Raw genomic sequence first — 144,179 nt, forward strand, 5'->3', positions numbered from 1 at the left:
ATATATATATATATATATATATATATATATATATATATATATATATATATATATATATATAAACATACATCCAGAATTCAATTCGATTTTTGGAAGCTAGTAACTGATTGCTAGGGATTTATAGCCAATTAACGTTTCAGGGATAACAAGATGAATTCAGTAAAAAAGGTTAAATTCACTCCAAAGTTTAATATTTCTTTACTATTATACGAGAGAAAAAGAGAAATCAACGAGAAGGTTTCAGGGAGACTATTCTAGCTGGTTTTCAAAGCTTTTTTAAATGATTTGACTCTATTCAAACAGATAAAAAAAGCATAAGTAAGGATCTTCTCATTTGCAATATTTTTATTGCAACTAAGAGTAACATGTTTCCTTTCTTAGATCAGAATTTCAATGGTTTGAACATGGTATTCCTATATATCTCAGGGTAGTTACTTTATGACCAAAAATATTGGCTAGATTCTAAATTCACTCGGTTTTTTTTTTTTTTTTTTTTTTTTTAGAAATGCCGGAGGTATTCAATTATGCACAGAAAATGCTTGATCATAATTTTTAGTTTAAATTCCGGTAACCACTGTATTTTAAAGATTAGAAATTACTGAAAAATAATGATATTTTTAATAACAAAACACTAATAATGATTGAAATGATTTTAAAAAAATCCATGTATTTTTCTTCTTATAACATGCAGAGTTTCACCAATTATACGAAATTTGCTAAATATGTGATAATATGCTAGCATAGCAACATTAAAATTTACTATACATTTTCTGAATATTCGAAGAAATATTAGTAGTGACAATGAATAATTTGCAAACGCACTTGTGCTCAACGTGGTATTTTTTCCCCATAATTTTCAAGATAAATACTGTGCTTATTTGAAAATGCAAGTTAATTACCATCATACTTCACAACGGCCTCGCCACTGTAATAAATTGATTAGTTTTCAGTTGCACTTTAAGAGTCGTAAAATATTGAAACTTCGAATTGCACTGAATTATACGGATATCGGAAATATACTAAACACCCTAATAGTGCTTATAACCATAAAAAATAAATTCTATTAAAAATTTAATTACGATTTAAAACAACAGTAATTAAAGCTAGCAAACGAACAAGAATGATTCCATGGTGAGAAAAAGGGGTAAAAATCGATTTATCAATATTTAAGAATTGATAAAAACTGAACAAATTAAAATTTTCTAGTAAGCAAAGTACATTACTGAAGAAAATATGAAGCAAAGCTAACACATTTTTCGATCAAGGACTTTTAATATCACGAAAAATTATACTAGAGAGAGTAATAAAATATTTCAATTCATACAGCCATTTTAAATGCAGGTTCTATAATGAAATAAAGTTTAGATCTTATTTATAATTAGCTGCACACTTTTTTTTTACTTTTTCGTAGAGGAGCTATTTAAAAAATAGTGTAATATTGAAAAAAAATTCAATCTCGAGATTTTGAATCATCTCGTTCCACACCTCTGAATTCGAAAAACAATTTTGGAAAATGTTAGTCTGTGACAAAGATAGCTCAAAAGCGCTTTGATCTAAGATAAAATATAGCATATGATTTTTGAATCAAATGTTGAGTAAAATCTATTCAGAGGAAGTCTGCATTTTCTGGTTCTCGAATATAAGATATCATGTTAAATGCAAAGTCATGGAAGCCAAATGAATAAAATTCTGTCGACAGATTTAACATCTACAGTGCCGACATTTGTCAAACTTTGAGCCAATTAGGGGGTGAACATCTATACGTACCTACAGATTTTAGATAACTCAAAAATGCAATAACTAAAATATGTCAAATTAAACATGCGATTCCATAGCTATAGTTATGTGGCAAATGTTTTCAGTCGGTTGAAAATAACGAATCTAAAACACGAATTCAATTTTCAGATACTATCAACCTGCATACTCGGGATTAATCAACAAAAATAAAAGAATAAGCCGATAGATTCAGTAAAAAGGCTTTTGATTAATATTTCGCTATTATTGTGCGTCAATGCCAAGCAAGGCGTTATCTGGAATATAATATCTATTAGATAGTCTATGAATGAGCAGTCTCGATCAAAAGAAATAAAGCATATTTAAGACTCTTTACATATTCACAGCTGCATTAAAAATATTGCATAACATGTTTATTTTTTTATAATCTGTTTGGGGAAACGCGTCTAAAATCGCGACTCAACTTTATTGGAAAGTATGCGATAAAGATTGAGAGACTGTCCCTGTTGGTTTTGATAGTTGCGTAAATGGTAAGGAAAAGCAGACTTTTTTTTTAATCGTAAAAAACAGACATTTATTCATTTAATTATCATTTTTAATTTAATGAAGTGCAACCGGTAGCATCTCTCACAGACTTTTGGGATTTATAATGTTAGTGAAGTTTTAGAAATCAGTAAAAAATGTTGATGTTCACAAAACTATAAAGATTAAAATATAAAAACTGAATACTACAAAATTATCAAACGAGATTTTATTTACAAAATTAAGTAATAATACTGAAATAAGACAATACTTTCAATCGTTAATATAACATTGAAAGTAAATACATATAGGAATATAAAAGTACTCTGATATTATGTACAAAATATATACAAAATAAGCATACAAATAGCATTTATTGCATTCATATTAAATACATTCATTTGAAATAAAGATAATATATAAAGATAAAAATATTAACAGAAAATGCATGCGAAATACCAGGAGTTGGTTGAAATACAGAAAAAAAATGAGGTAAAGTAACCTTAATGATATCGACAATGCAGTTTTTATGAATTATAAAAATATTATGAATTTCAAACAAAATATTCCAACAATATTTTTAGAAATTCAAAGAAAACTAGCTTGGAAGTTTTGCAATTTATTTTGTGATTTTATAAGACTTTCTACAAATTTTAAATATTTCAAAATTATTAAGATTGCTATTTTTACATTCATGGTATGTTTCAGGTTTGTAACACTAAAATCTTTATTTCTTGACGCTCAGAGACATCCTGGAATTTCCCAGATTGATAAAAATCCGCTGATCCTTAAAACGTAACTATCATTTGATTGATTCGTTTAGCTGACTTTCATTTTTTTTACGAGGGGTGTAATCTAGCAGTGGGAGAAATCGACTTCAAGATCCATAATGATAAAAGAATTAGACTAAACATTTAAGTTAATCAAATACTAATTTAAGACATTAATAAAAACGTATGTCAGAATTATTAAATTTAATAGTATTATTAGATATAAAATTTCTATTAAAGAAAATTTAAGCTTTTGTCATTTATTGCATCCATTCTAATCGGTATAGCATATTATGACCTGCTACAATAACATGATTGAAAGTTAAGCAGTGGTATCTAGATTTCCGAAATATTTCATATACAAAAATGCTATCCATATGTAATTATACTCCCAACTGTAGTTTTTGGAAATTTTTAAGATTCTTTTAAAGCATATCCATCGCCATGTTGATCAGGCATGGCTATCAAATGCTTTTTCTTAATCTGATGGATTTCTGATTGACTAGCTAGCACAGCCATAAGTCATCCTTTGTTTGAAAACCACCGAAGAAGAGCTTTCAAATTCCTTATATATATTTTTAATGCATTTCTAAGTTATCAGAATTTTAAATTTTAAGGATAATTACAAAAAAATTATGCTTATATTTTGCTTCTAAAAACATTATGCTCATCTATTTTTTTTTATAGTAAACTAAGCAATAAAGGATATTATAATAAAGAATTTGTAATGGATGCAACAAATGGAGGTGTGATTTGACGATATATTTTGCTTAAATAATTATGAATAAGTATTTAAGAAATAGCTGAAATTTAAGTGTTAATGCCAGAAATTTAAATTATATTGCAGGTTATTGTTTGATGGTTATAATTTAATATCTTAAACTATGTGATTTTAGATTTAAATGTTCCAGAACATCGAGGTAAGGAATAGCCATTTTATCACAAAACTCAATCACGTGTACAATACTAATCACAGAATTAAAAATATTTCCTAATTCTAAAATATACAATTTAATTCAGACACAACATCAATGTAGTTTTTTTTTTTTTTTTTTTTTTTTTTTGTGAGATATTATAAAGCTTCCAGATGTCAATTATTTGTAACAAATATGACGTATCATAGAATTTACTGTTGGAAATAAACTTCCTATCTTATTCTTTCTTTAACAAACTTTATCCTCAGATTCCTTTTAACACTGATTATTGAATGTTTTTTCAAAGCTATTATTAATATATCATAGCACAATCTATATAATGACACAATGCAATAAAAAGTAATGATTCATTTTTGAGGTCGTTCCCCTTTTCAAACTCTTTCATTTCTGTATATCCAGCTCTTTTGAACAATTAAAATTAAAACATTTATTTATCCAATTCTCTCCATATCCATTTACAAAAGGTGCGCAGAAGTATCAATATTTTTCATCATCATTTCAGCAAAGACTATCAATTATCGTCAACACATTTTATTTTAGAGCATTAATCATTAAGAATTCAGACTTAATGTTTGTGATATGAAAAAATTCATTATTAAAAGCAAATAAATGTCTTAAAATTTTAGTAACTTTGATTCTTAAAATATGGATGACAAGTTCTTTGAACATAAATTCTGAACAATAAGTAAGATAAACACACAAGACTGAAATTACTTTTCCGACAAATATACAAATATAAGGAATAATTTCTTACATAAATTACACATTCTTTACAAAGCGATGCTATAGTAATTGAGATTTTTACGATACTCTACTATTTCTAGTTTTACAAATCAAATCATTTAGTTGAAATTGAAAAAAAAAAGTCCCCCCCACCCAATTCTATGAGAATTGAGTGAATTTATAGAATATCAATATAACAGCAATAATACACATACATTCACAAAATTATCAAAATTCAAGACTATTGTTTTATCACAATTTTAAGTGATAGTAACATACTCGCAACCACAGACGACAATGGATGAAGTAAATGTAAACATCAAAAGCTCCAATGAAAAGAATGACAGTCATTCTGACGCTAGCTTTTTGAAAAAGATAAATCTGCATTTTAAAAATGCAAGCCCAAAACTTAGAATACAATATATTTTTAGAAATTAAAATAATCTCAAGGAATAAAACTAGAAGTAATTCGAGTTCCTGTAATTTGGACATTTCGATTGATTGTTAGCTCTCACATATAAACTGAAAATATTAGTATTGTATACAAAAGTAGATTAGCTGCATAATTATTTATTTTAATAATTTGGAAGAAACAACGAAGGAAATATTTAAATACTATTTATCATGACTTTCTATTTGAGGAATTTTAGCAATATCGATTCTTACCAATATGATAGTCCAATTTTTAACAACTCATTATGAATCTGATCAGCTAAACTCAGCCTCAGAGAGTGAGTCACGAGAAAGCTTGAAAATGATATTAAAGCTAAAAGCAGAATAAAATATGTGTTTTTAAAATGCTGAAAAACTGTATCGAAACAGACTTATTGAACTTGCTTATACAAAAGCCGTGAATTAGACTCCAACAGATTTCGTTTTGTTATTTTAGACAAAATTTTTGATAAATAGATTTTAAAAGCAGATATTAATTTAAATGCTAAACATTCATATTAAATTTGAGTTTAATAACTCGTAGCAATAGTTTGAAAATAAAATATTTTGTAAAGTATCATTTCAGAGCATGAAAAATAAACATTCAACACCAGTCTTTGCAGGTGGTCATTATTTTAAAAGATAGTAGGAAAGCCTGAGATGTGCTTCCATTTCGTGATAAACGTCGGCAATGGTCACAGTTGCGTATTAAAACGAGATTTACCTTTTAAGTTTAGGAAATCGAATTTTTTCCTCACCTGTAAAGTTTCGGATCAAAGCAATGTAAAATAAAATTTAAAAAAAAATCAGTGCACATAGTTTTAAAGAAAGACAAATTGTATTTCCCTCGGCTGCCAATTCGAGTTTATAATTAGTAGTAAAACATCTTAATAGATTTTGCAAGAGTTATAATTCCAAAGGTTCCCAAGCTGTCAGCAAAAAATACTGTTCGATGTTGCTCCATTGATATGCATGTAAGAGCCATGAACTCCAAAGTCTTGATGTCGATATAAGATCATTTCTTAGCAATGTTGAGACAGATCCATCTTATTCTAAACTTCTTGTAACATTATCTGAAAAGAAAATGTTAATTAATGCAACTTAAAAATAAATGTATTCGTTTTAATGAACGAAAAAACAATAGCAAGAGCAGTGATTTGCCGAAGTTAACTATACACAAATTTATCAAAAAACAAGGTTTCTGTATCAATACCAATGACTACATTAGATAATTTTTTAAGAATATGTTTCTGGTGTATCAAAATATGGAATTGAAACTCTTCTCTTAAATATTTTAAATTATAGTAAAATTTATTTAATCACTAAATATTTCTATTAAGATTAATCTATTTCCGTGGCCTCTGCATGTATCAGATCAAAGCAAAAGTAAAATGCAGTGCAAGCGATAAGTGCGTATGAATACACATTTTCTTTAAATGACAAATATTTTCATTTTCGGTTTAACATTTTTATTTTGGCACTAATGAATTTCAACTTACCAAGTCCTTGAACTTTAGAATTGTCTTCGTATTCCAGATTAAATATTTTTTGCACATCTTGGAAATCTGGCCTCGATCTAAGATTGGTCTAAAACTGAAAATAGTGTCTGAATTTAAGGAATCATTAGCAACGTGTGAATAGTTTTTCTCTGTAGCATAATAATCAGCAAACGATGATGAATCCATATAACTATGGGTTCATTGACGTTAGATTCGACTTGAGTATAAATGCAGAGACGTGCATTCTAATTTTCTTTTCTTGCAACATTTGAAGGATTGCTCAGGCCAAACACTTGAAACAAAGTACGGTACATGGCATTTATTCCCTAATTATGTAAATATACGGAATATTTATTAGCTTCAATCCCACATAATTGAAGCATGCTTATTTTTATATACCAAAAAAATTTATGGTTACTGCATATATCCAGGTGTGTTCTTTTGATCGAAGCTATTGAATAAAATGTATCTATAAGCCGGAATGTTAACCAGTCAAATTTTGTAGAGCAAATCAATTTCAATTTTCATAATATGTCGTACGTTGCAAGTAGTTAAGAAGAAAGGTAATATCAAACACTGAAAGTGATAATATAGTCGAAAACTGATACTTCTGCTTCTTCACACAGTATAAGTTCTTTTAAAGTCTTAGTCGTAGGGAAATATCTGAAGAAAAATTACTTCCAAAGTAAATCTAAGAAAGAATGTTTAAAATTTTCGAACTGTATAGATTTCAATTCCTGTAATAGAAAGTTTGATATCAAAGACTCAAGACTTTAATCCTTATTCTAACTCGGTTTGTTCCGTTTCCCTGAGTGTTACTCAGAAATTAAATATTCTTGATAGCTTATTTCCAAACAATTTTTTTTCCTCCTGTTATTTCTTCCAAATTCTATGCGAATTTCATTACCAAAGCAGATCAATACATTTTTTTTTTAACATTTTAAAATATAAAAACTATATAAAGGAGTAGGAAATATGTAAGCTATTCAGAAGCTCAACATTGTTTTATTTGTGCATGCCATTCATTTTCAGGAAGATTTTGAGTTAAGTCAGCAATATTTCTTTTCTATCGCTGACTTCATCAGCGAGCTTGTCTATGACAAGTGAACGAAATAACAGATAAAAGAAATACCGGTTTTTTTTTTCTTTTACAGAGTTAGTTTAGATAGTTCAATAGATCAACTATCATCTGAATATCTAGAAATTTCATGATTTATTAGATCACTTATGAAGAGTCTTATAAATAAAAAATAAGGTGTATTTTATGACGAAATCCATTCCTTTCTGAAGACTGCTTTAGAGTTTCATTTGCTTTGAAGTTTGTGAAGAATTCATGGCAAGTTGACCTTTTTATACTTATTTATCCACAATCGCTTTAGAATGTCACAGGTGTACAGGATACCTCGGTCATAGATTGCACTAGACAGATCAATCAATTCTGGAATCCTTGGGGAAAAAAAACAGCTGTGACATCAGGAAATAAATGTTAATTATTCATTCAGACAGTTTCAGGATATGATTGTAATGCATTTTAAAAATTTTTGATTTCATAAAATTGGAATAAAATACAACTTTGAAAAACAAAAAGGGAAAAGAATGAACAATTTATCAAATAAAAGGATTTCGTTGAAATATTTCCTTACAGTTGAGAATTCAACATTTTATGTAGATTAGTAGCTAAATAAATCATCTAAAATGGATTTTATTTGATTTAAAAATTGAATTGATAGCAATCGTTTAATGTTTCATCTCATTTTCGTTGCTGCTTTAGGGATTAATCATTTCCTTAAAGAAAATGAAATCATTTCATTCTAGTTAAAATCATGATATTCGTTTTGCCGTCGAACACGATAAAAATTAACACGAATTTGTTTCGGAATTATTTTGAATAAACTCAAATTCTAAGTCCTAGGCATCTACATTTAAGTGAAATTCATTCTGGCTTTACGTTTATCGAATTACCATAGCTCAGTTCATTAAAAGTAATCAACATATACGAGTTCATTAAAACGAATCAAATATTTGTCCATATACTTGAGAACTGACCCATTCCAGTTTCGATGCACGATTTGGATACAACCAACAAATCCACCCTTATATAAAAGTAATTCCATCTTAATGTGCAGATTCGCTTTCCATACAATTTATGTTTTTATTTATGATACGTTAATAAATACATGGTTCTTTTATGACATCGATGTTCGAAATTGTGTCGAATTGCGAATTGGAATGTGGCATAATGCCTGCTATAGATGGATATTTACCAGAAATTAAGTAGAAAGAATGAGATAAGCGCTTAATTTTGTATTTGAGTGATAATATTTTGAGACCAAAATGAGATCGGGTCAAAAATTTAAGGCTCTTGAGATTATTTCAAGAAGAAATTTAATACAAACTTCATAAAAGAAATACTGGAATTTATGATTCTAAATGAACGAACTCAAGATAGAAAACCGTTAATAGAAGAAATTGATAACCGTTAGGTTAGAATCATTTCTGGAGTTAAAACAGCTGAAAAACAAAGGAAAGATAAGATTCGTGTTCTGAAAACTATCCCTTAATCTTAATTTCCGGTTACTGAAAATACATGAATATTTAAAAGAACAGAAAAAAGCATTCATCATTCAAAAATAACAGATCGCTGCTATTTGATATCCAATAATCATTAACCATTCCTGTCAATATTTTTTATTGATTTTTAGAACCCAAAATCATTAATTATTCTCTGATATCGAATCGAAATTCATTGCTTAAAAAATTCCCATGAAAGGTTTTTAACTTCATCAGATTTAATGTGAGCTCCTATTTAATTTCAAGATTGTATTATCAATATTGGAGGAAATCCAAACATGGTTTATCTTACGTTTGTGACATCTAATCGAAGATCAAAGCTGATAATTATAGAGAAGTTTTTTCTCTTATCTACAGCAATGTTTCCTTTAGAGTTGTGAACTATCACTCTAGTGAGCTAAATTTTTGCTCTTACTTATGGATTTTTTTGGATTTCATACTTAGCTATTAAACCTAAAGCTAATTCTCTTGCGAAAAGGCCTGTGCTGCGCTCTGTCTTACTTCCGCTCAATGTACAATTCTTTGTCGATTCATTCAGTTTTCCATCAAGATTCTTGGTAAAAGTTTGAGATTTGCAACAATTAGACATTTCATTGGTAGATATGAGCACAATTTCTAACATTGTAGCTATAATCATATTGTAAGAAATAAGAAAGAAACGCGCTCAAAAAATGGTACACTTTTGAGATGGGAAGCAACTTTTATACAGAGCGGTTTTACATTTTCATTCTATTAAGTAGAAATTTATCTCATAATATACATGTCTGTATTTACTTTTTACTGAAATTTACTGCATCTATCGGAAGGATAAAACTGACTTATTAGAATCTGATGCGTCAAATGGCCTTGACATATGAAATATATTGTAGATTTATATAAATACACAAAATTTGTTTTGCATAATACTGATACTTTTGTACCTGGAAAATACTTTGTTTTATATGCTGAACAAAAACTGTCTATAGTAAATTTAGGAAATGTTTTAAAATATAGAGAAAGATAATTCAAGGGTTTATTTTTTAATAATTCAAAAACTTTGAAAAGACTTCCTTTAAGCTGCCGGGCTTGATTTGTCTATAAACGAGCATTCGAATACTAGGGATTTCCGAAAACAAATTTGTTCAATATTAGACAGGACAGATTAAGATTCCTAAAGTTTTATATAAAACCATGAAATTAAAAGATTTTAATCTATGATTGGTATAGAATGCTTGGGCCAAGCTTTCTAAAGTAGAAAAATTAAGACATTCAACTCTGTAGTTTGCTGAATACAACTCTAAAATCCGTGTTAAATCCTAACTAAGCTTGAGATTCTCCTAACTTCTCTAATATGAAAAATTCTATTAAGTAAAATTGACATTTAAATAACCATTTAAGTTTAGGCTTTATAATCTGATTTTTTATAAAAACGTATCATTCCGAAAATATTGCAGGCATTTTTCATTTTCGAGACCATCATGTAGGCATTCTTAAATGATTCACTTCCAATGAATTCTTATTTTTACCCATACAAAAGACATATCCGTTTGAAATATTTAGTTTAATTATAAATGAATGAATGAAATATTCACAGAAATTCGAATTTTAACATCGAAGTAACAAATTATAAAGAAAAAAAAAGTTCGCTGAACTGTTCCTACGACCCAAATTTTCAGATCCTGTAAATAAATGAAAATTCCTTCAGGGGTGTAGGGGTGTATTTTTTTTTTATTTTCTTTGGCAAAGGGAAGAAAATTTCGAGTAACAAGCTTTGATTTACAAGAGCTTATCAAATTAACCCTAAAAACATTTCTTTGACATAATTTTTCAAACAAAACTTAATTATGACATTTCGTCCTTAAATTAGGACATTGCCAAGAAATAAAATAATTATCTCACAAAACGCTTCTGTACTCTGACCCTCCACCTACCAAACTACTCTCTCTCAGCACAACTCATAATAATAACCCCTTTCTGACATTCCCAATATTTTTGACTGCGAAACACCAGCTAATACAGTTCCATTCATTACCCACACCGCCACAATACCCGAATTTTCAGCAACACACACACGCGCACTTACCCACTCCACCACAATACTCGAATTTTCGCCACCATACACACATAAACCCACTCCCCCCCCCCACTCTCTTCATAATTCCAATATGTCTCACCCATTCCGCCACGACACTCGAAATCCCAACACCACATACACTCATTACCCACACCACAACGGCACTCGAAATCTAAACACCACATACACTCATTACCCACACCGCCACGACACTCGAAATCACAACACCACATACACTCATTACCCACACCGCCGCGACACTCGAAATCCCAACACCACATACAGACATTACCTACACCGCCACGACACTCGAAATCCCAACACCATATACACTCATTACCCACACCACAACGGCACTCGAAATCCCAACACCACATACATTCATCATTACCTACACCACCACGACAAGCGAAATTCCAACACCACATGCAGTTATGCACTCCACCACGACCGCAATAGTTCCAATACTACACATATTACCCATTCAACTACGAATCCCACTGTTCTAACATCACATGCATGACGAAATCAACTAGGATACCCGCTTTCACTATCATAAGTATTACTAACTCCACCAAAACACCCACAAATCCACTACCATCAGCATTATCCATTTCACCACGACCCACACAATTCCAGCACGTTTCCTACATCAAAGTGACCCACACAGTTAAAATAGCATACATTACTTACAATACAATGGATCATAATTTTAACAGCGAACAAACCCATAGCCCTTTCCAATCCAGTACAGTTTCCACTCTTTACCTACTATGAATACCAGTGACATTCATTATAAAATCTCCTGCCACTATTCTAAGTCAATGGATTTTAAAATTTTTAATCCACGCATTGAAATCTAGGAAAGAAATTTCACATACCGCAGCAACAACGTCACTCAGTGCAACATACAATTCTAAAAATTTATTAGCATGATTTTAGGGTAGCGATAACCTACAGCGATGCTTTGATGTCTCTAATGCAATAAAATTGTATTTATAGAAAAATAGAATTGGGAGAAAATTTGTGGCACTACCATCCATTCTGTACTGATTTGTACGATACAATTATATTTGCATCTAAATTTTTTTTTTTTTCGTTTTGAGGACAGACAAATATTAAATCAATTGTATGTGAAACAAAAAGATTTTCTAATTATCTACACGTCCTAGAAAACCCAAAACATTCACTCCTAATGTAGTATAGCTATACATATTGAATTTTTCAGAATTGATAAAGAGCTCTTAACAATTTCAATCTCTTAAACGACAGACGACCAAATTACTTTTCACAAATTATGTTGCTTTTTATATAAAATAGCTCTCAAATATTCCTTTGCATGCCTTTCCAAAATCTCTCTTCCTTTGTCTTCCTGGCAATTGTTTAAAGACGTGTATTGTTTAGCGAAAAACAAACCGCTGACAGTGAATTATTCCATCACTGTTTTAAATAACATACTTGATGATATGCATCTTTCCTTATTTAAAGATGCAAATGATCGTTACCATATACTGCATCTCATAGAAAATTGATTTAAATGATCTCCATATGTCCATGATAAAAATAGGAAAAATAATTTTGCTTGTTAATCAAAACTACCTTTATTAACCTTTTTTTCTCTGAATTTATTTAGCATCCTATTTTGAGACTTCTATAAGAAATGGAAATGAAGTTCATTAATTAATAACTTATGAGTTTAAATTAATTTGAAAAATCTACCAAAAAGGTTCAGTTACTCATCGTTTATATAATATTGAATTTTCGATGGCAGTGAAATAGTTCTTGGACACATCGTTTTATCTTGCAAGATGTTCATTTTTTGCTATTTTGTATCTTTTCTAATTACAATTATTCAGATTTTAACTATTCGAAAAAATTTTAAGATGCATCAAATCATATCCCAAAGTAATCTAAATAAATAAGAAAGATTTATCGCCTAAATGTCTTACAGCCCTTTCTGATAAGCAAATATTCTAAAATCATCAGATCTTACTTTATACAGCAAAGTTCTAGTGGAAATGGCATGCTTAAATAAGCGTCCCGCGCTCCATTTTCTTTTTCATAATCCATTTGTTGTATTCATTATATGAATCGGCAGCTTGTTGTCATACGAGTCGGCAGCTTGGAAATATACCATGACATTCGACGATGGAACGAGGCAACTTGAAATGACTTGAGCGTGACTTGATGGCTGGATATGAATTATGTGCTTTCATTGAGAATTCCATTTGAGAAGACATGAGCTGTAACGAAAAGACTGCATTAATCGTTTGGAAGGTAATTGTAGAAACATGTGTATTAAAATTACTAGAAATTTATATTTCGGCACAACTTACAAATACAGTGATAAGTGCCAAATGTAGCTGTTGTGATTAGGGATTGCAATACCGAACCAAAATTTCAATACCGGTATTCGGTATTTTTTAGATCTTAATACCGGGATACCGGTTTTAATACCGGTATTAGAAATTTTGGAAAAAGAAAGAAAACACAGGTGTTTCTTCGTTTTATTTGCCAGTTTTATTAGAGAGTGTAAATATCACAAAAATAATTTGTAACTTATAAATTATAACAGTATATAAATAATCACAAAAAAGTAAAGGAACAAACAGTATACAAAGAACACAAAAAAAGTGTAAATATCACTATTCAGTTTGTGGTACTATTACAAATTTTTGAAATGTGATCTTAAAAAATATAATGCATCAATTATACTGTCATTAAGCCTGAAAAGTAATTTTGTGTAAAAATTACCAGCTGTCGAAAACGCTCGTTCGGCATCTACGCTAGTTGGTGGTACTGCTAGCGATGCGCGATATACTTTTTCCAAGTATTTACCTCTAAATCCCTCATCTTCAAATAAATCGATTTCTCGTCGGATGGTTTTGGATATAGCTGATTTCTGTATTGTATTTTGGTTCGTTGAATTTTTCTTTATTTATCGCTAATTCTAATTTTTGATCAAGAGGCAATTCCTTTTCACTACCGACATTAGTATCATCATGATCTTCGATAACTGAATCGAATTCTAAATATGAATAGGTTTGTGGGTAAAAAATTTTAAGAAAATTTACTATAAACTGAATCAGATTGAATTGGTTATTTTGTTTTCTTCTTTTTCATTTTCATTTTTAAAATAATTATAATTATGTAAATACCATAAGACATTTTCTATTTCGGTTTGCCTGTCTTCTGTGCGATTTTTCAATGCAATATATAATTCTTCAGATAGTGATACGTGCTGTTCTTTCTGTGACTGCAACCTAAAATTTATTGTTGCATGAGCTGTTAATAAATTAGAATCTCTCCGACATAATGTCTCAATAGTCAGTTTTATTGGAAGTAGAACTGATACAGTTCTGGATATTAAGTCGAATTCACTATCTGAAAAATTAATTTACAGAATTAAGTCGATTATTGCTTTTTGGATTGGATTTCTCAATTTCAAAAATCATTCCATCATTAGGAGTAAACTTTTCCAACGTGTTTTAGAATCTAATTATAACATATATTCTGTTTTATTTTCAGTTAGTATATATTTTAGTAATATGTCATTTTTTTATAGGGGAACGTTTAAATATCTTAACGATTTTTCGAACTTCATAAATTATAAGAAGCAATTCTTGATGGGTTAATATTTCATCCTCACTATCAATATCTTCTTCAACAATTATATTGTCATTATCTTCATTGTCAATATCACTCTTTACCCTTACTCTCTTTAAAGTTGGAATCCGAAGTTTATATATGCACATTATTTGGATTCTTCCGTTCTTTATTTTTTTTTTAGCTTCTAATTGAATTCCATGAGCATAGCACAATTGCTGATTTGCACCAATCAACTTTCCAACTTTTTTTCTAACTGTTGCTCCATCAGTCGTTATGGTTACAATATCTTCTTTCAGGGATAATCCATGTTTCGCTGATTTAGATATAAGCAATTAATTAAACCATCCATTAGCTAATTAATTTCGCCCATTAGGGAAACATAAACACAAAAAAGTATACTATTTTGCTATGTTGGCGATCCTTGAAATATAGTGGAGACCATTTTAAGGGGGTCGGGACACATTTTGAAAAAAAAAAAATATTAATTAATTTAAAATTTTGAAATTTTTTGTACTGATCAACCATCTTATTAATAAGCAAAATCACAACGCAAAAGTTTTCAATTTTTTTTTAACTTAAAATTTAAATTTTTTTAAAAAAAGTGACGTTGTTTTAAATCGATATAACTCAAAATATTTTTGATCAATTTTCAAAATTTTTTCATTAAATCAAACACAAATATATATTCTTTCATTTTGATTCGGCAATTTAAAAAATATTAATTTTAAAAAAAAAATTTAAAAATTTTGAATGAAAATTTTGAAAAAATCTTGGGTACTTTTTTTTAAAAAAATTCATATCTTGAAAAGTAACAATTTTTTTTTTAATTTGCTGAATCAAAATTAAGGAAAACAGTTTGAAAAGTATGTGTTTCAAATTTCAGACCTCTATCTTTATATGATCTGGACTTATATCAATTTGATCACAACAAATAATGAAAAAACGCAACATGGTTAAAAATGCGTTTCAAGTTTAAAAATAAAATTTATAAGAATTAAAACTATTTAAATACATTTAAAAGCTTCCAGATGCATAAGAGACGCCTCCCTTCCACACAAGTGTTTATTTTAATTTAATTTTACATTTACAATTAAGAAAACAAACTTTAGAGCAGAAAATTAAAAAGCACGTTGTCTCATGAAATGTAAACACAGATGTTCTAATAAACACTGAATCTCTTCGTTTCACTTCATTATTGAAGGAGTTGAGTTGTATACAAACTAAATCTAGGATTTAAAATAAATTCTTTAAAAATGTATTTCATAAAAAAACAAAAAATTAAGCTAAAACAGTGCCGGGAAATGTCTGTTTACATTTAAAGAGATGAACTTGCCATGGCAACGCCTTTCTGACAGTTGGAATTTCAAAGCAATGGTCAACAAAAATTATGATATCTCTCGTTCTAATTAAGACAGAAACGTGATTAAATGTTATTTTAAGCAGAAAAGCATGCAAAATTTTTTCAGCTAAAAAAAAATCGAAAATTTGACGATTTTTGTGTCCCAGACCCCCTTAAAAATTTCTAGTAAATACCGAAAAACCGGTATTTAAACTTGTGAAGACCGGTATTACAAAATCATACAAATGTCTCAAAATATCGGTATTCGGTATCCCGGTATACCAGTATTGGAATCCCTAGTTGTGATTAATCAGTATCATTAAGATATGGTGTTTCCCAAAAACAAATATATCGAAATTTTAAAACGGGAACTGAAATCCATCAATACATGAGATTGCATTAAGTTTTTAAATCCACTTTCAATTCTGCTTCCTGTGCTTAGCATCAAACCAAATGCTCTGTGCTTTCTAAGTAAAACGATAATATAAGGAACAAATCGGAATCAGAACAAATCAAAATAGGAACAATTGCTTCAAATCAACAATTTTAAAAACCTAAATTTTAATCTAATTTTTCACAAGCTTTTATCAAATCCTCTATATTTTTTGCTTTAAATTTTATCATGGTAGCGAATTTCGTGTACTGCAGTTTAATCATTTGTTTTCTTTTATCTTCTAAATACATGCTTTGAATATTTGTAGTTATACTTCTTTAGTTGCATGAAGCAATCCTTTCATTAGTGACAAAACGCGCTTGCCAGATGTGCAGAAAAATGAATGAAGTGAAATTTTAGGAGAGTTATGCGCTAACTTTCAAAACGTGCAGGTTTCAAAATAGACATATTACTACAACATAGTATTAATATTTTTAATTTTAATTAAATATATTACATATGTTTTAATTCGAGCCGTCAGATGAAAATATTGTATTAAAATATATTTTCATCTTAAATTGGAACATGAAAATTCGAATTCCATAAATAATATGCAAGTAATTCGTGTATTTCCGATTTATATATTATATATATAAAGAAGTTTTGAAGATGTGGTGGTGAACAGACAAATCTGGAATTAATATCCGTTTTTCCTCGGGAGGGAATGGTTTGCACAGAGCTAAAGGTGAAACGTTTCGCATCAGATCACAACAGCAAGAAAGTTCAGAAGTGACTTGATCACAAGAGATAGAAAATTTCTCCTTGCTGTTTTTATCAAAAGATTTTAAGGATTTCTTTAACAAGTGCTGATTTTTGAAAGAGAATCTTGGGTACCCTCGAAAGAATTTCTTAGGGATTAAATTCTTATACCTTCGCTTGATGGATGAGAATTAAGGTGTACGTACACACTAGAAGATTTTTTTCTTTAATTTTAACTTTAAAAATCCAGTTTTTTCACAGTTGGTCATTAATATATGTTAAAACCAATTTCAGTGAGAAAAAACCATATTACACTAATTATTAATTAAATAATATTTAATGAGCTAATTAGCCTATTTTTTGAAACAGGATATCTTAAATTCTAATTTGTACAGACACACAATTCTAGTTGTAAATTATGCCTAATATTAGTCTTCATGTTGTATGCCTCAATAAAGTTATAAAAATGTATTGTTTTTTTAAACAATTTTTTCATCAACGATAAATAGAAAGAGCGAGATTTTTTCTGTAATTTTAAATTTTAAATAGCTATTAAAAATTTATTTCTATAAATAAAACTTTGATTGAGGCACAAAGCATCCGCTATTTCATACAGATTCTTTTGATATATAAATAACTGTATTTGGTTAATTTATTGTTGAATTATAATTGTTTGAATGGAGCAACATTGTGTAAAAATATCATTCTTCATAAAATGAGTTTTAAAAACACCGTAACTAGAGTTTTTAATGAAAGCACCTCAAGAAAAATAATTATAACTCGAGAAATATTTCGAATATTGACAACATCTTGGTATCGTTTGAAAGCTAAAGGATCAGAGAACATAAAAGTATTCGATATTTTGAACGATTTTCAAAGTTTCAAGTGTGTTCATACACCTTAAGATGGTCAAACATTTTTTTTTGTGTTGTATTAATAAAAACTAGTTCGAATATGAATAAGATAATTTTAGAATAGAGTAATATGGATTAATTTGAGATAAAAAACGGATTAATAAGTTAGAATGGAAAAAATAAGTTAGGAATGCTAACCAAACTGAATACAAATATTTTAAATTTATTAAGAGTCAATCCAATAATTTGAACATTTAAAATTTCATTTAACTGAAACATTTAATGTTAATGTATACTACAAAATTTTCAGTAGAATGAAATATTTAGTTTATAGAGAAAACTCGGAACACAGTTTATCAAGTAAAACAAAATCATCAATATTAATTGTTGAGAAAATATGGAACGGTATATATTCACTATGTATGATGATAAATATTTACGAATGTACTCCTTCCTACAAGACATGTTCTAAAAAGTTTTTAGATTTAAAAAATAAAAGCACTTTTGAGTTTTAAAATTCAATAAATAAGGAATGAATGGGGTTTTTTTTAACTCATTTACTCTCATTTTCAACTTTAACACGTTAACTGTCTTGTCGCTCATAATCGCTTGGCTGCAAATGAATTAAGATTAAAAATTTCACCTTTTCAATGAAATAGGAAAAATGATCTTGAAATTGGAAAAATGATCTTGAAATTGGAAAAATGATCTTGAAATTGGAAAAATGATCTTTTACTGGATAACGTGAACTACTCTACAACTATTATTTTGATTTTTTTTCTTTTTATAGAAATGCTTCGCATTTTACTCAAAAATATAGGTATAAAATATTCATGAGAAGATTTTTATTTCAAACAACGAAGGTCGAAATTAATTTCCATAAAACTAGCATCTATTACCCAAAAAAACATCGATTTCCCAATTTGAGAGCTGCAAGTAAAACGATTTGCCGTGCACAGAATTTAATTCTTCCATTCACTACGTAATGTGATAGAGTTTAAATATAGTGTGCCAGCCTATAAACATAGTTTATTAAAATAGCAGAAGATATTTAAGACCACAAAACAATTTAAAAAAGACTAAAGAAAGTTAATAGACAAATTATAATTGAAAACTTTCAATAGCTAATAACCACAGAATTTTAAAAGAATAACTATATCGATTTCACTAATATCTGGCATATTACAATTAACAGAAAACCAAAAATTTTACACTACTTATTACTTGAAAAATTAATTTTAGAGTAATATTTATATCTGAAATGCACTTTTAGTGCAAACTTTTATTTGAAAATCGATTTCTTGACATAAAAACGGTTTGTAAATTTATTTTCTAAAGAACACTTCCAGTCATTGGTGCATATGAAAGTTTCACATGCATCTACTGATGCGATTTGTATCTCCTTTGAACTGAATATGATAAACTATAAAATTCGTTTTTTTAAGAATATTTCGAGTTTAAAATGCTGCAACACTATAGCGATCAACAAGAATAACTGGACAACAGGAATATTTGCCATTTAAATAGTATGGCTTCAAAACTTACATTTTTTCAGATGATATATTACCTAATTTGGTACTGAATTAAACTTTGCTAAAGTATAATGGCTGGCAACTTATCGCGTAGTGGATATTTTTCCTACTTGTTTACGATGTTTTGAATTTAACAGATTTTTTTATAATACCTCTATAATAACAGTAAACACAACACTAAATAATACTAATAAAAATTTAATAATAAAAATGTGTTTATGGAAGATTGCTAAAACAAAATTACTTACCCTTTTTATATTTTGAACAGGGATCGGCACATTCATGACAGTATTCTTTTTATTAATACCATTTCCGAAACAGTATCTGAAAACTCTTGCAACCAAGACGTATATATCTCGATTATAATGGTTTTGCCACTTTCTAGGTATCCGAAGTGGACAATAAAAGTCATATTCCAGCAAACACAGAGCAGCATCTTCCATTAGCGAATATTTCATTTCATGACAAATGCTTCCAAGAAAAAAGAAGATCAATAACGCTTAAGGTCCATTTTTAGTCATATCAAAATTTAGTCAAGTCTGATTCAGGAATTAAGCCTTCTTCTGGCATGGTAAAAATTGAGTCGCTGCGTCATTTTTTTGTCCCCGTTCAATACCCGATGTAATCAGTTACAGAATTCCTGAATCTTCCTAAGTTTATGCAGATGCAACTGAATTGGTTTTCTCTGATATTTGAACTCTCTTGCAAATATTATCCTCTAGATACCCTTTTTGAGTAGACCATCGTCAATTATAGAGGGTGGGTATTCAACCTTTCTTAAGGTCCTCCATCTCTAGATGCACATTATTTAAGTCAGTTTCATACTCTCATTCACTCATGACTCTCCACACTGAAAGCATAATTTTCGCACATCTAATGAAGTATTATTATCTAATTCAGAGTGAAACCTCAAAGGTAAAACATTCAATAACATTGAATCGTTCAATTCAGAATTGTACATTTTACAAAAACGCTTTCAACATTTTTGACAAACCACACAGATCTGCATTGACTGACGGTTCAGAGGAATGTCAAGCTCTGGCGTCATCTCGACAGGCATACTGATATCTACTATTTGAATTTCTTTTTCTCCCTAGAGGCACGAACATTTTTTTGAAGGCCTGAAATATGATCCTTATAAAATAGTGAGCATCCTATATTAAAGGAAAGACAAAAACAAGACATAAATAATTAAAAAGAATAGAATTAAAAACCATGAAGAACATCACATTAAATTTTTAAAACTCTTAATGATTATCCAGATATTGTACATTTTATCGCTTCCTTTACGTGCAGTCTTCAAAACGACCTCGTTTTGATGATGTTCATGGCTTCTCTTTTTCTTAGTAGTTTTTAATTCATGGAGATTAAACCAGTAAGTGTTGTCCCTTTAATAATTTCTCGCATACTTTCTAATAAAGGTGAATTTACATGTTTTTACTCAACCGAATGAAACCAAAATTTGATGCAAAACTACACTTAAAGTCATAAAATCACACAATAATTTGATATATTTAACTCTTTGCATTTTTTAGTCATCACGTTAAAATTTTCTCAATGTTGACTGAAAGACAGCCAACCCCTCATTGGATTTGGCTCAAAATTTGATAGGTGTCTACAAATTAGTACTGTAATAGACATAATTAGTATCTACTTCAGTACAGATACTTATTCTGTGTAATAAATTTTATCCATCTAGCTCACATCGTTTTGCAGTTATCGTATTTGTTTAGTAGTGATGTTCAAAAGCCGGACTAACAGGCTAGATCTGAATAGATTTTGCTCTACATTTGATAGAAATCTACATATTTGGTGTAAAGCTTTATGTCAAATTACATCCGTCTAGCTCAAAGCAAATTTTAAGTTACTTTTTATCATAAACGGACAGACAAAAATTTTATAAAAATGTGTTTATGGAATTTAGGAAGGTTTATCAAAATATCGTATTCTAAGTTTTTGATGATTATAATATTTTTTTTTCTATACTTCGCTATAAGAGAGTAAAAATGCAAGAAGACAATCGGATTCACCTTATACAACATTCAGGGATAAGCTAGAAACAAATACCAAACATATTCCGTATATTCATGAGGAAGTGGAGGAAAAGGGGATTTATATTTCCTCCTATACGAGTTGAAATAAATAAATAAATAAATAAAATTTTAAAAAATGACAATCGTTATTCTTTAGTGATGATGTCTGAGTTTCAGGATAGGAACGTAGCAGGCTGAAGACAGAATTTCACTTAAATGAGTTATGTATGTTGGACTGGTTCATAGTAAATTTATTATTTAAGATTCAAAGTCTGGTAATTGATGTGGTATGGAAATTTGAATCTGCTGCTGGTGACATTATTTCATCACGTCTTAAAATTATGAGGGCCAGTCTAAAATAATGTTTATTTAGATCAGAAACAATATTTTAATTTGATTTAACTTAGCAACAAACAATTGCCAGAAAATATCATACACAAAGAATTCAATCATAAGAGAAAATTATCAGTTGAAAAAGAGTGAACATTCTGAAATATGTTAACATGTCTTCGTTGAATATTGCTAAAGTAACTAATCATATATCCCAATTTCAATTGATTTCAAATTGTCAAGGCCTTTAATTTAAATGTCCTATCCTTAATTGTTTTACTTATAATACAGTGCCAGAAAAGTGCGTGGAATAACATTTTTTGATATTTTTCTAATCAAAGTTGGTATACGTATAACTTGACATAAATTTATTATCGGATCAAAAAATCTTCAATTAATGATGATCTTTAAGAACTGAATAATAATAAGTGTCCAAAAAAGATGTGGCATCTAATTAGGAGGATATATGTTCTATAGCTTTGGATATTCCGGGTTTTTTCCTTAAAAGCGAGACATTATCCTTAATAAAATGATTCACAGCCAATGAGTATTGTTCCTGCTTTCAACTTTCCTCCGTAGAGATTTTGGTGGAGAATTTTTAGTCTAATTTCATTGGATTTGGTTAAAAATTGGGAGCCAAATTTTTGTTTTTAATTAAGTATGTATAATGAATTAAATCTTTTGAACTTAAAAAATATTTCATTGAATCTGAAGTTTATTTTCAGATTGAAATTTATGCATTATGTAAGGAAAGGGATGCAACTGCTCGTCATACCTTGCAAGAAGTTTTAAGGTAGAATTATCAATTAATTATGGATTATGAAATTTGAAAGCGTTGTATCGTGCTATGAAATGGATGATATTACTAAATTCTCGGCTTCAAAACTGGAGGGTTATGATTATGACCCATGTTATATATATATAAAGTCAAAACACATTTACCTTAATCAAGTAGAAAAATGAAATAACATAAAAATCTTAATATGGTTAAAAGTGAACTATCTCCAAAGCCCGAGAAAATTTTTTGTTTTGAAAAATTGGGAACTACAGATAACATAAATGACACTTTCAGATTCTATCACACTGATTAAGAGAACAAATAGGATATTAAATGGATTTTATTATTTTGAATCCATATTTTGAAGTTAAATCGAAAATGATAGTTGCTTCTTTCTGACCAAAATGAAAATGAAGATAATTTAGATGCAGGAATTTGAATTTGCAACGAATTCTTTAAATGTAAAATTTTTGAGAATTTTTTTTATTTGGTTACCCAAAAATATTCGAAAAGTGCTGGGATCGATTTGTAAAATAATACCAACTTTATTTTAGAAAATATATAAAGAAATAGAAAATAAAAAAGAAGAAATTGAATAGATTGGTGTAAGGAAGTTGTAATTTTATTCGAAACTTATTTAAGAGTGAATAGATCCTATTTGATGCCATAGGCGTTAAGGGAATCGGGAACACATAAATCTTCAAATTTTGCAAAATTTTATTGAATTAAAAAAAAAATTCTTATTCTTCCTGTTATAAATGACGTTTGAATCATTCTTCCATCTTAATTATAACGAGAAGTATAATTATTTTCGTGGTGTGTTGTTTTGAAAATCGAGCGCATTCAGACAGCTTTTGTCATGCTCTACGTGCACAAATAAAAGATGGAAAGGGACGTAAGGGCGTAAATTAAGTTCTGTCATTTTAGGAATAAGTGTAAAATATTGCTGAGTATAATAAAGTGATAGAACATAATTTTCCGTTGTTGTCCGTAGAATATTATCGTTCCAAATTTAATTTAGTTTCATTTTTAACAATGAATTTTATATCATATGAACATGTCGATATCATATAACAATATATAACAGGTGTCCTTATTATTCTGAATTTCATTTTGTAACAATGTGACGTGACAATCTGACAAATAGCAACGCATGAATTTAAATATATATTAGAGAAGTCAGAAATAAAATCATGCACTGCCGTCGTATTTTCACAAAATTTGGCGTAATTCTTGTTTTGATGTCGTCTTTGTCATTTTCGAAAAGAAAGCAAAGAAGTAATCATCTTATTTTATAGTGGTTCTAGTCAGAGGCATGAATTATGCAGCGAACGTGTCAGAAGCCTCAATCACCTTCTAAATAATATAGTGTACAAGCGTGGACGCTGCATAGGCATGAGATATAATAAATAAACCAAATTAGAGAAACATTAAGTTTAAATGCAAAAAAGGAATCAAAAAGAAAGAAATGATGAATCCAAAAAGAAGAAATGATGAAAGAATGAAAAGAAATGATAGGGATTCAAACTAGGGATTTTTTTCTGTGAGGGGTCTAACTATCGTCCAAAATATTCAGCCTTCGGGACCCGAAAATCCAAGCCCCAATTTCATGGTACTTTCGGGTTTCGAGGGGTCAATATTTTGGACGATAGTTAGATTCCTCACAGAAAAAATCCCTGGTTGGAATTCCTGCCTGAGGGTGACCCTCGAAAAGGTCTTCAGTATCCATCTTCATCATTCATGTCTTCTTCTTCGTATTCAACATTTCTTTCTTTTTGGTTCCTTTTTTGCATTTGAACTTAATATTTATTTCTATTTTTGTTAAGTTCATTTATGTTTTAGTTGTAGCAGCGTTAGCGCTCTCTAAATGCAATCCATCTTCTATTAGTTTGGTTCAGAAAATATTTATTTTTAATTGAATTTCATAATGATTTGATTAATAGTTGCATAATAAACGGGTAGATATGCATTTCATAAAGTTACTAAAATAAAAAAAATAGCAATTTAAAATAAACCAATAATTTGTTGATTAAGCTAAGAATGTGAAGTCAAATATAGACGTTTATTAAAAAATAGGATTCATTATGTGCATGTTACTGTATGTCAAAAACATACAGTAACATGCCTACAACTGGTATTGAGTAAAAAAATGCCGAACCGGCATTGTCTCACCTAAGCTAGACAAACGATGCAAAGAAAAGTTTCAGATTTGTCAAAATATAATGAATCGGAAAGAATTATTATTTAGAGAATTGTTACTACTTTATGTACATGAAAAATTGAAAAGAATCTTTTAAAAATTAATAATTAAGTATATAAAATTCAATTTTTTAAATACTTTTAAAATGAAGGATTTAATGATAACAAGAAGAAAAAAAGGAGACGATTCGAATCATTTTATAATAATTATATAGTAAAGTCATAAACAAATGCTGGAATTTTTCTAATTGTATTCAAGTGGATGCTGGGCTATAAACATTTGGTATGAAAAAAATGCAGTAAAAAAGAGAAAAGGCAGTTTTCTAATTCAGTTCGTTGGAAATCTAACATTTTTTCAATGCACCTGCGTAATTTTTCCTGAACCTTCTAGAAAGACGGCTTCAAATATGATCATTTGCGCGCGCATTCGCGCGTGCGGTTGGTTGAAACTCTATTTTCCCTTTAGTTCGTAGTTGGATGTCAACGGCAAGAGAGAAAATTTTGCAGCAACATTGTGCTCAGCGATTTTGAATCCATCCATGATTTTCATCGAGAATTTATTTTAAACTGCGGCAATCCGGTAAGTTTATTTTGTTGCAATATTTTATTTTTAAATATGATTAACGTATTCCTCCAGACGGATGCCGTTAGCTGATGACTATTTTCTGTATGGCGAATTTAGATTTTAGTCGTTAGAAGCTTACTAGCGACTTCAAGTAAACTTGATTTTGCTACATAGTAAATATTTGTAGGATCAGTCTACTTTTCTTTTTCTTTTATAAATTGTCTGAAGTGATTATATTTACTGTCTTCAATTTTTAAAGTTTGCATGCGATTCCCCTGTAGCAATGAATGTGTTAATAACATATTGTCAGCTGTTCATTATGTTGTGCTCTAAATTCTTATTGTTATTAGAGAATCTAATATAAATGTATCCATTCTCTCGATTTGCACTATTTTCAAAATCTCTAGATTTCTATATTATGTAAGAACCCGAATTTGAATCTAGATGATGTTAATGTAATTTCTGTGTCGGATTTATTTTATTTGTTATTATTTCATATTTAAATTGATTTGTTTTGTGTTTGTTGTAAAGATGGCATTTTCATTATGAATCCTAATTTTAATTTTCTTGGATCAGAATTTTCGAACCCACATCTACATATAATGAAATTCGCAAAGCTTCAAATAAATATAATAAAGTACTTATTAATTAACGGTGAAGATTTGGCGATTCGTTGTCGATAATTTTTTCTCCTTTTTTCAATTTTAACCAATAATTTCAACAATTTTTAATATACACAGAGTAAAGATATGCTTTTTTTCTTCTCGTAAGTTAGAAGCACATTATTCAAGCCTGCTCATAGGGTAGCAATTTGCTAATTTGTTTTTGGTGGTACATTTGCGAGTTTCGTCTGTTTCACAATTAAGAGTAGTATAATAAATCCTGTGGGTATTATCTGCATTGAATTCCACTTTATAAAAATTACCAACCGCTATAAATTAGCATCTTAAATCTTATCATATTCTATTCTTGTTTCTATTTGAATTTGATTTTGCTTGAGCAGCAGTTGGTAATTCGCGCTGCAAAAACGGGTTCAGTTTTTAGTGCTTTACTTTATTTTAGTTTTTCGTAAACGAAGTATGGGGGAAGTATTGTAATCGTCAAAATATTCGGGATAAAGTAAAGAATAGTGTGTCCCTGAGGTTTTCGCCAATATGGCAACCCTAATGCGGTTTTGTTTACCTTTTGCAATGGTTGAGTTGCACATTAACTACAACAATATTATGAAAAATGTTAAATTAAAAATATTAAAAAAATATCGATTAAAGATTTTAATTTTGTTCTTTATTATAATTAAAAATTATTTATAAGCTTAACTTTCTTTATTTAATAAAGTTATTTTCTTATTTCTTTATGTAACTGTGAATTTGAACAGAAAATATTTATTCTTTTGCAATTTTTAACTGTCAGTATGAGCTTTAAATATCGTCTGAATTCATGATTTAAGAAATCGTCTGAATTTTCACTTTAAAAGACAGCTGCAATGGAATTCTTCGCAGTTCTCGTAATTCTTTTGGTGTTCTAACGGCTGGTTTCCTTCGTTATTTGTTATGTCGGCAATTGTGCAATGTATGTCGGGTAAATGGGATGAAGATAGTATTTCGAACCTGCAGAATAGATGAAGGATGAGTGAAATATATATATTATGAGTTGATGAAGTTAGAAAAGGATGTTTGTTTGGAATTTTGTATGGAGAATGATTTGATATCGAACCGGCAAAATGGATAAAGGATGAGTGAAATATGTATTTTTTACGAGTTGATGAAGTTGGGAAAAGGATGTTTGTTTGAAATTTTGTATGGAGAAGGTTCCGATTGCTTCTTTCTCTATTTTTTCTTTTCTTTTGGTTATGTACTATTCCTGTTATCCACCCAGTCCTTACTTTCAATGTGCTAGCGAAGCTACTAGGTTCCCGCTCCCGGTGCTAGCGAAGCCGTAGGATGTTTTTTTTTTTTTTTTAAGTTAAAAAATTCTGCCCAGTGACTTCTACAAATGCCGAAGGCACCGGGCAGTCTGGGGGGAATAAACTATACTTATCAGTAAAAATGTCCTAATTATATGGCGGGAAATGGTACCGTAACTGTTCCTCGGAAGTATTTTTTTTTTTGTCCGCCACCTTTATTGGCGATTTGGCATTGTTGGCGCAGCAAGGGACACATTAAAATTTACTTTTACCAATGTTTTATTTTTCTTAAAATATTAATGTTTCAAGAATACTCTATAAAAGACTCATAGTACTGATGCTCATATAATTATTTGATTTAAACATTTTTTAAAATATATATGCTAATTAATAAAAAGGGAGAAACAAACTGAATACATTTAAAATATTTTTTAAATTTATTAAAAATAAATTTAATTTGTGCTAAAATTCGGTATCAATCAAGTTTTTTTGAACTCTATGATGTTGAAAAATTTATTTTTACAGTAGAATTTCCAGAAGATATCACAGAAAAATGCCCGAATTTCCGTTCATTTTTATTTAAAATTTAAAAAAAAAATATTTAGAAATATTTTTATTTTTCGTACGTAGATGCAACTCTTGTAGCTCTAGGTCAAATAGCCTGTCGTGCAATTCGTGTTAATCGCCGATAAGAATGCTGTTGCTGTATTTCTACCGACTAAGTGTAAGTTCTTATAACGTTTTACGTTGAAAATACGATTTCGGGAGAAAATGTTAAATATTTTTTATTGTGAAATTTAATTTCTGAACAGTTTTCCTTAGAAAAGTATTTTAATTTTATTTCTACACTCAATAATTTTTATATTTCCATATAAGTATGCTTTAAAATGCTATTTTCCGGGATCATAAATTTTATTAGAATCTTCTTACAATCTTTAAACAATTTTACTACAACAAAAAAATCACAAGTTTATTACAATCTTAAAACCAACCAAATTAAATTTTTGTGCAAAGTTGGCATCGAAATTTCTCAATTTATTTTGTTGTTCTCGTATGACTAAATCGGCAACATGCTTATTTTAAGATTTTATACTTGTTTTAAGGGTGCATAATGCAAAGGGATATAGAATTTCATAATGTTTATCAATCGAATACCTGGTGTATAAAGATTGTATAAGAATACAGTTACATTTTTTTTTTCGTTCGGAAACTAAAAAATATTTTCAGGAAAGTTTGGAATTTTTTGTGTTCTATATTTCTTTTCAGCCAAAATATCCATAGTTTGTCTTTTTATTTTTAAAAAAATCTGTTGACTTTAAATTTACATAGTTTCGTCTTATTGTGATTTCTTCAATATATTTTATGCAAAAATTCACATTGACAAATATTCTGTAATACCTATATAAAATCATTTGAAATAATTTTTTGAATAACTTTTTCTTAGTTTCCTGTAAGATGAGATTTTGTAATCAGACATTTGCTTTATTCCTAGTGGACTTTAGTACTGAAATTTTCTATGTTTGTGTATATTCTTGATGGAAATGTATCATTTTAATACTTCTAATATTTTTCGGTTGATTGATTAATTTTGATTGTTGTGATTTTTACAAAGATTGTTGATACCATGATATTTAAAGCAATGAATTAATCAAGTATTAAAAATAAAATTACGCAATTGATGAGTAAAATAAAAAGTAGTAGAATGTCAGTGTCGTAAGCCTGTACAATATAAAATATCAATCCTGAATTTTCGATAGAATATTGAAAATGAACTAATTTTAAATTTTGATGTTTATTGTTATATCATTAATTTCGAAGCCTCACTTAGTTTATTATTTTGCATTCAAATTTTTGATTTTTATTTTTAGTACGCTAATAAAAACCGTTTAATGGGCATGTTCTTATTGAATATTGCATTTAACTGAACTGAATCTGAATTAAAATACATTTGTTTCAGATCGGATTAGAGAAAACCGTCTTTTATGTCTATTATGAACAGTCTATTGGCATGTCTTTAATTATTACAAGTGACCCATGGGTGAGTGTTATTCCGTTTCTATTATCAAAAAGGCTTTACTGGCAATTTCATTTATTGATTGGAGTGATTTTGATAGTTTTTATTTGGACGGAAAGTATTTTATTAAAATGTGAGTATTATAGGATTTTTAATATAGCCATGTTTAAAATGCTTTTTTTCTAAGGCATCAAGGGATTCGGTTTCGATTTCACCAAATGTTAAGCCATAAGTTGAATTTATTTAGGATACATATGAACTTTAAGTAGATGTAAAATTTAAACTCTTCTTGAAATAAAGCTCTAAGCTGTAATAAATATATCATATTTATAAAAAAGTAATATATCTTGAAATTCATAATATTTTCTAGAAGAAATAACTTTTAATTTCTTCTAGAAGGTATGAAAACATATGTATTGAGCTTAGAATTTCAATTGGCACTCCTACAAAAGATTAATTCATACTTAAAATAATTTTGTCTATTTTTCTCAATCTCTTAAAATAAATGTATAAACAAATTGTGTATTGAAAGCACAATTGATTTTTTGTGCTGAGTTAGTTTGCTGCTAATTTATAATAGAATCTGCAATGGCTTCAATAAAGAAAAATTCGATTTGTAATATATTTATTAATGCTAATCATGCTGAAAAAATTAATTTTTTTTATGGCTCATTCTCAAAATTTGAAATGAGCCAGACAATCAGAATGATCAAATCTTTACTTTATCATTTTCTAACGTTTGCTACACTGTACCGGAAATTAAATATTAATTAGTTTCTTATTAATTACGGACAAATTTTTAAACATTTGTAGGAACAATGAAAAGCATTAGTTATCTATTTTTGGCGAGTATACTCGCCATGGAAAAATTAAATTTTTTGTTATGACAAGTTTATAAAGTGGTTAATTAAACTGTTATATAAATATCCTATTTATATAATAATTGTTTAATTATTATATTTGTAACTAATTATTATATTTTTATAATATATATACTTAAGACAATTATATACGTATTTTTCGAAGAGGTCGAAACAATTAATTGGTTAAATTATTCGAAACAGTTTGAAGTAATGACCGTGATGTCGCTTTAATTGAAAAGCATTTACTGCTATATGATTTTCAAAAATTCTTCTGATTATTTCACTTGTAAACAAATTTCAGTGTCTCATCAATTGAATTATTTGTATCGCATATGATTAACGGCACTTCTTTCAAGATAGTTTTCCCTCTTATTGTTAAATTACTCATCTTGTAAGTTTAAAGAATATAGCTATTTCGTGTCATATTGGAATAAATGAGGACAAATGTACTTTCCTACATTAAATGATGTTTGGATAATTTTTAAAAATAAAAAAAAAGTGTGGAATAATAGTATTTTGTTAATGTTAAGTGTTTTGATTCAGTTTTTTGGTAAGTATTCTAGCATGCATCATAATTCTTTTTTTTTTAAACCTCTGCATTCTGAAGGTCCTTTTTCACAATGGCTTATAATCATCTCTTTCATTCATGGTACTTCCTAGCATTACAATTACAGTTCGTTCATTTGTATTCATAAAATAGTTTTTTTTTTAATAATTACTTTCCAACAAAGATGGATCTTGCTTGTTGTGTCTGATTACTAAAATTAGATATTAAATGCTATAAATCAGAAATAGAGTTAGAAAGAAAAAAAAACTTTTATGCTCTTATACTTATTCTTTCTGGTTCTGCAAATAAATATGCTCATATTCCTCACTAATTAAAGAACTCGGAAATCAAATCGATTAATACGCAATCATTAGCCTTACAACCAGTGCTTTATAAAACCGTAATCACAATTTTAAAAAAAATATTTTTAATTTTTAAAATTATTTATTTTGGTAATTTTGAAATGCTTAAATTTTTAATTAGACATTGAAGCCCTTGTCTTTCAATTTTATTTTACTCCCTAATTAAATAGCATATCCTATTTAGATCGTACATTTTTATAGGAATTGAAATAATAAAATGGCAGTTGAGATAATGAAGTGTTTCTAAGTAGTGATTTTTGCATTTTAAAATACTTCACTTTCACTTAAGTGTTCATTTAAAATTAAAAATTCTGTAATTCGATGTTCGAGTCAAACGCGTCATTTTATGCGAAGGAGAAAGGTTCTAAGAAATCAAACATCTTAATCCTCAGAACTTTATAAAATTTCTATATTCAGTCATCGTTTTACTGCATGTAAGACAAAATATAAGCAATCACTAAAATGGCAAATTAAAGAATAATTAAAAGTTTCGAATTCTTATTCTTTTTTTATTTACTAATTAGAAAACATCAGAAGTATTTTATTATCGACTTTCTTTTTTTTTTTTTTTTTTTTTTTTGGCATTTTCAGCATTCATGTGGCCAGAATTGAACTCTTTTGCACTTTTAGCAACAAAGTGTTTTCAACCTATATTTAGTAAATTTCTTCTTAAATATCAAAATTTACCTTACTAACTGACAGTTTGAGACGATTATTTTATTGGTAGTTTTGATATTTCTGGAGTTTATTTCTTTAATTTAAATTTGAAAAAAATTCCGCTACCCCAAAATTCAAAATGTCTCCTAATCAATGAATATTTCAGTATTTCGCAATTGAAATTAACTTCATTAAAATAGTTTTAATAAACTTCAATTACGGCGGAATTCCGCGTTCTGAAGGGAGAAATCACATAGTTCGTGAATGTATCATCGTCCAAAAGTATACATTTCTCTAATTGGTAACTGCGTATATTGCTAATGAAATGTCGCTGTATTTTAAATCACCACATTCATTATTCGCCATATTATTTTTTTAAATTGCTGATTAATGTAAATTTTTATTTTTTAAAAATACTCAATTTAAAAAATCCATATTTTACTTGATTAAAAGTATTCAGAATACAAAGGTTCAGTTTTTAATTATAGATTTGCATGCTTTTATAATGAAATCGTATTTATAAATATACATTTATGCATTCGTGAACGTTTTAATGCAATTACTTAACTGTGCATGTTAAATGTTGAGGGAGTCCCACCCGTCTGATAAGCGTCTCGATTCGGCTTCTCACTCCACCTCGTCACTGTCGTTCTTCGAGCGTTTCGTGGAATTCACTCAACACGACGTTCCTAATGACCGGGAACAAATCCCACAGTGTTCGGCAAGCCACAGTTTCTGCTCCTGCATCTTAGCTTGTCAAATAAATGTGATGGATTTTTTATTTATTGCGTTCATCTAAAGGGAATTGGGTGATATATTTTTCACTAGTCTTGGCCAAGAATGGTGAAATAGATATAATGAGAGGCGGTTTTATATAAATTAAACTTTAAAACAAAAAAACTTTCTTTGCCGATAAATAGACATTTAATAAGCACAACTCAGAATCAGTGGCGGATTTAGGAAACATTTAGAGGCCCCAAGCAATAAACATAAGGTTCTTCACATAAAAATTAATATATTTAATTGCGGATTTCAGCAGTTTGACTAAATCGCTTTGTTAATATTTTCATTTCATTATTTTCACGGAAATATATATATTTTTATTAATTTTTCCCGATCTCGGCAGCTGAAGTAATTTTTCCCATTTTATATCTCAGTTAAAAATCAGTCTTTATTTCTTTGATACTTTTTTAACCTGTTAACTGGGGAATAAAGATTTGTTCAATTCGTTTCACAATGGAGTCACTAGAACGTTAAAAATATTAAAGCAAATTTCCAAGTCGAAAAATTTCGCTATGCTCATTGTAGTAGAAACTCGTGTATGACGAAATATTTCGTCATACGCAATTAACATATTAATATTTTAGAGATGTGTTATAAAAATGCTAGATATTTTATTGAAAAAAATATAGTATGGTTTACTTATTTCCAAAATGAATAATGTGGACCTAAATGCTGTCGGTTCATAATAATAATTTATTATAAGGAAATAGTTAACATAATTTTATATGGATCTACAAGCAAAATACCCCACAACCACTAAATATTTATAAGCAAGTGGTTATGCTTAAATTCATTCAATTTTAATAACTCCATATACCGTATATTCCGCATTGTAGCCCTACTATTTTATAATTCAGAGAATTTACACTTTGCATGAATTTCTTTGGCAACTAGTGATCAACTTACTGATCTGCCTATGTCAATGAGATTCTTTGTTTCGCACTCTCCCCACCCCACCAAAGTCTAAATCTGGCCTGCCTATACCTCCCTGTCACTCAACCAGCAATCCTCCATAGCTGCGTAGTCGTAAGTCCTTAGAAAGGCAGCCTCAATTCTAAAATTACATAGGGCCTTACCAAATTTTAATCCGGGATGTCTGTATTCCGTTTCAGCCAGTAGCATCAGCTACGCAGCTACCGAGTTGTAAAAGCGATTGAATGGGGCCTCGTGTGTAAAACAGCTTTGAGTTTCAAGTTTGAATCCGGCCGGAAACTAATCTTTCCATATAGATTCCTACTCGTAAATCCGCCACTGTTGCAAGAGTTATAGAACTAAACCAGAACTTCATGAAATTGTGTGATCCTAGAGTAGGAAGTTTTATTTTAATTTGTACATGCTAGACCTTTATTCTTTTGCAACGTATTACGAAACTATGACGAGATTTCCAGATAGAAAATTAGCGTTGAGAAAGGGGGAAAATAATGTTTGTTTTATAAAGGCAGTAGTTACCAACGTAACTGTTGCAAGTATGCATTTCAATCTTTAATACACATACCTTGCCAGCTTACGAATTTGAGCCTTTAATTGAACTTCCATACCTGTATATGATTTATTAATGTACAATATGTCCTTGAATGGATAGATGCCAATAAGAATTAATGAAATCTTTTTGCTAATAAACATATCATGCTAATATAAATATCATATTTGTTTATGAATTATTAAATGCTGACTCAAACTTTTAATTCTGGATACATTTTCTAAATGGTTAATCAGACCAAGAGTTCCTTTATTGGCCCCTGTAAATGCTGTATGAGTTGGTGCTTATTTTCCACATGCTACAGAATGTTAAAATTCACCATCTGCCTAGACTGTAGTTTCTGTATTTTGTTTTAGTGCTTGAATAAGGTTTTCAAACAGAAAACATCAGAATTAATATGTCGCTGCATAATATTATAAAGCCAGCTGAAACAGGGAAGTACCTGAAGAGCAAGGCGTGTTTCAAAATTTATCACGTCTCCTCTGAAATCTCTTCATTTTTGTGACATTCCTGCATTTAAGTTGATTTTTTTCATTGGTGAGGAAAGATATAAAAATGAGGAAAGAGAAATTGGAAAAGTGAAGACTTTTTATTTGTATGAGAATTTCAAATGTTTTAAAAAATCTTTCATGTCTAAAACGTCTTTCCCTTTTTTCTAAAATATTGTTTTGAAGAACCTGGAGAAAAATCGTTCCTTCAATCATCAAAGATACTACTTTAATACTAATTAAAGCGATAATAAAGTTTTTTTCGTATTCCTTTGTAATTGCAATGAACGTCAGAAAAATTTTCAAGTTATGTCAAAACACGAATCAGAAAATAATCAATGAAATGAATCCATTTCATAATACTATTCATAATATTCAGTCAATGTGTCGGGGGCAGCGGTGGCCTGGTGGTAAGGTCTCAGCTTCGGAACCGGAGGGTTTCAAGTTCGAGACCCGATTCCACCGAAGAACCGTCGTGTAAGGGGGTCAGTTGCACGTTAACTCCGTCCTGACCAAACGTCCTCTAGCTGGTGTGGTGTGGAGAGTGGGGTGCCAGCTCAGGTGTCGTCCTCGTCATCTGACCGCAGTTCAAAATTACGAGTTACGTCCTAAAATAGACCAAGTGTTGCTTCAAACGGGACGTTAATATAACCAAACCGAACCAGTCAATGTGTCGGATGAGGATTACAATATATCAATTAAAGTCTTGCTTTGATTGCGCATAAATCATAAAAAATTAGAAATATGATTAGTACTCAGATACGCTATAAAACTGGATTCCTTTTAATTTTATAATTATTTGATTTGAGAAGTCAATTATTTCAATAATAATTTATGCTGTAATATGCTAGTAAGTTTAAAAAAAGTTTTGCGTTTAATTAAATTTGCATTAAATTGGTACTAAGAGAAGCATTAAATATTTAATAATAAAAAAATCAATTATTTATTTGAATTTCATTTACGTGATTTTAATAATACTTCAGTTTAAGTCAGTCTATTTAAAGGCATATAATCGGTGTTTTAATGAACTGAAATTTGGAGGTGGAAAGATATTTTTTCTGAAAGTAAAAACTTAGTTGAGGTGGATTGTTTGAGTTCATGCTTGCCATTCGATCTCTTTTTTCAAATTTGGTTTTTTGGACGAATCGAAAAATAGGGAGGTAAAAAGAAAAATGTTGCCATTTATTAATTCGGAAAGAATTTAATAAAATACGTTTCGTTTGACAGTTTTCTTGAGAATTAGAAATAATTCAATTTGAATAACTTTTGTCCAATTTTTGAGGACAAGTGTAGAAATTAAATACTGAATTGAATGTATCTGCTTTATAAATAAAGTTAAATTGATAAATTTACTGTTCAATGATGCTATAATGAGGAAAAAAAGATAATTGGTGGAACAGAATAAATATCGAATAAGTTAAATATGCTTGAACAAATTTTCTATTTTTCAAAGGTAAAGTGTTATTAAACAAATAGAATGACATAAAGTTTAAATTTTCGATGCGGATTTACAATTTGTTTTTAAATATTTAACATTCTAAAGCGAGTGATGTATACAACACATATTAAATTAATATTATTGTGGTTCTAATGTTTTTGTCTGTTAGAAAAGTTTTAACAGAAGGATTATGAAAACACTCAGCACCAAATAATGTATTTTTAGAAATCTTATACCAGAATTATTAACCGTAACTCCTGACTTAATTTTAATCAGTAATTTGAATATTTTATTTTAATTATGTAAAGAACATGAAAATAATAATGGAATAAAATTAAATTTCGTAGAAAAAATTGTGGAGCACCAATTTGGATTAAAAAAAAGCAATCATTTAAACAGTTTATTGATATAATTAAAAGATAATTTTAAAATAATCCAAAGTAATGAAAGAAATTTCAATCTACATTTTTTATTATCTCGTAAACGAAATAAAAGTTAACATAAATGCCGACTTCAAAATCTGCTCAATGGCCCAATATATACCAGTTGAAAATTGTGAAGAAATGCATATTGACTTGCAAACTGTGGAATGCTTTCGGTATGGCTATAAAGGTGAACTGAAGCTGTTTGTTTAACTGAACTGCAGCTGCTAAATAGAACTGAAGAGATATGATCCTTATGTAATATTGAAATTTAATGTTACACAATTTAGAAAGAATTTCACCTGTATATGATAGTTTTGTTTTTAAACCTCTTGTCATAATTTATTATTATTTATTTTATTAAGCCGTTGTTTAAAAATTGTATCAAAATCCTGGTTTAAAATAGTGGATTTTCTTACTTGTTTCAACTGAATATAAAAACTGTCCATTCGAAATTATTATTCCATAGCAAAGCAAGTCAAATTGCTGAGTTACGGGGTAAAATTGTTGAGGAAGCCATACATTTAGAGCTATACATTTTTTTCTGCTTTACCGAATTGTTGATATATAATAAAATCAAATAAAAAAAAATTGCATTGTTTTTTTTCAAAAAATTGATCTTATTTGATTAATCTAAGGGCAGCACTCCAACCATTATCTAGATTGAAATTTGAATATAGAATCATTTTGGACTTTTGGAAAGCTTGTGAAATACTTTTTATTTGGTGTTTGTGAAAATGAATTATGAGGCTGTGAGCTTTTTTGTTCTTTTGAAAGTTCAGATATTGCCCGAATCGGTGCGTTTTGAATCTTTTGAGATTATGACTTAGTGAGGTTACATGATAATCTTTCAATCGCCTTTCGTTGTTATAAAATTTATTTTTAATCCAATCCTGTCGATTCCTATTTGCTGCCATCCTGAGCTCGGAAGTAGTTGTATTTATTCTGTTCGATTACAGGTCAGTTGGTCTTTAGACGAGAACTTGTCTTGGTCAATGCAATGGTCTAGATGATTCAGTTTTGAATATTTATCCATTCATTGTTTCCTGTTTTCATTTTTGAAATTTTGCAGAGATAAAAATACAAGTATATTCATTTGAAAGTTTTGGGGAATGAATGCTCTTGAACAGGCCATAAAGTAAAAGCCCAAACTAGAGGCAAATGTGAAAAATGGTGAGAATTGTATAATTTTTATCAACCAAACGATTTAACTAAAATTGTCAATCTTTTAAAAAAGTAGTTTAAGTTACATACGGTTTATTGCTAAATTTGTAAAATAAATTCTTTTTCAGAGTTAATTTCTTATCAAATTAAATTTTAGAATATTTTTTTATAGACCCTAGTAGAATTTTCGGTCTTTCAAGAGTAATTTTTTTCTGATTTTTCTGGCGGCAAATTGTTAATTTCCCCTGCTCCCAACTTAAATATTATTCATCCTTCGATGTTGCCATACTGTGAAATTCATACAGCGCAGGCGTTACTTTGTGAGGCACATATTGCCTTTTTTTAATCCCTATGCTAGTTTTAATTTTAAATTTAATGTATTTTGCTAGACGAATGTTAAAATAAAGCGTTCGATTAGTTCGAAAATTTGAATATCTACAGTTAAAAAAAATTAAACTTACCTTTAAAAGGTTGGAGATCAAATAAATATTACGAATGATTTGCCCCAAATTCAGAAAAATATTAATATATAGTTGTGTAACTAAATTTAAATGCAAAAAAAAAAAAAGAAAAAAAATCAAAGAACTGTGGAGCATCAATCGAAACTCTTAATCTGGAATATTTTAAATGGTTGATTAAAGCGTAAATCCTGACATTCCTTGAGACAACCTATTCTGCTTTTAAGCAGTTTCAAATTAATATTTTACTAATTGTCTGGTATGTTTTATTTATCTTCATTAATCAGATTTAGGGCTGTGTTGCATGCTAGTGCAAAAAATAAATTTTGTATATCAAATCAGCATTGCTTTTTAATGTGCTAATCGTCAAAAATGCTTGGTTGAACTCTAAATTCAAAAGAGCATGTGAAGGACACTTACGTGCACTTTAACTTTTATCGGGTAATGATGGGGATATTATATTATATTGGGTAACAAAAGTTTCTCAATGAAAACGAGTTAAAATTTGAATATTATTAGTGTCAGATATATGCAAAAACAAACTATGTTGATTTTTTGACATTTTTTTCTTTGTCACTTTTTATGCTTATAAACTTTAATTCTCAGTTTTTTTATTAATTGAAATTAAGTTATTAATATTTAATTTTTTTATTAAATAAGTCTGAATTTAGTTCTTAAAATTATCTTCCTAGCATTCCTTACTTATATCCATATGAATTTATGTAACTTTAAATTTTTATAAAATTGGAAAAAAAAAATCTTCAAAATCATACAGTTGAGGATGTTTAAGTAATGCCATCAAAACCATAACTTGTAAAAAAACAAAGTCTCGTAACTCAGTTCTTCTATCGTAAAAAGTTGTGAGATCCATGTAATACCAAGTCGGTCAATTTATTCAGTTCATACTTAAGGGTCCTTCTGGCTTAAGTTATTACGTAATTAGCTAACAACATCTTGTAGTGACCATATCAATATTAAAAATCTTTTATGGTTTAAATAAATATATTGACTTGGCCATCGCATGAAAACACAATGTATCTTTACATTAAATTAGATTACATTAACATATTATATTAAATTAGATTGTTTAGTGCCCTAGACCCTAGTAGAATTTTCGGTCTTTCAAGAGTAATTTTTTTCTGAATTTTCAGGCGACAGATTCTTAATTTCACCTGCTCCTTAAATATTATTCATCATCCGATGCTGCCATACTGTGAAATATATACAGCGCAGATATTACTTTGTAAAGCACATATTGCCTTTCAGTTTTTAATCCTTATGCTAGTTTTCTTTATGAGCACATCTCTCTTTACCAATCCGTTTTCAGATTAAGTTCCAATATTCTTATTTTAAATTTAATTTATAATAATAATTTAATGTATTTTGCTATATGAATGATAAAATAAAACGTTCAATTAGTTCGACAATTTGAATATCTATAGTTAAAAATATTTAAACTTGCCTTTAAAAAGTTGGAGATCAAATAAATATTACGAATGATTTGCCACCAGTTCAGAAAAATATTATATATGGTTGTGCAACTAAATTTAACTGCACAAAATCAAAGAACTGTGGAACATCAATCGAAACTCTTAATCTGAAATATTTTAAATTTTGATTAAAGCGCAAATCCTGACATTCCTTGAGACATCATATTCTGCTTTTAAACAGTTTCAAATTAATATTTTACTAATTGTTTGGTATGTTATATTTATCTTCATTAATCAGATTTAGGGCTGTGTTGCATGCTAGCACAAAAAATAAACTTTGTATATCAAATGAGCATTGCTTTTTAATGTGTTAATTGTCAAAAATGCCTGGTATACCTCTAAATTCAAAAGAGCATGCAAAGGACAATTAGATGCACTTTGTAACTTTTATTGTGTAATGATGGTGATATTATATATATTAGGTAACAAAAGTTTCTCAATGAAAACGAGATAAAAGTATGAATATTATTAGTGTCAGATATATGCAAAAATAAAATTTGTCGATTTTCTGACATTTTCGTCTGTCACTTTTTATAACCTTTAATTCTCAATTTTTTTTCCTTTAATTGAAATTAAGCTATTAATATATAATTTTTTATTAAATACGTCTGAATTTAGTTCTTAAAATTCTCTTCCCAGCATTCCTTACTTTTATCCATATGAATTTATGCAACTTTATATTTTTATTAAATTGGAAAAAATCTTTCAAAATCATACAGTTAAGGATGTTTGAGTAAGTAATTAGTTAGGAAAAAGCATTTCTAGGTATAATGCAAAATATTTTATTGACTTATATTTCTTGAGAATTTTTTGACTCGGTTTCTGCTTTTTCTATCTTTACAATACTTAGTTTTTGCTGATGAAATAAAAAGAAAAATCGCCTGTCCATCGCCTTGGAAAAACCGAATATTAATAGAACATTTTAAGGGACATTTTCATAAGCTTACAAAATGCCTAGTATAGCGAATAGACAAATGTACAAACAGTTCTAAAACTAATAGAAAAATAAATAATATGCTAGAAATCTCATGAAGGCTGAATGCCCAGGAAATTCAAATATTTGCTGTTAATGATATGTCTAATAAATTATGAATTCAAGATCAGATTATGGTTAATTTTAATGCGAATACATTATTGAAGACACAATTCCAGTCTAAAATTGCATGAACTTCAAATACGATCCCATTCTTAAAATAATAAATGAACATCCGCATTATTATTTAATAATGTTTTTCAAAAGTACATTTGAAAATTTACCTGGAAAGAAACCTTAGATGGAAAATCTCCAAATTAAATGTATCTGATTTTATCTGTAAACCGGCGAAGGTATTACGATATAAAAATATTAATGGACAGAAGTCTTAACTCTTTTATAAAAAAATTAAATGACTTATAATCGAATGTCGCAGAAAAGTTCTGTATAAAATTTCTATTCTTTTGATACATAGCTAAGAAGTTCTTGATTGGAAATTCGAATCCCAGCTAATGAAAATAAAATCTATACGCATGATCATGTGCACTTTTATTGATCAGGTGTTGTTGGTCTAGGAGTCGTCCTTGTTGTCTCCCCTCAGAAAGAATTACAGGATCCTTTACGAAATAGAATTTGTGTTCTAAAACTGGATATTAAGATAATCTGTTGTTTTTTATATGTTATAAAAAATATCTCGCCTTATCAAGACAACTGCTGTAAAAGTTTAGTAATTCTCCGAAAAACTGTAATAATTTTCCCGAAATTCAAACATATTTGTAAAATGAAATAAAAGCGCAAACATTATTTAAAATCACTAGTCATTCAAAGGATTATTTATCTGAATGACTGACATTTCCTCAAGAACTTCGGTGTGGCATTTATTCAAAAGTTTCGTCTAAAAATTCTGAATAACCCTATCAGAAAGTAAAGTCTGATTGCAATATGAAACTCCTGATAAAGTAAAAGTCTCAAACTTGTAATAAGTACTGTCCGCCTCTGTATTTGCTTTAAAGTGTTATGGATTCTTTTTTACTTAATTCTTAAATGTATTATATTTTAATCTAATTAAGGAAGAGCAGTACATTTCGAGATTGCCGACACATATTTTCTTCGAACTTGTTAGAAATATGTTTATTACATTTACGAGCAATTAAATATACATTAATTTAGTGGATTGCTCAAAATTCATTACATTTTTTGTAAGATTGCTCCAAGAAACCCTCTCCGTTTGCCAATGAATCGAAATATTCAAAACTTGTAGTTTTCCTTATTTCCTAGTGCATAAATAAGATAATTCCATATTTAAAAAATTTTAACATATTTTTTCAAAAAATTGTCAATATTTAATCGAGGAATAGATTTCTGAATCGCTTCGTATCAATTTGCTTACCTTTGAAGTGAATTGATAAAGTTGCCTTGTACGAAATCCTTTAATAGCAATGTTTAAAAATAAATATCAAATGCTTATGGCTTACTCACGAAAAGGCATCTACTGCTAGACAACTTTATCATTTATTTTTTAAATTCAAAACACAATTTTATGATTACGGTAATCTTCTTGCTGGTGTATATGTTAATTATAAAATTTCTGATATAGTTCGCATTCTTCTCGCTTTATATATGTATAAACTAAATGAAATTTGGAGATTACGGAATTGAAAGGAGACATTTATTTCTTTTAAATATTAAAGTTTTCTTAAGTGTTTAAATTAATTCATTGGTTTATTTAAGAATAGGAATTCTACCTAAATTGGATGCACAAATTTATTTAGAAACAAATTCGTAACTTCAACGCTTCTTATATTTTACAAAAATCTTACAATCTTATTGGGAATAATCGGTACTACTGATATTAAAGATTTATGCAGCTCAACTAATAACTCAAATCTTCTAGGATATTGAAGGGAGTAATTTTAGTAATGGAATGATAAATGATTTATTAATTCCCTCAATTTATCAATTTGTTTATCTCAGAGAGGAAAGAGATTCCGATTAACCGAAATATTAATGAAATCCTGTTACACCCGAAAAAGCAAATAGAGCATTTTAACAATATTTTGCACTCGTGTTCATTTTTTTAAAAATTCCATTTGTACTTCTATTCATTTTTTTTAACACTAAGTTTAGGATTTCCAGCTTTTTTTCAATTATTTTTGCAGTGAACTTGAATATTTGATGCTGAAAAGGTGTTTTTTTTATCGCGAGGTCAATTCAAACCGATGTGATAAGAAATCCACCTTTCTTTTATAATTTTTTGTAGATTTTTTTTAAAATTTGAGGCTGGTTTTGGCAAGAATCATAGCAAAAATATGCAATATATTCAATATCAAGTACTCAATACTCACGATTTCTAGAAGTTTTCCAATAGTTTGGTAATTTCGAATGCCGATATTTTTTTTTTTTTTTATCAAGGGCATATTTTAACTATAAAAGTAACAAAATCGTCAATATTCATAATCATGTAAAATTCTTCAATTATTTTTACCTGGTGAAATTTGAAGCGCATTTAAAATTATTAACTTATGGTTCAGTGTAAATTAATATAGGTATTCTGAAGTTTCTTCTATAAAGTTTGAGTTTCATTTTGAGTAGAAAAGATAAATTCTAATATATCTAAATTTTAAACGTAAAAGTATTTATTTGAAGCAATGTTTAATTATAAAAACAATTATCTCGTTTAATTATGATAAAATGAAATTTATTAATACATTCTTACAGCACATTAAAAAAGTTATGATTGCTATTTATCATAATTAAAATTTATTGATGTTTATCATTATAAGTGCAGTATTAATTATAATTCAACAATTATAAATAATACTGCTGAAAATATTAAGATTTAATACAGCCAAGAAGACGTTTGTCTTTTGAAAGTGTTGTCCAGTTTGCTCATAAAGTGATAATTACGAAAGTTTTCATTAAAATTTTTTATAAAGTTAAAAGATTTATTATAAAATTTTCACTGATTAAAATTATTAATTCTATGATAATTTCCAGTTTTGATATAAATAATAGTTAATAATCTTTTTTTATTAAATACTTTCTATCGAAATAAAATATTTTTTTATATTGTTTAAATGATAATTATGTAATGAAATTATATTTTTCTCTTAAAATTATTTGCTCCTTTATTATGTATTGCACCAAATAGCTATTATTGTTTTAATCCATTAGTTGACAAATCCCCATTTGGGGATTTTGAAAATAAACACAGCTCAGTGTCAAAAATATATTTAGTACATTTGACGTCTTAATTTTATTCTATGTATACAGTATATGTCTGCATTGTATCTAGCAGAAAGAGTATGTTTTGTTTCGTTTTTTATTGCTTCTATGTTTATATGAAAATTAACAAAATTTAAGGAAAAATATTTTTTTAATTTCCTTTTTTGTATTTTTCCTTAATTTCTTTTTTTGTATTTTTTTAATGTTTCATGTTCCTTAAGTTTATGGAATTTTATGTTCGTTAATTAACATATTGACTACCGTGTTGAATTTCTTACAATGTAATTTATATTGGACCACTGGTCACCAGTGAACCCCATGGCAGTTAAAGTGTTAAATAATTTAATAATGTGTGTTGTTCGAATGACTGAGACTCCAAAAATAACGTTTGGAAAGGAAATTAAACTTTATTTTTTGCACCAATGTATTTAGTATTTCTGTGAAGTTTCTGAAGTATTATTTTGTTAAAATAGAAACAATTATCAAAACTTAAACTGTTAAATAAGCTTTATAAAGCATCAATTAGTTTAAGCTTTTGTTATAAAATGTGATAAATTGTTTATTTTTATCTTGTTTTGCAGAAAAACTTTATATTCGTGTTGTCAAATTTTCTCTCCATTGGAAATTGGGAAAAAAAAAGCTTTCATAATTTTAATCAATATTCAGATTTTTTTATGAACTTTTGTGATCAAATTTATGTTCAATGAAATAATTAAATGTGATTCATGTTTGTTCCTGAAACTTATTCCTATTCATGTGCAGATGATAGAAGACATTCGAACATTTTCTTTTAGTAAAATTAAACAGTATTCAGATAATAATTTACTAAAATAATATTCTATATCAAATACTGTTAATTTAGCATAACTTTCAAAAAAAATTTTTTAAAGATATATAATTTAGAGCTGATATTTAGGGATAAATATTTTTTTAAAGAATCAAAACAGCATATCCTTCAATGCATTTTTCCAAATTTTAATTTCCTGTATTTGATATATAAAGTACTCCTTAAAATTTGCAACATCATAATTGTTTCTGTTTCTCAAATGTTTCATTGAAATGGAAATATTAAGTTTTGATCTGTAATAATTTATAACCTGTAATTTCTGAGCAGTCATACAGTCGTTATAAGAAAACTCCCAGTACTGCAAAATACTGCTGTGGCTGCACGAGTGTACCTTTCAAGGACTTACCAATCGATACAGAATATCGGTTTGTTGTGGTTCCCGATTAAAAGTGAGCTCAAAGTGTACCACTTTCATTTCTGCTGATGTAAGCATGGAAATTATTATGAACCATGATCATTTCCTGCCTAAATTTTCAATTCTTCGATAAGTGAGCTTATAAAAATATGCAACAAAAAGGAGTAGGGGCAAAAAAGCCTACGATGTCGAATTTTTCCAGCTTCAAAATAGCTATTTTATATACTATTCCGGCTCCTTCCCCCAGTTGTTGCCTTTACAATAGAAGATACAGATTTATGTATCAGAAACACGTTGTTGGGCGCTGGACTATATAACCATTGTGAAACTGTATACCTTATAATCCAGAACAAGTAATTATGTGAATCTTGTTGATTGATTTGCAGCTGTTTCGATGTGTGAAGTCAGGAATTGCCATCAGAGACCGAAAGAAAATAAAGTTGTTTGTAGCGAACTCTTGTATAAAGAAAGTGGACCTAGAAAGACTCTGGTGAAGGAATAAAATCTTGTAAAAGACAAAACTCTTGCGAGAAGAAATTAAAAAAAAAAAAAAAAAAAAACTCTCTTGCGAGAAGAAATAAAAAAAAAAATTATCTTGCGAGAAGAAATAAAAAAAAAAATTATCTTGCGAGAAGAAATAAAAAAAAAATTATCTTGCGAGAAGAAATAAAAAAAAATTATCTTGCGAGAAGAAATAAAAAATAAAAAAATAAAAAAAAAACCTCTCTTGCGAGAAGAAATAAAAAAATAAACTCTCTTGCGAGAAGAAATAAAAAAATAAACTCTCTTGCGAGAAGAAATAAAAATAACTCTCTTGCGAGAAGAAATAAAAATAACTCTCTTGCGAGAAGAAATAAAAATAACTCTCTTGCGAGAAGAAATAAAAAAAAACTCTCTTGCGAGAAGAAATAAAAAAAAAAACCTCTTGCGAGAAGAAATAAAAAAAAACTCTCTTGCGAGAAGAAATAAAAATAACTCTCTTGCGAGAAGAAATAAAAAAAAAAAACCTCTTGCGAGAAGAAATAAAAAAAAAACTCTTGCGAGAAGAAATAAAAAAAAAACTCTCTTGCGAGAAGAAATAAAAAAAAACCCTCTTGCGAGAAGAAATAAAAAAAAAAACCCTCTTGCGAGAAGAAATAAAAAAAAAAAAAAACCCTCTTGCGAGAAGAAATAAAAAAAAAAAAAACCCTCTTGCGAGAAGAAATAAAAAAAAAAACCCTCTTGCGAGAAGAAATAAAAAAAAAAACTCTCTTGCGAGAAGAAATAAAAAAAAAAAAACCTCTTGCGAGAAAAAATTTAAAAAAAAAAAAAAAAAAAAACCTCTTGCTATAAGAAATGAAAAAAAAAAAAAAAAACCTCTTGCGAGAAGAAATTTTAAAAAAAATCTCTTGCGAGAAGGATAAAAAAAAAAAAAAACCTCCTGCAAGAAGAAATATAAAAGGAGAAAAACTCAAAGCCAAGTTACTTTACATCAACTTCTTGCCATTTACAGGAGATAGCTTCTGTTCGAAGCGGGCTCTCCTTAACCACCACCACCTCCATTTAGGAGATGTGGGGGAAAAATAGAAAAAAAAGGGGAAAACCTCTTGCAACAGAAATAAAAAAAATAACTTGTTGTAGCAGAAGTGGAAGAAAAAGAAGACAGGAGAAGAAATAAAGAGTTGTACGAAATGGGAAGTCTGGAAGAAGGCATAAGCTCTAATTTTTAAAGAACTAATTTTTACAGAGTTGATTTTAACTTTGAGTTAAATGAAAAAGAATATACCGAAAATAATCTGAGAAGAAGTCGTTACTATACTTATCTTTTGAAAGAAAAGAGAAGTGTTGTACCCAACTGTCTTACGAATATAGCCTCTTCGACCATACGTTGAGCAGTGTACTGTGACAGGCACCACTGTACGCTTATGGACTCTGAACTGACTTTAAAAAATCAAATGTTCTGTATTCAGTATGTTTCTTGAGCTGTTTGCCGATAAACTGAAAGGAAACATTAGTCTCCTTTTTATATTCCTTCCATTCCGCGCACAAGCAGCCTTGTAATAAAGCAATTATTCCTTTTGAATTTTTCGACTGAATGTGACTGTTTTCTGCTAATGATGTTGCAATTTTCAAAATATGTGTTTTTGAAAAATCAACGTTGCATCATTTTTCATTTTTTGTGATCGAATTTCTGATTTATGCGTAAAATGAATTTCATGTTAATCATGCCATATGTTCGGGATGTTGAAATTTTAATTTGATATTAATTATACCATATGTTCATGATGTTGCAATTTTAAGTGTAGTACTACGTTTGCAGAAGTTTATTGTAAATTATTAAATATAAATGCATATTTTAATGCAGAATTAAGACATGGCACATTTCCGCTGATTTCAGTGTTTTCAGTATTTAATTTTATTATTATTGTAATGGATTATTTTATGTAATAATTCTAAAAAATTGTAAATATCTCATGCACCTTTTGTTTAAATTCATTTTACCGTTCAACTATTACTACTTGATTTACTTTTTCGTATTTATTTAATATTTAGTTCATTATTTAATATTCAGCTTTTTTCCAAAGTCTGTGTCATGTCTGAGAAATTGAGTATGAATTTAAAAACAAAAAAGACAATGTTTGTTAAATACCTAATTTGAAAGAAGAAATGCATTGGTGCAAAGAGTGTTTTTGCTTAAATGATAGCTTCGATAGGAGCACATCAACTTTATATAGTAAAACTTCTCCAGACTTTGTTTCTCAAGTTGATAAAAAGAGTGTGTTATTTTAACAAACTTTTTCTATTATTTTAACAAAGATTTTTCTTTGTTTTTAATAAATAATTTTAGAAAAAATGATTTGCGAATATTGTATCCATTGACTTAATAATAAGTATTTTTTGATGAAATTCACAAACTCCAAATCTTGCTTATCAAGATTGATTAAAAATTACGAAATTTGATTTTAATCATTTGAGGAAAGAATAAGTTGTAAGCAGTCGGAATTATCAATATGTTAAAATATGTATAGAAATACAGTTATTTCCTTTTTTGGCGTCTCAGTCGGCAAGCAAACATTTTAATTTCAATCATTGTGAAAGTGTCATAAATGTCTTTGAAGTTATCATGCAATTACAATTTGGGATTTGCCAAATTTGGGACTTGACAAATTGTAAAATTCATTACTTTTCTATAAGGTTTGGCAGAATTAATCAAATCAGAAAATATCATTTTTCGGCTTTGATTATAATATTTTATCTTAAATTTAATTTTATATTGTGTGCTTCATGCATATGCTAGGTTAGCTCCAGTTAAAACCGAAGCCCATGCAGGGCAAATTATCTAAAAGAATTCATGATCTCTAGAAATTAGATTGAGATTATTTTCCTTTTAATAGTAAATGATAATAGTTTATGTGGAAGCAAATTAATGCAATATTGGCTAATATCAAAAATTTGATATTAGCACTATATTGCGCAATAATTCTTAAATTTTATTTTCATTTAAATTATGAATATAATGATAAAATAATTTAATACATTTTTTATTTTATAATAGGATAATTTGGTTTATAGTTCCATTATAAACCAAATTTAGAAAAAAAAGTAATGATTTAGAGTTCGTAATGATTTATTAAAGTTTAGCTTTTAAAAATTAAGCTGGAAAATTAATATTCTATTTCTCTACTTCTATTACATCGATTTACTGAAATGTGGTTGAAAAAAAAGGCGCCATGTAGGGTTAAATTGTATTAACTTTTTGTATTAATCTAGTGATAATGTATGAAATATGCCGTATAATATTCTGTATAGCTTATCTGTATTAATATTGTTAAAGGGGAAAATGCAAATAAATATAAAAAATAAAAAGAAAAAATTATAATATAAAAAAAGAAAAAAAATTGAAAAAAGAAAAAAAAATAAAGGGACAAAAATGAAAAAAAAAATATAAAAAAAATTGAAAAAAGAAAAAAATAATAATAATAAAAGGAAAAAAAAATGAAAAAAAGAAGGGGAAAAAAGAAAAAAATTAAGGAAAAAAAATGAAAAGAAAAAAAAAAACAAATAAAAAGGAAATTAAAAAATAAAAAATAAAAAAAAATGAAAAGAAGAAAAAAAAAAAAAAAAAAAAGTGATGAAAATGAAAGTAATAATTTCCAATTCTAAAAATGCTTTTACTTGTAATCTGTGTATATTTTGATATTTTATGTTACCAATTTCTGATGCAGAACTTTTGTGTATAATGCATATATATTACGTTGATGTTCTTTTTTTGGAAATTATGGGTTTATGAGACTTGTAGCACATTGACTGTCTCAAAATTGTAATTGAATGTAATATTAAAAAGTATTGTCTTAATTTAGCAATTTATTAAATCTGATTGGTGCAATTTAAATTATCTAAATGGAGCTTGAGAAAAAAAAATATATGTTGCAATTTTTTAATGTCTTGTTCTATTAATGAATTATGATTCTTACACTTAATATTATGTGTCTTTTTAAATAAATTTTTATATAAGTAAATCTTAAGATGAGTAAATAAAAATTTAAATATTTATTCTTTGATTTTTCTTAAATTAAAATTATTTTATTAATTTAAATTTTACGTGTATTAATATCAATTTTGGAATGCTAGGCAATTTTACTTAACACATTTTATTTTTATTTCGTAATCGTTAAGTAAGGAAATATTAAGACTTTTTGAGCAAACTGGAATTTTTGTAAATTAGCAGTACTTATTAAATAATTATAAGTAAATCAAATCTATTCAGCATTGTGTTGTAAGTTATGACGAAACATTCCCTTCGATCTAATCTGCCAGAGAAAAACAAGGGCCATTTAATTGTATTATATAATTTTCTTATAGCATATTTGCATTATATAGTTCTATCTTATCTTTAAAGTCAAGTAGACGGAGTGCCCAAAATTATTGGAAATTTATCAGTTATAATTTAAAAAATATCTCGCCAAGATAAGAATAAAATTCTTCGAAGCCCTTTCATGAATCTACTTGCCAACAAAAAAGTTTAAAAGTTTTTAAGCATCAAATAATTTATTATAATGATTAATTCCTCAGGGATTTTATGGGTTCCATTGGTTAGAAATTCAGTTCACCGCAAAATGTTATTTTGGGTCTTAATTTTCTGAAACTATTAATGATCATAATTGAAATGTGTTTTTTTTTTAAATTCAATTATACGAAAATTTGACATAAAAATAACTTGATCCTTGTAGAATTGAAGGTTGTAGAATCATTTATAAATAGTTACTTCCTAGTATTTTTGAGTACTTCATGTATGTCCTTAAATAGATATTTCCTTATGAATACGGAAAATTATACAAAAGCGTCCATTTATTTTTTTGATAAAATAAATCAATCTAATGCAGTGAATTATAAATTTCATCAATACTGTATTTTAAATGTCAGTGGTTATCAGGATTTTAAAAAACAGGGAGAAGATTGATTCAAATACATTTTTAAATATTAAATTCTTTCATGCAGTTATTTTTACAATCAATTAGTGATATGAATTTCGTAATCGAATTTGACAAAGGATATTTTTATCATATGTGAATAGTCAAAGCTCAGTCGTTAGATTATCAAAATAGTGTTGTCTAATTTAGGCTTATGTCATAGCTTTCCTGAGTAACTTATGGATTAATTTCAAAACTGGATATTCGTTTAAGGATTTAATCCAATTTTTATTGCACATCATATTTATGACTGAAAGTACTTTTTCTGATATAAAAAGAAATCAATTAAATTTGTCCTTTTTGTACTATTATTGTATCTTTTATATTGCAAAGCGGATATCAAATTTAAGATTTTTGTTCTGATTTGAATAATGTTATTGAGATATATCGAAACAAAAAATATTTGAAAAAAAATCTGCTAAGTTGTCGTTAATTTTTAAAATTAGAATCATGAATTGAATTGCTATTAAAGGTTTAATAATTCATTGGCAAACGATTTGGTTTCAGTTGGACATCATTGTACTAAATGAATGACAGATTCGCACTTAATTTTGAGAAAGATGACTTAAACGTTATTTAGTTAATAACGTTAGTAATAACAATATTTCTCCATAAAACAAAATTGTAGCTGCTTAAATCATTTCCTTATCATTTGAGACTCAATTATTATATGAATTTGTTAAATTAGATTGGAAAACGCTTAAATCATGCAATTGCTACCTAATTTTATGGTACAAAAATAAAGCTGTGGAAAAAAAATATATTTAAAATTCAGTAAAATCAATGAGTAGCATATATTTTAGGATATTCTAGCGAAGAAATAATTAATATCTAGCTTTGTATTTTTACTTATATGAAGAAGAGAAAGTATTGTAATCACAAAATATTTGAACTTGAAATTTTGCGGAATCTCCATGTTTTAGACCTCTCAGATTTTAAAAACAGATTTTCGGCATTATGCTTATTTCTGACAAAGAAACCTCAAACACTTTAAGCTAGACGGATGAAATTTAGTATACGTTCTTCATGCCATATTTCTAGATTTCAATCAAATTTTAAGGAAAACTATTCAATGGCAGTTTGTCAGTTCACTGGAAGATTATAAATTATCGTGATAATACAAAACGAAAAGATCTAGATAGATTTAATATATGTCAATTTTGAGTTTGACCCAACAAGGGATTGACTGTCTGTCGATTTATATAATCTTAAACGAGTCAAATTTGTTATGTTTTTTTTTTTTTTTTGGTATATGCAGTTTTATGTTAAATTTTTCTTTCAATCCATTGGGAAAAAACACGTCGAAAACCTAAATTCGATTTTCATATACTTACTATTAACCTTATGCTAGGGATCAATTTTTAAAACCTCTCCAAGGATCCCACAATAGATTCGACCAAAAATGCTGAAATTCCACGCCAAAGGTTAATATCTTTATACCAATGCCACAGAGGGCGTTCTCTGGAATAACACCTTTATTAATGAGTATGGGAGAAACTTTTAAGAAGACCATTTCTGCTGATTTGTTTTCTAAATATAATTAAATATACCCAGTTTTGTTGGAAATTTCGAAGACAGCGTTTCATTTTGGAAAGCGGTGCTCAATCTATTTATTTTATTGCTTCTTTGCGATAATTAATGACTGCTTATATTATCTTTTTACCTGAAAATCAATGCTCAACAATTCAAAATTTAATAATAGGTAAATTTAACAAAATGATTCATGTAAATTTTTTAACCAAGATTTTTGTGTTCTTTGAATAGTGAATATTTTAGATTCAAAATGTATTCGAAATTGCAAACCGGTTCCTTTTTCTAAAAACGTTGTGAATTTCACAGTTTTTAAATATAGAGTAAAACCTTTTCAAATATTTGCTATAATCACATATATTAATAAAATTGATAATATAACAATTTATATCCCATGCATTACTTATGAAATCGCTTTGTACTGATGAAATCACGTATTCGTTTATGCAACAAAATTGCAATGATAAGCAACTGCGATAAGGAGTATCGTTTGAAGGTGCGAATGTCAATTTTCAATCAAACTAGGTTGTCTCTAAGTTTTCTGTCATTAACGCAATTGAACTGCAGCATTCCCGCTGTATATTACTTCAATTATTAATTTATTTATCTTCATAATATTTAAATGTGGCAATACTCTTACATTTTTGAGCTAAACAAAAAGCATTTTTCCTTTCATATAAAGAAAAAAAATAGTTCGAAAAATTTCATTTTGCTCTAGCTCCTCTTTTCATATATTTTGCGTGTTAACAATACGTGGAATCCTCACCACCCCCCTTACATTGCTTGAAATTGTTTCAGAAAATTCATTTCCATATATTTTATAAATGGGTCGTGTAACGTTTTTTTCCACTTCAGAGTCAGCTATATTATATCAAAAATTTGAAAATAAGGATTAAGTAAATTCCTTGTTACTAAATATTAAAATAATTTTCCAAAATATGAGTTTTAACTTCACGCATTGTTACTTTATTTTCAAGACCCAATTCTGCAGATGCAAATGAACAAAAGCAAGGAGTGGAGTTCATTAAGGCAAGGAGTTCATTAAGATGCATTTCCAGTAGTTAAAAACAATTTTTATTTAATATGAGGTTTAATATTTATATAAAGCAGTATCCGATTAACATGAATAAAACGATTATTCCGTTATTAACCTTCTCCAATTACAATTATTTTTAGAAAATTAATGACTGAGTGTTTTCATACTTTAATTCTTTTATTAACTTAAGAAGGTTTCCTTTTTTGATAAATACCAGTAAAATGTTATAAATGAAAATTAACGATTCAACTTGTGACATTATAAAATGTCATTGCAAAGATAGCCAACGCTGAAAGCCGAGAAATAATTGCAATATTTAAGAAATCGTCTCCCTTTCATATTCTGTGAGTAATTATTTAATTTTAACATGTATAGGGAATTTTCACTTGTTAGTTAATTATTAAAACACACTAATAAGATCAGAAGAGATTTAAAATTTTCTGAAGACTGCCATCTATTGACAGTATGATTAACATTTAGTCAAAAACAACACAATCAGATTCTACAATTTTTTATATGTCTGGTCGGATTCTGAAATTTCATCATATATGAATTTTCGAAATCAACGTTTATTCATCCGTTTGTTTTAAATAATCTCGAGAAAATCCTTTCTAAATATCCTTTTAAAACGCGATTTTTTTTCCAAAAACAGTGAAATGCTTCGCCGTTTTTTGAAAGATGATTATGGTCGAGAGATTTTAAATTTAATATTTCCTATCCTCGTCTTTCTCAGGGTGTGCAACAAGAATGGAAAATAATTTTTTTGATAAATTCAACAGAAGCGACAACATCGCAATTAAAGAAATTAAACCATATGACCTCATACTTCTGAAAAACGCCAAGCGACCTCGGCATCTCATATGTGTTTGATAAAAATTTTTGTTTTATCACGCCGAAAAATACCTTACTCTGGATAGGGGACTGTTTTTGCCGAAAAATACCTTAGATAAAATTATCTTTCCTTATTATATGAATATATAAATATATTTTCTTTTCTCTCTTTCGAAATATTATCAATAATTATCTAACTTCTCCATCTGGCGACCCTTCAAAATGTGCAACCACTTCATAAGTAATCTCAATGTCTTATCAATATTCATATCATCTGATATGTCCAGAGTTAGGAACTTCGGTTTTAAGAACCTCGTGGGCCATACTTCAAATAGGCAAAACAAAGGAATAGTATCCGCATACAATCTGCTGGTAAAAGTTAACTTGTTTGCAATCGATATAGACTCAACTCTACTTAAAATTTCTAAGGGATCGTTTCAACTTTCACACAACTTTCGTCACAACTTTCTATTTCTAGAAACTATTTTGTAATTTTACAGTAATAGTTCGGTTTTAGCTTTTTGAATAATTGACTATCATTTGTCTGATGATATTAAACATTGATTTTATTTGTTTAACAAGTATTCAACTGTATGTGCATATCGGCAATTGAAAATGTCTTTTAATTCTTGTTTTTATTATTCTCGAGTGCGGCATATCTTAAGAAAAGTAAACGAGGTTTCCTTCTTGTCTCTATTAATGTGAATGAAAACTCTTTACTTTTTTTTCTAAAGCTTTTTTCCACAAGCATGTATAGGCAGATAAATAATCGTAAAATAAAAGTATCGTTTGATTTGTAGTGGACTCGTATATATCGACGAGAAACACGCCTTCCATCAAGCAAAATATTTATAAATGGGTATACCATTTCATTCAAAGCTGCTGCGTTTTGGTTCGTAACAAAGCTGCACTCGAAGAAACATTGGAAGGTTTTAGCTATAAGATGTAATAAACCTAAGTTAGATGCAGTTAAGCTAGTTTTATGCTATTAAAATGACTATCCCTTGTAACGTAGTTGCAAAGTTAATCATGATTCGTAACTGAGAATTTTAAACGAGCTTGGACAAAAATTTGTCTTTCTGAATATTTATTTGCAGCTAACCATATTTAAATACAAAAACGCATTGTAAAAATAATTAGAAGTCTTGAATATTTGACTTATTTAAAAATGTTAAGCTAAGGAGGTATCGCCAGAGAAGATAAAATATTTGCAGGTTTCAAAAATTTATGCTTCACAGAACGGAATGAAGACTTTCAAAACTTTACCAAAATTCATTTTACTTACCTACATCGGTGAATATTTCTTGTAGATCAATGGTCACTAACTGATCTTTCTCTGGTGAAAGAGAGAAACGCAATTTTCAAAAACCATTGATTGGTCTTGCTTCTCTGGCGGGAATCAAACTGTAAATACGTCTCCATTCTTACTCAAAAGAATATATTTGAACAAGCCACTGACTAGCTTTGGCGTGAATCAATAACATAGATTAAACCAATTTACTCCACTGAAGCCGGAACGACGAATGAGTGTTTCAAAAACATATCCGTTTCTTCTGGCGTACCTTAAAAGAAAAAAAAGAAAGAAAGAAAAAAAAAGACAGGAAGAATAATAATTCCGAATGAGACCAAACAGCTTTCCTTTCTTATCTTTTTTTTTTTTTTATTTCGCCGAATTCTATCTTGCTGCCAAAACTTGGGGGAAAAAAAATTGTTTCACCAATGTGAATGAGTCTAAACAATCGAACATCGAGCGGCGAGAAGTTAATAGCTGACTACAACTAGTCTTTTTGAGAGAAATAAAGGGGATTCTTCCGTTTTTGAAAGGGAGGCCGTTGGTTTCGTAAAATAATTGCGGTTTGAATTTTTTTTTTTTTTAAGTTTGTTATTCTAGTTTTAAGGCAACAGTTTCATCACACCCTATTTACACCTTGTAACACATTTCTTCCTCGTCCCATTTTAAATACTGAAATCTTGTATTACAATCACTGGCATAGTCTGATAGTTTCAATACTTTACGAAGCGTAAGCGAGTTCCCTGCAACAATTTCAAATGGATAAACATTTTATTTTGGTACACCGCTAAAGCAGCTTCTGTTGGAACTAAATTACGGTGCCATATGACATTCAATATCATGTAATATTTTCCTTGAATTCAAAGCAGAGAACTTATTCAAGCAGTAAAACAAGTTATAGTTATCTATTAAATAATTTCAAATGTATATTTTGTGGCGTAGAGGAGGGTAAATGGCGCCTTGAACATAATCATTTCTTTGTCCCCGTCTGGCTTCTCTCATTAGATTTCCGAGTCGCGATGTCCTGCCTACCGGTAAGATATCGACTTCGAGGTCGAAGAGTCCTTATCACGAAATCCTTTACACCATTAACGCCCTCCCCTCCCCTCCCTTGAAAAAAATGAAAAAAATTGTAGCGTTAGGTTTGTACTCTAGTTTTTGCAAATCTTGGTGACATTTTTTTTTCTCAGGTCTAAATTATTTGGTGACTTTACACTCGCAGCCGCCAAAAAGCTCCAAATATGCTGTTGTGGTAATTTTCTACCGGAGCAATACATTCCATGTGTATTTTATGGAAAATAGGAGATTTAGAGTTTAGGAGGCTATTATATTAAATAGATAATGTGAATTATTTTATTATTTAAGCAAAAGAAAAAAAAAGTATACATGCAATTAATATAAGTTAATTTATAAAATAATTAACAGAAAATTAAAAAAATGCCGTTTGCAACGCTGCCCGGTGATATGTCAGTTGCTTGCTTAGTGAATCTCTCTGTGGAATAAGGCTAGCAGCATATTTTGAGATGTGACTCAGGTGGTTTGAGAAAGTAAATAAAGCATATTATAAGTAAGTGATAATTCAAGTTGATAGTGCAGTGATGACACATTATTATCACTGCACTATTATTACTACCTTACTCATTACGCTGCCTTAAATGGGTTTGCGTATAATCGTTATCTTAGTTTGACGAAAAAGAAATCTATGTATATTTCTTTTAGAAAGTTAAATGTTTTCAAAAATCGCTGAAATAAACACAATCTGTAAATTTAGAGAAGATATCTGCATCCCATATAAGACTCCATTGTCGATTTCGAAACTTCCGTTATCGCTATTAACTCTGTCACTTCCATCTTAAAAAAGAAAGGGAAGTGAGCACGATGATTTCTTAAGAAAACATCGATTTTGGAACTAAAGTTCCAGTTCAGGGTTTGAAGCCATCAAAGATCCATTGTGCATGCGATCCTGATGTTCAGCATGTACGATCCACTGGCGTGAAGAGGAAGTTTAAAAAATAGTTCTAGTAAAGTTGATATCCTTGTTATCTAATCATGATTCAGAATTGCAAAGTCCATTTCAAGATAGGCACTGTGATTCTTCAAAATGATGATCTTCATGCAGGTAATTGTTATTAAACAATATAAAAAATGCCACCTCTCAATCTCGTTGATTTACAAAATAAAGAAACAGAATGTGCCAAATGAATAAACTGCCGTATTAGCGGAAGTACATAAAAACGATTTCTTCCATTAGCAAAACCTAAGTTCATTGAGTGGAAGTGGAATGGAATTTGAAACCATGCAATATCATTCAGAAAGATATTCTGTTTGTAATAAGTATAAGTCATGAGTGGTAGCTTATTGTTGATCTCGTCTCAACGTCACTGACGCTGGCATGGAAAATTGCCTGATACTTGCACGTTTAACGCATGAGACAAATGTCCATAAAAGAGTATTGCTAGTTTCACACTACTAACGTGAAAAACATTGTTTGAATTTGGGATCATTTACAACTTTTACTCTTCAGTTCTTATCACCGACTGTATTTTACCATCAAGGAGCTTTACAGTCTGACAATGGGGATGGATGTAGTCGTTAACCCTCCTCTCTATGCCACTGACAATTACTATAGAATATATCACTCAAATACAATTTATTGTACACAATAAATATATTCATCACATTTCTTTGACAAGCGAAGATGTAAGAGCAGAAGCTGTGGTCTGCCGAACACTGCGAGATTCGTTTCCTGTCACAGGAATGTCGCGTCGACTGAATCCCCCGAAACGCTCAAAGAACGACAGTGATGAAGCGGAGGCAGACGTCGAATCTAGGCGTTGATCGGAAGGATGGAATCTCTCAGTATTGTGCATGTACAGTTCGGTAAATGCGTTAAAAATTCACTTTTGCATATGTATAGTTAGAATATGATTTTATTATAAATGCTTGAAATGGAATTGCTAAGATTTTTGTAAGACTTTTTAATGAAAGAATTTTTTTTTCAATGTTTTAAAATAGAATTTCCTATAACGAGTATAATATAACGAGCTTAAAATGCTTACAATTATAGGACATGGGGAAATTTATCTACATTGTAGTCTGTTGCAAATAAATTTACCGCTTAACAGTATTTTTTAGGGAGCATTCGTATAAAGCCGGCCTTTTTAACTGCGTTGTAAAAAAGTTTGCATGCAGTTTTGCAGTGAAAGAGCCAACAACGATATTGCCGATTTTGGCTGGACTATTGAAAACTTATTTTTATTACATTTTCATGATAAATAAACTGCGATATTTTATGCATTAATTTAACTGCAACTCTACATTTTTCGATATAGTTTAGGTCATTAGATCTTTAAGAGCTTAATTTTAAATGTAATTTGAAGTTGGCTCCTTATTGAAAAACTGCCTTAGGTGAAATTTTTAACAATGCCGTGGTGAAAGAATGTTAGAATCTGATGTTGGTAAGTTCTATGAGGGCTTCTTAAATTTTGTCGTGAGCCAACCTGTTAGGTATTACAATTTTTATAATGCGCCCTTTTTGATATCATTTACATTCGCAAACATAATCAATTACGAAAATTGTTTTGCCTTCACATGTTTTAAACTAAAACTTATCAGTTAATATTAATGATTTCAATTTCTTTTAATTCCTAATTAATCTTTAAAATTTCCAATTTTTCATATTTGTAATATACCTATAATTTTTTTTGTATAAAAATAGAACTATTACGATAAGCTTAAGAAGCCCTAATTTCTAAACAATGAACATTTACATTAAATAATTTCTCAAATATCAATATTGGGGAATAATTCCAATGGTAAGTAAAATTGTAATTTATAGATTTTTATTGTCATTTATAAATTTAGAATTTTATTAACATATATTTTTGTTCAAGCAATTGTTTTGCGAAATGATTCACAGTTTTCAGGAGTGACCCATGTACAGAATTCTGCATTTTTAAAATTAAACGTTTTATTTATAATTAATAAATGATTATTGTTTTAAATGAAAATATCCATAATTTTCTACAAACATTATTTATTAAATAAGGATATTTTTGCATACCGGACTGTTAAGCAAGATAGAGTTAATTTTCAGAAATATTATTTTGAGTATTCAGTTTTAATTTCCAAATTGAATTTCAAGTTATGCTAAATGGCTCATTTCATCACTTGTTGACATCATTCTTTACTTAAAAATAGGATAACGGTTAAGAACAAGATAAAGAATGCCCGAGTGGCTCCTACTTAGCTCCTAAATAATGCCTTTGAGCAAGCACATGGTTGATTGATCCATTTTTATTGTTAGAGGGGATAATTCTTTGGTACAGAAAATATGTTAAAAATCGGCATGTCTAATGTAAAAACTATGTACTTAATTTTATTCAACTAGCACATTGCAGTTTTGAAATCTGTGTTTAGATGCGTATGGATACAGCCCTTTCATCAACGGTTTTTGAGTAAAATTTGACACATCTATCCACAAAATGTATTTTTTATGCATTTATTAATAAAGTAAAAAAAAAATACAGCAGTATAATAAAATACAAATCATGTTTATATATCCTTACAAAATAAACTTGAAAATAAAAAAGCCATATTTCAATCAATTTATATAAAATTCTACACCGATCAATGTGTTAAAAGCTCTTCAAGCTTTCTTTTATAAGTAAACTTCTTAAAATTAAAAACATCAAGCCAGTTTAACCTAATCGTGCAGGCATTTCTCTGATACATTGGAATCGCCATTAGAAAACCGTTATTTGACCACTCGTGGTAGATTTAGTGTTAATTACTTTCCTGAAAGTAATACAACTTGCCCTTCTTAAATTTGCATATTTTTAATGTCAACTCTTGCTAATGGTAGGTAAGGCGATGTACAAGCTTTGCATAGATTGATGCTTACCAATGATGTAACATAAATTTAAAACACACTTGATAATTTGTTTTAGCGCAGCTCCGTGGTTTGAACTACAGTTTAGTTGGTTTGTAACAAATCTTTCACATCTACATTTTTTACATTGATTAAAATTTATCTTGATCTTATATTAGTTATATAAATGGAGATATGCAATGGTCAATTTTATTAACTTTTTGTTTTTTACATTTCAAAATGCAAACTTCGGGAGACGATATGCTGCAAGTTACAGAGGTTCTCTAGAAACTCTGAAATTAGTCAAAACCTCTGAATAAAAAGTGTTGTCACAGGAGTCTAATGATGATAGATGATCTTTGGCAACGGATGATCCTTCTAAAACATTTATTGATATCAAATCAACTCTGGAGTTTTACCTTACTAGATCAATGGATGAATTTTTTTCAGCTGCAAAGAGAATGAAAATAGTTGAAAGGTAAATTCATTTTCATTCATTAATTTAAAATTATTTTCTTTTGCAATTACTGTTTTTTTTTTCTCTTATACAATGGACTCTCCTATGACACAGCTCTATATAAACTAGATCACATAAAGAATTAAATGAATTTTGACTAGGTTTCATAAATCTCGGAAAAAAAAAGTTATATATTAATCTTAGCACTTAATTTTTGTCCTTGTTCAGTAAAGAAAATTTATGCAGATATATATTAATATGAACATTAAAACTGATGCTTTAACATCCCCCTAGCAATAAGCGCACATAAAAGTTCGAGACCTGTTTGAACTTGATAATGGAGTTATAATTAACTGGTATTCATTTCACCACATACTGACATAATTTGTCATTTAGAAATCAGATGCCTGTTCAGAAAAAGGTAAAGATGCATGAATATTTCCTGGTTAATTCCTGAAAATGTCCGTTGAATGCTCCATTTGATATAATTATGATCACTCTTCGTTGTTGGAGAGTCTATTTCATTTATGTTAATTATATAATAATTGTATACATCAAATTATTTGTAAACATGCCATTTTATTTTTACAAAGTATATTGAGAACCGCAATTCTCGCATTGATTTAGTATATTAATTTATTCATTAATTCATTTGATTTTGTTTATAATATTTACATTTATCTAAAGATTTAACGCAAAGGGCCGTTTGACACTTTCAGTATCCTGGGGAAAACGCAGAGGAAAGTTGTGCTTGCCTCTCTTAATATATAATAATTTTAACTGCACCTCCCCCACAAAAAAATTATAATTCCATATTAGCATAAATAGTTTTTCATGGAAATATGATATGCGTTGCTCATGTTCTTTTATAACTCTTATAGGTATCGGCATTTGTATAAATCTGCGAAAAGACTGATAATTTGAAAACATTCCAGTCCTATAACTTAATGGTATGTATAAAATATCACTTTTTTCCCGAATATTTATCTTAAAAAGGGCAATGTCTTTCCTAAAAATAAACAAATAAGAGTCCATCGTTCGAAACGAATCGGCATTGTGGACAGGAACAATTGGTGAAACTGCTTTTACATACAATAAAATATCGATTGTGGAATGCTTAAGTTTTCTTTTTCTTTACCATTTCCCGTTATGCCAATAACTTAAAAAAAAAGTCATGCATGCTTTTAACTTTTCGGTAAAAAAAACAAAAAAAAAAAACCCTTTTCTTACTTGTCAAAATTTGCATTGCTTGTATTTGCTACGTATTGCTAAAATATCAGAAAAATACATCATTATGTACAGTTAAAGATCTGTATGATATTTTAAACTTTGAACACTTTCCTTCAAAGGAATGACCGCCAGTCGATTTGTAAATTTAAGACTATGTGAATGGAATAATTCGAAAACCCAATTTCTTTAAACAAAGTGAATTTGGAATGGGATCTCATCACCATTACTTTTGATCTGTTTGAACTTAAATCTAATCAATGGGAAGGAAATGTTTCAAAATAAGTATTCGATTTTCTTCTCTGTGCTATGAAGCTCAAAATTTGCCATCTTCTGTTAATATAAGAGCGAAAGGTGAAGGTAGAACACCACCTCTGGCTCATCACTGCTGTCCCCAAGCTTTCAGCCAATCTTGTACTTGTATTACAATAATATTGAACCCTTGCATTCGTACATAAATTCCGATTGTTATTGTGCAAGAAGCATCGTTTTCAAATTCTTGTTGGGTAATGATTATTATATAGCCCGTACAAGAGAAAAAAACTAACATTAATTTTTAGGAATTGTAACAAACTTGCAATTAGTTTTGAGATCTATGCACTAAAAGGAAACTTTATATCCACATATATATAATAATGCACCTCATTAATTTTAGATCTGAAAGAGTTAAATAAATTGGTGTTTTTGTGAGCCTGCACTGTTTTGTCTTGAAGGAAATTAAGACGCATATGTTATGGCATGTGCTTTAAAGAGCTCTATAATGAAAACAGCCGTAACAAAAAACTTAACAGTAAATAAAAAGTGAAGTATTTGAAATGAATTCTCCGAGTTTTGTTCAAAAGAGACTTTTTTACTCAACTACTAGAATTGAGTAATATATAATATAAGGTAGAATTTTGTTGTTGAAACTTCATTTCTTTATGTGCTAAAGTTAGAATTTTTCCTTTCTCGTTTACGAAGCGCTGAGGAAGTATTACAGTAGGCAAAAAATTCAAATTGAGAGACTGAATCTCCACGTTTCATATCGTCCCGAGTTCGGAAAATACATTTTTAAAAACACTTTAATGATATCAAGAGGATCAGCGTTTTGAAGCAGTTGTAGAAGAATTTTGATGCAGATTCTATCTATGTAGAACCAACTTTTCATATCGGATTTTTAACTTAGTGTTTTTACTTTCTCGTGTACAAAGCATATATACAAAGGAAAAGTATTGTATTGAATTCGACTTTTTGACGAATCGCCACGTTCTGAGCGCGAAAAACACATTTTTGGAATTGTTTCATGAACTTAATATCGCAAAAACATTTCCAGCTAGACGAATGAAATTTGATATGTAGTGTTTACACAAAATTAATGGTTTCTGTCTGATTTTGAACGGAGTCTATTCGTAGAAAGTCTGTCTGTGCACGAACCTACAACTCTATTAAAGATGAATGCGTATGTTAATTGAACTTCTCAGTATCAGACCGTTTGACCTACAGTTACTAAATTTGGGTCATACATACCTTGGAGGCTAAGAAAGTGCATTTCAGATAGATTTTTAAAATTTTAATTAAAAATTAAGTTGAATTTTGTCGTTTTTTCTTCATAAATTCCGAAGAATGAAAAAACCACAAATATTTTATCATTCCAATATGTATAAAAATACCTATTTAATAAGCGTGCAAAATTTTAAATTTTTGGAATTATTATTATTTTTTTAATTTTTAATAGATTACATCTGTTACACTGAAGTTCAAACTATTTTCCTTATTTCTTCACCTATCTAATTACTTGAATTTTTTTCTGTAGTTGAAAGAAGAAAGGTTCTGTTTAATATTGTTACGAAATTTTTTTTCTACAAAAATACAACTAATCAATCGTAAAGACGCAGCACATTTAATTGCTAGATCAGCAGCTTTCTTGCTGTTTAATCCTCCAGTTTCTCTACGTGTCGGCGACTCCGACTTCTCTCACACACCATTTCTGACGATATACACGACTTGCCACCAGAATAGTAGTTTTTGATGGAGAGCCTGGGCGATCAGCCTATAATCTCCGCTCCCTAATCGTGCTATTGGAAGATAACTGTGCAAACATAGTATAACATAATAATGTAGTGCATAGTAATTTAGAAGTTTTTGAAAAGCTTGTTAATTGTTAAAAAAAAAAAAGAGAGAGAAGGAAGAAAAGGATAAAAATAAGAAGATTACAAGAATAAAATAATTCCATAGTAAATAAGAAAGAAGGGATGAAACTGATAAGAATACGTCTAAGTTAAAGTACTTAATGGGTTGGGAAGGGTTAGTAAGGGCGTTGGCTGGTCAGCAATTCGATCTTCGTTCTCGTCCGTCTGGCAGAAAAGGAGATAAGAACCGGTTCGAACAGGGTTCTTAGTTGTTTATGAAGTTCCCCAAGGTCGACGCGTGCCTGGCACATGGCTTCTTAATAGTCGTCGTCTTTCTTCTTTGCGGTTTTGCGGTTGGTCATGCCTTTGACTCCTTTTTAATGGATTTTCCCCCCAATTCAGGAGTGCTCGCGGTCTTTTCTTGTACAATGGATCGTAAGGGTTGTATGTGAAAATTTGATGATGTGAAAGGTTGATATGAAAATCTTTTCTCATGTTGTTATTTCTAACAAACCAGGGCATGTTGGAGATTTGCCTGAGGATTTTATTTTGCAGGATTTCTAGCTTGGTGATGTGGGTCTGCGCTGCAACCCCCCAAATCGGGGCTGCATAGGTGAGAATTTGTCTAATAATAGATTTGTAAATGAGAATTTTATTTTTTATGGAGAGTTTGGAGTTGTGGTTGATAAGTGAGTATAGGGTGGCTTTTGCTGTTAGGTATTTCTTCCTGCTGGAACTAATGTGTGGCCCAAACGTGAGTTTTTGATCAAGGATTACGCCTAGGTATTTAGTTTCTTTTTGCCAGGGGATTGTAATTTTGTTGAGGGTAGGAGGAGTTGGTTTATTTTTCTTGCTTGAGAAATAGATTGCCTGACTTTTTTCTGCGTTTACTTTAATCTTCCATTTAAGGAGCCATTTTTCCAATTGGTTAAGGTGAAGTTGGAGGTCATCTGCTATTTTATTTCTGTTTTCATTAGTGCTGAGAATTGCCGTATCATCGGCGAAAAGATATAGTTGTGTTCTTGTGGTTCTAGTGATGTCATTGATATAAATGTTGAAACAGATTGGTGCAAGAATGGAGCCCTGGGCTATGCCAGCTTGGAGTGGTTTGGGTGAGGATAATTCCTCTTCAACACGAACTTTGAATTTTCGGAATGTTAAGTAAGATGCTAGGAGCTTGATTAGGCCGTCCGGGATATTTAGTTGGATTATTTTGTAGATGAGTCCCTTGATCCAAACCTTGTCGAAAGCTTTCGCAATATCCAAGAAGACTCCACCAGTGTCTTTTTGATTAAGCCATCCGTGTTTGATAATTTCAGTCATTCTAAATAACTGGGCTACTGTGGAATATTCATTACGGAAACCAAATTGATACGGAATAATTTTGTCTTCGATTTCTGGTTTTAACCTATTGTAAATAATTTTTTCGATAATTTTGCTGATGGTGGGGAGGAGGCAAATAGGTCGATAACTTGTTGGGTTGTGGGCTTGTTTTCCTGGTTTGTTAATTGGGATGACTATTGAGGTTTTCCAAGCATATGGGAAGTCATAATATTTCATTATTGCATTGGTGAGTTTAGTGATTCTAAATATGGTTTTAGTTGATAGGTTTTTGAGCATTTCATTTGTCATGCAGTCTTCACCCGGAGGTTTTTTTTCTTTTTTGTATTTTTAATAGCTTCTATGATTTCGTCAGGTTTACAAGGTTGAATTGGGTTTTGAGTTTGCTTATTCCAAAATTTTCTTATTGCGGAGTTGACTATTTTTTCTGTGGTAAGAAGGTCTGCAATGGGATTTAATTTAAATTGGTCTTCAAGATTGTGAGCAAGTTCTTCTGCCTTTTCCTTGTTGCTGTAGGCTATTGTATTTATTTCTCTGAGGGGGGGGATGCGAAACTTGTTGCCTGTGAATTTTTTGATAAATTTCCAGATCGAGTTATCTTCGACTTTAATGTTTTCGATTTTATACTCCCAGCTATTGCTTCTATGCTCTTTCCACATCCTGGTTAATTTTTCTTTAGCACGATTGTAATTTTTCTTGTCTACGGGGTGTCTTGTTTTTTGCCAAGTTTTCCTAAGTCTATTTCTGATGGTTTTTTGTGCTTTTATTTCTGAAGGGGTTTCAAGGGAGCCAGCTTTATGAAGTTCGGCAGTTTGATAGAAGGCATTATAGATTTCGGTGGTTATATTTTTTGTTTCTTTTTCTATTGCTACTGGAGAGTTGAGTTTATTATTTAGTTGCGTGTTTTCGTTGAGGTATTACCTGAATTGATACCAGTTTGGCTTGATTTTGTAGTATTTTTTTTTTTTTTTTTGATTTCTGCGATATTGATGTAAAGGAGGATTGGTAGGTGATCACTGGAGAGTTCTGTAACTGTTTTAATTTCGTGGAGGTAATTAATATTTCTGGTTATTGCAAAGTCAATTATTGTTTCTATGGTTTTGGTAAATCATGTTGGATAGTCAGGTGCTATAATTTTCATTTTAAGTTTTCTGGTGAATTAATTTAATCTCATACCGAGAGGGTTGGCTTTTTCACAGTTCCAATTTTTATGTTTTGCGTTAAAATCGCCAATGAGGATGGTTTCAACGTTGCTCTGGATTAGCGTTTCGATATCTATTACAAAGGCGTTATCAGAGCCTGGGGGAAGGTAGGTGGAGATGATATTTATATTTTTGTTGTGGATGGTAGTATGGATTGAGACTATAGTTTCTTCCAGGTATCTGAGCGTTGGGTTCGGATAGTAAGAGTGTTTAATATTATTTTTAATGAATATGCCAGTTCCTCTGACTCTACGTCCTGTTCTGGTGGGGTTTGAATAGAAGGTATAATTTGCTATTGCAGTTTTATTATTAGTGGGGAGGTGGCTTTCTTGAACTGCCATTATGTCTGGGTTGTATTTTGTTGTGAAATCGTGGAGTTGGTTGATTTTATTAATGAGTACATTTGCGTTCCAAGAGCAGATAAGGAGACCAGATTTGCTATTGTTCAGATTAGGGTGTTGAAGAGGGAGTTATCAAAGGCTTCTGCCAGGATGAATAGTTTGTTTTGTGGGTTATTGTCGTTATCTAATTTATTTAGTAAATCTTTTATATTTGGTATAGCTTGCATAATGGACTTCAGATGTTTCACTAGCTTGAATATGTCGGAAAAATCTTGATTGCTGTCTGGGTTGCTTGGTATTTGGGTGGGATTTCGGCTTGGGGTTGGTGCGGTGTGACTTTTTTCCGGTTGTGGGGTTTCCTGAGTAGGTGGGACTTTAAATAGGGATGCAAATGATTTTCCTTTTTGAATTGCGCTGGTGTTCTGTAATTTTGGGAATTTATATACACGACTTCTTCCCAGCTTCAGAGTGCTCGTCTTTTATAGTTCCGGGAGGCGGGGCTATAATCTTCTGACCAATCAGAGCGTACCTGGCTGTATCACGGGTCTTAGTGGATGCATCGTAAAAGTTCTCGAACTTTCCAGTATTATCCATTTAGTCGCCAAACTCGTCAAATTCGTCGCCAAGTCGTCTAATGATCGCCAAGCTCTCAGGTTATTGACGCACAGGACAGATCTTACAAAGGGTTTGAATGGTTTTTCCCAGGATGACACTATTCGTGCCGGGTAGCAAAATTACCAATTTGTAACAATATCTTTGTAGTTCATAACATGAGTTATAAAGTGAAGTTACAATACCGCAAACTTTCGAAGATAGATTAATAGACAATTGACATTTACATTTTTAGTAGCGTCATGATGTCACGGTACTGACCCCCATTCGGAAGGTTCATATTCACAATCGAAACAACTTAAGACAATAATGTAGGACGACTTTAACACCCAGAAATTTGGTGGAGTCACAGTTATATATAAATTATTTGACTGAAATTTGAAATATGTACTCAATCGCACTGGCTGGTTACCTGAGGCGATAAGTAAATAATAATTGCAAAAAGAAAAGGCTTTGATCAAATTTTGAACCAAATTCATTTATTGGTTGGCTGTTGGTTTCCTGCATTTTCAATTCAAATAAATTAAACTCTGAAACGCAGCATTTTTAGATAAATAGAATTTAGTACTCAATTTTAACATCTAAAATATAGAACTTTTCAATAAAATTGAATCGAATTTGACAAAGAGTTGATATCTGTCTAAATTATCTGTCTATATCTATTTGAATTATCGGAAACACGATAATTCAAATATAAATGATTTAAGTAAATAAGATTTCGTTATGTAGTTATGTTGCTAAAATTGTAATTCTGCGTCAAATTTTGTTTGATTTAATTGAAAAACAATGTGTCCAAAATGTATAAATATTGCTTTAAACTATACTATGAAGCACAAATTTTTCCTGTACAGGTCTCTGAAAATAAAATTCTGAATACTCGTGGCAATCAAAGCTTTTCCGAGTTCCACAATTTTATGCAGGCAGGGTCAAAATAACATACCTATTCCAGAATAGGCCAGAAAGTTTCGAGAAGACCAACCTCAGGTTTTAATTTTTAAACCAGATTTAGTGGCTTAGTGAGGCACATTTCATTGATAACTAAGAATATAATTAATTTTTTAAGTGGAGTGGGATACTTTCGGCAATGTAAATAGTCAAAAATTCAGTTCTAAAATGGAGTTTTTCGCTAGTAATTTTTGTATCTAATTGGTAATTTAGATCATATAAAACGAATGATTTATTTTAATTATAAAAAAATTAGAAAGATATTTCTCTTTTAAAGTATTTTTTAATGGCAAATTGATTATACGTTGCGATGCGATAATGTTCAAGTTCATAACCACAGATCTGTATCCTTCAAAAAAAAAATAATAATTCAGAATAAATGACTCCAAAATTAGCATAATATGAGTATAGGTTTAACAATTGCAGTGAATTTATTTTCAGTAAAAGATGCTAATTATAAAAATTTCAAAAAATAAATATCGTGTAACTTGAAAATCTAAAAAAATATATCATGTATTATAAATCAAATATATAAAAATCTCGTGTCACGGTATTTGTTCGTACTGCCCCGAAACGGCTCGACCGGTTTTTATGAAGTTTTGTATGTGTATTTGGTAGGTATGAGAATAGGTCCTAAAGTATATTTCATTATGCTAGGTAATTAGGGTGCCCCTATCCAAATGTTTTTCTATTTTTTTTATCTGACATCAAAAAATACCTCTAACCACAAAATCTCATTCTCCTACCCCCCCCCCCCCCCCCAATTTTTTAATCGAGATTTTAGTATTTTTGTGTGAACTATATCCAAAGAATTAAGCCGTCGTTAATAAAGCTCAATATGTATGTGTGTGTGTGTTGGCGCTCTACCAACCATACCGTTTTACCTACAGCTGCCAAATTCGGCATGATTATACCTTGGAGGCGGATATGTGCACCTCGGAGCAATTTTTTAAAGTTTTTAATTAGAATTTTAATTAAAAATCAATCGAAATTTCGGCGTTTTTCTGCCATGAGTTCCGAAAGTATTACTGCACAAAATTGATTTTTTGCATCAAATTAAAGTTTAAAACTTATCTTTTTAATGATATCAATTCTTTAACCTATAAATTAAGTTCTTATTTTTACGAATTTTTAAAGATATTTTTCAACACTATATTTCTCACAAAATAAAAATAAAATTTAATTTGCACGAGCACGTTACGAGTGCATAGGAAAAATTATCTAATTATTATCTTTCATCAAAATGTTGTCATCATATTGACAAAAGCTTATATTTAAAATAAATAAATTGAAAATTAAACATACAAAAATGTAATTTCCACCATGTATATATATGAAATTAAATAGGATATTTTATAAAAAGTAAATGCAAAGTAAATATTTCTATGATCTTTTAAAATACCAACATTATTAATTCCATAAATCAGTTATACTTAAGGTATATATGGTTTAATATATATCCATTCAATTCAATGCCCAATGGTTAATTTGTAAACCTTTAATAATAGAAATGCATGTAGTAAAATTGTCTAAATGAAGTAAACAATTATATTTTATACTATCCGCCTTTGGCGACCAGCCGGTTCGCCAATCTTAATGTTCGTTTAAATTTTAATAATTAAATAGGTTGAAACGGAGTTTAACCTCCTTCTTCGCCAAGTTGCGATAACGCGCCAAAGCTGGCAATCTATAATTGAAGATCTGATCCTTCGCTTTTGAACATTTCGCAAGACCGTTGCTGGCGATTTTTAAAAATTGGCCAAGCAGGGGGTTAAACTCCGGTCGTACCATTAAATATTTTACGCAATTCCAACTTTAATTGATTCTTCATCACAATATTTTAAAACTTCAAATTTTGAGAGTCATATAATTTACTCATAATATTATAAAGGCCTTCAGTCATAACGTAATGTGTATCTCTCTAATTTTCTATTACCTCCCGTAGAATTTATGCTTTAAATTAAAGTGTAAATGATTTATCTGCAATTAATATACTAATATTTTTTACTGAAACAAAGCATTTTTTTTTTAATATGATTACTGAGCGTTTAAACTTTATGGACACTAAAGAATATCTTTCTTAATTTATGTAATATCTCAAGAATTTGTCAACAAAATTTTCTCAGATTCATCATGAACAGATCGATTAATTAGCAATTTATAATTTTAAATGCATCAAACACTAAGAAAATAAAATGAATCGTTTAAAATAATCGGTCGGAAACAGGTTTAAAAAAACTACTTAAAAAACGATGTACTTAAAACTATAAGCATATACAAAAAATATATAACTAACATAAATACAATTTACTTACAAAAGCATGCAACTAATCTAAAAATAATTTAAATCATCCGTTGAAATGGTTGTCATGTCAACAATCAGAACACATGCGTGAATTTTCTTCGCCAGTTAACGCAAATGTGTGAATTTTTCTACGCCAGTTGGGGTAACGCTATGCAGATTAGACATTTTTAATTTCCTTTATTCTGTGTTATTTTAATTCAAAAGTACTTCAGAATGAATCTGAAACATGGATTAATTAACAATGTTTAATTTTAAATGCATAAAACATTAAGAAAATAAACAGTATCGTTTGAAATAATCGGCCGAAAAATGTTAACCCTAGCCTCATTACTGTTGGGAGAAAAAAAAAACAACTGAAGCCTTACTCATTTGGCGGTGGGGAAAATGGAAATTTTTTTGGCGGGAAAGTTAGTTTTTAATTAATAATTAAAATTATAATTAAAAATTCAAAAAAGGGACCCCAGGTGCACATTCCTGACCTCTAAGGTATACATGTGCCAAATTTGGTATCTGTATGTCAAATGACCTGGCCTGTAGAGCGCCAACACACACACACACACACACACACACACACACACACACACACACACACACACACACACACACACACACACACACACACACACACACACACACACACACATTGAGCTTTATTTATAAGTATAGATAATTTGAATCTATAAATTCTCTAAGAAATGACGAATGTTTATCTAGATCCTCTCTTCTTTGATTCTCAAGAATATTTAGCAAAATATTCTTGAGATACAAATATTTAAAATAAAAACAGTTGCTTTCCAATCAACTAAATTAGTCTTTGAAACTGATTTATTTATGAATATTTAAATATCATTATTTAATAAAAATGGGTGATTTTAGACCACTTTATCTCAAAGATATCTCAATCAGCGCCCAGAGTTTCTCAAGACTTATTGGCCTAGGATTATGAAAATGTTGATTTTTCTAAACTATTCTATTGAAATCTTCATAAATCGATCATATCTGACAACAAAAGATAGATCATTTACTTATTTAAAAGTTGCGGTGTCAAGAATATTTCGAGAACATAATCTCTTAGGACCAAAAGACTGTATAAAATAAAATAATAAAATTTAGATAAAGATTAATTTGGATAATTTATATTTTATAACTTTTTTAAGTATATTTATAGACAGAAAAAAAGTATATATTTAAGTCCTTTTGAAAATAATACTAAAAACTGAATTTTATGATAAATCTTTGTAGAATAATTCTTAAGATACTGCATAAATTATGAAAATTATTCTGTAGTGCACGTATAATTTAAATTCTGAACAATTCTGTTTCCAGTACTCATATTTAAAAAAAAAAAAAAAAATCGTTGTTTCAGTAAAAAATGTTTTTTTACATTGATTGCAGTTTAATCATTGCCACTTTAATTTTATTAAAGCGGCACGGATTGAAAATTAGAGAGAGTGAGATAGTACATTATGGCTTTAGGTCGTTTTAAAAGTATGAGTGAATTATACGACTCTCAAAATTTGAAGCTTAAAATATTTTGATGAAGAAGCAATTGAAAACACATAAAATATTTGTGTGTAACGTGAAATTTTAAGGAGCATTAAGATCGGCGAACTAGCTGGTAGCCAAAGGCGGCTAGTAACCTCTAAAATAATTACTATTCCATAAAAAAATAAAAATATAATTAATAGATGTATTATGTTTGTAAATATTGTTGTATACATCTTCATAAGATTCCCTCTAGGCGTACCGAAATTTGTAGAAAACATGCTTCGAGAAAGAGGCAAAAATGTCTTTTTTCTCAATAAATTTCTGTTGGATTCATTGTTAAAGCCTAATTTATAAACTTTTCATTTTTAATATCTACATAAATTATGCATATTTTGTAATCAGTGAAATGTCCCCTAACTTATTAGATTATAATTGAAAAATCAATTTTTTGAAGGCTCAGATGTTCCCAGTATCCTTTAATTGGTGTTGAGACTTAATATTAAATACTTCAGTTCATTGTATCTTTTCATTCATTTTTTATTGCTCCAGTAGATCTAAAAGCAGAATTAATTAAAATTAAGAAATCGTAATTTGATTATTACAATTCTTTTTCTTAATTGCAGTGCTTAATTTAAAAATTAAAAAGCTGGAGATGGATGAGCAACTGCTGCGAGAGTTGATTCTAGATAAACTAAAAAGGCTTTAACTCGTTCTTTTTCACTCTTCAAGACTGATATTCTTGCCAAAATAATTCCATGTTAAAAAAATTTCGGAAAATGCTATAAAAATTAATGGCGATATACAGATTACCTCTTATTATGCTCCAGTAACTGATTTCTAAACTGGTAAAGACAGAGTTTGTAAATATATATTTTTTAAAGTTACGAAATTAAACTTTTTATATTTTTACCCCTCCTGTCATTCATATTTAATTAACAAGTAATATATATGTAAACTTAAGTCAATTCCTTCTTAGGCCAATAAATTTGTTTTATTGTAAATACTTTTTATTAAATAATTACAATTAATATAAATATCTACATACATATGATAGAATTACAATATTAATTGGCAATATAGAGCTTGGCGATCATTTGGCGACATAATAAAAAATACTGGATAAATTTAATTATATTTGAAAAAAAAAAAACTGTATAAACATCAAGTGTCTTTCAATACAGGTTTAAAGAATGTATTTGAACTTGAGTGGCTGAATAAAAAGTATTTTTATTAACGATTGAAAATTTGAACAAGATATTGTGTGTTATAATATAATATAGAGAGATGGAGATTAGTAGGAATTGAAAAAGGCTCTTGATACTATAAAATTTTAAAGAATACATTCATTCTTCTATGACTGACTACTACTGTTGAAATAATGATGTTAAAGACCGCTGTTTGAGAAAAATTTTGCTACTAAGTTAGCTGACTCGAGATGATAAATTTTAAGGTATTGTTTCGAAATTTAAATTATGCATTTCATGCTATTTCAAAATGTTCCTTAAAATAAATTTGGAGGAAATCCCTACTGAAGGTAAACGCCTGAAACTCAATCAATTTTAATCAGGAAACAGTGAAATTTTCTTTAGCGTATGTTTTAGTGCATCAACGTTTATTTAAATGCGACTGATGGTATCTTATAAACAGTTAGGAGTCTGTAACTTTATCAGAAAAGCCAGTATGATAAAAATAACAAAATATAATTTTTTCCATCATTTAAAGCATTTTTCCCAACTGCAACTTTCTGTCAATATCCAACGACAAAACTAATAAATTTTGAGCCATTCTAAGAGAAGGCAATCTGTGTATTCATTTGAAAACTTATGCCGATGAATTTGTTGAAAAAGTAAAAAGTTGAAACTTGCGTAAGAAATAGCTGACGTTTCTTTTTATATGTTTCTTTTTATTAATAGATTAGAACTCGGTTAAGTATTTTAGTGTAAATTCACAGCAAAATGATGAAAATTATAATATATGAATATGGATAAAGCTCGGTTGTTCTAAGAAATAGTTTACTTAAAACAACCGGTGGGAATGTTCTTGTAACTTTCTCTCAATATAACCTAAGTCGTGTTTAGTTTCATCCATTAGTGACGAGAATTAAGTATATATTTTGGGATAAAACCTTCTTCCGTATTCCGATGAGGTCCAAAGTTTGACATAAATCATTATTTTTGCTATGGAGGTTGCATCCTAAATGACATGTATCTAGTATATTTCATTTATAAGTTGCCACTTAATTACAATGTAGTAGCCATTTTATGAACTGCTTAAACATTTTTAATGTGTAGAAACGTAGAAGTGGTTCTAACAAAACCCCTGCTTTTTTATATTTTTCTCTTTAAAGTAATATAATTTTTAAGAGCTAAACTTTAATGTCGTGAAACTGGAGTGGTCTCTGAAAAACTTTCTTTCGTTCTCTTTAGTAAAAGTGAATTTCTTTTACGCATTTCCCCCAATCGATTGATATGAAAATTTGACACACAACACAACTGCAGTCAGAAAATAACACACCAGATTTGAAATATATAAATCATTGCATTCACATGTTTCTGAAAATACATACTGACCGATAATGAAGCCTTCGTTGGATTTCACATATAAGTTGTCTACTGCAGTTTGCAGTAGAATAGAAAATACAATTATTACATGTTTTACAATTGAGTTTACATGTTTTTGGAAGTAATAAATGATAGATGGTCAATCTCTTGTTGGATTTGGATCTAACTTTGAAAAATATCTATACTATAGATGTTCTGTGTATCGAATTTTATTTATCTTGCTTTCTTCGTTTCGTAATTATCTTGCTAATTTATATTCAAAAAGACTTGCTCTGAAACGAATTTTACTCAAAATTTGATGGAAATCTGCGAATTAGTGTGAAACATATACCAAATTTCATCGGTCTAATACAAAGTATTTTTGAGTTATCTTTCACAGATGGACAGATAGACAGACATTTTCCAAAAATGTGTTCATTGAACTTACCAAGACGTGGAAATTTCTCAGTCTCGAATTCGAGTTTATTGTCGATTAAAATATATTTTTCTATACTTCATATACGAGAAAGTAAAACAATTCTTGTATACTTTGTGATTAGAGTATCCAGTCGTTTTCCGATTTATTAAAACATTTTTTTTTTCAAATTTCTGTCAAGCTGAACTAACTACTTTTGCACATCATTTCAATAAGAAATTTATCGATTTTACGTTTATTGTAAAGATTCGAACAAGAACGGTGTTAGGGGACCGGCTAGAATTCCATGAAACTGAATCTTTTGAACACAGAAAGCAGATAATGAATCGGTAAATTTCAAAAGTTATATTGCTTCTTATTCCTAGTACTAACAATGAAGGTGAACATGTGTATATATTAAATTTGATATATAATATAGGAAGATGGAAATGTGTAGCGCGTAGCGATTTGTTTGATATTTTAATTTAGTAGAAATGAAGCTGAATTTTGGAATTTTTTTGACTATAAATTTTTGGAAATATTATTGTACAAAAACGAATTGCATGCCATTTTAATGTTATAACATCAATTTAATAATAGATCAGTTTTTTCCTGAATTTTGGGAATTTTTTCTAAACATTTTAAACATATTTTCAATTTATTGCCTTTCTGCCTTTTAATTACATTTTCATTGCTCCATCAAGTATTTAATAACGTATTATTATTATTTTTTCATCTTCAAACCCTAAAGAGGAACCTCGTCTTCGAAAAAGGATACGGTTTATTATCCATGTGGTTTCCGAGATGAATAAGAGTAGTTACACTTCATCGCTCTTTTACGTTTCTAATAACACGTTGATATCATGGGATTAGTCTGTATTAGAAAGATTCATGCAGGCTACAAATAGAAGATACGTCAAATAATTAAAACGGTAGGGCTTTAATGACTCACAAATTAAAGGAATAACGCAGCTAAACAACTGGACCGAAATTCTATATAATCAGTACTTTCGGTGAACTTGCTTTTGGTCTCCCCAAAACTTTCTCGTGTACTCTTTAATAGATTGGCATTGGCGTGCAATAGTTACGAAATATTAACTTTTGGCGTGAATTTAGTATTTTTACTGAATCTCGTGTTGTCCTTGGTGAATTATTTTGCGATAAATCCCTGGCATGCGTGAATAGTGTCCACAAATCGATTTTTTCTTTTCAGACAAGTATTTCTCTACCGATTAGAACAAAAGTTTGACGCGAAGCTGCACTTGTAATCGCAAAATCAATTACAAGATTTAATATATTTAAGTCACTGCGTTTATGAATGATGGAATTTGTTTCTGAAAGTACAGACCGACAGACAACCTGTTGTTGGATTTCGCACAAACCTTTATAAGTGCAAACACTATAGATGTTAAATCTCTATACCAAATTTTGTTTATCTTGCTCTCTTTGTTTTGTAATAATCGTTGGTACTTATATTAAAACAGCCGGACTTCCTCTGAGCAGATTAAAAATTTGATAGAAAACTGCAAATTCTGTATAATCAGCATATACCAAATTTCATTCGTTTAGGTCAAATCGATTTTAAGTTACATTTGTAACAGATATATGGAAGTCGGGAAGGTCTAAAATATGGAGATTTGTCAAAATCTCCAATTCGAATTTTTTTTTTTTTTTTGGCGATTATTATACTTTCTCTATACGTATTCGAGAAAGTAAAAAAGCCGGCTAGTGATGAATAGACACATGGAATTTCGTAAAAACAGCCTATTTGTTCGGAAAGATATAAAGGTAATTTTTTAATCTCGCATTTTTTTCAAGTGTTTTTTTAATAAAATGCAGAATTTTCAATGAAATTTCATAAAAATTTGCATAATGTTTGAAAAAAATTGAATTATTATATTCACATGTAAAATGAATGCTGTACATGTTCAATGACTAATTATTTTTTGTAAATACGTTTTAATTGTACATGCGTTAAACCCAGTATATTTGCCCTCCCAAAAACCAAATATGGGCAACTGCATAAAAACTGCAACTGAATACATTCGCCATTCTGAAAAGATATCGCTGCTGCAGTGATCTAAATTTCATCATCTCTCTGAAGTTAAAAGATGGACTTTTAAAATATTTACACTTGAATCTTCGAATAAATCTTCAAATTCCATAAGAGGTTAGATATAAATTAAATATGTCTCCATATTTGCAAGAAACAGACTTAAGATAACATTTAAATTTGACAATATATGCATTTAAATTTGTGCAAAAAGTGAACTTCTAACATTATGTAACTTAATTTAAGATATAATTAAAAGCATACGGACTACTTGAAGGCTTAACTTGTGCGCTAATCATGAAAGGGTATCGACAATATTCTTTACTGTATGAGGAAGTTTGTCCATTAATTATGGGGACGATTCTGCCGGGATTGAATGCCGTTCGTCTAAAAGAAAATTGGAAACCCTGACATGGCTATAGGCCGTTAGAGTCTAAATCCAATTTGAAATTTTAGTTATTTTTCTCCTGTTTTTTAGGAATTTGACTGCATTGCACAGGATTTTGATCTCATTTCCATAAAATACTTGTGGGGTTAAACAGAATGTCGTATTTGAGCTAGATCATAAGGACTAACATCAAGGACAGGGGTTCTTAGTTATCTTTTCAAGAATAACATGCAATTTTTGTTTTCAATCTCATTATAATTGAAGTCACTTAATCGGAAATCTGCTGTTTCTGCAAGTACTAATGGATTACATAATTAATTTTTTTGTTATTTGAGAACTTAAATTACTGCACTTTTTATTATGTATTTACAAATTAAGTATGAGGAAGCGTGTGTGATATATTTTGAATCTTAATTACAATTCGGGAATTACTGTTCCAAATTGAAAGAATAACTGTGTGTATTAAAGCCCATCTTTTAGCTGCTCTTTAGAGAACGATTTATTATTTTTTTTACTGCATTACGAGAATTTTAATGGCATTCATATGGAATTTTTTATACGGTGTCCTATATATTTGCCTTTGGAATTATAAAAGGTAAATATGCTATAATTCATTCATGCGTAGTTAATTTTTTTTTTCTAAAATACTTATATCTTTGAATATTCATTGAGGAGATTTGAGCACAATTAAGCATTTCACGAAATTAAATTTTGAACATTCTAAAAATAGTAGAAATGAAATTTAATTAATCCCTTCTGGTAAGGCTTATAAAAGTGAATACATTTCAATATGAGATACTTAGGTGTATTATGAGCCACTGAAATTATTTTTTATTTCCTTCCATGTAGTTGAAAATATCCAAATATTTATGAAATAAATATCAGTTGCAATTCCATGCTTGACCTTCTCTACGTCGATCAAGCAGTCTTATTGGCGAAATCTTTGACGTAATCCCAGATGATAAACCTAAATAGGATAAAATATAGTAATCGAGGAGGTCACAGAAATGGATCTTAAAATGGATGGATGGGTGAACCAATCCATCTTCGGGAAACGTTGGTTGAGACAATCGCTCACAAATTTTGACGTGCAATATGGTAGTACTAATAACTTCTTTTTTAGATAGGACGTCCCAAATATTAAACTTTGGAAAATCACATTAATGCTCGGCGGCTGCTTGAGGCGTTTCACTGCCCCACATTCGACAGTTGTGATGATTCACACCGCTTGATATTCGAAAAATTGATGAAAGAAAGAACAAAAATTCTAACATCACATTCTTGCTTATATTTAATGTTAATTTATTTTTTAAAAGGTCCAATATGTTCAGGACATTTTATGTAATTCACTTTAGATTATAATACGTTTTGATACACATTTTGTAAGTTTCGTTTGATTTGGATGAAAATTCTGCGTTTTATAATCCTAAAAGCTTGTGAAAAATTTGGGATTTCAAAAAAAAAAAACAAATTATATTCCTCAATGTTTACGCTGTTTGCACAGAAATGCGTATAATCGTGCCTCACAGCATCTACCATTACTGAATGATCCGCATCATTATCTGCTTTCTGTTAAACGGCGGGAACAAAATAATTTTCATTTACTGGTTGTTTCTCTAAATGCCACATGGCGGAATCTTCCAGGTAAAATGTGGGAATAGTTGTATATTTTTTATATAATAATAATTTTAAGAGAGTATGTCCATCATTTATGGTGAAATTCGAAACAGTATGTAAATTCAAAAGTAACCAGATAGTTTTGATCATGTATTTACAGTAAATGACAATAATCTAGTGATTACTTATAATTACCGATGATCGTTCATAAACACCAATTTATTATATTAACCTATTATTTAGTAAATAGTAGGGAAAGCAAAGGGAGGGATTAAAATTCTGTCTTTGTTGATTATTCGAAGATTACAGATAAGTTGAATAGTCGGATTTTTAAGAACATTATGTTACCCATGTGGCACATTGGTAATTAAGATTACAGTCCTGAGCAGCACATGCTCTTCATATATGGAGTATTCCTCCAGTAAATGTTAGCTCTTGTTTTCATCCATGGAGGGAAAGGATGGAGGGCGCTACATTGATTAGATATTGGCTCTAATGAATAATTATTTGGTAATACTTTGGTCCGGGCATCTTCGACTAGCTTGAATTATTAGCAAATTTAAAGCTTCTTTCGTAACTAAACTTAAAAAACAGAAAATATTTTTTTGTCCTATTACACCATGACAAAATCAGTATTATAAACATTTAATTACGACTTCATCAGCAATGGTTTTGTTAAGCATCGCATTAACATAGTATTAAAATGTCAAAATGGTGGGGTCATAATTTTAGTTCATAATTTCGAAAAGAATAGACTTAAACAAATGAAATTTAGTTTCCAGGAGTTTTTGATGACGTCTTGAAATGTATTGAATAAAATGGTTGTTACCATTGGAAGTTTTGAAATGTGTTCTTATTTCAGTATCGAAGGAACCTTGTGAAATTTTTAATTCAAAAATCTTTACATTAATTCCTTTCGAATGGTTCCTTTTTTAATAATTGTACTATGAATGAGAGTAGAATAAATATAGGTGGGTTCTTTATTTTTTCCGAGACTCTATGTTGGCACCAATTTGAACACTTTAGTTTGATCTTCATGAGATGACGTCGACAGAACAGTTATTAAAATCCGCTGCATTTCGTTCAATCTGTTCATTTCTTGTGAAGAATCCAATGACAATTTATGGATATGCATTTTTTTTTTTTTTTTTTTTTGTGAAGTGCAATAAGTTCCGAATTCTTTAGCAGTTAAGGCAAATCTCTGTTGGTAGCTATATTGGTTGGATTTCTGAATACCATTTGTAAGAAATATAACTTGACAAGGACTTCTTTTGCCGATGAAGATTTTACAGAATAGAATTAAACAAATGTTGAAAATGCGTTTACGAAAGTTAAGAAATACAAAATGATGGTATCGCTTCATTTTTGAGGGAAGGGGTCATATGATATCTGCATGAGTATGGGGAAGTATCAATAAGAATGCACATCATTTTGAAAACTATAATAAAAGATGGAGAGTGGTTCGCTTCAAACCTTTCTTGCATACTCTAATAAAATTATCCCCACGCATGCAATAAAAATTGTGGATCTTAGGTAAGACAGAGAGTATCTTGTATGGCATTGGCGTACAATAGACACGAAATGCCAACTTTTCACGTGAATTTAGCATTTTTACTGAATTTGAGATCCTTGGTGAGTTTTTTGGCGATTTATCCCCGGCATAGGGATAATAACATCCGAAAATTGAATTTGTGGTTTGGACAATATTATCCCAACCGACTGGACAGAGAACAGCACTTGTATTCAGAAAAAAACGAACCAAATTTATATGTTTGAGTTATTGCAAACATGTTTCAAAAACTATTGACAAACAGACGAGCAATCTTTAGTTGGAGTAGGCTCAAAATTTGATAGATACCTACTCTATTGATGTTAAATCCATCTATCTCTTTTCGTTTTGTAACTATTTTGTTAATTTATATTCGAACATATGGATTGACAGACTTCTTCTGAAAGGAATTTGCTGAAAATTTGACTGAAATCGACACATTTGCTGCAAAGACTGCATACCAAATGCCATTCCTCTGGCCCAAAGCGTTTTTCGAGTCATCATTGTTACAGACACACATAGTGTCAAAAATGTGTTTTCGAGGTCTAAAACCAGGAAATTCTTCCAAATCTCGAGTTTGAATATTTTGATTACAATACTTTTTCTATTTCATTTACGAGAACGTTAAATGAATAGTATGAAATTATTTCCATTTTACTACCTTTTCGGCATAACTACCATTTTTGTTGAGGCATTTCACTTTATAGCTTGAAAATCCAGATCTCATAAAAGTCCATCGTCTGTAAGCAGAGCCGCTCTTACAAAGCTTGTTTGAGGGTCACCATCATAAAACTTCATTTTGATCATCGAAAAACCTCTTTATGGGTTCAAATAGAAGGAAAATAGAGTTTTAATTCCCTTGCTGTTTGAAAGGAACTCCAAAATTTCTTAATCGAATATTTACAATGTTGAACGAATGGGTGAAAAATCTTCCCAGAACTTGCCGAAAAACAGCATTAAGTATTTGTTGATTACAGATAACATATATGGATATATGTTTCCTGATGGGGATGTTGTTTAGGGTTTCAAAGATCTTAAAAGCATAGTAATTCCCATTTGGTGCTCTGGTCATTAAGATCACAATCCTGAACGCATCTGCAAGGGGTAGATTACCTTTTTTTTTTTCCTTTACAGGCAGGGAATGGATGAAAATTCTACTTAATTTGGAATCGGTCGAGTCATACTTTCACATATTTGAGATAAAAATAAAAGATTGTTTTTACCGGTATTGGGAATATTTTCATGTAGATGCTTTGAAGTATATATTTACGCATAAGTACGTGTTTCTATATAGAATATTATAACTTATAAAATCCTCTTTTGGCCTGCAGCATTATTTTGAATTGAAAATATCAATCGCTCTAATGAGTTTTAAAAATTGCTGTTGCGAATATTTTCATAAAAATACTAATTCAGAAAAACTCTTTAAATTTATATAAGCATTTCTCAATATGCTAAATCAAATAAAAATAAAACAAAGATAGAAACGGAATTAAAAAATTATCACTAACCTAAAATAAGTTTAATTTAAAATCAAATCAATACAGATTTTTTTTTATTTGTAAAATGGAGGGTATCTGCAAAGAATTTGTTCTAATTTGTCGAACAATGACTGGCAAATATAATTTACATAGTCGAATGATGTTTAGAATGGGTCTCATTTACCAAAATTGTATTGATGAAAACAATCTTTGTTTCATAGTAATATGCTCAGACATGCAAGTTGCTCGTAGACTTTTGGCAAAAAAATACCCCAATGTTTTTGTATTACATATTGTATTTACCTGATTTAGTACAATAAGTAAACTTAAAAGGAAATTAAAAAGTGATATTTTGATGTTATTTTAAGCATACAAATTTTCCCCTTTCTGTTTTCGAGGACCATTTAGAAAGTGATCTGGAACAGACATTGAATAATTATTTACTGCAACAAATGTATTGAAACCAAAATGGAATATTTTGAATAGAAAGTGAAAGCAAACAATTTTTCTATTTTTTTTACAGGTCCAATCTTAAAATTCTTCGACACTTGGTACAGGATTAGCAAAGAGTAAAAGTAAAAGGTAAGTAATGACCATTTTCAAGAACTATTCCTTCTCTCAATAACTCTTTTGTATTCCTCTCTTTTTTACTCCTGCCGTCCTTTAAACAAGAACAATCTGATGGTATTTGTTTCGTATTCATGCAGTATTTGAAAATATTTTAGGCTCAGAAATCATTTAAGTGTCCCAAAATATTGCTGAAGACAGATTTCTTATTTTTCTAGCAATCCGAGGTTTGCGAAATTTCTTCTAAACATAATATTTCCATCTTTTAAGAATGAAATGATACAAAAGATTATGTAACAAAATAAGACTGTTTTAAAGTTCCGAGTTTTAAAAAAGCATTAATCATAAAAAATCTTATTAATTTACATTTATGTATACAAGTACGTCCTGCTTATTTTTTGGAGCCTTAAAATATTAGATTTAAAGTTGTAATTAAAAAACAAATATAGAGCAGACAGTACAACACTGTCAGTCGGACAAATTAAACAGTGCTTTTTGCTTTCTCATATACAAGTAAAGAGAAAATATTGTAATTGTCAAAAATTTCGAATTCGAGATTTTGAGAATTCCGGTATATATTGATATTGTGCCCTCCAACGGATGAGGAAAAAAATTACTATGCTGTAGCTCCTACCACTCTTTGTAAATTTTTAAAAACGTATGTTTATTGTGTTATTATTGTACATGTAATGGTAGTGAAAGTTGAGTTGCAAATACGCTTGATTTCTTTGAATGTTCAATTCTTATTGAATTATAACCATAAACCAAGATTCACCCTCTGTCAACAGCATTTTCAAAGAGTTTTCACCATTTTCATTGAAGAAAAAAAATATAATTCTTTTTTACCCTCTTTTGAACAAAAATCAAAGCTTAGTTTAACTAACACACGTCTCATCTTTAAATCTTCGGTTAGAATAAAGCATAAGGATTGAATCGAACCATAGTGATTGCTTCACTCTTCAGGTAACTAAATGATATCGTAACTCCAGCGATATTGATGATTTTCACGTACAGCAGAAACTTAAAATCGTCAAAAGAAATGACACCTCTTTAACTTTGTCATTTATTATCGCCTGTTTACGAAAGCGGTGCTGATTTAAATGATCTGCGTTGATAAGTTTCTTCCCGTTGAGAAATTAATTTACTAAGTTAATAACTAGAATATCAAAATTTTTCCATTGCATGGACCGAAATATTTCAATAAATCGACCCACCAGACTATATATATGCACAACAAATTTTTTTCGAAAAATGTAGTAGTTCCCTTTATATATATTTGAAAAATCCGCCTAACAAAAGTCAACCCGCCGTGCGTTAATTTATCTGAACACGTTAATTAGCAAAGAAAAAAAATCGTTTGCATTTACAGAAATTTGAGAAATATAATCAGCACGAATCAATTATATTCTTAATATCAGCATGCGTTTTCGATTCAGAAATATTTCCTTTTTATAGATTGAGGCACTCCAATTAATTTTCAGATCTATACGTCATTCATCTTTATCAGTCCTGCCAATTTAAGGATTTAATAACAATCATGACGATTAAAATATCTTGTATCGCAAATTTAAATAAGATGCTGATTTGTGGGATGCGAATACCATAAAATCATTTTAAGCCAATGAAATTATCGGAGTTCATTAAAAGGAGAGACTTTTATTTTCAGAGAGAAATGATTGGAGATTAAAGTACATAAGGTTAATTTATAATAATAATAATGATACTCATGGGTTTTTTTTACATAAAATTCAATTATATTTTATCAATTGCTCTCAACACTGAAATATTGCTTAAATATTTCTATAACATTTCACTTGATTTTTTTAACATATTTCACTTGTCCGTATGCGAATTATATTGAGCAAAGAGCTGTAGGTTTCGAATAACGTGAATACTAGATTTCCGCGGATCATCACGTTTCAGGCCGCTTTGAGTTGAGAAAAAAGTTTTTAAAATTGCACCATTCTGTCCGGGAATACATTAATCTTAAACTCAATGAGTTAGAAAGATTAATTTTATATGAAATACTTTTCTTCAAAATGATCAATTTGAATCAAATTTTGGATGAAATACTTCTAAAAGAATGTCTATCCACAAATCCATACGAAGATAAATTTTAAAAAAGTAAAATGCATTAAATTTTGCACAGGCTTTGTCATCAGATATTTATATTTGTGCCAAATTTTTAATTACCTAGCTGTATCAGAAAATAGACCCTTATAACCTGATTATTTATGTAATGAAACGGGATTTTCCATAAATGCAATATGAAATTAATTTTGTAGTCTTAGAACCTAATCAGTTAAATATTTTCGAATTTTGGATTCCTTCAGCAAATAAATGAGGCTGAACTGGATTGTTCTCTGTAAACAGAGAATTTTGTCACCGTAGGAAAATATGTGGGCTTTAGAATCTTGAATTGTTTGAAAAGTCTTCGTGGGGCTCTATGGTACTTTTAAATTTATTTTTAACCTTCTAATATTTGTAGACTAGCATTCTGTCTGTGAATTGCACAATGAGTTGCGTTGAATTAATTGAAAAAAAAATTAGTACTATAAAGAGTAAAAATAACAAAGTGAGGGATATTCTTTTTGTTATGTAACGGCTGATGTATTCTGAATGAAAAATGACAAGCGACTCCAGTTTTATATGCTATCATGCTATGAGTCTTTGAGCTCCTGGTTTAAAATTGTTTTTTACGTTAATACAGCTGTAAAAGAGGAAACTACTTTATAATTAGAGGGTGATTATTTTAATATGTTGATATTATCCTACATGATACTGCTGGTAAAGAATAACAATCGATTTGATATTTCTACATTTAATCTGCCCTCAAATCAACATTTCTATCCTGTGAGCGGAATAAAAAAAGTCCTTTTTTTAAAATAAAAGATATTTATGATGATTAAAATCGTATGATTAGAAAATAAATTTTAGATTTATATAACGGCGACAATATTTTCTTCGTGGAACATGAAATTTATAAATTCAAATTACTTTAGTATATGATCCCTCAAAAAAGGAGCATCTATTCCCTGTGTGGATTTTAGAAATTTCATAAACACAGGATGCTTCACAAATTCTTTCAAACTTTAAAAAAAAAATCATTGAATAAAAATAATGCTTGAAAGGAGTTGCAGTTTCCGTAAATACTTTCAGTGAGCTTTGCATTTTTTTTCCCACTAAAAATAATTAAAGAAAAAAATGGACGATAGTTGGTGTTCACACGTTAAACTGAGATTGTTTATGCATATCAGGGAAAGAAACCACAGTAACTTAGAATCTTTTATTTTAAAGCAAAAAGATATTTAATAAGACCGCCACCACAAGGTATTGAGCAAGTAATGCGCGTAACTAGCAGTTGAATTTAGCATGTCGGCATCGATCTCACCGAAGACCCGTTGAACAGTACCTTATTATTCCGCCGAAGTGGCTGGAGAGAACCAGTAGACACCGGACTTTAGTTATTTCCATAACTAAAAGTCCGTCTGGAGATCTTGGGGGTCACTTAACCCTTAACTGGGGACGTGCAGTCTGTGGGACCGCTAGCGATGGATTTTCGGTGACCCCTATTCTATTTTTAGCTCAATTGAATGGATTGACCCTGTAGCTTCCTGTTTTGTGACATTCAATACATGTGCACTTTTTCAACCGATTTCAGCGGATGCTTTTTAAAATAAGTCAGTTATTTCTTTGAGTGCGGTCTCTAAGACCGCAGCTCACTGTTATAGTTTCCCAGTGATAAACAAGGCTTAGCAGATGGCACTAAAACTGGAGGCCAAAAATATCATCCAATTTACTGATCATATTATAAAGCATTGCTCCAGACACTTTTAAATGAAGCAAAAAGTGATTTTAGTGATGAGGATATTTGTACAGAAGAGGTTTTCGATAAAACTTCGCATTCAACTGATTCTGATATGTATGTTCAAACATTATTAATTTTTCCAGTGATAATGTATTTCGAAAACTTTATAAAATATATTAATATACCAAGAGATATAAGAACAGAATTTATAGGTTGATTTTTATACTAGTTCTTAATATGTATTTTTAAAATGCTTTAGAAAACCGTGCTATGAAAGCACGATAAAAAAAAAAAGGCAAATTTCACCCTTTTGCATTTTTTTTATTTATCAAATAATTGCTGAATTTTATATTGTCTTCTATATACCTTCATATACTGTAAAAATAATTGATTTAAAAAGTAAATAACATGTTGTTTTTTTTTTCAAGATGATTATTTATTGTTATGTGTAATTTGAGGAGAAAATATATTCCAACGCATTTACTTTTTTCAAGGATAATATATTCTGAAAAATTTCTAAAATATATCTATCGCGAGAAAAAAATATCTGCGAAATGTATTGGCAGTTTTTCATTCTAATACATTCATTAGAAAATTTAATTTGAGTGTGAATGAAATGCGGTCTCGTAGTGAAACGGTATCCCCAGTTAAGTTCTACAATTTCACCTCCCCAGTTAAGGGGTAATCTTACATCCTCGACTTATCATTTTTTAGGTTCTCAGGGAATGTGTCGACAATGAACATTCTGACGGAACGAACAGCGCGAGACGGAACATCATACTGCGCATGAAGATGACGGCAGGTAACGCACATCTTTGCTGCAATGCAGACGTACCGTGGTGTCACAAAAGCACAAGATTCTGTAAAGGCAGAACAGGTTTTCCAACCGGAGATGGAACAAGGTTCTTCAAAAGAAAAAAGTCCAGAATGAGGGACGTGGTGATCGAACAGTCACACGCAAAGAATTTGGTGATTTGGACTTGTAGCCAGTACAATAAAAAATGGGCTTCATCTATCCACATGATGTACTGCAACTATTGTGGGTCAGATTCCATTTGTGAAAGAGCTCATCCTGCACAGGCTTATCTTTCATCAGAATCGACTGGAATTATGTGGTGAAGTGCCTCTGTTTTGTACGTGTGCAGTTTCAAAATTCTGCGCTAATTGCGTCGGATCTACATTTCCGGAATCCTCATTAATCTCTCAACTTAACGTGCACTTCTACTTCCTATTGATGTCTCGGCTGTCAAATTTCTCATGAGTATTCAACAGGGATGTGGCTAACATAGTATCCCATTAAAAAAGAATACGGCTTTTGCTCGTCTTGATTCCTTTCACCGAGCGGAAATTTCACAATGATTTAGTTATTATTCACCGGTATTATGCAAAAGTTGAATCACTAATGCATAAGAACGAAATCATTCTGCTGGCATCAAATTACGGATCCATTTCTTCTAACCTTGTGTTAATTAGTTATCTTCTTTTGTAGATAACATCTGGATTTGACATTTGGGTCCATTTGTCAGTCATATTTTGAATCATTTTTAATGGGGGAAAATACAAAAACTTTCAACATATTCCGAAACCGCATTTTTTTTTCGAGCATTGCGTTTCTTTATTATTTAGGTTTTTTTGAAGTTTTTACGAGTTTCTGGCGCACCTTTTATACCTTTCCCTGTGTTTTCTCTGTGAAGTGTATGAAAGAGCCGTGAAAGCGAGTATGTGAGTTCATCTTCATATGAGCTAGAAGTCAGAGTTCTGCTCTCGGGTGCACAGGGGCCTTTAGCCTCAGAAGCTACTGCACATACTCGGCTTAAATTGCTGACTTCGGGCTTGTCTAGGTGCCATAAATAACAACAACAATATTTGAAATATGGGAACATTTGTTAATTTTATTGGGTAAATTTCGATCTCATGCAAACCTTTTTCTTATGTTAAGTTCACTTTTTCCGCATTAATAATTAAAAATTCATAAAAAATATTTAATTTGTATAATTCATGCGTTTCCTGCGCGTTTTAATGAAAAAAAAAATGTAGTAAGAGATTGTTTTAAAAAAATTTATAACAATCTAATATCTGCGTGAGTTCATAACTCATTTAACATTGAAAGGCTCATTTTTCAAAACACTGTAACTCTTGAAACTACATTTGAAATTCATAAACTTCAATCGTTAATGTTATGTCATGCCAAACTTCTATGTTAATGTCATCGCAATAAATCTATTCAGGAAAAAAAAAGCCATAATGGAAAAAATTCGGAATTGTTAATTAATTCCGAAATCGGTTTGTTGATTGGAACAAACGAATCTCTTTAAGTCAATTCCATCGACATCAGTTTTATGAAGATGACATATTAAATAACAAGTTACGGAGGTGTACCATATTTTTGTTCACTTCTGTACATTTCGGACGCTTTGATGTATATCAATGCTTAGTGAGTCAACTTTTGATTTTTTTTTCAAATTTTTTTAAGTTTACATAACCTTTCAAAAATTTTCTTGATATAAATTATTCCTCAGTAACACGAAACTTATAGTAAAATATGAAGTAGCTTCTCCACTATAAAAAATACAATAATTTCACGATTCATATTTTTTTCAAAAGTCTGCGGAAGTTAACAGCATTTCTTAATTTTGAATCAGGCTTTTGGCAGGTTTCGAGATTCAGATGCTTTTTCTATTTTGATGTTAGATTTCCCAAACGCATTTGCTTTGGACTCTACCACTTGACTTCTTTTTCTGAATGATCCGTCTTATTGTTGAAACTTAGATTAAAAACTTAATTAAAGGTATTTTATTATATAATTGCATCAGTTGCATAAAATTATAGAGCTTCACATATTTGTAGAAAAAGCAAAAACAAATTTTGTCTAGGTCATCAATATCGAAATATATATTAATTGTAGAAAAACTTTTATATTTGTCTATAAATCTTTCTCTTAAATTCTCTAAGAAGCTATTATCAGTAGTGTGATATCATAGATTAAAATGAGAGGTGCACTCCGTCTAAAAAGTGTCCTTACACAACTAATTACCAAAGAACTAATTATAATCCAGTAAATTTAAAATTATTTTCTTAAAGAAATCTAAAACGGTCTTCTCAAAACTTCCTTGCAACCTTCCTAATAAAGATATTCCCTCTCCCTCCATAAATACAGAACATCTTGGGCAATACTCAGATTTTTATTTTAGGAATCCCACGCATGAAAGCTTTGTACTTTTTAGTATAGTGATATAAATAATATGCATTTTCTACGCTTACGCTTTATACTTTCCCGCTTGAAATCAAAATTTAGCAATTCTATTTACAATACTGCATACCAAAGTTCATTTGTATACATCTTTGAAGTTTTGTTATTGCATTTACATGCATGAGAATACACATATCAATAAATGGTCTACTCCTCTACGAATTGTATTTGAATTTTGATGCATTTCTGCATTTTAAATGGTAAAATCGCATACTAAATTTCTTTGCCTAAATTGTATTTTTGAGTTATCGTTCATATGCATGCGAAAATACAGAAACGGAGACGGTCAGTATATCAAGAAATTTTGTTCCAAAAGTTCCATGAAATCACGCTTTAGACGCTAGAACTAAATTTTACTCATCCATTTATTTACATTTTGTAGTTATCGAATGCATTTGTTTTCAAACAAAGGGAAATGTCGTGGGATTGGCTTTAGCTAAAAAATTTCATAGAAATCGAAAATTTGGTTTAAAGATCACACAAAAGTTTGATCCGTCTGAATCAAAGCATTTTTGAGTTACCTTCAGGCAATGGCAGTTAAAACAAACCAACTAAAAATTGGATTTGAAATGGAGTAATCTCTAGTTAGAATTTCTTAATGATTACAATACTTGCTTTTTGTACAATACACATTCCAGAATGCAATAAATATCTATTTTTATGGTTAAAATCATCAACTTCGTATTGAAATTCAAGCAGTCACCCCTTGAAAAAATGAATTTTTAAGATTAAATTAGCTTAAGTACTTATTATTTTTTTTCAAAACCATGTAATGAATCATCAGCAGTTGCAATATTAGCGCACTCCTATAGAATGTCTTTGTTTAGATATATATCGAAAAAAAATTTATTTCAATAATGTTTGATTTAAAATGAATAATTACTTAACACACACCAAAACTGTGCATTTTTGAAATTTGCAGATAAGTAAATGTTGTGTAACAAAAAACACTTAGATACAACAATTTTAGAATAATTGATTCCATTACGTAGTGAACCAAATAACACTATATTCAAAGTAAAACAAATTTGCGATAGAGCATTGGAATTTTGTTTTACTAATGGTATCAACAACTATTTATAATGATAAATTGCCTTGATGTTGATACAACACCCAGCGGACGTTCTAGGTATATTTAGTTGTAAATTCTCTCCTAATTAACCTGGAACCCCAAAAACGTTTTCTATGTAATCACCATGAAAAATGATTAAAAATGACGAAAAATTTTCAAATTCCTTGCTAAAATGTGCAAAAGAGAACCAAGTATCTGCTGCTATACTATCCATTCGACACCGATTGACGTTATGGTGTTATAAAATAAAGATGTTTTCGAAAATTCATTCAATAAAGTTTGACTCTTTGAAATTGTAAAATTATCATTAATTAAAAAGTAATTTGTTGCTGACAATCTGAGAGAGAGAGAAACTCCTGCTGATTAAAAACTAGTATATTAATCTTTAATTAAAATGGAGCACACTATTTTAATGGATACCTTAAAATGGAGTTATTAGCTATGCATATATATAATTTTGGTTTTAAATGTAATGTAATACCGACTTCCAGAAGAAAATGGAAACGTCAAAATTCAAAATTATTCAACTTCCTTAATCTATGTAGTAAAAATACTATTGTCAGTAAACACAAAATTATAAATTTTGGAATTTATCAAACTCGAGGCTTTATGTTGTAGTAAAAACTATTTTAGATGAAATATTTTATTAAATGATAAACTGAAATATTTTTATTTTTTGTATAAATAGCCTTCAGAGTCGTATTCAAATGATTGATTTTCAGACTTTCTATATCTGGTTTTAAATATTTACTATTAGATAGTTTAGTACATATTAGTGTATTGATGAGAGGACATTTGGAATCTTTAATTTGTAATTTTTTTAATTATAAAAAATGCAATTTTGGATTCATATAATATGAAGTTATGATTTCCTTCCATGTTTCGATCAACATAAAAGATCCAATTTTAACACTGAAAGGAATGAAATGTCAAAAGATGTATTTATGTGTCTAAGAATAGAGATTATTCTGCAAACAGACAATTCATAAGATCATTCTTCTTGCATGGATTACATATAAATTGTTTTGAATTGAAACAGAAGGAATTGCATATTCTAAAACTTTTGTATTCAAAATAGCTTAAAATGATAGTTTTTACTGAAATATTTGTAATTGCTTCTTTAAGAAAATACGATTTACGTGTGTTTTTAGAGGGTACATTATAAATTAAATGACGTATTTCGATTTAATGTAATAGTTATAGTTTATAAGTTTTAAGAAGTGTTAATATAATTTTTTGACAGATCTGTGTTTGTTATTGTCGGGTATTAAATGTTTTTGATATTTTTTTCTTAAAAAAAAAATTTATTTCAAAGTTTACACATATAGTGAACTGCTGTATTATTGTTTTAAATTCATCTTACTTGTTATCCAACAAATATTAATACTGCAGTTTTTAGGTATTGAACATAAAAAACTTGTTTTGTAAATATTTAAAGTAAAAAATTTATAAAATTTAAAAATTTATAGGTTTTCTTTAAATATTTTGTAAATATTTAAAGAAAACCTATCACCGGCGTATAAGCATTATGTTTTAAATCCTCATTAAGTGGCACAAACAAAATTAATAAGTTTGCTGCCGTGATTTTGGCCATATTTAATAAGAAGCATACTTCTTTGTCGTCTCCTATTAACGGCCGTGAATATCTAATTAGATAATAAGTATGAACAAGGAGATTCACTTGAACAACAAATTAAACGAAGGAGATATAAAACAAACACCGAAGTTTTCTACTCGCATCGAAATTTTCTCTAAAGGAGAAAGTTTGTTGTCAGCGTGTTGAAAGTAGTTATCAAAATTTCATACTCATTTGAGGTATTAAACTTCCAATTCAAGTTTTTCTGTTGTGCTGTTGTTTGATCCCAAGATGTTCCATATCCCTTGTATGCTATTTTAAATTTGTTTTAAAAGTTTTATCTTTGCGTTGCATGCTTAATACATTTCTTTGATAATATTTTTTCTTTGTTTCCTCCTTTAGAAATCTTTTTGCATCGTACTGATGGTCGAATGGAGGGTAATATCTGCTTTTCAGCTAGAAACTCAAGCCTTCAGAAAGAAAAGAAGCATCTTGAGATAGCTATCCATCCTTTACTATCAAATCATTCCAATCCAGCATCCTGGAGAGGAGTCTGTGGTAATTGTCATCTGACGATTCTCTGGAAACACCAAATGCCAGAGGTTTTGCTTTTACCAGAAATATATTAATCTGTCATTCGTAAAAGTTTTAGGCAAACTATACCCTTATTAAATTTTTGCTGCAGCTTCAAAGAGTGGTGGACCGATACCGTGGATATAATATGTAATGAGAAGAAGAAGAAAACAAAAAATCTTAATCTGAAAGAAATATATTATTACTTCGCCAGAGAAATTTTGTTATGGTAACCATTCTGGTTGTCTGTTTTTTCAAAACATACAAAGATATTCTCTAACATCAATTCAAGCTCATTTTAATTTGCATCCTAAAAATGAGTTCTTTTATCCTTGCAAACAAAGTTTGGATAAAGAAGTTGTCGAAAAGAATAACATTGTAAAGAAAAAAAAGTAAAAACCGAAAAGAAAAATAATGTCATCTGATAAAGGTTGAAAATTATATCTCCAATAACCGGGCATTTCCTGCCTTCAACTGTTTGTGCAACTATTTCAAAGATGCGAATGATATATTTTAAATTCACATGTTTCATATTCTTGTATGCAAATTAACTGATGTTTTGAAAAGCATTTAGAAATCCTTTCATTATTGCATTATCAAATCGATGATCATCTTCCAATTCCGAAATGTGAGAGCAAAACAATCAGTTCTCTGGAATCATTTAGGTTTTCTGCTAAATAGTAACTTTTTCTTACTCTGCTAATTGATTTTACTTTCTTTCCACTGCTTTATGGACATTATGAACGATTCATTACTCGATTTATGACTAAAAAGACAATTATTACAAAATTCAAAGAAGTAATAGTAGAGCATTGTAACTTTCAACTCTTGCGCCTTTATATTTTAGTTATGTAACTTGTGACTTTTTTTTTCTCTTCGACTAAAAATATCGTATTCAGTGCTTTTTTGAATAATAATAATACAGCTCTCCCACAAAAGAAAAGGGAGATTTCGGGGAAGCCAGGACGGTTTTCTAGAGACCCCTCATCACTTGCATCCAGACGCTTGCTTATTTTATGAGCTGGTATGCTAGTGCTTTGTGGTCAAGCATCAAAAGTGCGTCGGTGTTTTTTCCTCTTTAAGTCGCACAGATCAACTACTTTAAAATACTCGAAATGTTAGATAAATTGATATTTAAAATTATTAATCATGTTTCATAATATTCGATTTAAATATTTTTCCGCCATTAAATAGTGAATGTTTAGGGATTATTTAGTTTCAAGTCGAATGTCACTTCTTTGTCGACTTTGGATGTATTGTATGCATAATAATTTTGTAGTACAGAACCTAAAATGATAATGAAAGAATAAATGTCAGAGTTTTGAGAAGGAAGGTAAATCTTCCTGCATTTGGCATTAAAGAGCATGAAATATTTAAGAAGTTAGCTAATTAGATTAATTTTCATAAAAATTTGCAATTTTTTTTAAATTTAATCCATTGTTAGTCAATAAAATTTAATTCGTAATAAATTATTTAATGCTAGTAACGAAATTATCGTAATTTCTTTAGGTTAAAATAAAAACTAAAGAGAAAAATTTTATTTGAATATTATTAGACATTTTGCTATGAAAAGCTGATGTTATTTAATTCTCTTTATGGAGAAAGAAATGTCCCATGAAATAAAGAAGAGTTGTGAGAAAAGTTTTTAAGCCTTACAATTGATAAATTTAAATGTACTAAATAATTGTATAAAGGAGAATGTAGCATAAACGTAAGGTTTTTTATGGCAGAAGTTGAAAACATTTCAGTCTCTATTATTAAATAAGTTCTAAAATTAATGATGAAATGAATTTAAAAATACTGGATGTTGAGAAAGTATTCTTTTATGAGAATAAATATTTAATTTAATCACCAGAAATTTCGGTATAATGGAAGAATTTAGTGATTAGGTTAAATAAGAATGCGCTGAATGTTTGATATGTATAGCCGATATTGAAAGGCGTACGGGGGTTACTGGTACTCTCTTGCAATTCTACATTTGGTGTTTGCCGAATTTGATACCAAAAAGTAAATGTAATAAAATATTAGAGGATAAAATATTGTAAAAGTGGAATTGTTGGAACGTAAGAAGAAATTGCTATTTTAATTGTAAAATAATTTGGTTTAGAGTTGGATTGCAATGGTATTTTGTGGACCTTTAAAAATTCCATCAAGAATTCTTGTGGTAGGTTTGACAGTTTGAATTTGTGATTACTTTAAGTAATTATAATGAGATAAGGTATTCACGAGACAAAAGTTCATATTTTACTAAGAGTAAATAACATATTTTACTAGACATATTTTATAACGTATTTTAAAGACAAAATAACATATTTTACTAAGAGTAATAATATGTTATTGTGTTTAGAGATCATAAGTAATATTTAAAAGTGTTTAATGAATGGTTAAAATTGAATCGTAGCAAGTCCAGTGTCAATGTGAAGCATCTAAATTTAATTTGGCAATAGATATGCATTCTGAACTTCAACAATGTAGATGCTAAAGCAATAAACAGCTTTTCATTACGTTTGAGGTGAGCCATACTACGGTGAAAAATAAATTTTTCCTTTGCTTCGTCCTTGGAGCATTGTGTTTTTATGTAATCGGGTGATGTTGAAATCGTCGCTTACGATAGTCTAATAATAAAATGATAGGGAGTAACAAATTCAAATTTCCCATATTATTTTGGGTGAGAGAAGTTCATAAATTGCGCGGATTCTAGCATAAAACTTAAAATGGGGGAACACACCTACTTTTAAAAATTGATCATATTCATTAAAAATTGATTGACAGTATATCATATTCGAAGCAATGTTCCCAATGCTATTTTATTTTATTGGCTACAAAGAGACAATAGTCATCTTTGGCATCGGTCTGTCTACCCGTAAACACGAAAGCAGACATACTTTTGAGTAGTTAGTTCTCTATAATTTGATGCATGAACTCCATACCAAATTTGCATCAAATATTTGAATGATATATCTTAAGCAGTAGTCTATTTGTTCAGTTCCAATTAAAATAACTAGATAAAAAGATATCGGGTAATGTTATCCAATTTTTTTGACTATCGGTCAATCCGTAATTTTTTATGTATGTTTCCTTAATAATTAATAAACTCGATATTTCAAGTAAATGGAAATGGGTAGGCCATTCTCTGATTACAATTACAGTTCCATGTTAAATTTTGGCTTTAATCAAATCGGAAAAGAATGTAAAATATAAATTTCATTTTTGACTACCTTTTTCCTACCAAATGCTAATTATTATTAGAAGCAGATTACAAGATATATTCAGTAAAATTGTCAGATTAAAGTCTAGCCAAAAGTTGACAGTTTTATATGGAATGAGAAAACCTGAATGCGAGAAAATTTTAGGGAAATCACTTCCAGTGGTCCACATTACAGAAAGCATACAACACAGTTTTATTTTTTCAATACAAAGACGTAAATTTTAATTGTGTGTAAAGGGGGGGGACAGCTTATTTGGTCTTTATCATGCAATTGTTGGATAACGAGACTGGACTGGATTGTTTTTGTTGAAATTATGTATGTAGATATCAGAATAATGGGTCCTGCATGCATCTAAATTCTTATCTAATTCGCAATGAACGAACGTACTTTTTACTAAATCAATCATTAACAAGTGCAGGCGCAGGTATTGGTATTAACGCTCTTAATCTAAATAAGTATTAATTGTGTATACAAATATTGTTGAATTGTGTGTGAAATGAATTCGATAGTGTGTTGGGTGAAGAATACGCGCATGTTGATTATGTGCATAAATATTTAAAGTTGCTGCTAATATCGCTCTTTGCTTGAAACAGAAACGTTCCGAGTTTCATGCAGTATTGAATATTTTTAGTTATTTAGGGAAACATTTTATTTTCCATCGATATGATTAGTTTTAATATTTGATCCTGCCTTTAATGCAATTACTGAGCAATGTTTCTCCCATCTGTGTGAAATATTAGAGACTAGTTTTCATTTGCATGCAATGATTTACTTTGGCTTACAAGTGAATCATTCCTGAAACTCCAGTTCTGCTTTGAAGGCAAAAAGTTAAATTCTCGTTGCCTGACTTCCAGCCGTTTTGGAATGAGTCCGATTCTTGCCTTAAAAATTGACAAGTAGTCGATCATTAACTCAAATACAAAATTATAAATTATTAATTTCAAAAATCTTTGAACCAATAATACCAAATTTCATCCATCTCGCTCGCTGCTATTTTTTAAGTTATTGAGTGACGTAAGCTAATGGATATTGGAATAAAAATTTTATTTTGGGGTTGTTGAAATCTAGAATATAAAGATTTATGTGAAATTGGTTTAAGGGTGGTAATTTTTATACAAAATAATTAACTTGATCTTAAGCTTGTTTCTGCCCGAGGGAAGAAATGGATTGGAAACCGTTTCTGTAATTTTAATTTTCGAAGATTGAGCATTGTAATGAGTCCAAAAATATGGTCATTAGATTCAAGCTCGGAAAAAAAAACAGATGAAAGCTGTGCATTGTAAATAAATTAAGCATTATAAAACAAACAAGTGAATTGATATATGAAGCTCATGAACTTGGCTGGCTGAAGTCAAAATTTTGAAAGGCTATTAATTTATTTTCGTTTGCATACTACTGACGCATCATAACCATGTTTGGCTTTTGTGCCATTAAAATTCAATTCAAACTATCGTTTGCGTACTATTGCTTTCACCTATTTTTAAATGTTTTTTTAGTACTTTAATGATGCCGTAAAGTTAGATTGCTAAATTTCTTCCAACAAACTTCTAATTATTTTGGAGTTCGGAAGTTTCTTGCATACGAATGGATAGCCAATCATTACCAAAAATTGCTCTAAATTTAATACCCTCTTTTTGTAAGTACTTCCAATTGAATCCCTCTCGCTCACTGCATTTATTGAGTTATCGTATGGCTACTCTGGATCCTATAATTCAGCTTAAAATTCCATTTTTAGGATAGCTAAGAGTATGGAAGATGAGTCGAAATTGAATTTCTATGTGAAAAATAAATTATATTTTGTTTTTGCACAAGAGTGTAGCAATGAATTGGAAATAATGTCCAGTTTAAATTGTTTGATATATCGTATCGTATTTCTTTTAAAAATATATTTTGACGTATGTAAGATAATTGTAACGCATTTGACGTATGTAATAATAAATAAAAATTGTAGATAAATAAGCTATTATAAATCAAGTGAGTTTAGACCACTGTTCCGCAACTGGCTCAACTTGAATTAATGAAATACACTACGAGTTTGAATTATTAAAGGAAAAAAATGTGAAAACTTATTCGCATTTCGATGATTAAGGGAAAGTATTAGGATCAGAGTTTTAATCATTTATTATTCAGCGAGATATTCATAGGATTTATGATCGAAAACTAGTTCGAAATTTCTTTGGAGTTTCAATTTCTTTGATGGGGGAATACAGTTCGTGAAATTAATATCAAAAATGCGCTCAAAAATCGTAATATTTTATGAGTATTTGTTCTTTAGTTAATATGTGTAAATTTGTCCAATAATTTTCTATGCATTAAATCAATAATATTGATTTTGATTTTTTCCCTGCTAATTGATGAAATTACATTTATTAATTAAAAGATTAATGAATTGAAATGAAATATTCCAAGTATTCCAATTTGTATCGGAACTGATATGTGAAATAAGAGATATTAAATTTATAATTTTTGTTATTGGAAGGAAATGGGAGTGCGAAGATTCAGGAGAAATCACAGTACTCAATCTGTAGTGCATTTAATTGATGTTAGCTTACAGTGATTAAAATACTGCACTTCTTGAAAATATGAGATGTCAAGAAAAGTTCTTTGATGGTGGAGGGTGAATGCTTTCTAGTTGCGTTGGTTATTTTTCAATTTGCATTGTAGAATATAACAAAATCCGCTTTGGAAGCATTGATTTTCATTTTTAAATTGAGTAAATTTTCAAATGTGTATTGAGGCCTACCTGGATGCATTTCGAAATTATTTCTGATTAACTTTGCTATAGTACTTCAATGCGTGCGTCAGCATAATATTCAATTTTTACTTTCTCGTATATGAAATATAGAGAAAATATTGGAATCGTAATAAAAAAAATGGAAATTGAGATTTTACGATTATTTACGTTTTAGATTTTCCTGGGTTCTCTAAACACATTTTTCGAAAACATTCGTCTGTGACAAATTTACCTCAAAAACGGCTTGGAACTATACGGAAGAAATTTTGTATAGTGTTTTCGCTCCAAAATTTGTGGGAATTCCGTTCAGATAAAGTCTTCCTTGCTCTACGAATATAATTTAAAACGATAGTTACAAACCAAAGAGAGCTACATGATTGAAATTAAGCTTGTATATTTAACGTCTTAATGTAGACACTTATCCAATATTGAATCAAACTCAACAAAGGGTTGGACGTCTGTTGGTCTTCAGTTGCAGACAGGTATAAAAGTGTTAACTCAAAAACGCAATGGCAACTATACCAAATTTGGTATGCGAGTTCGTGACTACAAGTGTAATTGTGTACCAAATTTTGGCTTATATCGATTTGGTAACTACTCGTTTAAAATGCAAATCAATTAACATTTTTAGTGAGTATTCGATAAAGTATTGGCGAAACCACTCCCGCTGGTTTGGATATATCGAGGACAAGGCTGAATAACGATTCTCAACCAAGTTATTGATTATTGGGCTTCTCCTCTATTTGTTTATTTAATCAATGGAAATATTGCGAATATAGTTTTAATTAAATATTAGGCTTCGTTGTAAGGAATTACAAGTAATTTAAGAATTACATTATAGATTTAAATTGTTGGGAGCTTTTGTATATTTTTTCAAATATCTTATGGACACTCCTGTGCTTATTGCTCAAAACTAATAGAGCAATCTTAGATTGTCATACTCATACTTATTAAGAACAAACACAATGAATGTATATTCTGTTAAATGTACTGATGAAGTTCGATTTATCTGTGATGATTGTGTTATACTATAGCAGTTTTGGCTCTGTTGTGAAGATTACGAGTTTGATAATTTATACCATAGAAGATCCACCGTATATGTGAACTTTGTGCGTATCAAATTTGTAGTAGAAATTCCAATATCCTGCTGATGGTTTGATGTTGAAACTTGGAAATTCCCGATGAAGTATCATCTTTTTACGATTTAGAAAGAAAGAAAAAGCCTGTTTCAAAACGGTTTCAATCTACCTTCAAAGCGGTACATGAAGTACGATTTGGTGTCTGTTTCAGCATGTGCACAGTTAAATTAACGAGGAATGTTAAACTCATGCTGCTAAACTATCTTGTGCAACGAATTTTTTGGAATTAGTTCGCTACAATTCAATTACATACGATAACGTTCATAAATTACTAGTTTTGTTTACTAAATACTCCATTCATATTTTTTGTTAAGAATCCTCAATCTTACTTTATTATTCTAAATCTGAGTTATTCAATATTTTGATTTAGAGATCCTAAGAAAAATGTTATGACTTTTAATCAGTTAAATATTTTTATTCTTAAATTCAGAAATGTGATATACAAGAAATTAAACAGCTAATGCGTTCAAGACGGGTCAATCAAGCGATATGTGCGACTCGAATTAGACGCTCGAATTTATTTCGCACACGCAATCACACACTTTCTTTCAAAAATGCTATGATTTGAGGATGCTTTTAAAATTACAATTTAACATCATTTTTTTGTTACAACTTCAGGTATTTTAGCTGTTTCTGACGATATTTGCATATGAGCTAAGTGTAATCTGTTTCTGTCTTCTCTGCAACTAACATCCTAATCTTTTAGAGAAATTATTGAACGATAATATCTTCATTGGAATGAACAAGCCAGTCACTATTTTGTTTGACGCGTGAAATTCAATTTACATTTTTACACGCAGTTTCATTGCATTTCATTTGCATTCAATTAAATAGGACTTTCACTAACTGAGTCGGCTTACGGAATGCTCGCCCATATTATATTCGCAAAATCCTTCTCCCTCCATCTCGATTCGTTTTTAGACAGGCATAATCTAATGTGTGGCACAAATGTGATATACTGAATTGGCTATTTTCTTAAATCGAGGAGGAGAAAAAATAAATATTCATATCATTTTACCGAGGTTATTTATTAGAAATAAATCCTATGTCATTATTTTTTCACTGCGTGGAAGTTTATTTCGAACAAAATTCGTTTTTAAACCCGTTTTATAGAGATGGTTATTGTTAGAAGGATTATTCATATAACATATCCTGAAATATTTATCTGCTTTTTCTTTTTCTGCTAGTAGTGACTTGTTACATAACTAACATATGCTCTTTTTCCAATACCTACTATTAGTTCACACACACACACACACACACACACACACACACACACACACACACACACACACACACACACACACACATACATACATACATATATATATATATATATATCGTTCAAACTTTTAGTCGTTAATAAAATACTTTTTATTCATCCACTTAAGTTCAAATATCTTTTTTTTAAACTTGTTGTGGATGACACTTGATGTTTATACAGTTTTTTAAATATTAATTAATTAATTAAATTTGTCCAGTAGTTTCTATTTGGACGCCAAATCCGTCACCATGTCACCAAATGGTCGCCAAGCTCTGAGATTCCTGAGGCGACAACCAATCAAAAATAATATTATATATAAATAATAAAAAGTAACTAAACTAATTTTTTTGTTGACCTTAGTAGGAATTGACTTATATATATATATATATATATATATATATATATATATATATTACTTGTTTACAGGATGCTCAACTAGTTACCAAAATTAAATTTTTTCGTCCAACATTTGACAATGCAGCGTACATTCGCTCGTCGAATGTATAGATTTTATTTTCCACTATTCGCCTTTGGCGATAAGTTAGTTCGCTGGGAGTAATAGTTGCTAAAATTTTTAATTAAATATTTTGTATAACTATAAATTCCTAGCTTCACCAACAAAACATTTTACACAGAATTACGTTATCCGAACGTTGCCATATACACTGACATCTTGCGTGACTTATCTGACATATGCATCGTTATTCAATTTTTAGTACTTAATATGGAATTATGCCATTTACACTCATGTCCTAAAGTAAGGTCACAAACATAAAATCTGCAAAAAATGAAAAACTATTCTCTGTGTTGCCACGAAATTTGGAATGTGGAAGAAAGAACATAGACACATAACAACATGGAAAAGATTTTAATTGGGAATTAAGAAAAAGGGTATATCAAAAAGTGTTACATTATGAATCAGAGATAAAGCATTTATCTCGGAAAAAACCTGTCTAAGATGAAATGTAACCACCGTGCACTGCTATACAGGCTACACAACAAGCTTTCATACTGTTTATGAGGGTGTCAATAATACTTGGGGAAGCAAAGCCCATTCTTCCAAAAGCGCGGCTTTTAACTTTTGGAGGGTATTAGGAGGGGGGTTACACTGTGCAATGGCTCTTCCGAGACCATCTTAAATATGTTCAATAGGATTAAGAACCGGAGACCTAGAGGGCCAGTCCAGACGTCGAATATCCTCTTTCTCAAGAAAATCATCAACGATCTGGGCTCTGTTGGAAGCGCGTTTTCATCGATAAACATGAAGTCTGGGTCAACCCCCCCCCCGTAACAACCTCATATAGGCTTCAAGGATCTCATCCCTACAGCGATGTACATTCACAATACCCGCATCGAAGACGGGTATTGAAGACAACATTATGCCACCTGAGACAAGAATTCCTCTGCCACCAAATCTGTCGATTTCTTTTACGTAGGAGGGATGATAGCGAGCTCCTCACTCTCTCCAGATGAAGATTCGACGAGTGTCCCTCTATGTGGTAAATCTCGACTCATCACTAAAAAGAACATGTCCCCATTCTTGCTGTGCCTAGTACTGATGTGTTCGGCACCACAACAATCGGGCTTTTCTGTTGGATGCAGTCAAATGGACGCACTCAACTAGTCGCCGGGCATGAAGGGCCCTCTCTGCTAGACGTCTGTATACTGTTTGTCTGGAAATTTTTATTTCAGATGCAGCAGCAAGGTCACGAGGAAGTTGAGGAGCCGTTGTCAGCCTATGCTGTCGTGCGCTTAATGCCAAATAGAGATCCAGTGCAGGCGTCGTTGCTGAGTAACGGCCTTGGCCGGCCTTCCTGGTTACAGTACCACTTGTTTGGAATGATTCCACAACCCGGATACCACTATTCGGTGCCACTTGTAACCATCGAGCCACCTCCGCTTGAGACTGCCCAGCTTCAAGCCTGCTAATGGCTCTTCATCTCAAGGAATCGTCTAAACGATTATGGGAATTCATTCTCACTGGAAACAGTTTCAATTTTTTGTTTTAATGCAATATTCATAAAATTACAGGCAAAAATCCCAGATGCCTAAACGGTCTAATTTCAGTAGTTCCTCAAAAACTAATTCTAAACAACATTATTTTCCACAACAAACGTTAATATCGTGTTACCACTCTTTCACAATATATAAAATATAATTTGTTTAAATTTTGCTGGCATCTATTTAGAAATACTTTGAAAAAAATTTTTGTGACCTTAATTTTGGGCATGAGTTTCAATCCCAAACCAAAACTCTGGGTAAAGCCTTAATGTCTCAAGTGACTTTTATAATTTCAGAAGAATTGGAATAAAAATAAAGGTGTCAAACAGGAAGTGTCGTCTGATTACGAGGTTAAATAAATTCTTAGATGAAGGGGCTAATAGAATTAAATTTTGTATCTAGTCGTATGATCCTGGTGTTATTAAAAACTTTTTGTTATGTTTTTCAGCCTGGATATCATATATATATATATATATATATATATATATATATATATATATATATATATATATATATATATATGACAAAATATAAGCCGGCGTTCTGGCATAGGGGTAGAGATTCCTCCCCGTGATCTGGCGTCCCGGTTCGGGCATGGTTGTTTTTGTTCTATCTGTGAGGGGTGTGTGAATGTGCCCCCCCCCCTGTAAAAAGGGGTTGTGCAAGCGAATGTGACGCATGAAGTAGCTAACTCTTACTCTAAGCCCTAGTTTGCGCTACTAAAAAAAACAAGTGAGGAACACTCGGCTTAAATCACTGACAGATAACTGTCAGCGGGCTTGTAAAGTGCCATATGCCACAACAACAACAAAGTATAATCTCTGTTTTGTTAGATGCAATATGTTAATTTAAATTTTCAAAAATTAAATTTTGTGCACATTTTTTTTATTTTCCTTTTTCCTTTTTACTTTCTCGAATACGAAACTTTTAAAGAAAAAATGTGGGACTCCAAAAGAATCAAACTCGAAATTTTGACGAATATCCATGTTTCAAATAACCTCGAACTCGATTTGAATTCAGGGAAAACATAATTCTGAAGTAGGAGGATTGGACAGACATAATTCAAAGAAATAATTTTCAAACTGCATGTCCGTGAACTCGATAATTCAAAAACATGAAATTAGGTAAAGTTAGATGAATGAAATTTCTTATATAGTAATTACACCAACTTTGTTGATTCGTAGCAATTTTGAACGAAATTGAACAGTCGGGAATTCTCCATTCCCGACTGTTCGAATTCAATTTCCTTACATCCCCCCCTTAATAATATTTTTTTATGCAATTGGATGTACAACCGTAACAATATTTTTAAATGCTGTGATGGAATTCAAATTCATCCATCAAAATATTCAGTTGCCTGCTTTGAACTCCATTATAGGATTTTCACTTCACCTCTTATTTCATAGTATATGTACTCTTTTATAGTTGCAATACATTCACTCAATTCAGTTTTTTATGTCATATGAAATGACGAGATGATAAAATTCAAAAAATACATCCATCATAATTATTTATCAGCTTAGAGAGTTAATAATACGGACAAGCATGTTGATCGCCAAAGGCGGCTAGTATCGAGGAAGTTTCAACTTGAGCACTTCCGTTAGTATTTCCTTCTATTTTCTTCAGACAACTAAAATGTTTATGATAGTTTTTGATGACATAATTCATGAAATATCATTTATTAGGTAGCAACTCTAAAAACAGTTCGCAACTTGCCATAGTAATGAAGCTCTATGGCGAATCATGATCAGTACTTTTAAATATTTCAGGTATAAGCATGCATAAAATATATAGGCATCAGGTATAACAAGATGTAGCGCATTAGCAGTAAAAAATATGGCGTTACTTTAAAACTAAATCTGAATTCTTTTAAAAACTAAGATTAAATTTCAGCATATGTTCAGAAATAATGGTTGATAAAAATTAAGATGGGATACTTTGCCTAAAATATGAAATTCAAATTCTTCACTTATTATATTGACAGTTTTTCTCTTTCTCGTATCCGAAGTATACACAGAGCAAGTATTGTAATCGTCCAAAAATCCGAAATCGAGATTTTTAAATCTCCAGACCACTGTAATTACAGAAAATACAGATTTTTGAAATTATCTTATTATGATCTTTACTCCAAATATGTAGATTTTTATCAAATTTTAATAAAAACCCATTTTTAGGAATTATGTCTGTTCGAATGCTCGAGTGCGGTGAACGCTCATAATAACTCAGAAACGGTACAGTTTGTGTAAATGAGTATTGGTATATAATCATGTTACTGAAAATGTAATTCTGTATCAAATTTTGATTTCAGTATTACGTAAAAGTTTTTGAATATTCAAATTCAATTTTTCTTTTCTATACAAAGAATAAAAGTGTCATGTGCTAGAATTCAAGAAAAACCACTCATGGCTTACATTGAATTTGTTGCCCTACTCGTAGGATTACACCTTCATTAGGCAGTATGTGAAAAATTTCAATCTACTGCCGTTGGTTTTAAAAAAATTCAATTCTTTCTAGAATTCGCCTTCTTTATTATTAAATTGAAATATAATTTCTAATATTCGCTTTGATCGTTATGAGTAATTTTCCTTTTATTTACTACACGTAGATACAATTTCGTGATGCGTTCAATACTTCGAATATCTGCAATAGCTGCTTTATATATATGATTTATTCGTTTGAGATTCATTTAACTATAGAGAAATATCATCCCCATATACTCATCAATAATGTAATTCCATTAATGTTGGATGAATGTTCAGAGTTCTATATTCAGGGTGAAAGTCTAATACCTAAGCTACCGTAAAGCTGTATTTCTAGAAGAGAGATCGAAGGAAATTAATTTGAAGAATTGGTTGATGATCTGATTTTTTTAATAGAGTAGTATATAAAAGTTGTTTCACAATATTTTAATTTCCACATAATTTTAAAAAAAGAAAATATGCTAAAAAAGAAACTAATACATTCAAAAATGTTGGCCGTGGGCAAGGACGTAGATATTTATCCGTTGACGAACAAAGAGTACGAAATATAAATATTTCGCATGAATTTAGCATTTTTATTGAATCTAGTGGGATATTTTTGACATTTTTTTGTAAATAATAGATGACATGGGGATAATATACAAATACTTGGAAATCGAATATGTATTTGGACGCCATTTTTCAGCCGATTAATATAAAAATTGGATATACAAATACTGCTGTATTTACAAGATCACTTACTGTATCTCATTCCGTTCTGCGTTTTGAATATTACATTTACATGATTGAGATAATACAAACATACACATTATTTATATTTTGACAAATTTTATTCAAAATTACATAAATAAATGCTAAAAATGGGAACCAAATTTTATCTATATATATCTTTGCTTTTTGTAGTTATAAAGTTCATTTGTATTTAGAACGCAAAATAAGTTGAAATCTTGTGACTAGATTTCGTTAAAAATTTAACAGAAATCTACAAAGTAGTTCTTCAGAATCGTATAAAAATTTTCATCTGTCTTGCACAATGCATTTTTGAGTTATTGTATTCAAAAATAGAAACATACAGTTTAAAAATTCCATTATTCATATTTCTGGATTCTAAAACCGAATAAAAATTCGAATTCGAATTTTTCAATGTTTATAATACTTTTTTTTTTATAATGAATAAGTAAAAAATAAATTTAAGAAGATGGAACTCCCACCAGCCTACGAAGATTATTTGCTAGAAAATCATTGTCTTAGATTCCGATAGAGATGGATACACTGGTATTCGATTGTATATGTAGGTATTCGAACTTATCTATTCGGAATGTCCTATATCTAATCGGAAACAACCAATTCACATATGAAACTGGACATTCCTATTTGTATTCTCTATCTTAATATTCATAAATTATTGTATTGTCACCGTTCGCGTTCTGTATATCAACAGAGAAAAATAGCACCATTGATGAGCATCCTTTGGGTAATCCTATTGACCTTTTATTATTAAAATTTTTATGTGATCGTGACCGATTTCTCTACCTGGGTCCTATCATCTTTAATAGTTTTTAGGTAGAATTTTGAATCAATCTGAATATCCACAATATTTGAAAGCTTATTTTTGCAACTATCTTATCCATTCTTAAAATCCTGCATAGTAAAAACATTCGAAAATGTCCAGGTTTATTCGTTATTCTTGAAATGAAAACTGATAGTAAATAAATAAATAAATAAATAAATAAAGTTCCGTTAATTCTAAATTAAACATATCGCATGTTTACGATTAAAGATAATTACCATTCGCCAATACTCATCAGGCACAAGGAAAACACAATATTTTTACATTGTAAAATATTGTTTTAAAGGGGAAGAAAAACTTTGTTGAAATGCATAAATATTTCTATGAACTCATTTTTTTTATAGTTTGAAATCTATAGGAACAGCATATCACAATGCCAGAAATCTAGTGTAAAAATTTTCGTGTCGCCATCTAGTGCATAAAGATAACTACAAATGCAAGAATTTAAATCTTTCTTTAAATAAAATACTTAATCAAATATTGAATATGTGAAACGAGTTTTATATCATAAGAAGCTACATTATAGAGTTTAAAGTTTCATTCCAAAAAACTTTTTAAAAATTCTATATTTCATTACATTTTATGAAGCAATACGTGTCTCATGTTGTCTTCAATGTGCAAAATCTGCAATATATATATATATAACACATTCATAAAAGTTGAAAAAAGAGACATATTGATAAGAATTATATTCCAAAAGTTGAATGAAATGCTAAGCAAACAATAAAAGTAGTTAATCTCATATGTTCACTGAACCATTTGTTGAAAGAGAAATAATGCTATCAAAGCTAACTTCCTAAACACAAATTTACAAAACATTATATGAAAGATGTTAGAAAATTTGTACATTTTATGCCTTCTATTTCAATGACAAGTGTAAGAAATTATAAAGGCAATATAATGAATAATGCAAAAAAAAGGAATGTAATAAATACATATTTTGAATACAAAACATCTTTTGTATAAAATATGTATAAAATATCGGTTGATACGATTTCATCTTCTATTCCATGAATTTCAAAATTAATTGATATTTGTAAAGTCATATACGAATATTTCAGATCTTACTTCGCTTCTGTTGCCATTTTGCTGTCCTTTTTATAAATGCTTTTAAAGATGAAACATAACATGCAACATATCACAAAAATCCAGCAACATATCATTCATAGGATGACTTGTCTGCTTTTTATAACACAAAATGGAATCGATAAATTCAATAAGTGAGGCGTTATTTCATTTGCTGCAGAAAATTTCATTTCTTTGTAAATTTTCATTGTTTTTATCGAATTAAATTATTGCAACTGTAATAACAATAATACCAGTTCGTAAGTTATTTATGTGTAAACAGAATATTATAGAAAAGCAAAATTATATTTAATCATAATTAAATGACGGAAACAGTATGAAGCAGAATTACAGTAATAATTTCTGATAGAAATAATATGCAGAAATGATAAGCGACAATTGAAAGAAAATTAGTTTTATCAGGGTAAACACTTGTATTTCGTTTTTGTTGGTAGAATTATTCTAAGCAAATTGATTTTAATTTATATTTCAATCACATGCACTGTTTGTAATTAGTTTAATTTGTATACAAAATAATTTCATTTATTTCAATAAGTTCTAACGAACTGCTGAAATTTTTTTTCAATTGCATTAAAAGTCTTTTGTTTTAAAAAAGATATTCATTAGTAGAAACCCCTCTCTTGTGGAAGTTTGGATAGGGGGTGGCAGCTCTGTTGTAGTCCTCGTCATCTGACAGCGATTCAAAAGTAAGAAGTCGGTGCCAAAATAACCCTAGTGTTGCTTTAAAACAGTACGTTAATATAACTGAACTGGACATTAGTAGAAGCAGTTACTACAAATTAATGGAATATTTCAAATTGGCAAAAGATATATATATATCAAGTCTGGAATATATAGAAAAAATATACAGCAATCAAACGAGGAGGCAAATAACATCCCTATAAATTCTGCAGATAGAATAAGGAGCGATCATTTCTGTAAAATATCTTTTAAAATAACGAGCGTTTTACAGATATTTGAACTTCGCTATACTTTTTTTTTTATGTTTGTAAAGATGAAATGTTACAATCGAATTTTCCCTTAATGTTGTAAAATTGTGATGGTTCTGTATTTAAGATAACATGATGTGATTTCAATATTTTTAGAACTGAATTATCTGTTAAACGATTCATTTAATCAAATGTTGATAAATTTACTCAGATGATGTTTGATAAATTTACTCAGATGAAAAATATGCATCAGATATTCGTAATTGTATATAGCTCAAACCTAATGATATATATATATATATATATATATTATTTACATAGATAATTAGAGCTATTATACACCTTGAGAAATAATGCTATGAATTCTCTTGAGAACATCAAAGCATAAATTTGAAGACTTCGGGACATGAGTTGATTGATAGAAATAATTAAAATTATTGTTGATATATAATAAATTCCCAGTGTAATAATAAGTGTGTGTAATTCCGAATGATTTAAAAAATTTTCACATTTTAAACTAAATTATATGTAAAAGAAGAATATAATTCAAATTTACGAATTGAAGTGCTGTTCTGAAATTTTCTCACATATTCTCTAATAAAAGTAATATTTCGATTTGCCAAACAATTTGAGGGCATTATTTAAGGCCCTGAATGCCACGATTACTTGCAATTTGATTTTTAGAGTCACGCACATCAGCATTTTGTATTTCATACTATAGTAAAAATTAATGAGTATAAATTGTGCTGATTTTCTGTCAATGTATTAAAAGAAAAAAATAGAGTATAATTTTAGTAACTAGATCATTTATCAAATTGCACACAACAAAGTTGTCGCGTTTTTGAATTATGACGTTTAAAGGCATTTTAAACTGCAGACAGACAAAACCTAACCCGGTGATGAATTTCTTCTGAAATTTGATAAGGCTCTAGACATCAGACGCTAAAATTGGGCAACAACGTTTATCCATTTAGACTCTTTACATTTTGTAGCAATCGTATTTACATGTGTTTCAATACGGACTGACACATTTGCTTAAGGTATCCGAACATGTTGAAAAGGTCAATTTTCTCAACAAAAAAAAATGACTTTCGTTAAATATTTTTTTTGGATAGACCAGTCTTTGAGCTATCCAAAACCGGTTTAATTTTGTCTCTACGTTAACTATAAGTCAATATATTAATATTTCCGTAATGAGCGGTAAACCAGAAGTGGGCATTTAAATAACCGTAAATACCGATTTAAAGAGCCAAAAATAAGTTAACAATGTGTATAAAGCCAAATTTAGTTTTAAATACTGAAATTTTTTGCACGAAGAAAAGCAAAATGCCAATGAGAGTTTCGATGGTGTTTTGTGGAGATTTGTACCTAAAGATGTCTTTGTTGAGCTACGAACTCTCAGATACTGTGCCTGTAATACATTTTAACAAAGGTTTTATGGATTACTGATTAACCTTAAGGTTACTGGAGTGTATCTAGTGCAAATGCAGTTAGAGCATTGTTTTAGCTCGACAAAGACAGAATAAATGAATCTAAGTGTCATTCAGTGCTAAATGCAAAAATTGCCAGAAATAAAATAAAACTATTAAAAACGAAAAATTATTAAAAGCTGAGGAGAAAGAAGGTATAACCTATGAATTTGGCGAATTTTAAGTATATGCAAACATAATTGATTATTGAAACATATTACTGTATACTTTAAATGCAATTTTTTTTTTCCAATTTTTTTTTTTTTTTTTTTTTTTTTTTTTTTTTTTTTTTTTTGCTTACTTCAAATTAAATAACTTGAAATATAATTATGAATTTTGGTAGATTTTTCTAGGAAAGGAAATAAGAATTTAGATTGAGTGACTACTTTTTTATAATTCCCAGCCTATGGCTTGAATTATAATGTCATATACTAAAAATTGCATTTCGTGAATTTTTCTACGCCAGTTGGGGTAACGCTATGCAGAATAGAAATTTTTAATTTCCTTTATTCTATGTTATTTTATTTCAAAAGTACTTCAGGATGAATCCGAAAGATCGATTAATTAACAATGTATAAACAACAGAATTGTTTGAAATAGTAGGCACAAAAATGTTAAGCCTAGCCTCATTACTGCTGTGAAAAAAAATGAAGCCTTACTCATTTGGCGGTGGGGAAAATGAAAAAGATTTTTTGGCACTTAAGTTTGTTTTTAGTTACTAATTAAAAATTCAAAAAAAGGAACCCCAGGTACACATACCCGACCTCCAAGGTATACATGTACCAAATTTGGTAGCTGTTGGTCAAACAGCCTGGCCTGCAGAGCGCCAACACACACACACACACACTCACATTGAGCTTTATAAATGTATAGATTATAACAATACCCTTGTAATTCATTCCCTGGAAAAAAACTTTGGGGTTTATTTTGTTCCGATCAGAGTATAGCGTTTGGTGAAGCTAATTTGAAGTGTTTAAAGAATTTGCTTAAATTTATATTATTAAAGATTTACTGACAAAAGACTTAAAATAATATTTTATAAATTTCTAGACTGTAATGACAAATATTTTAATTATCATAAGTGTAAAGTCATTTCAAAGAAAAAAAATGTTGTACTTCTATAATATATTTTCTAACATTTATCATTTGTCCAAAATATTGGCTTTATTTAAAGTTAAAAAATAACCGACACTCTGATAAGAAATGATTTTGTGTGAATTATAATTTTAATGAGATGTATATTTTTACTTTAAATGTATTTCTTTCTCATAATTGCATTATGCCTTCATTTCTTTATAATATTGCATGATTTTCTCTGAAATAATGTTTTCTGCAATTATTTACTTCTAAAATAAAACGATTTTTAAAACTTATATTTTTATAAATTAAAATTATACCCTTCATGATCAAAAACCTTACTTTGCACTATTCCAAATTTGCTGGAAAAGGCTTGAATTAACTTCGATACTCTTGTAATACTAATCTCTGCTATTACTTGTAATATGAAAAAGAAAATATAAATCGCCCAAAACAATCTGCAGTATTTTAAGAGACTATTTTGGGGACATGAGCGTCCATTTCCACTAAAATGAATAAAAATTGGCAAAAACGTCACTGACATCAACTAAAAATTTACTTCTTTGTAAGAGATATTATTTTTGCTTTAAAAAACGCACTTTTAAAATCGATTGTAGTGTTCTTGGAACAATTCCTTTAAATAATTTATGTACAGTAATTATATCATAAATTGCTACCTTTTAATTCAATTTGAAACTTCTGCATTTAACCCAGAAGGCTTCATAAAATGCGATTATTTTTCCTATTCCTATTGCTGATTTATTTAATTTTTAAATCAAGTAATGCCTTGTGGGCACCTAGTGTTTACCATAAATTTTCTAATGCTAAAATTGATTCACTATCCCAAGCTTTCCGAGGCTATTTTAAAACGTACGTTAGATACCTTCAAAATGCTTAATCATTTTCGATAAAATAATTTCGTACATCTCTTCTTCTAAAATAAAATTTCAATTACCTAAAAGAAATTAAAATTATTTCATAATTTTTTAATGGAAATTTTATTCTTTACAGAGAATTAAGGCAAATTTTCCGTCTGATAAAAAAAATTAGCATGCATGTCTTTGAAAGCATTTAGAATTTCTGTAATCAAGAGGATCATTTATTTTCAAATTCATTAAAGTATTAACTGTTTAGATATATTTAACAGCCAAATTTCATATGAAGTTTTCTCTCTGATCAGTCATCCCTTACAAGAGATTTCCGATCTTCCCCTGAAAAAGGCAGGAACAAATGTTGGTGATATTAATCTTACACTTATCAAATAAAACAAAAGCAAGCTTTCTAATTCGGAAGAATTTTTTGTTATCATTTACGCAAATCAAATTTTAAGTATCGACACACAAATCTAAGTTCTTTAGAATCAGATAAATAATTTAAGTTAGACGAATTTGATTTCATTACGTTTATACTCGGAAGAAAAACTGAATATCAAAAGTCAGGCCTGCAGCAAAAAGGTAAGCTTCATTAATCAGTGAATACCATATTTCTGAGATACAGTTAAAGAACTAAAAGAAACACTTCATCTTTTCTATACAATATTTAATGAATAGTAGGGTCATTTCAATTTATTACATTTGTAGTGCACAAATGCTAGCTAACTGTTTTTATTAGATCAAACATTATTGTCAAGAGCTAGATCCTTATTTTATTACATCTCCTTATTTTTATTCGGAATATTTTTATTTAATTTTTCCACATACATAATTTTTGGTGATTTTTAGAATATTGCGAATGAGGAACAATATTTGGGGAAGAAATTTCATTTTTTAAGGATTCCGTACCTGTTTCAATTGATTATTAATAATATACTTTAAATGAATGTCAATTTTTGAATCAAATTCATGCTCCCTCTGAAAAGAAATATCTTATCAGTATCCAAATTATGTACGAAATTAAATATGTATAAAAAAATTAAGCTAGAAAATGTCATTGTAAAAGTTATTTGAAATTCAGTATTGAGCTATTTTACGTCATCTGAAGATTGGATTCTTTAACTCGAAACCACGTAATTTTGCTAATGTTTTGAATGGCCACATGTCCAATTTATGTATGAGATTTCCAAATAGTATAGGAACTCAAATATGTACGCAAAAGCAATATTTAAACATTTGCACTCGGAAAGATAATTCAATGCATAATTATTCCCTTAATTGTTGAACCTGTTTATTACACCAAAAAATAAATTCTTGCAACTATTTCAAGTTGAATTTCCCTGAAAAATGAATCTCATCTTTTTAATATTCTGTAGGTATATTTAACAATTAAAATTTTAAAAATAAAAATGTCAAAATGACGCACCGCTTTGAATGGTGACTAAGAGAAGACATTCGAGTGCGAAGCGATAATATTTAAACAGATCACGTGATTCTAAATATCGTTGCTGAAAGCTGAAGTTTTATATTACTAAAAATATACATTTATATCCATTTTTAAAAAAATCAGAAATATGAAAAAGAATTCATAGGAAAAACGTTATTTCGGAAGTTGCTTTTTGTAATTTCGTTATGCAAAATGCAGTTTTTGCAATATTCACCAAAAAGTAAATTAATGATTGAAAAAATTTAATTCATATTAATTTTTAATTAAAAATCTAATTAAAATTTGGAGGCTCTATTAATTAGGTATTTACTACAATAAAATAAACTATGGGGCCAAATTTAGTAAGCCAAGATTCACTGATCTGTTCTGCAAATTTTACCCTTCGTATTTTAATGTCACATTTCAAACATATTAGAAAAAGTTATTACATGACTATTATTAAATAACTAACTAATGATATTATTGTTACTATTATAATTAATTATTAATATTATTAAATAATTAATAATTTTTGAAAACAAATTATTACAACACCTAACATTTTCAAATAAATTATCTTGATATTATAATTTTCTATTTTCAAATGTAATATCAATTGTTTAGACCGCTTAGCTAATGCGATTAACAAATTTAAAAATTGTAGTATAAAAAACTCACGAGAATTTGATTTATTTATTAAATGAATCGTTATTTGATTGCAGTATTTTTTGGAATAATTATAAATCTTGATAAATTTATAATTTAAAAATAATTATTTATAAATATTCATTGTAATCGTAATTTAATATTTAAGTAATAATTATAATTTTAAAAATATTTGTTTTAACGTAATGAATTTAAATATTTCTAGTTAAAATTTAGACATTTCTTTTATTTCAAGAAATTTACACATAAATAAACACAGAAATAAAAGTGGTTTGAAATGTATTTGACATGGATTTCAATTTCAGTCTTTAAAAATAATTTGAGGGAGAAATTTTGCAAATTCAGTCTAGAAAAGAAATTATACATTACTGTTTCAAACCAAACAATCAGTAACTATTAATTGAAGTCATATATGCATAGAGGGTTGAAAGAAGAGCAAGATTACGGTTCATCTTAAAATAGTAAAAAAAACGCTTAGTAAAGAGAAAACTTCATAACAAACAGGCTTTTATTTCAGAAAAATATATTCAAATAAAAAAAAAATCATGTTAGGAAATTCAAATAACTTACGAACAATATATACATATTAGTTTACGAACAATTTATACATATTAGATTACGAACAGTACAATGCAATTGTTTACGAACAATTTATACATATGTACAATATATACATACAATTAGATATTTAAATATTTATAACAGAATACATCCATATATGAAAAATTATTAACATATAATCAATCACTTATATTTATTGCTCTTTACATTTCACTTTCCAGAATATATTCCATTATAGTATTGTACATTATAGCTAAGAATACAGCTTCAAAAATGCTTACCTAAGACATTTCTACAAAAAAATCTCGTAAAATACAATTTTAGCTTCAAACATAAGAAAATAGGAACATAATCTTTCTAATGATGTATAGTATTAATTTTAGTAAAACTGGCTGAACAACCAATTTACAATTATCTGATTTTTCATTCCTTTTTAGATTTACACCTACTTTATCCGTTTGTCTCTACAGGCCTTAGATAGCAAGTTCCCATGATAATTTTTTTTTTCTTGCTTGTGATGGGTGAAAATTTCGATTTTTATTAAAGTACGGCACAGTGGTTCCTGGCTTGTCAATCTGTTTTCTGAATAGCCATCTAAAAAGTTACTCTTAGAGATGGAAAGTAAATATTTTCCCCCTGATCTTGAAGAATTTGGATATCATTTAAGCATCAAATCTAAATGCATCTAAGTTGCATTTCTGTGCACGTTCTTGTAGAAAATGCTCCATGACTGCCATGAGATGGTAGAAAGTAGACATTCAGTTTTTGGATGAAAATTAAATACACTAATATTTAAAACATTTCCATAAAATATATGAAAGTTTACATTGACAAGAAAATGCTCAAAATTCCTACGTATTCAACCAAGAACGTATTATCTATCACGTCTTGGAGTGAAAAGACAAAAATAAAATTGCAATATAAAAAATCTTATTTTGCTTAATGAATCTTTACAGTAATCAAAAAATGCATCTTTGTATGAAGTTTTGAGCAAGAGCCAAATTTAATATCAATAAATTTAGAAACAGTCACATTTGACTCAACACAAAAGGAATTTGGCATGAATGCAACCACGTTTGATATTCAAATTAGAAGAACTAAATCGTTAAGCATCGTATTGTTTAAGGTAGAAAATTATACGATGATATAATACCCTCTTTAAACATATCATCACTTGGACATTTTTGCGTTAAACAATTGTTTGGAGCACCAATCCTTCTACAAAACTAATCTTCAAGAAAAAACTTGTAAAACGTGTTTACCTTTTAATAAGGAAGCATCAAAGTGATGTTAGCATTTGTATGAATGTTTTTATCACTGGAAAATATTTAAAAGAAAACGTTTTAGTTCTGTATCATATGTAAAATGTAACTGCATTGATCCGTCTCAGTTTTACCATTTGGCAACAACTCGCTAAAATTAGTGAAAATAGAGATTTTAAAATTACCAGAACTCTGGATAGAAAGGGAAATTTGCTTTCATGAAACGCTTGTTGGGAGTAACCAATCAGTTTGATGAACAGATTCTAGATGCAGTAAAGTTTTGTTTTACAAAAAAGTTTCTAGGTAAGAGCAGTATCTAGGGTGTTGCAATAGCATTGGTATTAACCGAAGGAACATTCCAAAGTAGCCGATTGATCTAAGCTCCAGCATTTCAATAAGTGTAGAAAACAAACTGATGATGTTTTCGGCAAAATACACCTTGGAAGACAAGAAATTACCAGAAGCATCTTCAATCCCAGACCAAAGCCAAATTCAAAAATATGTTACAACTGAGCATTTTTGATCATATTGCTAAAATCGATTTATTTCAAATCCGACGGTGGAGATACGATATGAAATGAAAAAAATAACCTCCCTTCATTTGAAAAGGGCTGTCATGGCAAGGTTATCAATGACCGTGATAAGAAAGTTTATATATATTTTTTGTAAGATAGCCGCAACGATTTATAACAAATAATTACAAATAGACATTCTCATATTTTTAAAAATAATTTTTTCCATTTACGTAAGAAATATGTGACGTGCGTTTTCCCTTTATCAAAGCAAAACAAAGAAAAAAGATAAATAATTTTCCCGTGATAAAGTTTATCTGTTTCGCATAATAGATCCAAAAAAATCGACTTGTTCAGGAGAAACTGCTCTTCCTCTTTATCACTGGGAATTTCTAAGACCATTAAATGTATCCGTTAGAGGTCGGCTCACACATGCAGCTTCAAGTGCGAAGGATGAACAAGGTAGAAACAATGCGAACTCTTTAACACCAAGATTTTTTTTCATTATAAATGTTCTGTGTGAAGTAATTAAATTCTTTAATCCAGCAAGTGTTCAGCATTATTTGAAAGTATTACTGTAAAAAATACATTTACGGATTGACTAATATTGAAAAAATACTTCTCGCAGGAACGACAGAAAGGTAGGCTAGTATTAATATTATATTTCTTTAATATTCCTACCGATTCTGATAAAAAAAAGAATATAAATTGTTTGCAAGAATGTTGGTAAAAATAGAATTCCTTTATCCATATTGGATATATTCACACTCACTATATACCTCGAAAAAATTAATGCGGAGAAAGAAAGCATTCTTGCATTTCATTTACGATAATTATCTTTAAACTCATTTTAATGATGCATCATTTATCATAACAGATTTTATAAAGAAAATTTTTATTCTGATCTTTCTTAGATTTTTGTAGATTGGAAAAACCATTACAAATTCTGAATGAGAATTGTTTATTTCGATGCAATAGAAGAGGAGGTCTAAAAATTGAAATTTGTTCTCTACAAAGTAGGGAAAGAAGCCAAATGTGTAGCAATCTAATACAAAGACTTAAAAAAAGAATGGTTAAGAAAATTCGAAAAAGAAACTGGCAATATTTGGAATTTAAATAATCAGTTCAGACCGAAGAATAAAAATTAGCAAATTTAGTCTGTAAAAGACAGCCAAGTTTCCTTTTATACGACCTACAAATCACAAATAAGGAATATAATGGCTCGTATAACATCGAGGTTTGCTTAAATTTTCTTAGACAAAAAATCTCGTTCAAACCAAGAGGTTGTTCCCAGTTGCATACAAATGGTCCTCGAAAGAAATGTTATTTTTTTCTTGTCATCAGGCAAAGGCATCGTAAAGGAATTGCGATTGCCTGACGCTTCAAAATGTAACTAATGATTCGATATATATTCGTTTTTGAAGACTGCTAATATACTCGTTTTATAAGATATTGTGTTGAAAAAATCTGTGTTCAAGCAGAATAATTTTACATTAACTAAAGTGCAAAATATAACAAATTCACACATTTCATTAGTGTATTTATTTTTGGCCGAACGTTGTTATAAACAAGAAATAAAAATTTTGCATAAAGAGAATAAGTGGATTCGAACAGTGAAATGAGTACAATCGTGGTTCAAAATCAAGATCTTATTTTCAAAACTGTGCATGTCGTGTCAAAGCATGAAACAAAATCGTTTGAGCCCAGCACTTGCTATCCATTTTACCATTTATAGAATTTTTTTGCAATTCTTTCTAAAAAGAGTGTGAAAAGAATAGCAAGTTGTTCATTGATTTCCGTATTAGAATCACGATTGATATTACGAAAATTTTCGAGCTTTAACTATGGAACCAAAATTCGAAATTTTCTGAGTGATATTTTTGTATCAGATGCACGACTATTCTTGTCCTTTGAAACAGATGCGAAAAATTCTTAGTGACAGCTCAGACAACAATGTCATTTTTTTGAAATCTATTCCTTCGAACCTATTGCTAAGGAACCGTAATAGGTTCAAGTTGTCGCATCTCATGAAATGGAAATTTTGAAGAATTTTTTTACGATCTAGTCCAGACAATGTATAAACAAAACTTTTGCTTCTCTAGATGATCATCTACGGACGAATTTTTAATTCGTCTTTTCTTAAAAATAATAATATTTTCTGATGTAATGAAAGCAAATTGAATTATATTTTTTTTCATGATGATCCAGAAAAAATCAAAATCCATCATGTATATAACCACTTCTTATAGCAATAAAAGTATTGACTATTAATGAATGATAAATTTTGACCAGGACGACGATTTTTTTGAAGTTGTTTACAATTCGCCCCCTTTGCTTTTAATAGCTTGTATTTCGAATCTTACACTTCATTTACAGTAACAATGCAATTAAAGAAAAAAAATCATGTATTATGTTTTAATTAAGGAGTATATGTTTATTGGGACGTTCAACAAATAATGTCTATATATATATTTTAAATTAAAGACAATAGCTAACATCTACAGATGATAACACCTATATTTCCAGTTATGTATATCCTCCAAGGAGCAATAACAAAGTGATGACATGAATAATATTGAAATAAAAGGAAAACGCCTTTGGCTACTTTCTCCTTCAAGATTATGTCCTTGTATTCATTTTTAACTAATATGCAATTCTCAGCAATTTTCAGATATTTCATCATTTGAAATTCATTCATGTTTCTGAATGTTTCTTTAATGATTCATCATTCATTCATGAATCAAGTGCATCAAATTCCAAAATTATCAAAACATTTCAAGAATTAAGTATTGTAACACTTTCAATGCTACTAATACGCAATCTAAACTACCAATCTAATACTAATTATCTAAACCTAAACTACTTATCTAATACTAATTATCTAAACCTAAACTACTTATCTAATACTAATTATCTAAACCTAAACTACTTATCAAATACTAATTATCTAAATCTAAACCACTAATCTAATACTAATTATCTAAATGTACTACTAAATCTAAACTACTATATCAATACTAAACTGGCAATCTAAACTGGTATAAGAGACAAATTTCAGCCCACAGAAACGTGTAATTGGAAGTATCTGAAATGCGAGATATCTTTTCGGTAGCGTTGAAAGTGATCATTACAATGTAGTCGCATGACATTTGTTTCGGGAAGAGATGGGCCATTTTAAATGGCAAGATTTTTTTTTTCGAAATTTACCACGCATGGAAGGTAGGAATCTCTAATACATTCGTCATTTTGTATAAAGTACTTCATACTTTATGAGTATACAAATGAACTTGTTTGGGAGTATAGCTGACAGAACATGAAAAAACATTCGTTTTGCTATGACGTTTAAATCGTAATTATCATGCCGCCACTTTTATATCAAGATTCTAGTTCAAAATTTCATATTCCGTCCTTTGCCTTCATAAATTAAACAGACACTTTTTCTAAATGCTCTACTTATAAGCATAATTGAACTTCTCAGAGAAAAGTTTCCAAAGAACAAAACATAAAATATTTGAATGTGGTCATATCTACATATATCATCATGGAAATTGTGCATTCTGCAATGGATGGAAAAAATAGATTTTTTCTTCGAATAATATATAATCCATCAAAAATTAAAATATATTTTAGAAATGAAAGAAATGGAAACCGAAATTCAAGGTATAAAATAATAGGAGGATAGCATTTATAGATTAGACCAAAAGAAGTCCCTTTTTACTAAAGAAATTTGGAGCTTCGCCACTTAAGGAAAAATTGAATTATTTGCAGGATGTGATACTTCCAATAGGAAAAAAAAATATGTTTTTATTAAATTTCATGCAAGAGTTTTCTCCGAAATGACAAACAATACTTCGGATGCGCCACAGTTGTACAAGAATAAATTAGGATTCTATTTAATTTTATATGAAAAGAAGTCCCTTTTTACTAGAGAAGACATTTAAATTATTTCATCTCGAGCAGAAGATGAGCAGGTGGAAGAGTTGCAAACTTTAAACCAAATTGCTTTCAAAATTTGCGTAGCAAGAGTGCGCTTAATAGAGGCACTATTTTTTTTTTTTTTGAGAGAGAGAGGGATATACAACAAACAATTAAGACACAAATTTAAATTTGGAGTTGCGCCACTTAAGGAAAAATTGAATTATTTGGAGGATGTGATATTTCCAGTATGTAAAAAATATATACGTTATGATATATTTCATGCAAGAGTCTTCTCCGAAATGACATACAATCTTCGGATTCACCACAGTTGTACAAGAATAAATTAGGAGGCTATTTAATTTTGTATAAAAAAGAAGTCCCTTTTTACTAAAGAATGCATTTAATTCAGAGAAGAACGTGATCAGGAGGCAGAGTTGCAACATTTTTAACCACATTCCTTTCAAAATTTCAGTAGCAAGAGTGCGCTTAATACTGGAACTATTTTTTTTTGAGAGAGAGAGAGATACAGCAAACAATAAAGACAGTTCAATTAATCGATGGAACTGGGACGCAATCTTAAAATTGGATTTGCGCCACTTAAGGAAAAATTGAAGTATTTGGATGATGTGATATTTCCAATATGAAAAAAAATATATGTTTTAATTAAATTTCATGGAAGAGTCTCCTCCGAAATGACAAACAATACTTCGGATGCACCACAGTTGTACAAGAATAAATTAGGAGGCTATTTAATTTTATATAAAAAAGAAGTCCTATTTTACTAAAGATTGCATTTAATTTAGAGAAGAACGTGAGCAGGAGGCAGAGTTGCAACATTTTTAACCAAAGTCATTTCAAAATTTGCGTAGCAAGAGTGCGCTTAATAGTGGCGCTATTTTTTTTTTTTTTTGAGAGTGAGATACAGCAAACAAAAAAGACAGTTCAATTAATCGATTGAACTGGGACGCAATCTTAAAATTGGATTTGCGCCACTTAAGGAAAAATTGAAGTATTTGTAGAATGTGATATTTCCAGTATGAAAAAAATATATGTTTTGATTAAATTTCATGCAAGAGTCTTCTCCGAATTGACAAACAATACCTCGGATGCACCACAGTTGTACAAGAATAAATTAGGAGGCTATTTAATTTTATATAAAAAGAAGGCCCTTTTTACTAAAAAATTTATTTAATTCAGAGCAGAACGTGAGCAGGAGGCAGAGTTGCAACATTTTTAACCAAAGTCATTTCAAAATTTGCGTAGCAAGAGTGCGCTTAAAAGAGGCACTATTACTTTTTTTTGAGGGAGAGATACAGCAAACAATAAAGACAGTTCAATTAATCGATTGAACTGGGACGCAATCTTAAAATTGGATTTGCGCCACTTAAGGAAAAATTGAAGTATTTGTAGAATGTGATATTTCCAATATGAAAAAAAAAAAATATATGTATTGATTAAATTTCATGCAAGAGTCTTCTCCGAAATGACAAAGAATACTTCGGATGCACCACAGTTGTACAAGAATAAATTTGGAGGCTATATAATTTTATATAAAAAAGAAGCCCCTTTTTAATAAAGAATGCATTTAATTCAGAGCAGAACGTGAGCAGGAGTCAGAGTTGCAAAATTTTTAAAAAAAGTCCTATCAAAATTTGCGTAGCAAGAGTGCGCTTAATAGTGGCGCTATTTTTTTTTTTTTTTGAGAGTGAGATACAGCAAACAATAAAGACAGTTCAATTAATCGATTGAACTGGGACGCAATCTTAAAATTGGATTTGCGCCACTTAAGGAAAAATTGAAGTATTTGGAGGATGTGATATTTCCAATATGAAAAAAAAATATATGTTTTAATTAAATTTCATGGAAGAGTCTTCTCCGAAATGACAAACAATACTTCGGATGCACCACAGTTGTACAAGAATAAATTAGGAGGCTATTTAATTTATATAAAAAGTAGGCCCTTTTTACTTAAGAATGTATTTAATTCAGAGCAGAACGTGAGCAGGAGTCAGAGTTGCAACATTTTTAACCAAAGTCCTTTCAAAATTTGCGTAGCAAGAGTGCGCATAAAAGAGGCACTATTTTTTTTTGAGGGAGAGATACAGCAAACAATAAAGACAGTTCAATTAATCGATTGAACTGAGACGCAATCTTAAAATTGGATTTGCGCCACTTAAGGAAAAATTGAAGTATTTGGAGGATGTGATATTTCCAATTTGAAAATAAATATATGTTTTAATTAAATTTCATGGAAGAGTCTTCTCCGAAATGACAAACAATACTTCGGATGCACCACAGTTGTACAAGAATAAATTAGGAGGCTATTGAATTTTATATAAAAAGAAGTCCCTTTTTACTAAAGAATGCATTTAATTCAGAGAAGAACGTGATCAGGAGGCAGAGTTGCAACATTTTTAACCACATTCCTTTCAAAATTTCAGTAGCAAGAGTGCGCTTAATACTGGAACTATTTTTTTTTTTGAGAGAGAGATACAGCAAACAATAAAGACGGTTCAATTAATCGATGGAACTGGGACGCAATCTTAAAATTGGAGTTGCGCCACTTAAGGAAAAATTGAAGTATTTGGATGATGTGATATTTCCAATATGAAAAAAAATATATGTTTTAATTAAATTTCATGGAAGAGTCTCCTCCGAAATGACAAACAATACTTCGGATGCACCACAGTTGTACAAGAATAAATTAGGAGGCTATTTAATTTTATATAAAAAAGAAGTCCTATTTTACTAAAGATTGCATTTAATTTAGAGAAGAACGTGAGCAGGAGGCAGAGTTGCAACATTTTTAACCAAAGTCATTTCAAAATTTGCGTAGCAAGAGTGCGCTTAATAGTGGCGCTATTTTTTTTTTTTTGAGAGTGAGATACAGCAAACAAAAAAGACAGTTCAATTAATCGATTGAACTGGGACGCAATCTTAAAATTGGATTTGCGCCACTTAAGGAAAAATTGAAGTATTTGTAGAATGTGATATTTCCAGTATGAAAAAAATATATGTTTTGATTAAATTTCATGCAAGAGTCTTCTCCGAATTGACAAACAATACCTCGGATGCACCACAGTTGTACAAGAATAAATTAGGAGGCTATTTAATTTTATATAAAAAGAAGGCCCTTTTTACTAAAAATTTATTTAATTCAGAGCAGAACGTGAGCAGGAGGCAGAGTTGCAACATTTTTAACCAAAGTCCTTTCAAAATTTGCGTAGCAAGAGTGCGCTTAAAAGAGGCACTATTTTTTTTTTTTTTTGAGGGAGAGATACAGCAAACAATAAAGACAGTTCAATTAATCGATTGAACTGGGACGCAATCTTAAATTTGGAGTTGCGCCACTTAATGAAAAATTGAATTATGTGGAGAATGTGATATTTCCAGTATGAAAAAAATATATGTTTTGATTAAATTTCATGCAAGAGTCTTCTCCGAATTGACAAACAATACCTCGGATGCACCACAGTTGTACAAGAATAAATTAGGAGGCTATTTAATTTTATATAAAAAGAAGGCCCTTTTTACTAAAAAATTTATTTAATTCAGAGCAGAACGTGAGCAGGAGGCAGAGTTGCAACATTTTTAACCAAAGTCCTTTCAAAATTTGCGTAGCAAGAGTGCGCTTAAAAGAGGCACTATTTTTTTTAATGAATGAATTTTAATGAATTTTTAATGAAGAATGTAATTTTTATTTTTGAATTAAATTCATTTTTTTAATGCAAAGAATTTATTAAACATTTCAATGAATTCAAAGTATATTTCATTAACAGTTATATCAGCTAAGCAACACAGTTTTACAACTATTGCTTTAGTCATTCACGTCTTTCTTTTTTTAAGGAAAATTTGGAGAGCCTTTATGGAAGACAGTTCAGAGAACTGGGGGGCAGTTTTTTTAGGAAAATTGCACCACTTTATTAGAACAATTTCAGTACGGAGCAATCATTTAGTAAGAGAATGTAATTTTTATTTTCGAATTGAATTCATTTTTTTCATGCAAAGAATATATTAAACATTTCAATGAATGATATTTCATCAATAGTAGCACCAGCAAAGCAGCACAGTTTTACAACATTTGCTTTAGTCATTCACGTCTTTCTTTGTTTAAGGAAAATTTAGAGAGAGTTTATGAAAGACAGTTCATAGAACTGGGGTGCAGTTATCTTAGGCAACTTGCACCACTTAATTTGAAAAATTCCAGTACGGAGAAAGCATTTAGTAAGAGGATGTGATTTTTATTTTCTTTCGAATTGAATTCATTTTTTTTTCAAAGAATATATAAAACAGATTTCAATGAATTCAAAGGATATTTCATTAACAGTTATATCAGCTAAGCAGCACAGTTTTACAACTATTGCTTTAATCATTCCCGTCTTTCTTTGTTTAAGGAAAATTTGGAGAGCCTTATGGAAGACAGTTCAGAGAACTAGTGTTAATTTTCTTGCAAATTGCAGAACTTAATTTGAAAAATTTCAGTACGGAGCAAGCATTTAGTAAGAGGATGTGATTTTTTTTGTTTCGAATTGAATTCATTAATTTATGCAAAGAATATATGAAACATTTCAATGAATGATATTTCATCAATAGTAGCAACAGCTAAGCAGCACATTTTTAACATTTGCTTTAGTCATTCACGTCTTTCTTTCTCTAAGGAAAATTTGGAGAGCCTTTATGGAACACAGTGCATAGAACTATGTTGCATTTTTTAGGCAAATTGCACCACTTAATTTAAAAAATTTCAGTACGAAGAAAGCATTTAGTAAGAGAATGTAATTTTTATTTTCGAATTGAATTCATTTTTTTAATGCAAAGAATATATTAAACCTTTCAATGAATGATACTACATCAATAGTAGCACCAGCAAAGCAGCACAGTTTTACAATATTTGCTTTAGTCATTCACGTCTTTCTTTGTTTAAGGAAAATTTGGAGATAGTTTATGGAAGACAGTTCATAGAACTGGGGTGCAGTTATCTTAGGCAACTTGCACCACTTAATATGAAAAATTTCAGTACGGAGAAAGCATTTAGTAAGAGAATGCAATTTTTATTTTCGAATTGAATTCATTTTTTTAATGCAAAGAATATATTAAACATTTCAATGAATGATATTTCATCAATGGTAGCACCATCAAAGCAGCACAGTTTTACAATATTTGCTTTAGTCATTCACGTCTTTCTTTGTTTAAGGAAAATTTGGAGAGCCTTTATGGAAGACAGTTCAGTGAACTGGGGTGCAGTTATCTTAGGCAACTTGCACCACTTAATATGAAAAATTTCACTACGGAGAAAGCATTTAGTAAGAGAATGCAATTTTTATTTTCGAATTGAATTCATTTTTTTAATGCAAAGAATATATTAAACATTTCAATGAATGATATTTCATCAATAGTAGCACCAGCAAAGCAGCACAGTTTTACAATATTTGCTTTAGTCTTTCACGTCTTTCTTTGTTTAAGGAAAATTTGGAGAGAGTTTATGGAAGACAGTTCATAGAACTGGGGTGCAGTTATCTTAGGCAACTTGCACCACTTAATTTAAAAAATTTCAGTACGGAGAAAGCATTTAGTAAGAGGATGCGATTTTTAGTTTCTTTCGAATTGAATTCATTTTTTTTTTTTTTTTTTTTTTTGCAAAGAATATATAAAACAGATTTCAATGAATTCAAAGGATATTTCATTAACAGTTATACCAGCTAAGCAGCAGAATTTTACAACTATTGCTTGAGTCATTCTCGTCTTTCTCTGTTTAAGGAAAATTTGGAGAGACTTTATGGAAGACAGTTCAGAGAACTAGTGTTAATTTTCTTGCAAATTGCAGAACTTAATTTGAAAATTTTCAGTACGGAGCAAGCATTTAGTAAGAGGATGTGATTTTTTTTTTTCGAATTGAATTCATTTTTTTATGCAAAGAATATATGAAACATTTCAATGAATGATATTTCATCAATAGTAGCACCAGCTAAGCAGGACATTTTTAACATTTGCTTTAGTCATTCACGTCTTTATTTCTCTAATTAAAATTTGGAGAGCCTTTATGGAACACAGTGCATAGAACTATGTTGCATTTTTTTAGGCAAATTGCACCACTTAATTAGAAAAATTTCAGTACGGAGCAAGCATTTAGTAAGAGGATGTGATTTTTATTTTCTTTCGAATTGAATTCATTTTTTTTTTTTGCAAAGAATATATGAAACACATTTCAATGAATTCAAAGGATTTTTCATTAACAGTAACACCTGCTAAGCAACACAAATTTACAACAATTGCTTTAGTCATTTACGTCTTTATTTTTTTAAGGTAAATTCGTAGGGAATTTATGAAAGACAGTTCAGAGAACTCTTGTGTAGTTTTGTTTGGCAAATTGCACCACTTTATTTGAAAAATTACAGTAAAGATCAAGCAATCATTAGGAATTTATGATTTTTTTTCTTTCGAAATGAATTTGTATTTTGTTATTTAAAGAAATATATGAAATACATTTTGTGGAAAAATTTTTTGGAGAGATATTATCCAAGTCAGTTTCATTAACTGTAAAAAAATGGACAAAGACGTTCATTCGCTTCACTTATATTGAAATTATCCTTGAGCCCACTTATATAAAATAATTTTTACCCAGAATAACGATTATTGACGAGATGATTTATTTTTCAAAGAATAAAGAGAGTTAAGCGAGTTTCATAAACTATATAAAAATTTGACAAAAAGGATTTTTGCACCACTTGTGTAGAATTTTTTCGTATGCACAACTTATGTAACACAAATTATTATCCAGAAGAAATATTGTTGTATAGACGAATCGTCTTCCAAAATAAGATAGAGAGGATTGTTTTCCGTAAAATGATAAACAGAAATTTTTAAAAAAGTATATATGGAAGACAGATAAAATTATATGAACTTTTGTATTATATTTGAGACTAGTTTATTCATTTGGAGGAGGTGATTTTTTCCGGAGAATTTGAATTTTTTTGATTTTTCATTAAAGAATAATGGAGAGCAGCTGATCTTGAAGAATTTGAGAAAATCTGAACTTCTCATTAGATTTTTTCTTCAATATTCTCTTCAATTTGAAGAAATGTTTGTTCTTTGTAAAATACAAAAATGCAAATTATTTAAAGATTATGTTGACAACTCGTCTGTTTCAAAAATAAGGCAATTTTCATTTTACAATTTATATTTCTTTTTTCTGGATGCTGCGATTAATATTTTGCACGCTATTAAATTTATTTTAACATTTCCTTTATATATTTTCTTTTCCTGGGGACCGTAATATTTTTTTCTATCGAAGTGAGCAGGCGGGATTTTTTTTTATAGATAATTCTTTTGGCGCTGCACAGAGATTTCCGTTTTTATTTAATGCATTATTATATTTTTCGCGATTAAGATGTGTTTGTCCATTACTTGTTTTCGCACTTCCTCCGCCGCCAATCTCTGTGCCAATTCGAAAATATTTTTTATTATATCGCGGTTTTGATCATTCAAGTCCGGGCTCTCCAGGGGTGGCAAACCCCTCTCCACTTCAAAATGTGGGTACGTCCGGTCCCCGAGGAATTGCGCCGTAACTCTCCTAAAAAGTGCCAAGGTAATTTTGGGTGCTCCAGGGTCACTCTGTGGAAGAAATGAGGAATTTTTATGAGTATGGAAAGTTAAGATTATACAAATAAATATGCAGTTATGAATCTGATAAACAAAAATAATTAAATAAAATTTGTTTCGCATTTCATTTTTTTTTTACTCATTACAGTTTGCGCTTTCTTTATAAACTACTATTGGTTACATAAATTTATTCCATGTGGCATATGTTATTATCATCGATGATTTAACTGCGTTTACATCTAATGAATGCTATTCAAGATTGAAATTTAGAAGAACTGCTTTAATGTATAAAAATAAACAATGAAGAGAATTCAAGAATTCCAAAACCTTTTTTGAAGAACTTTTTGTTGTTTCTTAACTTCAATTGCTAAAGCATTTTATTGTTAAAATACTTCGCCTATAGTTTCAAGATTGAATGAATTTTAAAAAATCTTAAAAAAAGTTTTTTCTTCTAATTTAGAAAAAAATATTCTAATAATTTTCTTAGCAAACGAAAGTAAACCCATGTTAAGTATTATAACAATTATAATTTTAATTAAAGTTCCAATAATTTTAAACCGCTTGGAATCTATTCTATTATTGCAATCCAAACAAAGCTTCATTTCTATGTTGTTCAATAATTGCTTATTGGGGGAAAATAATTAAAACTTCGGCCTTCAGCTGGGGTTCCGCCAGTAATCAAACATAACTTTTGTTTTCCTTTGTACTTAAAAACTTCGGTGAAATCTTTTATGAACAAAAAATGATTTTATAATGATTTCATCCAAGAAAAGACAACATATAAAGTAATTCGTTTAATCACCGCAGTGACCGGGTCTCGAGTTCAGGTTTTGTATTTCATAATACCGTTATTAAAACTAAGTATTCGTGTATCAAATATTACGTCTTCCGTTCGACTGATTGAATTTATAATTTCAAGCATGTAATTTTAGAAAATTTCTTTTTCGAAGCAAGACAATGAAATTTTTTGTTAGATTTCAAGCACACTCGACAGGTTTTCAACTCACTGACAAATTTCATTCAAAAATATTATTCTCACATTTCAGAAACATTTTACTAAAAAGTTTATGCATGAGGTCTAAACGTTTTTTAGGACAGACTGACATTGGGCAGTCAATCAAGCGTCCTAAAGAATCCATAATTTGAAAGCGTCTAAGCATTTCGTTCAAGAGCAGCATTCCAAATTTCATTTTTGTAAACTGAAGCGATAAGTTTGCAAATATACATGATCGCAAATACGTTTTTCCTCAACTCGAGCAGCTCTAAACCGTCATTATTTGCAAATATTCAAGTTGTACTCGAAGATGAATTCTTCTGTTTATTTTTTTATCATACACCAAATGTTAAATCTGAAGACGCTACCTTAAATATTAGAACAGCCCCACATATCGTCGAAAGTCGGAACTCACCTATTTCTAAAGGAAACATTAAAAACCATTGAATTTTACTTCATTTGTAGTGAAACCCAATTCTAGGGACTTAAATTGATAATATGTAACTACAGTAACCGGACAACGCAAGTTTAAAAAAAACCTATAAATTTGAATGGAATTACAACTCCGCATCGTTGCAACGAATATGTGTTATAAGCTTTAAAACATTAAAAAGAAATAATTAAACGTGTGATAGGTAGGTACAGAATTTGGTGGATGGTACAAAGATAATAAAATTGCTCAGTACTGTACAGTTTTATCTGACGTAAATTGTTTCTTTTGTACTTGTAAAAACACGTCAACATTCAGTGTGAAATTCCAAGCGAAAGACAGAAATACCCCGTTTAAAATCGTCTAAATATAGTGGACAAATTATTGCTCCAGAAAACTGGCATGAATATCGTTTGTCAATACATCCGCCCTCTAAACGTAGTTTATATCTTAGGGTTTTTCTTGATTCTGCAAGAACTCTTTGAAAGAGCATTATGGACGTCGGAAAATATCCATTTATGTTCTCTGTTTGCAGTCATTTGCATCGGAATTTAGTGAAGCTCTTAAAAATTATTTCAGTTTTTATCTATCATTTAAATTAAAACTATTATACTTAATCACTTATAGCACATTTCTCTGGTTCATAGCAAGTCTTCCTTTTCGAGACTTTTTAATTTTTGGTCATAAATTTCAACATTAACGCTTATATTATGTATTTAACTATTAACTATTCATTTAAAATTATATTATTTTTGTTTATAATATCAACTGTTAGATACAAAGATAACACATTTCAATAATTATTAAGTTACGTAGCTGTAATAACAGGGCACATCAATGAAATGGCTTCTCAAGGTTTCGTAAAATTGTACAATATTTCATATTATTGTCAAAAATCGGTCTACTTAAAATTCCATTAAATTGCAAATGAGGAATTAAATGTTAAAATGTAAGATGCCTAGCAAAAAATTGAATACAAGAAGCGTTTTCACTTACATCAGTTATTTCTCTCCAGGAGTTGTTTAGATCCGTTATAATATCATTGAAGATATCCAAATCCTGTAAAGAAAAAGAAACGACCATAAAATAACATCTTAAAAAGTTGTTTCCTTTATTGCATACATACATTCAAAACCTAAGTGAAAAAATGTACAGATATAAAGATCTTTTTTCTTAATTTCATTTCCAATTTTCAGAGTGCACTTATTTCAAACTGACGTCAATAAAAAAAAAGATGTAAGCGAATATTTACTAATGAACAATTCCAAAAGTTTAGTCTTAAATTTATAAAACTTCGTTTGAGATAAAATGCTTTCCATACTTGTCATATTTCATATTTTCATATTTATTTCACCAATTTGATCTCACATTAAATTATTTTAATAGCTTTTAATCATTTAGTAAAGAATTTGAGAATCCCAAATTCAAACGAATTTCCTTATGTATGTTCATTTGCACAGTACGACTAGAAATTTTCTCTTCATAAAATAATTTTGCTAAAATGTCGGCTAATAAATTCCGTAAAGTTATTAAAATATCTGATTGTAGGATATTATGCTTTCAAAAGAGCATAAATAAATTGCTCTTTGCTAAATTGCTTTTAAAATATTTTCTTTCAATTATGCTGTGAAAAAGAATTATATATCTTTGAAAATACTATCATTTGGGACAAGGCATTCAAAATGATCTCGTATGAGCCTCATCGATTACTTCGAATATGTAAATATTCTATAATGTTAATGATCTTGATATTCGCATTTAGAAAAATGTGAAATGCATGAAAATACCACTTGTCATTTTCATGAAGTGACCGGTTGTGTTAAATTGTTTTATGTAACATGTTAAAATCATTGTCCTTAGTTCTTTTTGCAACTAAAAAACATTTATAAAATTGTATCCGAAGATTGATTGTAAAACTCCTCTTTAACCATTTGATTTCGAACTCGGTTTCCGTTTTGCTGTTATATACGAATAGAGCAGTTTTGGTGGGTCTTCTGTCCCAAATGAGAGTTCCAAACTGTAAAGCGAACTTTCAACAAGGGTTGCCCGGAAAGAAAATATTACTCATACTCGTTAGCTTCAAAAGATCAAGCAAATAATTTCTGAATTCATTTAAACTTTCAAGATAATTTTTTAATGTCATTTTATCTTTATAAAGTTTTGTATTGATTTTTATTAAAAATATTAAAGAGTAATAACAATTTATATAATTTTTATTTATGAGAAATTCTTATACGAAATTGTGGTTTTTTTAATGTTTATATTTCAATAATAAGTATTTCTAACGTTGATGCTGCGTGGTCAACTCAAACTTCGGTTGGGCTGAAAAAGACATTTCAAAAGCTAAATTTCCTGGACCATCTAACAGAGTTAGAACGTTTCTCCTTTCGGTTTTTCGAATATTAACACAATCCGACTTTCATTCAATTTTATCTGCTGAAGTGAAGGGGGCATGTGTTATAGAATTCTTCACACTGAATTTTGTGGCTAGAATTCTTCACGCAGAATTTTGTGGCTAAAATTCTTCACGCAGAATTTTGTGGCTAAAATTCTTCACGCAGAATTTTGTGGCCAGATTTGACACGAGAATCAGATTCAGTAAAAAATTAATTTCTTTCAAGAAGTCATTTATTATTGTTTTTCTGTTGAAGAAATTGCTATACTGCCTGCATAGATATGGACTTCCATGCAATCTAAAGATATAAATTATATATCTCTGATCGTATGATATTTACTATAAAATTAAATTTGCCTATCTCGTTGCAATAACAAATAATTGCCTTCAGAGAAATGAAAAGATTAATAGAAAGTTAATTCTAAAACTTGACACTTATCTAAAATTTTAGTAATAAAACCGTAGGAATAATATTGTGTATGATTCTCAGTATTTCAATTGTAGGGGTAGTAAATCTTTTAGACAGAGTTTTGCTTAATAAATCACTATCAAAATTTTCAGAAAATAAATACTTTGTTTAAAAATCGTGTTCTGAATTCAAATACACTCATGTCCATTAATAAAGGATAATTTATAGTCACTCGGAAATCGAATTCTAAAATGCATATATCACATGACTACACACATCTTCAAAAACCATGTGAAAATTGCAGGAATCCACCAAATGACACCGATAGTACGTCATACTGACGAGAGTGTAAGAGAGTGATGTATAAGGTATACAGTCATAGAAGTAAAATTTTCCGCTAGCGCTTTATAAATCTTTCAGTGCAATAACCGTATAGTTATGACACAAAGGACGCATTTGTATGATTTTTTACGTGGTAGAATTATAAGCCGTCTGGAATGTAGGTATACCCTACTGGAAGTATCCGATAAACTTGGAATCATCAGAGTGTCATATCCAGGCTTTGGCAACGATTCCAAGATGATGGTAATGTGAGTAGATGTTACAGTACAGGTCGTCCCCGAGTTACAACACCGAATGAGGACCGGTATTTGGAAGTTACTGCCAAAAGAAACATACGGCGCACAACATCAGCCCTGTCTCGTCAGCTCTCTTCATCCACTAGTACGACAGTTTCAAGGCAGTCCGTGTACAGACGCTTAGGGCAGATTGGTCTATATGCCATTTGGCCTGTCAGATGTGTTCTGCAACTCACTGTCGCCTGCGGTTAGCCTGGAGTAGAGAGCATGCTTTGTGGACATCGCAACAGTGGGCTTATGTGATGTTTTCCGACGAATCCAGGTTGAGCTTGCAGTCCGATTCTCGCCTGCGCTCATTGTGGCCATGAGAATCAAACTAAGTACTGCAGAAAAAACTTGGAATCATGCACTAATTGCCATGAAGAAAATACACAGAAAGGTGGAAGATTCAAAAATTGACCATTCGGTCTCCCACATATTTGAAAGAAATAGCGAGGTACCGAATGACCCTACAGTATGAATAACAATTGCTCCCACTCAAGCTCTACTCCATTTACATCACAACAGCCTTTTCTTCACTCCTTTACTAGTTTCAACTGGCCTTCTAAGTCTTCAATCCTACCTTAGTCTAACCATCCTTCAAATAAACTTAGCCAAATCAAAAACAGTTACTTCGGCTACGGCCCATCTTCCAGATATAATACTAGTTCAGGAACCTTACATAAAAGAAGGCAAATCAAAAGGATTTTCTTCTTCATGAAATCAATGTCTTTCCAACAACCAAAAAGCAGGTTTGATCACCCTTCCGTCCTGCCGAAACCCAGTTTTTCTTCATTCTACGGATAACTCCACAGTATTTAAAATAGAAATGAATAATGACCCACTGACAATAATTTCCTCCTATTCTTCGCCACATTCAAACATTTCAGAAACTTTACAAGACCCTGATGTTCTTACCAATAGCATCGGAACGGAGATGGCTCTCATCGGGGCAGACCTTAATGCTCACAGTAGAATCTGGGGATACAGAGATGAAAATGCCAGAGGATCTTTAGTGGAAGATCTCGCCGCAGTAAATTATTTGTTTCCCATAAACGACAGAAATTATTCCCCTACTTTTGAAAGTAACAATGGAATAAGTTGGCCAGACCTTTCAATCGTCAAAGGAGCAAAGGAGCATCAATATGTAATTGGGAAGTCCTCGAAGATTACTCTCTAAGTGACCATAAATACATCAAAATTCATATCTCATCTCAACGCAAAAATTCGAGCTACTACCGTTTTAAAATAGCATATGGCGGTCACAGTAAAATGATTCAGCAACTCGGCACAAAAATCCCAGAGATACTCAACTCAATAGCCTCCTCTCAGAATCACGAAGATCTCTCGTCAGCCACATTTAATTTACAGCTTGAAATCATCAAGGCATGCAAAGAAACTTACAAGGTAAAAAATCTCAAAACTAAACATAGCATCAACTGGTGGACACAGGAGCTCGAAATTAAGTAAAAGGATCTCAGGACATTAAGAAGAGTACAACACTCACAAGGGTCTCTCAAACAGTATTTTAAAGAAAGAGAATCAAAGTAAAGAAAAGAATTCAAAAATTCCACAAAAAACGCAAAACGGTCCTACTTTCCTAATCTCTGCGTCCATTCAACAAACCCATATAGTATACCATATAAAGCATGCATCAAAAACGCCCAACCACCTTCAGAACTCTTCAAGTCCAACATAGGGGAACCTAATACATTTTCCCAAGAAATTCTCAAGGCTCTTTGCATTCAAGCCCAAGATACTGCACTTCCTGAAATAGCGAAAAGTCCTTTCATTCCGGAACCACAATTTTCAAAAAAAGAAATAAAACAAGTCCTTCGCAAATTCCCACCTGAAAAAACACCAGGTTTTTACTCCATTAACAATATAATATTGAAAGAAATTAACAAGAATTTACCGCATATTCTCCACACCCTATTCAATAAGTGCCTTCAACTGCAATACTTCCCTACTCCAATCACAAAAGGAATGATAATACTGTTTCACAAGAAGGGTAAGAACAAAACAGACATCAGATCTTATCGACCTATCTTCTTCCTACCATTGGCAAAACCCTTGAGAAACTCCTCTTGCAGAGACTTAATCATCACCTCAGTGTAAATGATTTGCTCCATCCAAAGCAATTTAGTTTTAGAGACGGAAAATCCAGACCACACAATACAGCAATTAATTGTAAAAATTTATAATTTCAAACAGCAAAACGAACGCACCCTGGTAATTTTTTTACATATCCAAAGAATTTTCAATAATCTGCAATTCTCTTCCATCCACAATAGTCTCGATAAACTTAAATTTAAGTATTTTTGTAGTTTTTGACTTGAAGATGTCCTAGAAAATAGATAAGTCCTTCTTCAAACATCTTAAGTCACTGACGCCTGGTCACAGCAGAAAGGTTGCGCGCAAGGATCTTGTTCTGGACCAGTTTTTTGGAATCTTGTCGCAAATGAAATTCTTTCAGAAAAATTACCACCCAACATTAACCTCCAGGCATTTGCAGACGACTTTGATTTTGTTGTAACCGAATCTACAAGAGCAAAATTGAAATCAGCCGCCCAGGATGCTCTCTCAATCATCCACCGCTGGACCGACAAATATCACCTGGAAATCTCTTCAGAAAAATCATGTAATATCTTGATAAGGAAATTAGTCAACTGTCCAATAATAAAATTCAATGGCGTAACAATAAAAATGCAACAATCTTTAAAATATCTCGGTGCTACCATTGACAAGAAGCTTAATTCGATTCCTCAACTCAACACCAAAACGAAGGCGACTCTTTTATAAAAAAATCCCAGCAGAATTGCTGGCTCTACATGGGGCCTGAAAAAAGAATGCAGGCGTCATCTCTACTTCACCTTTGCCGAGAGAATGATCCTACATGGAGCACAAGCTTGGGCGTATCCTCTCTCTCTCATCCCGTCAACAAAGAATCCTAATCTCAATACAGAGAAAATTTCTCCTGAGTATTTCTGGAGCATTCCGAACAACATCTAAGGCAGCACTACTAGATATCGAAGGAATTCTTCCACTTCACATCAAAGCGAAAGCAGAAGCAACCTATGTAAGAGTAAGTCGTCTTCAATTTCCTAGCCATTTTCATAATATAACATTCCATCCTGAGAACTTCGAGATGAAATGCTCTCATACAAAAATCTTCCCCTCAGACTTTCTTCTTGAAGGCAGAACTTCCCCCAAACAAGAATTCCAACCTACAAACAAGACGGATATTTTCACGGATGTATCCAAAATCGAGGGAAAACCGACTTTGCCTTGTGCTTGTTCCAAAACAAACAAATCACTCATCAGTGGCTCGGCAAACTGAACGAAAAGAATTCTGTCTTTCAGGCAGAGCTGCTATCCATTAAGGAAGCATGTAAATGGGCTAGCAAATTCAATCATAATGCTAAAATATGGAGCGATAATGAGTTTAAAAGTGATCAACTTATTTTCCACCTCAAGCTCAATTGTTCAGTAAATTTTAGTCATTCTTCTCCACCAATCTTCTATTTAGTTAGGATTGGTTCAAGTACATGCGGGTCACAACGGAAAAGAGGCTGCAGCTTCCCTAGCCAAACAGACCATTTTTAAACGAACGCCCTTTCAATACCAAGCTCCTAGAAGCCATCTCAAAAGTATTCTAAATAAATTGAGCCTACAGAGATGGAAAGAATGGGACAATGGCTCAACTGGCAGAAACATCCATCAAATCATCTCCAAAGTGTCATTTAACCAATCATCTTTGAACAGGCTTGACATTATCTTTACATCAGGCCATGACCCTTTCCCTTTATATTTCAAGAGATTCAATATGAAAGGATCGGATTATTTTGGCTGCGGAGAAGTAGGCGATCCTTCTCATTATGCCACTAGCTGCCCTCTCACCACATCTTTTCCACCACGAACTAGAAAATATCTGGTGGACCACCGTTATGAGAAACAAGATGTAAAAGGTCACAATTAGAAATCTTGTGCGGTACCTACAAGAGAAGGAGGAATTGATTTCTCCAGAAATGAGCCCGGCATAAATTTTCGTTTCATTTCTCAACGAAGCTCTTCTCCAGAATATATTAACTTCCATATATTTCATCTACTTATACTCCCCACCGAACACCTCCATCATTATAATATTCTATATAGTTACTTTTTCTGTGTACTGTATATGTAAACTAAAGAATTTTTTTTTCTTAATAAATACACCCACGTATATCCTTTAAACCGACAGGGAATCCTAGAGATTCCAAGTTTGGGGATATTCTGCGGCGAAAGAAAGTCCGATTCTCGCCTGACTTTCATATGGAGAGCGCCAGGTACCCGTTACAACCAACACAACATCATTGAACAATACCGTTACGGTGGTGCAGGATGTTTTGTTTGGGGAGGAATTATCCTGGGTTCCAGAACATACCTGCATGTTACATTTTGGAACCATGACACGCCATATCTATCGGGACGTCATTCTAGGACAATATTTAAAATTTGTTTCTGGGCGCCATGGGCACAGATTCCGTGTTTATGGATGACAACACCCATCCTCTCCTTGCAAATATCGTAAACAAGTACTTTCGAACGGAGGAAATCACTCTTATGAACTGGCCATCATTCTCACCAGAATTGAATCCAGTAGAGAATGTGTGGAATATGCTTGGCCGACGAGTTGCAGCCCGTCAACCCTCTCCTACATGTCTACCGGAACTTCGTCGAGCAATGCTCGATGAGTGGAGTAATATTCCCCAAGATTAGATCAAGAATGTGATACTCAGCATGTCCAGGCGTTGTACGGACTGTATTGCATCGGCTGGGAGACATGCTATGTACTACGCATCATACCAACCATGTGATGTGGTATTTGTAAATAGAGTTTGTTTCTGTAATTTGCTCCAGGGAGCAAAAAATCACAATTTTTATTAATGATATCCAACATACAGCATCCTTTTTGCTCTTTATCTTTTGTTTAATAAATAGGCTTTACAAATAAGTCGCATTTGTTTTGCTTCTGTTTCTTTTCCTGAACTTGCATCATTCTTAATTTATGGATATGTGTAAATAAGCAACATTACATGGTTTATTTAAGTCTTAAACGCTTTGAGTGAATTCATCGATAAAACAATTTTATAAGCGCTTGGAAAACGTTCTGCTTTCGATTAAAATTTTTTTTAAAAAAAAGCTCCGACATATTAACATTTTTTAGCTGTTCTCAACAAATTTATGAAAACTATTGATTAAAGGCATTTAAAGAAAAAAATGTTAGTGCTTTAAGTACCAACTCTGTCTAAACATTAATGCATGAGAAAAATCAAGCAAGGAATTTAGGTGCGAATAAAGATAGAAAAAGTTGCCATTTTGAGGTATTTAAAATGTTTCGGGAATGGTTGGTACCGGAGTAGCATCTAGAGAAGCGATTTTACTTGTTTATTTGCGCAAATGTAAATGAAGCGCACTGAGCACTAATGCTGTTATTCGTTGTCAGAAGCCTAGATGTAATTTTTGTTTCCCGCCATGCTTCGAGAAATAACAAAATTTTCTTACCACAAGTACGATTATAGAATAAGGTTAAGGAATAGTTTTAACATTGAGTCGGTCAAATTCTTGCATTATCGGACAAGAAGTGCTTATAAGTGTCATGCAATGAGCTATTAAAAAGAGATTTTGGAAAAGATGAAGGGAGCGCTGTAACTCAGCATCGGGATTGAAAAAGCCGCCACTGCGTTCATTGCTACACAATATTTTTTGTAAGCTAGATTTAATTTTACGCCAGAAAGTAAAATTGATAATATTCTTGATTAATAATTTTTTCTGCGATTAATCTTCGGTAACATATTATGATTTTTAGATGTCATGTTGGTTTTCAAATTACTACACAATTGACAGAAATCAGCTTAACAAGTAAACAATAATCTACATTGAAAACCAAAAATAGCACTGTACTTACGATATCATCAAGTGGAACAGGATTGTTTCTTCTCTTTTTGTTTGTAAATAACTTATAGGGCGGATCAGCCCTTGCTCTCTGAAAAGGAAAAATTGAATATTTAACTGAGAACAAACAGGGACAAATACAAGTTAAACTGAATAATAAATCTATACATATTACAATCTATAAAGAAATTTAAATGCACATGTTCACGAAATATATAATTATACTGTTGAATGTTCCTACAGGACTGCAGAAAGGGCAATAGGTCTCTCTTCGAATTGCTGATTAACTAAAGTATTTTGTTGGATTCTGATCATTTTCCCTTCATTATCGTTTCCTGTGACGCAATGAATCATGTGGTGGCATGAAGCAACAAGCACGAATTCTATAATATTTACTAATAATAAAGATAAAATTGAAAGTTAAAATTTGAAAGTTCTTTTTAGCGCTTCGAATTCCCTCTTCAAATACGAAAACTGTTTGGTTGTTTTTATTTTGCTGTTTTGTTGATTAAAATAACCAACTTTTTGGTTTTTTTAAACTATATATATTTATTGCTAAAGTATTGCTGCTACTGTAAGAATAAAATTTGAAATAAAGTATTAATATTAAGCTATGATTTTTTTTTGGCATAAGTACTTTCCTAATATATTGGATGAAACATTAACTGACATAAGAGTTCATAATATAATCGTTCATCTAAATTTAAGTTTATAAAAAAAAAAAAAAAAAAAAAAAAGACAATTTTTTCTAATATTTCCAAGAACGGCTGCGCAGTTGTAATATACGTAATCTTCTAAAATGTTCAACATAAATTTCTGCTGTTAGGCTATTCGATATGGAATAGGCATTGCAAACCCAAAAATGTTAAAAATGAGATGGGGAAAATAGCCTTTTAATAAAGAGTCCTCGAGATATACAAAAACTAGCGCATTTTAATTTTATAGGATTTTCGAAACAATATTTTTCATAATTTTGCCTTTTAATTCTATTGCATCTTTAAGAAAAAATGGCATGACTGCATCCTTAAAATTGCAATAAGTTATGCTTAATTGAAATAACAAGGGATCATTTAGTGGATTGGTAGATCAGAAGATTTGGAAAGAAATACGCTATAGAAAAAGAAAGAAAAACTATCTACATTTGCAACGCGTTTGCGATATTTGTCTTTTCACACATGTATGCCATTTTAATAATATACGTTTGCATTTGAGCTGAAAAATCAAAATATCGAGCTATTGATTTCTTAAAGAATACATTCATGGACAGTTTCAAAATACTAGCATTAAGTTATCATTCAATGAACAGATATTGATGGGAAATTATTTAAATTTTGATTCTACCCGATTTTTTTTTTTTTTTTTTTTTTTTTTTGTAATTCTGCTCTCTATAGCGGTAAAAAAAATGTTAACAATTAATATAAATATTATTCGATTCGATTTCTTTTTATGAAATTCATTTTCTTTGGCATGGAAACGTTTTAATCACAGCCTATGGTCTTCTCTATTCTTCAACTTCTAGTTTTTATCATTTTTATGATTTTATTGGGATATTTCGCTTCGCGCACCATATTAGAGTAAGTCTAATTTAAAATTTACTTTCATTGTTTTAATAAATATGCATTATTTTAAAAATTCATACAAAACAGATTATTTTGTAAAAACTTTAATTTTGAAAGTATATATTGTAATATGATAGTAAGAACTTTAAATGCTCTATTTTAATGTCTGTTCTAGAGACTGAAGAAATTAAGAGAATATTCGAATTTTCATAATACAAATTCAACGAATTGCTTAGTTGAAAAAAACTGCACAAAAATTCTTCATATATAATTATTTTATTTTTAGTACTGTATAAAAAATTTATTGTATTTACTTTCTCTTATTCGAATTCTATAAAGGGCAAGTATTATAATCATAGAGAAGTTTGAACACCAGATTGAAAAAATTCCAGAGTTTCAGGCAACCCCAAATCAGAAAAATATCTTTCGAATTACATCTGTCGATAACCGACTGAATATGATAAATGAAAAGCTTTGAACTATGCTATTTCGTGTTATTGCTAACTATGCAATAACACGTAAACGCAATCGCCAAAATGAAATTTGGCACGATATCTTCTCATTTCTAGTTATATGCTAAATTTTAATTTAATCATTGGAAGAATAAACCAAAATACATTTTCGATTTTCGCAGTGCTAATGTAGTGAATCTCAGCTACTCATTGCATCAGCTGCTCATACCTTTCATGCTAGATTTTTTTTCTAAATCATGTGACAAAACAATAGCTCTTGTCATTACAGCTATTACCCATCTATCAACAGGACAAACATGGAAAAGTCAATGAATGATATTTCCTAATTTTTTCCCCCTAATATATGTACACGAATCGCATCTCACGTTACATTTAGTAAAAATGCTAAATACACATCAAATATAGTTATTTTAAAATTATTCATTGAAAATGTTATTCATTTGATATACAGGAATCAGATCTGTTTACTTAAAAATATGCAACTGCCATGTGTGGAAATCAAAATGCATATCACGGTGCTTGTGGAGTTGATGATCTGCCACAATTTTATGCGGGCGAAGGAGATAGCTTACTCATTTATTAGGGAATATATGAGAAAGTTCGGCGGTAAGTAATCCCGCTGTTTTTATACAAAAAAAATTTACATTATTTGTAATAATTACTGTGAATATATTTGTTACGGTAGTATATTTCTATATATCTAGGTACCATGATGTCACTTCATTCGGAAAAGCATGAGCAATTAAAAATAAAATGCAAACTATTTTACAATCTGATCATTCATATCGGTAATAAATGATTAATGGAATTTTTTAAAATGACAATAATCATTTAATGTCAGTTGTGATTGCATGACCAGTATCTATGAAATAATCACTATTACACCCATTTCTGACCCTAAGGATCTAATAAATAAACATTGATCAGCTTGTAAAACGCATGTTCTTATTTATATTCCATTCTAATTTAGACATTAGAATAGAGATTTGAAACTCGAAATGTTGTCAAACAAATGTTTGTAGGATTGTATCAAATAATTACTTATTTAAAATTGCCTGAACGCTTGAAGATGATTTTCTCCACATCATAAAGAAATCTGGTTCCATTATATTGAAATGTACCCATGAAAAAGTATGAGTATTCACCAATCCTGTTCGATCGTGTTTACTTGCCTGAAGCGTTCCTCAAATGAAAACTCTCCGATGCTTCTACACGATGGTTTTCTGACACAATTTTATTTTTATTTCTGATAAGTTGTCAATAATGGTGCTAATATACTGCATCAAATTGAACTCTGAGGTGTTTTTATATTTTAACTGAGTTATGTTTATTCTCGATTAAGTTTTCATTCTGTAATATTTCCTCAGTTCATGTTAAGAAATATTTTATCTTTACTTCCTTAGGCATTGTAAAATGCTGCAGGATTCAAAGTATACAAAATGAGAATATCCACGTCTTTTTCTAAAATATTTTGGTCCTAATAGCTCCTTTAATTGTTCAAAGAGATTGGTACATATGACAACCCTATCAATACGATTATTATGTGACACAATAATTACACCTTTATTTTGAAATTCTGTAATTACATCCCTTTTCACCTTTCCAAAAAGAAATGATATTTAATAGTATGTTTTTCATGTCAGTGAGAGTGATTTGCCTTCATTCATAATGATTGCTTCTATTTATCAAAAAAAAGGACTAGAAAAGCAAATTACTTAACAAGACCTTCCGTTTCAGATTCAATTCTGTAATTTATCTATAGTTGATCAAGAATATGTATCATTTTCTTACATAATGACATTTCTTACATTCTTCAGCCCTATAGGACTGAAATTTGTCCTATAGGGCTATATGGTCTTCCAGACCCATTAAAAAATATGAGATTGATTTAATAATGTAGAACTATTCGGTTTCTGGCAGCAATTTTTTTTACGATGCTTATAAAAAAAGATGAAACAACGTTTGATTTGGTAGAAATATCGGACTTGACTGTATTCAAGAAGATACATCGACTTAATTATCAGCAGGAGTGGTCTTTTGAGATTCTCTCGTATATAAATAAATGTACTCGTTGTGTATATTACGCTATTGATGGAGAATAGTTGTGATCTTTGATGAGTCTTGGCTGTTTTATCGTTAGAATGCTATTAATAAAACAGCACTAGAAAACCGAGTGTAATTTTGACGCCCTTTAGTCCGATTCATTTATACTCAATTTTTTTATAGAATTGCATACGTGGTCATTAAATTGCATACCAAATTTCTGACATCTAATTCATTGCCTTTGAGTTATCGAATTCAATTGCTTGCGGAAGTACAGACTGACAATCAACTCTGATTTGGTACCAAATTTGTTATATCTACACTTCAGAAGTGAAATTTGAATTAAATTTAATTTTCCAGGACCCTTCAGTTTGATAGAAATTGCTGTAACTTCGACGGATTGCTCGGGTTGATTTATTAATAGTTTCTAATTTTGAACGAAATTGAACACAAATTCGCGGCAGATATCATACAACAAACTCTCATTTTAGCTCAAAATATTTCAATTATCATTTTCGTAGGCAGATATTTTCAAAAATATGATTTTTG

General features: G+C 29.9%; 2 protein-coding genes across 2 annotated transcripts; both read left to right on the top strand.

Annotated features, from left to right (window-relative positions):
* Positions 1 to 11,330: 11,330 nt before the first annotated feature.
* On the top strand, positions 11,331 to 11,762 carry LOC129975495 (histidine-rich glycoprotein-like). Its single transcript, XM_056088557.1, has one exon. It carries the CDS (start codon positions 11,331 to 11,333, stop codon positions 11,760 to 11,762), a length of 432 nt encoding a protein of 143 aa, XP_055944532.1.
* Positions 11,763 to 22,241: 10,479 nt separating this feature from the next.
* LOC129975496 (uncharacterized) lies at positions 22,242 to 93,388 on the top strand. Its single transcript, XM_056088558.1, has 4 exons — positions 22,242 to 22,265; positions 25,512 to 25,625; positions 29,471 to 29,551; positions 92,832 to 93,388. The coding sequence occupies exons 1-4, from the start codon at positions 22,242 to 22,244 to the stop codon at positions 92,928 to 92,930; spliced, it is 318 nt and encodes a 105-aa protein (XP_055944533.1). The 3' UTR covers positions 92,931 to 93,388.
* The last annotated feature ends 50,791 nt before the right edge of the window (positions 93,389 to 144,179 follow it).

This window comes from Argiope bruennichi, chromosome 7, assembly GCF_947563725.1.
Source record: "Argiope bruennichi chromosome 7, qqArgBrue1.1, whole genome shotgun sequence".
Classification (NCBI taxonomy): domain Eukaryota; kingdom Metazoa; phylum Arthropoda; class Arachnida; order Araneae; family Araneidae; genus Argiope; species Argiope bruennichi.

Excerpts from the sequence above, each read along its gene's own strand:
- LOC129975496 (XM_056088558.1), top strand. The coding sequence starts at position 22,242 with ATGTCTTCGTTGAATATTGCTAAA. Across the intron at positions 22,266-25,511 it reads CTTCGTTGAATATTGCTAAA|TTCGTAGTTGGATGTCAACG; the intron begins GTAACTAATCAT and ends TTTTCCCTTTAG. Across the intron at positions 25,626-29,470 it reads TTTTAAACTGCGGCAATCCG|ATCGGATTAGAGAAAACCGT; the intron begins GTAAGTTTATTT and ends CATTTGTTTCAG.
- LOC129975495 (XM_056088557.1), top strand. The coding sequence starts at position 11,331 with ATGTCTCACCCATTCCGCCACGACACTCGAAATCCCAACACCACATAC.